Consider the following 144,179-nt stretch of genomic DNA (forward strand, 5'->3'; position numbering starts at 1 on the left):
CACAGAAGCATTCTGTGAAACTTCTTTCTGATCTGAGCATTCAGCTAACAGAGTTAAACCATACTTTTGATTGAGCAGTTTTGAAACACTCTGTCTGTAGAAAATGCAACTGGACAGTCGTAGCGCTAAGTGGGTAATAGTGGAAAAAAGAATATGTTCAAATATAAACTACACAGAAGCATTGTATGAAACTTCTTTCTGTTCTGTGCATTCAAATAACAGAGTTGAACCTTACTTTTGATTGAGCCTTTCTGAAACACTCTTTCTGTAGAAACTGCAATTGGACATTCTGAGCGCTAAGAGGCCTCTATTGGGAAAAATAATATCTTCAAATAAAAACTACACAGAAGCATTGTGTGAAACTTTTTTCTGATATGTTCATTAAGCTAACAGAGTTAAACCATACTTTTGATTGCGCAGTTCTGAACACTCTTTCTGTAGAAAATGCAAGTGGACATTCGGAGCGCTAAGAGGGTAATAGTGGAAAAAGGAATATATTCAAACATAAACTACACAGTAGCATTCTGTGAAAATTCTTTCTGTTCTGTGCATTCAACTAACAAGGTTGAACCTTACTTTTGATTGAGCCGTTCTGAAACACTCTTTCTGTAGAAACTGCAATTGGACATGCTAAGCGCTAAGAGGCCTACATTGGGAAAAAGAATATCTTCAAATAAAAACTACACAGATGCATTCTGTGAAACTTATTTCTGATCTGTAAATTCAGTTAACAGAGATAAAACATATTTTTGATTGAGCAGTTATGAAACACTCTTTTTGTAGAAAATTCAAGTGGAGATTCGGAGCGCTACGAGGTTAATAGTGGAAAAAGGAATGTCTTCAAATATAAACTACACAGAATCATTTGGTGAAACTTCTTTCCGATCTGTGCATTCAGCTAACAGAGTTAAACCATACTTTTGATTGAGCAGATCTGAACACTCTTTCTGTAGAAAATGCAACTGGACATTTGGAGCGCTAAGAGCGTAGTAGTGGAAAAAGGAATATATTCAAATATAAACTACACAGAAGCATTCTGTGAAACTTTTTTCTGATCTGAGCATTCAGCTAACAGAGTTAAACCATACTTTTGATTGAGCAGTTTTGAAACACTCTGTCTGTAAAAAATGCAACTGGACATTCGTAGCGCTAAGTGGGTAATAGTGGAAAAAAGAATATGTTCAAATATAAACTACACAGAAGCATTGTATGAAACTTCTTTCTGTTCTGTGCATTCAACTAACAGAGTTGAACCTTACTTTTGATTGAGCCGTTCTGAGACACTCTTTCTGTAGAAACTGCAATTGGACATGCTAAGCGCTAAGAGGCCTACATTGGGAAAAACAATGTCTACAAATAAAAACTACACAGAAGAATTGTGTGAAACTTCTTTCTGTTCTGTTTGTTCAACTAAAAGAGTTGAACCTTAGTTTTGATTGAGCCGTTCTGAAACACTCTTTCTGTAGAAAATGCAAGTGGAGATTCGGAGCGCTAAGAGGGTAATAGTGGAAAAAGGAATGTCTACAAATATAAACTACACAGAATCATTCTGTGAAACTTCTTTCTGATCTGTGCATTCAGCTAACAGAGTTAAACCATACTTTTGATTGAGCAGATCTGAACACTCTTTCTGTAGAAAATGCAACTGGACATTTGGAGCGCTAAGAGAGTAGTAGTGGAAAAAGGAATATATTCAAATATAAACTACACAGAAGCATTCTGTGAAACTTCTTTCTGATCTGAGCATTCAGCTAACAGAGTTAAACCATACTTTTGATTGTGCAGTTTTGAAACACTCTGTCTGTAGAAAATGCAACTGGACATTCGTAGCGCTAAGTGGGTAATAGTGGAAAAAAGGATATGTTCAAATATAAACTACACAGAAGCATTGTATGAAACTTCTTTCTGTTCTGTGCATTCAACTAACAGAGTTGAACCTTACTTTTGATTGAGCCTTTCTGAAACACTCTTTCTGTAGAAACTGCAATTGGACATTCTGAGCGCTAAGAGGCCTATATTGGGAAAAAAAATATCTTCAAATAAAAACTACACAGAAGCATTGTGTGAAACTTATTTCTGATATGTTCATTAAGCTAACAGAGTTAAACCATACTTTTGATTGCGCAGTTCTGAACACTCCTTCTGTAGAAAATTCAAGTGGACATTCGGAGCGCTAAGAGGGTAATAGTGGAAAAAGGAATATATTCAAATATAAACTACACAGTAGCATTCTGTGAAAATCCTTTCTGTTATGTGCATTCAACTAACAGAGTTGAACCTTACTTTTGATTGAGCCGTTCTGAAACACTGTTTCTGTAGAAACTGCAATTGGACATGCTAAGCGCTAAGAGGCCTATATTGGGAAAAAGAATATCTTCAAATAAAAACTACACAGATGCATTCTGTGAAACTTATTTCTGATCTGTAAATTGAGTTAAGAGAGATAAAACATATTTTTGATTGAGCAGTTATGAAACACTCTTTCTGTAGAAAATGCAAGTGGAGATTCGGAGCGCTAAGAGGGTAATAGTGGAAAAAGGAAGGTCTCCAAATATAAACTACAAAGAATCATTCTGTGAAACTTCTTTCTTATCTGTGCATTCAGCTAACAGAGTTAAACCATACTTTTGATTGAGCAGATCTGAACACTATTTCTGTAGAAAATGCAACTGGACATTTGGAGCGCTAAGAGAGTAGTAGTGGAAAAAGGAATATATTCAAATATAAACTACACAGAAGCATTCTGTGAAACTTCTTTCTGATCTGAGCATTCAGCTAACAGAGTTAAACCATACTTTTGATTGAGCAGTTTTGAAACACTCTGTCTGTAGAAAATGCAACAGGATATTCGTAGCGCTAAGTGGGTAATAGTGGAAAAAAGAATATGTTCAAATATAAACTACACAGAAGCATTGTATGAAACTCCTTTCTGTTCTGTGCATTCAACTAACAGAGTTGAACCTTACTTTTGATTGAGCCGTTCTGAAACACTCTTTCTGTAGAAACTGCAATTGGACATTCTGAGCGCTAAGAGGCCTATATTGGGAAAAACAATGTCTACAAATAAAAACTACACAGAAGAATTGTGTGAAACTTCTTTCTGTTCTGTTTGTTCAACTAAAAGAGTTGAACCTTAGTTTTGATTGAGCCGTTCTGAAACACTCTTTCTGTAGAAAATGCAAGTGGAGATTCGGAGCGCTAAGAGGGTAATAGTGGAAAAAGGAATGTCTACAAATATAAACTACACAGAATCATTCTGTGAAACTTCTTTCTGATCTGTGCATTCAGCTAACAGAGTTAAACCATACTTTTGATTGAGCAGATCTGAACACTCTTTCTGTAGAAAATGCAACTGGACATTTGGAGCGCTAAGAGAGTAGTAGTGGAAAAAGGAATATATTCAAATATAAACTACACAGAAGCATTCTGTGAAACTTCTTTCTGATCTGAGCATTCAGCTAACAGAGTTAAACCATACTTTTGATTGAGCAGTTTTGAAACACTCTGTCTGTAGAAAATGCAACTGGACAGTCGTAGCGCTAAGTGGGTAATAGTGGAAAAAAGAATATGTTCAAATATAAACTACACAGAAGCATTGTATGAAACTTCTTTCTGTTCTGTGCATTCAACTAACAGAGTTGAACCTTACTTTTGATTGAGCCTTTCTGAAACACTCTTTCTGTAGAAACTGCAATTGGACATTCTGAGCGCTAAGAGGCCTCTATTGGGAAAAATAATATCTTCAAATAAAAACTACACAGAAGCATTGTGTGAAACTTATTTCTGATATGTTCATTAAGCTAACAGAGTTAAACCATACTTTTGATTGCGCAGTTCTGAACACTCTTTCTGTAGAAAATGCAAGTGGACATTCGGAGCGCTAAGAGGGTAATAGTGGAAAAAGGAATATATTCAAATATAAACTACACAGTAGCATTCTGTGAAAAATCTTTCTGTTCTGTGCATTCAACTAACAGAGTTGAACCTTACTTTTGATTGAGCCGTTCTGAAACACTCTTTCTGTAGAAACTGCAATTGGACATGCTAAGCGCTAAGAGGCCTACATTGGGAAAAAGAATATCTTCAAATAAAAACTACACAGATGCATTCTGTGAAACTTATTTCTGATCTGTAAATTCAGTTAACAGAGATAAAACATATTTTTGATTGAGCAGTTATGAAACACTCTTTTTGTAGAAAATTCAAGTGGAGATTCGGAGCGCTACGAGGGTAATAGTGGAAAAAGGAATGTCTTCAAATATAAACTACACAGAATCATTTGGTGAAACTTCTTTCCGATCTGTGCATTCAGCTAACGGAGTTAAACCATACTTTTGATTGAGCAGATCTGAACACTCTTTCTGTAGAAAATGCAACTGGACATTTGGAGCGCTAAGAGCGTAGTAGTGGAAAAAGTAATATATTCAAATATAAACTACACAGAAGCATTCTGTGAAACTTCTTTCTGATCTGAGCATTCAGCTAACAGAGTTAAACCATACTTTTGATTGAGCAGTTTTGAAACACTCTGTCTGTAGAAAATGCAACTGGACATTCGTAGCGCTAAGTGGGTAATAGTGGAAAAAGGAATATGTTCAAATATAAACTACACAGAAGCATTGTATGAAACTTCTTTCTGTTCTGTGCATTCAACTAACAGAGTTGAACGTTACTTTTGATTGAGCCGTTCTGAAACACTCTTTCTGTAGAAACTGCAATTGGACATGCTAAGCGCTAAGAGGCCTACATTGGGAAAAACAATGTCTACAAATAAAAACTACACAGAAGAATTGTGTGAAACTTCTTTCTGTTCTGTTTGTTCAACTAAAAGAGTTGAACCTTAGTTTTGATTGAGCCGTTCTGAAACACTCTTTCTGTAGAAAATGCAAGTGGAGATTCGGAGCGCTAAGAGGGTAATAGTGGAAAAAGGAATGTCTACAAATATAAACTACACGGAATCATTCTGTGAAACTTCTTTCTGATCTGTGCATTCAGCTAACAGAGTTAAACCATACTTTTGATTGAGCAGATCTGAACACTCTTTCTGTAGAAAATGCAACTGGACATTTGGAGCGCTAAGAGAGTAGTAGTGGAAAAAGGAATATATTCAAATATAAACTACACAGAAGCATTCTGTGAAACTTCTTTCTGATCTGAGCATTCAGCTAACAGAGTTAAACCATACTTTTGATTGAGCAGTTTTGAAACACTCTGTCTGTAGAAAATGCAACTGGACATTCGTAGCGCTAAGTGGGTAATAGTGGAAAAAAGGATATGTTCAAATATAAACTACACAGAAGCATTGTATGAAACTTCTTTCTGTTCTGTGCATTCAACTAACAGAGTTGAACCTTACTTTTGATTGAGCCTTTCTGAAACACTCTTTCTGTAGAAACTGCAATTGGACATTCTGAGCGCTAAGAGGCCTATATTGGGAAAAAAAATATCTTCAAATAAAAACTACACAGAAGCATTGTGTGAAACTTATTTCTGATATGTTCATTAAGCTAACAGAGTTAAACCATACTTTTGATTGCGCAGTTCTGAACACTCCTTCTGTAGAAAATTCAAGTGGACATTCGGAGCGCTAAGAGGGTAATAGTGGAAAAAGTAATATATTCAAATATAAACTACACAGTAGCATTCTGTGAAAATTCTTTCAGTTCTGTGCATTCAACTAACAGAGTTGAACCTTACTTTTGATTGAGCCGTTCTGAAACACTGTTTCTGTAGAAACTGCAATTGGACATGCTAAGCGCTAAGAGGCCTATATTGGGAAAAAGAATATCTTCAAATAAAAACTACACAGATGCATTCTGTGAAACTTATTTCTGATCTGTAAATTGAGTTAAGAGAGATAAAACATATTTTTGATTGAGCAGTTATGAAACACTCTTTCTGTAGAAAATGCAAGTGGAGATTCGGAGCGCTAAGAGGGTAATAGTGGAAAAAGGAAGGTCTCCAAATATAAACTACAAAGAATCATTCTGTGAAACTTCTTTCTTATCTGTGCATTCAGCTAACAGAGTTAAACCATACTTTTGATTGAGCAGATCTGAACACTATTTCTGTAGAAAATGCAACTGGACATTTGGAGCGCTAAGAGAGTAGTAGTGGAAAAAGGAATATATTCAAATATAAACTACACAGAAGCATTCTGTGAAACTTCTTTCTGATCTGAGCATTCAGCTAACAGAGTTAAACCATACTTTTGATTGAGCAGTTTTGAAACACTCTGTCTGTAGAAAATGCAACAGGACATTCGTAGCGCTAAGTGGGTAATAGTGGAAAAAAGAATATGTTCAAATATAAACTACACAGAAGCATTGTATGAAACTTCTTTCTGTTCTGTGCATTCAACTAACAGAGTTGAACCTTACTTTTGATTGAGCCGTTCTGAAACACTCTTTCTGTAGAAACTGCAATTGGACATTCTGAGCGCTAAGAGGCCTATATTGGGAAAAACAATGTCTACAAATAAAAACTACACAGAAGAATTGTGTGAAACTTCTTTCTGTTCTGTTTGTTCAACTAAAAGAGTTGAACCTTAGTTTTGATTGAGCCGTTCTGAAACACTCTTTCTGTAGAAAATGCAAGTGGAGATTCGGAGCGCTAAGAGGGTAATAGTGGAAAAAGGAATGTCTACAAATATAAACTACAAAGAATCATTCTGTGAAACTTCTTTCTGATCTGTGCATTCAGCTAACAGAGTTAAACCATACTTTTGATTGAGCAGATCTGAACACTCTTTCTGTAGAAAATGCAACTGGACATTTGGAGCGCTAAGAGAGTAGTAGTGGAAAAAGGAATATATTCAAATATAAACTACACAGAAGCATTCTGTGAAACTTCTTTCTGATCTGAGCATTCAGCTAACAGAGTTAAACCATACTTTTCATTGAGCAGTTTTGAAACACTCTGTCTGTAGAAAATGCAACTGGACATTCGTAGCGCTAAGTGGGTAATAGTGGAAAAAAGAATATGTTCAAATATAAACTACACAGAAGCATTGTATGAAACTTCTTTCTGTTCTGTGCATTCAACTAACAGACTTGAACCTTACTTTTGATTGAGCCTTTCTGAAACACTCTTTCTGTAGAAACTGCAATTGGACATTCTGAGCGCTAAGAGGCCTCTATTGGGAAAAATAATATCTTCAAATAAAAACTACACAGAAGCATTGTGTGAAACTTATTTCTGATATGTTCATTAAGCTAACAGAGTTAAACCATACTTTTGATTGCGCAGTTCTGAACACTCTTTCTGTAGAAAATGCAAGTGGACATTCGGAGCGCTAAGAGGGTAATAGTGGAAAAAGGAATATATTCAAATATAAACTACACAGTAGCATTCTGTGAAAATTCTTTCTGTTCTGTGCATTCAACTAACAGAGTTGAACCTTACTTTTGATTGAGCCGTTCTGAAACACTCTTTCTGTAGAAACTGCAATTGGACATGCTAAGCGCTAAGAGGCCTACATTGGGAAAAAGAATATCTTCAAATAAAAACTACACAGATGCATTCTGTGAAACTTATTTCTGATCTGTAAATTCAGTTAACAGAGATAAAACATATTTTTGATTGAGCAGTTATGAAACACTCTTTTTGTAGAAAATTCAAGTGGAGATTCGGAGCGCTACGAGGGTAATAGTGGAAAAAGGAATGTCTTCAAATATAAACTACACAGAATCATTTGGTGAAACTTCTTTCCGATCTGTGCATTCAGCTAACAGAGTTAAACCATACTTTTGATTGAGCAGATCTGAACACTCTTTCTGTAGAAAATGCAACTGGACATTTAGAGCGCTAAGAGCGTAGTAGTGGAAAAAGGAATATATTCAAATATAAACTACACAGAAGCATTCTGTGAAACTTTTTTCTGATCTGAGCATTCAGCTAACAGAGTTAAACCATACTTTTGATTGAGCAGTTTTGAAACACTCTGTCTGTAGAAAATGCAACTGGACATTCGTAGCGCTAAGTGGGTAATAGTGGAAAAAAGAATATGTTCAAATATAAACTACACAGAAGCATTGTATGAAACTTCTTTCTGTTCTGTGCATTCAACTAACAGAGTTGAACCTTACTTTTGATTGAGCCGTTCTGAAACACTCTTTCTGTAGAAACTGCAATTGGACATGCTAAGCGCTAAGAGGCCTACATTGGGAAAAAGAATGTCTACAAATAAAAACTACACAGAAGAATTGTGTGAAACTTCTTTCTGTTCTGTTTGTTCAACTGAAAGAGTTGAACCTTAGTTTTGATTGAGCCGTTCTGAAACACTCTTTCTGTAGAAAATGCAAGTGGAGATTCGGAGCGCTAAGAGGGTAATAGTGGAAAAAGGAATGTCTACAAATATAAACTACACAGAATCATTCTGTGAAACTTCTTTCTGATCTGTGCATTCAGCTAACAGAGTTAAACCATTCTTTTGATTGAGCAGATCTGAACACTCTTTCTGTAGAAAATGCAACTGGACATTTGGAGCGCTAAGAGAGTAGTAGTGGAAAAAGGAATATATTCAAATATAAACTACACAGAAGCATTCTGTGAAACTTCTTTCTGATCTGAGCATTCAGCTAACAGAGTTAAACCATACTTTTGATTGAGCAGTTTTGAAACACTCTGTCTGTAGAAAATGCAACTGGACATTCGTAGCGCTAAGTGGGCAATAGTGGAAAAAAGGATATGTTCAAATATAAACTACACAGAAGCATTGTATGAAACTTCTTTCTGTTCTGTGCATTCAACTAACAGAGTTGAACCTTACTTTTGATTGAGCCTTTCTGAAACACTCTTTCTGTAGAAACTGCAATTGGACATTCTGAGCGCTAAGAGGCCTATATTGGGAAAAAAAATATCTTCAAATAAAAAGTACACAGAAGCATTGTGTGAAACTTATTTCTGATATGTTCATTAAGCTAACAGAGTTAAACCATACTTTTGATTGCGCAGTTCTGAACACTCCTTCTGTAGAAAATTCAAGTGGACATTCGGATCGCTAAGAGGGTAATAGTGGAAAAAGGAATATATTCAAATATAAACTACACAGTAGCATTCTGTGAAAATTCTTTCTGTTCTGTGCATTCAACTAACAGAGTTGAACCTTACTTTTGATTGAGCCGTTCTGAAACACTGTTTCTGTAGAAACTGCAATTGGACATGCTAAGCGCTAAGAGGCCTATATTGGGAAAAAGAATATCTTCAAATAAAAACTACACAGATGCATTCTGTGAAACTTATTTCTGATCTGTAAATTGAGTTAAGAGAGATAAAACATATTTTTGATTGAGCAGTTATGAAACACTCTTTCTGTAGAAAATGCAAGTGGAGATTCGGAGCGCTAAGAGGGTAATAGTGGAAAAAGGAAGGTCTCCAAATATAAACTACAAAGAATCATTCTGTGAAACTTCTTTCTTATCTGTGCATTCAGCTAACAGAGTTAAACCATACTTTTGATTGAGCAGATCTGAACACTATTTCTGTAGAAAATGCAACTGGACATTTGGAGCGCTAAGAGAGTAGTAGTGGAAAAAGGAATATATTCAAATATAAACTACACAGAAGCATTCTGTGAAACTTCTTTCTGATCTGAGCATTCAGCTAACAGAGTTAAACCATACTTTTGATTGAGCAGTTTTGAAACACTCTGTCTGTAGAAAATGCAACAGGACATTCGTAGCGCTAAGTGGGTAATAGTGGAAAAAAGAATATGTTCAAATATAAACTACACAGAAGCATTGTATGAAACTTCTTTCTGTTCTGTGCATTCAACTAACAGAGTTGAACCTTACTTTTGATTGAGCCGTTCTGAAACACTCTTTCTGTAGAAACTGCAATTGGACATTCTGAGCGCTAAGAGGCCTATATTGGGAAAAACAATGTCTACAAATAAAAACTACACAGAAGAATTGTGTGAAACTTCTTTCTGTTCTGTTTGTTCAACTAAAAGAGTTGAACCTTAGTTTTGATTGAGCCGTTCTGAAACACTCTTTCTGTAGAAAATGCAAGTGGAGATTCGGAGCGCTAAGAGGGTAATAGTGGAAAAAGGAATGTCTACAAATATAAACTACACAGAATCATTCTGTGAAACTTCTTTCTGATCTGTGCATTCAGCTAACAGAGTTAAACCATACTTTTGATTGAGCAGATCTGAACACTCTTTCTGTAGAAAATGCAACTGGACATTTGGAGCGCTAAGAGAGTAGTAGTGGAAAAAGGAATATATTCAAATATAAACTACACAGAAGCATTCTGTGAAACTTCTTTCTGATCTGAGCATTCAGCTAACAGAGTTAAACCATACTTTTGATTGAGCAGTTTTGAAACACTCTGTCTGTAGAAAATGCAACTGGACAGTCGTAGCGCTAAGTGGGTAATAGTGGAAAAAAGAATATGTTCAAATATAAACTACACAGAAGCATTGTATGAAACTTCTTTCTGTTCTGTGCATTCAACTAACAGAGTTGAACCTTACTTTTGATTGAGCCTTTCTGAAACACTCTTTCTGTAGAAACTGCAATTGGACATTCTGAGCGCTAAGAGGCCTCTATTGGGAAAAATAATATCTTCAAATAAAAACTACACAGAAGCATTGTGTGAAACTTATTTCTGATATGTTCATTAAGCTAACAGAGTTAAACCATACTTTTGATTGCGCAGTTCTGAACACTCTTTCTGTAGAAAATGCAAGTGGACATTCGGAGCGCTAAGAGGGTAATAGTGGAAAAAGGAATATATTCAAATATAAACTACACAGTAGCATTCTGTGAAAATTCTTTCTGTTCTGTGCATTCAACTAACAGAGTTGAACCTTACTTTTGATTGAGCCGTTCTGAAACACTCTTTCTGTAGAAACTGCAATTGGACATGCTAAGCGCTAAGAGGCCTACATTGCGAAAAAGAATATCTTCAAATAAAAACTACACAGATGCATTCTGTGAAACTTATTTCTGATCTGTAAATTCAGTTAACAGAGATAAAACATATTTTTGATTGAGCAGTTATGAAACACTCTTTTTGTAGAAAATTCAAGTGGAGATTCGGAGCGCTACGAGGGTAATAGTGGAAAAAGGAATATATTCAAATATAAACTACACAGAAGCATTCTGTGAAACTTTTTTCTGATCTGAGCATTCAGCTAACAGAGTTAAACCATACTTTTGATTGAGCAGTTTTGAAACACTCTGTCTGTAGAAAATGCAACAGGACATTCGTAGCGCTAAGTGGGTAATACTGGAAAAAAGAATATGTTCAAATATAAACTACACAGAAGCATTGTATGAAACTTCTTTCTGTTCTGTGCATTCAACTAACAGAGTTGAACCTTACTTTTGATTGAGCCGTTCTGAAACACTCTTTCTGTAGAAACTGCAATTGGACATTCTGAGCGCTAAGAGGCCTATATTGGGAAAAACAATGTCTACAAATAAAAACTACACAGAAGAATTGTGTGAAACTTCTTTCTGTTCTGTTTGTTCAACTAAAAGAGTTGAACCTTAGTTTTGATTGAGCCGTTCTGAAACACTCTTTCTGTAGAAAATGCAAGTGGAGATTCGGAGCGCTAAGAGGGTAATAGTGGAAAAAGGAATGTCTACAAATATAAACTACACAGAATCATTCTGTGAAACTTCTTTCTGATCTGTGCATTCAGCTAACAGAGTTAAACCATACTTTTGATTGAGCAGATCTGAACACTCTTTCTGTAGAAAATGCAACTGGACATTTGGAGCGCTAAGAGAGTAGTAGTGGAAAAAGGAATATATTCAAATATAAACTACACAGAAGCATTCTGTGAAACTTCTTTCTGATCTGAGCATTCAGCTAACAGAGTTAAACCATACTTTTGATTGAGCAGTTTTGAGACACTCTGTCTGTAGAAAATGCAACTGGACATTCGTAGCGCTAAGTGGGTAATAGTGGAAAAAAGGATATGTTCAAATATAAACTACACAGAAGCATTGTATGAAACTTCTTTCTGTCCTGTGCATTCAACTAACAGAGTTGAACCTTACTTTTGATTGAGCCTTTCTGAAACACTCTTTCTGTAGAAACTGCAATTGGACATTCTGAGCGCTAAGAGGCCTCTATTGGGAAAAATAATATCTTCAAATAAAAACTACACAGAAGCATTGTGTGAAACTTATTTCTGATATGTTCATTAAGCTAACAGAGTTAAACCATACTTTTGATTGCGCAGTTCTGAACACTCTTTCTGTAGAAAATGCAAGTGGACATTCGGAGCGCTAAGAGGGTAATAGTGGAAAAAGGAATATATTCAAATATAAACTACACAGTAGCATTCTGTGAAAATTCTTTCTGTTCTGTGCATTCAACTAACAGAGTTGAACCTTACTTTTGATTGAGCCGTTCTGAAACACTCTTTCTGTAGAAACTGCAATTGGACATGCTAAGCGCTAAGAGGCCTACATTGGGAAAAAGAATATCTTCAAATAAAAACTACACAGATGCATTCTGTGAAACTTATTTCTGATCTGTAAATTCAGTTAACAGAGATAAAACATATTTTTGATTGAGCAGTTATGAAACACTCTTTTTGTAGAAAATTCAAGTGGAGATTCGGAGCGCTACGAGGGTAATAGTGGAAAAAGGAATGTCTTCAAATATAAACTACACAGAATCATTCGGTGAAACTTCTTTCCGATCTGTGCATTCAGCTAACAGAGTTAAACCATACTTTTGATTGAGCAGATCTGAACACTCTTTCTGTAGAAAATGCAACTGGACATTTGGAGCGCTAAGACCGTAGTAGTGGAAAAAGGAATATATTCAAATATAAACTACACAGAAGCATTCTGTGAAACTTTTTTCTGATCTGAGCATTCAGCTAACAGAGTTAAACCATACTTTTGATTGAGCAGTTTTGAAACACTCTGTCTGTAGAAAATGCAACTGGACATTCGTAGCGCTAAGTGGGCAATAGTGGAAAAAAGGATATGTTCAAATATAAACTACACAGAAGCATTGTATGAAACTTCTTTCTGTTCTGTGCATTCAACTAACAGAGTTGAACCTTACTTTTGATTGAGCCTTTCTGAAACACTCTTTCTGTAGAAACTGCAATTGGACATTCTGAGCGCTAAGAGGCCTATATTGGGAAAAAAAATATCTTCAAATAAAAACTACACAGAAGCATTGTGTGAAACTTATTTCTGATATGTTCATTAAGCTAACAGAGTTAAACCATACTTTTGATTGCGCAGTTCTGAACACTCCTTCTGTAGAAAATTCAAGTGGACATTCGGATCGCTAAGAGGGTAATAGTGGAAAAAGGAATATATTCAAATATAAACTACACAGTAGCATTCTGTGAAAATTCTTTCTGTTCTGTGCATTCAACTAACAGAGTTGAACCTTACTTTTGATTGAGCCGTTCTGAAACACTGTTTCTGTAGAAACTGCAATTGGACATGCTAAGCGCTAAGAGGCCTATATTGGGAAAAAGAATATCTTCAAATAAAAACTACACAGATGCATTCTGTGAAACTTATTTCTGATCTGTAAATTGAGTTAAGAGAGATAAAACATATTTTTGATTGAGCAGTTATGAAACACTCTTTCTGTAGAAAATGCAAGTGGAGATTCGGAGCGCTAAGAGGGTAATAGTGGAAAAAGGAAGGTCTCCAAATATAAACTACAAAGAATCATTCTGTGAAACTTCTTTCTTATCTGTGCATTCAGCTAACAGAGTTAAACCATACTTTTGATTGAGCAGATCTGAACACTATTTCTGTAGAAAATGCAACTGGACATTTGGAGCGCTAAGAGAGTAGTAGTGGAAAAAGGAATATATTCAAATATAAACTACACAGAAGAATTCTGTGAAACTTCTTTCTGATCTGAGCATTCAGCTAACAGAGTTAAACCATACTTTTGATTGAGCAGTTTTGAAACACTCTGTCTGTAGAAAATGCAACAGGACATTCGTAGCGCTAAGTGGGTAATAGTGGAAAAAAGAATATGTTCAAATATAAACTACACAGAAGCATTGTATGAAACTTCTTTCTGTTCTGTGCATTCAACTAACAGAGTTGAACCTTACTTTTTATTGAGCCGTTCTGAAACACTCTTTCTGTAGAAACTGCAATTGGACATTCTGAGGGCTAAGAGGCCTATATTGGGAAAAACAATGTCTACAAATAAAAACTACACAGAAGAATTGTGTGAAACTTCTTTCTGTTCTGTTTGTTCAACTAAAAGAGTTGAACCTTAGTTTTGATTGAGCCGTTCTGAAACACTCTTTCTGTAGAAAATGCAAGTGGAGATTCGGAGCGCTAAGAGGGTAATAGTGGAAAAAGGAATGTCTACAAATATAAACTACACAGAATCATTCTGTGAAACTTCTTTCTGATCTGTGCATTCAGCTAACAGAGTTAAACCATACTTTTGATTGAGCAGATCTGAACACTCTTTCTGTAGAAAATGCAACTGGACATTTGGAGCGCTAAGAGAGTAGTAGTGGAAAAAGGAATATATTCAAATATAAACTACACAGAAGCATTCTGTGAAACTTCTTTCTGATCTGAGCATTCAGCTAACAGAGTTAAACCATACTTTTGATTGAGCAGTTTTGAAACACTCTGTCTGTAGAAAATGCAACTGGACAGTCGTAGCGCTAAGTGGGTAATAGTGGAAAAAAGAATATGTTCAAATATAAACTACACAGAAGCATTGTATGAAACTTCTTTCTGCTCTGTGCATTCAACTAACAGAGTTGAACCTTACTTTTGATTGAGCCTTTCTGAAACACTCTTTCTGTAGAAACTGCAATTGGACATTCTGAGCGCTAAGAGGCCTCTATTGGGAAAAATAATATCTTCAAATAAAAACTACACAGAAGCATTGTGTGAAACTTATTTCTGATATGTTCATTAAGCTAACAGAGTTAAACCATACTTTTGATTGCGCAGTTCTGAACACTCTTTCTGTAGAAAATGCAAGTGGACATTCGGAGCGCTAAGAGGGTAATAGTGGAAAAAGGAATATATTCAAATATAAACTACACAGTAGCATTCTGTGAAAATTCTTTCTGTTCTGTGCATTCAACTAACAGAGTTGAACCTTACTTTTGATTGAGCCGTTCTGAAACACTCTTTCTGTAGAAACTGCAATTGGACATGCTAAGCGCTAAGAGGCCTACATTGCGAAAAAGAATATCTTCAAATAAAAACTACACAGATGCATTCTGTGAAACTTATTTCTGATCTGTAAATTCAGTTAACAGAGATAAAACATATTTTTGATTGAGCAGTTATGAAACACTCTTTTTGTAGAAAATTCAAGTGGAGATTCGGAGCGCTACGAGGGTAATAGTGGAAAAAGGAATATATTCAAATATAAACTACACAGAAGCATTCTGTGAAACTTTTTTCTGATCTGAGCATTCAGCTAACAGAGTTAAACCATACTTTTGATTGAGCAGTTTTGAAACACTCTGTCTGTAGAAAATGCAACAGGACATTCGTAGCGCTAAGTGGGTAATAGTGGAAAAAAGAATATGTTCAAATATAAACTACACAGAAGCATTGTATGAAACTTCTTTCTGTTCTGTGCATTCAACTAACAGAGTTGAACCTTACTTTTGATTGAGCCGTTCTGAAACACTCTTTCTGTAGAAACTGCAATTGGACATTCTGAGCGCTAAGAGGCCTATATTGGGAAAAACAATGTCTACAAATAAAAACTACACAGAAGAATTGTGTGAAACTTCTTTCTGTTCTGTTTGTTCAACTAAAAGAGTTGAACCTTAGTTTTGATTGAGCCGTTCTGAAACACTCTTTCTGTAGAAAATGCAAGTGGAGATTCGGAGCGCTAAGAGGGTAATAGTGGAAAAAGGAATGTCTACAAATATAAACTACACAGAATAATTCTGTGAAACTTCTTTCTGATCTGTGCATTCAGCTAACAGAGTTAAACCATACTTTTGATTGAGCAGATCTGAACACTCTTTCTGTAGAAAATGCAACTGGACATTTGGAGCGCTAAGAGAGTAGTAGTGGAAAAAGGAATATATTCAAATATAAACTACACAGAAGCATTCTGTGAAACTTCTTTCTGATCTGAGCATTCAGCTAACAGAGTTAAACCATACTTTTGATTGAGCAGTTTTGAGACACTCTGTCTGTAGAAAATGCAACTGGACATTCGTAGCGCTAAGTGGGTAATAGTGGAAAAAAGGATATGTTCAAATATAAACTACACAGAAGCATTGTATGAAACTTCTTTCTGTCCTGTGCATTCAACTAACAGAGTTGAACCTTACTTTTGATTGACCCTTTCTGAAACACTCTTTCTGTAGAAACTGCAATTGGACATTCTGAGCGCTAAGAGGCCTATATTGGGATAAAAAATATCTTCAAATAAAAACTACACAGAAGCATTGTGTGAAACTTATTTCTGATATGTTCATTAAGCTAACAGAGTTAAACCATACTTTTGATTGCGCAGTTCTGAACACTCCTTCTGTAGAAAATTCAAGTGGAAATTCGGAGCGCTAAGAGGGTAATAGTGGAAAAAGGAATATATTCAAATATAAACTACACAGTAGCATTCTGTGAAAATTCTTTCTGTTCTGTGCATTCAACTAACAGAGTTGAACCTTACTTTTGATTGAGCCGTTCTGAAACACTGTTTCTGTAGAAACTGCAATTGGACATGCTAAGCGCTAAGAGGCCGATATTGGGAAAAAGAATATCTTCAAATAAAAACTACACAGATGCATTCTGTGAAACTTATTTCTGATCTGTAAATTGAGTTAAGAGAGATAAAACATATTTTTGATTGAGCAGTTATGAAACACTCTTTCTGTAGAAAATGCAAGTGGAGATTCGGAGCGCTAAGAGGGTAATAGTGGAAAAAGGAAGGTCTCCAAATATAAACTACAAAGAATCATTCTGTGAAACTTCTTTCTTATCTGTGCATTCAGCTAACAGAGTTAAACCATACTTTTGATTGAGCAGATCTGAACACTATTTCTGTAGAAAATGCAACTGGACATTTGGAGCGCTAAGAGAGTAGTAGTGGAAAAAGGAATATATTCAAATATAAACTACACAGAAGCATTCTGTGAAACTTCTTTCTGATCTGAGCATTCAGCTAACAGAGTTAAACCATACTTTTGATTGAGCAGTTTTGAAACACTCTGTCTGTAGAAAATGCAACAGGACATTCATAGCGCTAAGTGGGTAATAGTGGAAAAAAGAATATGTTCAAATATAAACTACACAGAAGCATTGTATGAAACTTCTTTCTGTTCTGTGCATTCAACTAACAGAGTTGAACCTTACTTTTGATTGAGCCGTTCTGAAACACTCTTTCTGTAGAAACTGCAATTGGACATTCTGAGCGCTAAGAGGCCTATATTGGGAAAAACAATGTCTACAAATAAAAACTACACAGAAGAATTGTGTGAAACTTCTTTCTGTTCTGTTTGTTCAACTAAAAGAGTTGAAACTTAGTTTTGATTGAGCCGTTCTGAAACACTCTTTCTGTAGAAAATGCAAGTTTAAATTCGGAGCGCTAAGAGGGTAATAGTGGAAAAAGGAATGTCTACAAATATAAACTACACAGAATCATTCTGTGAAACTTCTTTCTGATCTGTGCATTCAGCTAACAGAGTTAAACCATACTTTTGATTGAGCAGATCTGAACACTCTTTCTGTAGAAAATGCAACTGGACATTTGGAGCGCTAAGAGAGTAGTAGTGGAAAAAGGAATATATTCAAATATAAACTACACAGAAGCATTCTGTGAAACTTCTTTCTGATCTGAGCATTCAGCTAACAGAGTTAAACCATACTTTTGATTGAGCAGTTTTGAAACACTCTGTCTGTAGAAAATGCAACTGGACAGTCGTAGCGCTAAGTGGGTAATAGTGGAAAAAAGAATATGTTCAAATATAAACTACACAGAAGCATTGTATGAAACTTCTTTCTGTTCTGTGCATTCAACTAACAGAGTTGAACCTTACTTTTGATTGAGCCTTTCTGAAACACTCTTTCTGTAGAAACTGCAATTGGACATTCTGAGTGCTAAGAGGCCTCTATTGGGAAAAATAATATCTTCAAATAAAAACTACACAGAAGCATTGTGTGAAACTTATTTCTGATATGTTCATTAAGCTAACAGAGTTAAACCATACTTTTGATTGCGCAGTTCTGAACACTCTTTCTGTAGAAAATGCAAGTGGACATTCGGAGCGCTAAGAGGGTAATAGTGGAAAAAGGAATATATTCAAATATAAACTACACAGTAGCATTCTGTGAAAATTCTTTCTGTTCTGTGCATTCAACTAACAGAGTTGAACCTTACTTTTGATTGAGCCGTTCTGAAACACTCTTTCTGTAGAAACTGCAATTGGACATGCTAAGCGCTAAGAGGCCTACATTGGGAAAAAGAATATCTTCAAATAAAAACTACACAGATGCATTCTGTGAAACTTATTTCTGATCTGTAAATTCAGTTAACAGAGATAAAACATATTTTTGATTGAGCAGTTATGAAACACTCTTTTTGTAGAAAATTCAAGTGGAGATTCGGAGCGCTACGAGGGTAATAGTGGAAAAAGGAATATATTCAAATATAAACTACACAGAAGCATTCTGTGAAACTTTTTTCTGATCTGAGCATTCAGCTAACAGAGTTAAACCATACTTTTGATTGAGCAGTTTTGAAACACTCTGTCTGTAGAAAATGCAACAGGACATTCGTAGCGCTAAGTGGGTAATAGTGGAAAAAAGAATATGTTCAAATATAAACTACACAGAAGCATTGTATGAAACTTCTTTCTGTTCTGTGCATTCAACTAACAGAGTTGAACCTTACTTTTGATTGAGCCGTTCTGAAACACTCTTTCTGTAGAAACTGCAATTGGACATTCTGAGCGCTAAGAGGCCTATATTGGGAAAAACAATGTCTACAAATAAAAACTACACAGAAGAATTGTGTGAAACTCCTTTCTGTTCTGTTTGTTCAACTAAAAGAGTTGAACCTTAGTTTTGATTGAGCCGTTCTGAAACACTCTTTCTGTAGAAAATGCAAGTGGAGATTCGGAGCGCTAAGAGGGTAATAGTGGAAAAAGGAATGTCTACAAATATAAACTACACAGAATCATTCTGTGAAACTTCTTTCTGATCTGTGCATTCAGCTAACAGAGTTAAACCATACTTTTGATTGAGCAGATCTGAACACTCTTTCTGTAGAAAATGCAACTGGACATTTGGAGCGCTAAGAGAGTAGTAGTGGAAAAAGGAATATATTCAAATATAAACTACACAGAAGCATTCTGTGAAACTTCTTTCTGATCTGAGCATTCAGCTAACAGAGTTAAACCATACTTTTGATTGAGCAGTTTTGAAACACTCTGTCTGTAGAAAATGCAACTGGACAGTCGTAGCGCTAAGTGGGTAATAGTGGAAAAAAGAATATGTTCAAATATAAACTACACAGAAGCATTGTATGAAACTTCTTTCTGTTCTGTGCATTCAACTAACAGAGTTGAACCTTACTTTTGATTGAGCCTTTCTGAAACACTCTTTCTGTAGAAACTGCAATTGGACATTCTGAGCGCTAAGAGGCCTCTACTGGGAAAAATAATATCTTCAAATAAAAACTACACAGAAGCATTGTGTGAAACTTATTTCTGATATGTTCATTAAGCTAACAGAGTTAAACCATACTTTTGATTGCGCAGTTCTGAACACTCTTTCTGTAGAAAATGCAAGTGGACATTCGGAGCGCTAAGAGGGTAATAGTGGAAAAAGGAATATATTCTAATATAAACTACACAGTAGCATTCTGTGAAAATTCTTTCTGTTCTGTGCATTCAACTAACAGAGTTGAACCTTACTTTTGATTGAGCCGTTCTGAAACACTCTTTCTGTAGAAACTGCAATTGGACATGCTAAGCGCTAAGAGGCCTACATTGGGAAAAAGAATATCTTCAAATAAAAACTACACAGATGCATTCTGTGAAACTTATTTCTGATCTGTAAATTCAGTTAACAGAGATAAAACATATTTTTGATTGATCAGTTATGAAACACTCTTTTTGTAGAAAATTCAAGTGGAGATTCGGAGCGCTACGAGGGTAATAGTGGAAAAAGTAATGTCTTCAAATAGAAACTACACAGAATCATTTGGTGAAACTTCTTTCCGATCTGTGCATTCAGCTAACAGAGTTAAACCATACTTTTGATTGAGCAGATCTGAACACTCTTTCTGTAGAAAATGCAACTGGACATTTGGAGCGCTAAGAGCGTAGTAGTGGAAAAAGGAATATATTCAAATATAAACTACACAGAAGCATTCTGTGAAACTTTTTTCTGATCTGAGCATTCAGCTAACAGAGTTAAACCATACTTTTGATTGAGCAGTTTTGAAACACTCTGTCTGTAGAAAATGCAACTGGACATTCGTAGCGCTAAGTGGGTAATAGTGGAAAAAAGAATATGTTCAAATATAAACTACACAGAAGCATTGTATGAAACTTCTTTCTGTTCTGTGCATTCAACTAACAGAGTTGAACCTTACTTTTGATTGAGCCGTTCTGAAACACTCTTTCTGTAGAAACTGCAATTGGACATGCTAAGCGCTAAGAGGCCTACATTGGGAAAAAGAATGTCTACAAATAAAAACTACACAGAAGAATTGTGTGAAACTTCTTTCTGTTCTGTTTGTTCAACTAAAAGAGTTGAACCTTAGTTTTGATTGAGCCGTTCTGAAACACTCTTTCTGTAGAAAATGCAAGTAGAGATTCGGAGCGCTAAGAGGGTAATAGTGGAAAAAGGAATGTCTACAAATATAAACTACACAGAATCATCCTGTGAAACTTCTTTCTGATCTGTGCATTCAGCTAACAGAGTTAAACCATACTTTTGATTGAGCAGATCTGAACACTCTTTCTGTAGAAAATGCAACTGGACATTTGGAGCGCTAAGAGAGTAGTAGTGGAAAAAGGAATATATTCAAATATAAACTACACAGAAGCATTCTGTGAAACTTCTTTCTGATCTGAGCATTCAGCTAACAGAGTTAAACCATACTTTTGATTGAGCAGTTTTGAAACACTCTGTCTGTAGAAAATGCAACTGGACAGTCGTAGCGCTAAGTGGGTAATAGTGGAAAAAAGAATATGTTCAAATATAAACTACACAGAAGCATTGTATGAAACTTCTTTCTGTTCTGTGCATTCAACTAACAGAGTTGAACCTTACTTTTGATTGAGCCTTTCTGAAACACTCTTTCTGTAGAAACTGCAATTGGACATTCTGAGCGCTAAGAGGCCTATATTGGGAAAAATAATATCTTCAAATAAAAACTACACAGAAGCATTGTGTGAAACTTATTTCTGATATGTTCATTAAGCTAACGGAGTTAAACCATACTTTTGATTGCGCAGTTCTAAACACTCTTTCTGTAGAAAATGCAAGTGGACATTCTGAGCGCTAAGAGGGTAATAGTGGAAAAAGGAATATATTCAAATATAAACTACACAGTAGCATTCTGTGAAAATTCTTTCTGTTCTGTGCATTCAACTAACAGAGTTGAACCTTACTTTTGATTGAGCCGTTCTGAAACACTGTTTCTGTAGAAACTGCAATTGGACATGCTAAGCGCTAAGAGGCCTATATTGGGAAAAAGAATATCTTCAAATAAAAACTACACAGATGCATTCTGTGAAACTTATTTCTGATCTGTAAATTGAGTTAAGAGAGATAAAACATATTTTTGATTGAGCAGTTATGAAACACTCTTTCTGAAGAAAATGCAAGTGGAGATTCGGAGCGCTAAGAGGGTAATAGTGGAAAAAGGAAGGTCTCCAAATATAAACTACAAAGAATCATTCTGTGAAACTTCTTTCTTATCTGTGCATTCAGCTAACAGAGTTAAACCATACTTTTGATTGAGCAGATCTGAACACTATTTCTGTAGAAAATGCAACTGGACATTTGGAGCGCTAAGAGAGTAGTAGTGGAAAAAGGAATATATTCAAATATAAACTATACAGAAGCATTCTGTGAAACTTCTTTCTGATCTGAGCATTCAGCTAACAGAGTTAAACCATACTTTTGATTGAGCAGTTTTGAAACACTCTGTCTGTAGAAAATGCAACAGGACATTCGTAGCGCTAAGTGGGTAATAGTGGAAAAAAGAATATGTTCAAATATAAACTACACAGAAGCATTGTATGAAACTTCTTTCTGTTCTGTGCATTCAACTAACAGAGTTGAACCTTACTTTTGATTGAGCCGTTCTGAAACACTCTTTCTGTAGAAACTGCAATTGGACATTCTGAGCGCTAAGAGGCCTATATTGGGAAAAACAATGTCTACAAATAAAAACTACACAGAAGAATTGTGTGAAACTTCTTTCTGTTCTGTTTGTTCAACTAAAAGAGTTGAACCTTAGTTTTGATTGAGCCGTTCTGAAACACTCTTTCTGTAGAAAATGCAAGTGGAGATTCGGAGCGCTAAGAGGGTAACAGTGGAAAAAGGAATGTCTACAAATATAAACTACACAGAATCATTCTGTGAAACTTCTTTCTGATCTGTGCATTCAGCTAACAGAGTTAAACCATACTTTTGATTGAGCAGATCTGAACACTCTTTCTGTAGAAAATGCAACTGGACATTTGGAGCGCTAAGAGAGTAGTAGTGGAAAAAGGAATATATTCAAATATAAACTACACAGAAGCATTCTGTGAAACTTCTTTCTGATCTGAGCATTCAGCTAACAGATTTAAACCATACTTTTGATTGAGCAGTTTTGAAACACTCTGTCTGTAGAAAATGCAACTGGACAGTCGTAGCGCTAAGTGGGTAATAGTGGAAAAAAGAATATGTTCAAATATAAACTACACAGAAGCATTGTATGAAACTTCTTTCTGTTCTGTGCATTCAACTAACAGAGTTGAACCTTACTTTTGATTGAGCCTTTCTGAAACACTCTTTCTGTAGAAACTGCAATTGGACATGCTAAGCGCTAAGAGGCCTCTATTGGGAAAAATAATATCTTCAAATAAAAACTACACAGAAGCATTGTGTGAAACTTATTTCTGATATGTTCATTAATCTAACAGAGTTAAACCATACTTTTGATTGCGCAGTTCTGAACACTCTTTCTGTAGAAAATGCAAGTGGACATTCGGAGCGCTAAGAGGGTAATAGTGGAAAAAGGAATATATTCAAATATAAACTACACAGTAGCATTCTGTGAAAATTCTTTCTGTTCTGTGCATTCAACTAACAGAGTTGAACCTTACTTTTGATTGAGCCGTTCTGAAACACTCTTTCTGTAGAAACTGCAATTGGACATGCTAAGCGCTAAGAGGCCTACATTGGGAAAAAGAATATCTTCAAATAAAAACTACACAGATGCATTCTGTGAAACTTATTTCTGATCTGTAAATTCAGTTAACAGAGATAAAACATATTTTTGATTGAGCAGTTATGAAACACTCTTTTTGTAGAAAATTCAAGTGGAGATTCGGAGCGCTACGAGGGTAATAGTGGAAAAAGGAATGTCTTCAAATAGAAACTACACAGAATCATTTGGTGAAACTTCTTTCCGATCTGTGCATTCAGCTAACAGAGTTAAACCATACTTTTGATTGAGCAGATCTGAACACTCTTTCTGTAGAAAATGCAACTGGACATTTGGAGCGCTAAGAGCGTAGTAGTGGAAAAAGGAATATATTCAAATATAAACTACACAGAAGCATTCTGTGAAACTTTTTTCTGATCTGAGCATTCAGCTAACAGAGTTAAACCATACTTTTGATTGAGCAGTTTTGAAACACTCTCTCTGTAGTAAATGCAACTGGACATTCGTAGCGCTAAGTGGGTAATAGTGGAAAAAAGAATATGTTCCAATATAAACTACACAGAAGCATTGTATGAAACTTCTTTCTGTTCTGTGCATTCAACTAACAGAGTTGAACCTTACTTTTGATTGAGCCGTTCTGAAACACTCTTTCTGTAGAAACTGCAATTGGACATGCTAAGCGCTAAGAGGCCTACATTGGGAAAAAGAATGTCTACAAATAAAAACTACACAGAAGAATTGTGTGAAACTTCTTTCTGTTCTGTTTGTTCAACTAAAAGAGTTGAACCTTAGTTTTGATTGAGCCGTTCTGAAACACTCTTTCTGTAGAAAATGCAAGTGGAGATTCGGAGCGCTAAGAGGTTAATAGTGGAAAAAGGAATGTCTACAAATATAAACTACACAGAATCATTCTGTGAAACTTCTTTCTGATCTGTGCATTCAGCTAACAGAGTTAAACCATACTTTTGATTGAGCAGATCTGAACACTCTTTCTGTAGAAAATGCAACTGGACATTTGGAGCGCTAAGAGAGTAGTAGTGGATAAAGGAATATATTCAAATATAAACTACACAGAAGCATTCTGTGAAACTTGTTTCTGATCTGAGCATTCAGCTAACAGAGTTAAACCATACTTTTGATTGAGCAGTTTTGAAACACTCTGTCTGTAGAAAATGCAACTGGACATTCGTAGCGCTAAGTGGGTAATAGTGGAAAAAAGGATATGTTCAAATATAAACTACACAGAAGCATTGTATGAAACTTCTTTCTGTTCTGTGCATTCAACTAACAGAGTTGAACCTTACTTTTGATTGAGCCTTTCTGAAACACTCTTTCTGTAGAAACTGCAATTGGACATTCTGAGCGCTAAGAGGCCTATATTGGGAAAAAAAATATCTTCAAATAAAAACTACACAGAAGCATTGTGTGAAACTTATTTCTGATATGTTCATTAAGCTAACAGAGTTAAACCATACTTTTGATTGCGCAGTTCTGAACACTCCTTCTGTAGAAAATTCAAGTGGACATTCGGAGCGCTAAGAGGGTAATAGTGGAAAAGGGAATATATTCAAATATAAACTACACAGTAGCATTCTGTGAAAATACTTTCTGTTCTGTGCATTCAACTAACAGAGTTGAACCTTACTTTTGATTGAGCCGTTCTGAAACACTGTTTCTGTAGAAACTGCAATTGGACATGCTAAGCGCTAAGAGGCCTATATTGGGAAAAAGAATATCTTCAAATAAAAACTACACAGATGCATTCTGTGAAACTTATTTCTGATCTGTAAATTGAGTTAAGAGAGATAAAACATATTTTTGATTGAGCAGTTATGAAACACTCTTTCTGTAGAAAATGCAAGTGGAGATTCGGAGCGCTAAGAGGGTAATAGTGGAAAAAGGAAGGTCTCCAAATATAAACTACAAAGAATCATTCTGTGAAACTTCTTTCTTATCTGTGCATTCAGCTAACAGAGTTAAACCATACTTTTGATTGAGCAGATCTGAACCCTATTTCTGTAGAAAATGCAACTGGACATTTGGAGCGCTAAGAGAGTAGTAGTGGAAAAAGGAATATATTCAAATATAAACTACACGGAAGCATTCTGTGAAACTTCTTTCTGATCTGAGCATTCAGCTAACAGAGTTAAACCATACTTTTGATTGAGCAGTTTTGAAACACTCTGTCTGTAGAAAATGCAACAGGACATTCGCAGCGCTAAGTGGGTAATAGTGGAAAAAAGAATATGTTCAAATATAAACTACACAGAAGCATTGTATGAAACTTCTTTCTGTTCTGTGCATTCAACTAACAGAGTTGAACCTTACTTTTGATTGAGCCGTTCTGAAACACTCTTTCTGTAGAAACTGCAATTGGACATTCTGAGCGCTAAGAGGCCTATATTGGGAAAAACAATGTCTACAAATAAAAACTACACAGAAGAATTGTGTGAAACTTCTTTCTGTTCTGTTTGTTCAACTAAAAGAGTTGAACCTTAGTTTTGATTGAGCCGTTCTGAAACACTCTTTCTGTAGAAAATGCAAGTGGAGATTCGGAGCGCTAAGAGGGTAATAGTGGAAAAAGGAATGTCTACAAATATAAACTACACAGAATCATTCTGTGAAACTTCTTTCTGATCTGTGCATTCAGCTAACAGAGTTAAACCATACTTTTGATTGAGCAGATCTGAACACTCTTTCTGTAGAAAATGCAACTGGACATTTGGAGCGCTAAGAGAGTAGTAGTGGAAAAAGGAATATATTCAAATATAAACTACACAGAAGCATTCTGTGAAACTTCTTTCTGATCTGAGCATTCAGCTAACAGAGTTAAACCATACTTTTGATTGAGCAGTTTTGAAACACTCTGTCTGTAGAAAATGCAACTGGACATTCGTAGCGCTAAGTGGGTAATAGTGGAAAAAAGGATATGTTCAAATATAAACTACACAGAAGCATTGTATGAAACTTCTTTCTGTTCTGTGCATTCAACTAACAGAGTTGAACCTTACTTTTGATTGAGCCTTTCTGAAACACTCTTTCTGTAGAAACTGCAATTGGACATTCTGAGCGCTAAGAGGCCTCTATTGGGAAAAATAATATCTTCAAATAAAAACTACACAGAAGCATTGTGTGAAACTTATTTCTGATATGTTCATTAAGCTAACAGAGTTAAACCATACTTTTGATTGCGCAGTTCTGAACACTCTTTCTGTAGAAAATGCAAGTGGACATTCGGAGCGCTAAGAGGGTAATAGTGGAAAAAGGAATATATTCAAATATAAACTACACAGTAGCATTCTGTGAAAATTCTTTCTGTTCTGTGCATTCAACTAACAGAGTTGAACCTTACTTTTGATTGAGCCGTTCTGAAACACTCTTTCTGTAGAAACTGCAATTGGACATGCTAAGCGCTAAGAGGCCTACATTGGGAAAAAGAATATCTTCAAATAAAAACTACACAGATGCATTCTGTGAAACTTATTTCTGATCTGTAAATTCAGTTAACAGAGATAAAACATATTTTTGATTGAGCAGTTATGAAACACTCTTTTTGTAGAAAATTCAAGTGGAGATTCGGAGCGCTACGAGGGTAATAGTGGAAAAAGGAATGTCTTCAAATATAAACTACACAGAATCATTTGGTGAAACTTCTTTCCGATCTGTGCATTCAGCTAACAGAGTTAAACCATACTTTTGATTGAGCAGATCTGAACACTCTTTCTGTAGAAAATGCAACTGGACATTTGGAGCGCTAAGAGCGTAGTAGTGGAAAAAGGAATATATTCAAATATAAACTACACAGAAGCATTCTGTGAAACTTTTTTCTGATCTGAGCATTCAGCTAACAGAGTTAAACCATACTTTTGATTGAGCAGTTTTGAAACACTCTGTCTGTAGAAAATGCAACTGGACATTCGTAGCGCTAAGTGGGTAATAGTGGAAAAAAGAATATGTTCAAATATAAACTACACAGAAGCATTGTATGAAACTTCTTTCTGTTCTGTGCATTCAACTAACAGAGTTGAACCTTACTTTTGATTGAGCCGTTCTGAAACACTCTTTCTGTAGAAACTGCAATTGGACATGCTAAGCGCTAAGAGGCCTACATTGGGAAAAAGAATGTCTACAAATAAAAACTACACAGAAGAATTGTGTGAAACTTCTTTCTGTTCTGTTTGTTCAACTAAAAGAGTTGAACCTTAGTTTTGATTGAGCCGTTCTGAAACACTCTTTCTGTAGAAAATGCAAGTGGAGATTCGGAGCGCTAAGAGGGTAATAGTGGAAAAAGGAATGTCTACAAATATAAACTACACAGAATCATTCTGTGAAACTTCTTTCTGATCTGTGCATTCAGCTAACAGAGTTAAACCATACTTTTGATTGAGCAGATCTGAACACTCTTTCTGTAGAAAATGCAACTGGACATTTGGAGCGCTAAGAGAGTAGTAGTGGAAAAAGGAATATATTCAAATATAAACTACACAGAAGCATTCGGTGAAACTTCTTTCTGATCTGAGCATTCAGCTAACAGAGTTAAACCATACTTTTGATTGAGCAGTTTTGAAACACTCTGTCTGTAGAAAATGCAACTGGACAGTCGTAGCGCTAAGTGGGTAATAGTGGAAAAAAGAATATGTTCAAATATAAACTACACAGAAGCATTGTATGAAACTTCTTTCTGTTCTGTGCATTCAACTAACAGAGTTGAACCTTACTTTTGATTGAGCCTTTCTGAAACACTCTTTCTGTAGAAACTGCAATTGGACATTCTGAGCGCTAAGAGGCCTCTATTGGGAAAAATAATATCTTCAAATAAAAACTACACAGAAGCATTGTGTGAAACTTATTTCTGATATGTTCATTAAGCTAACAGAGTTAAACCATACTTTTGATTGCGCAGTTCTGAACACTCTTTCTGTAGAAAATGCAAGTGGACATTCGGAGCGCTAAGAGGGTAATAGTGGAAAAAGGAATATATTCAAATATAAACTACACAGTAGCATTCTGTGAAAATTCTTTCTGTTCTGTGCATTCAACTAACAGAGTTGAACCTTACTTTTGATTGAGCCGTTCTGAAACACTCTTTCTGTAGAAACTGCAATTGGACATGCTAAGCGCTAAGAGGCCTACATTGGGAAAAAGAATACCTTCAAATAAAAACTACACAGATGCATTCTGTGAAACTTATTTCTGATCTGTAAATTCAGTTAACAGAGATAAAACATATTTTTGATTGAGCAGTTATGAAACACTCTTTTTGTAGAAAATTCAAGTGGAGATTCGGAGCGCTACGAGGGTAATAGTGGAAAAAGCAATGTCTTCAAATATAAACTACACAGAATCATTTGGTGAAACTTGTTTCCGATCTGTGCATTCAGCTAACCGAGTTAAACCATACTTTTGATTGAGCAGATCTGAACACTCTTTCTGTAGAAAATGCAACTGGACATTTGGAGCGCTAAGAGCGTAGTAGTGGAAAAAAGAATATATTCAAATATAAACTACACAGAAGCATTCTGTGAAACTTTTTTCTGATCTGAGCATTCAGCTAACAGAGTTAAACCATACTTTTGATTGAGCAGTTTTAAAACACTCTGTCTGTAGAAAATGCAACTGGACATTCGTAGCGCTAAGTGGGTAATAGTGGAAAAAAGAATATGTTCAAATATAAACTACACAGAAGCATTGTATGAAACTTCTTTCTGTTCTGTGCATTCAACTAACAGAGTTGAACCTTACTTTTGATTGAGCCGTTCTGAAACACTCTTTCTGTAGAAACTGCAATTGGACATGCTAAGCGCTAAGAGGCCTACATTGGGAAAAAGAATGTCTACAAATAAAAACTACACAGAAGAATTGTGTGAAACTTCTTTCTGTTCTGTTTGTTCAACTAAAAGAGTTGAACCTTAGTTTTGATTGAGCCGTTCTGAAACACTCTTTCTGTAGAAAATGCAAGTGGAGATTCGGAGCGCTAAGAGGGTAATAGTGGAAAAAGGAATGTCTCAAAATATAAACTACACAGAATCATTCTGTGAAACTTCTTTCTGATCTGTGCATTCAGCTAACAGAGTTAAACCATACTTTTGATTGAGCAGATCTGAACACTCTTTCTGTAGAAAATGCAACTGGACATTTGGAGCGCTAAGAGAGTAGTAGTGGAAAAAGGAATATATTCAAATATAAACTACACAGAAGCATTCTGTGAAACTTCTTTCTGATCTGAGCATTCAGCTAACAGAGTTAAACCATACTTTTGATTGAGCAGTTTTGAAACACTCTGTCTGTAGAAAATGCAACTGGACATTCGTAGCGCTAAGTGGGTAATAGTGGAAAAAAGGATATGTTCAAATATAAACTACACAGAAGCATTGTATGAAACTTCTTTCTGTTCTGTGCATTCAACTAACAGAGTTGAACCTTACTTTTGATTGAGCCTTTCTGAAACACTCTTTCTGTAGAAACTGCAATTGGACATTCTGAGCGCTAAGAGGCCTATAATGGGAAAAAAAATATCTTCAAATAAAAACTACACAGAAGCATTGTGTGAAACTTATTTCTGATATGTTCATTAAGCTAACAGAGTTAAACCATACTTTTGATTGCGCAGTTCTGAACACTCCTTCTGTAGAAAATTCAAGTGGACATTCGGAGCGCTAAGAGGGTAATAGTGGAAAAAGGAATATATTCAAATATAAACTACACAGTAGCATTCTGTGAAAATTCTTTCTGTTCTGTGCATTCAACTAACAGAGTTGAACCTTACTTTTGATTGAGCCGTTCTGAAACCCTGTTTCTGTAGAAACTGCAATTGGACATGATAAGCGCTAAGAGGCCTATATTGGGAAAAAGAATATCTTCAAATAAAAACTACACAGATGCATTCTGTGAAACTTATTTCTGATCTGTAAATTGAGTTAAGAGAGATAAAACATATTTTTGATTGAGCAGTTATGAAACACTCTTTCTGTAGAAAATGCAAGTGGAGATTCGGAGCGCTAAGAGGGTAATAGTGGAAAAAGGAAGGTCTCCAAATATAAACTACAAAGAATCATTCTGTGAAACTTCTTTCTTATCTGTGCATTCAGCTAACAGAGTTAAACCATACTTTTGATTGAGCAGATCTGAACACTCTTTCTGTAGAAAATGCAACTGGACATTTGGAGCGCTAAGAGAGTAGTAGTGGAAAAAGGAATATATTCAAATATAAACTACACAGAAGCATTCTGTGAAACTTCTTTCTGATCTGAGCATTCAGCTAACAGAGTTAAACCATACTTTTGATTGAGCAGTTTTGAAACACTCTGTCTGTAGAAAATGCAACAGGACATTCGTAGCGCTAAGTGGGTAATAGTGGAAAAAAGAATATGTTCAAATATAAACTACACAGAAGCATTGTATGAAACTTCTTTCTGTTCTGTGCATTCAACTAACAGAGTTGAACCTTACTTTTGATTGAGCCGTTCTGAAACACTCTTTCTGTAGAAACTGCAATTGGACATTCTGAGGGCTAAGAGGCCTATATTGGGAAAAACAATGTCTACAAATAAAAACTACACAGAAGAATTGTGTGAAACTTCTTTCTGTTCTGTTTGTTCAACTAAAAGAGTTGAACCTTAGTTTTGATTGAGCCGTTCTGAAACACTCTTTCTGTAGAAAATGCAAGTGGAGATTCGGAGCGCTAAGAGGGTAATAGTGGAAAAAGGAATGTCTACAAATATAAACTACACAGAATCATTCTGTGAAACTTCTTTCTGATCTGTGCATTCAGCTAACAGAGTTAAACCATACTTTTGATTGAGCAGATCTGAACACTCTTCCTGTAGAAAATGCAACTGGACATTTGGAGCGCTAAGAGAGTAGTAGTGGAAAAAGGAATATATTCAAATATAAACTACACAGAAGCATTCTGTGAAACTTCTTTCTGATCTGAGCATTCAGCTAACAGAGTTAAACCATACTTTTGATTGAGCAGTTTTGAAACACTCTGTCTGTAGAAAATGCAACTGGACAGTCGTAGCGCTAAGTGGGTAATAGTGGAAAAAAGAATATGTTCAAATATAAACTACACAGAAGCATTGTATGAAACTTCTTTCTGTTCTGTGCATTCAACTAACAGAGTTGAACCTTACTTTTGATTGAGCCTTTCTGAAACACTCTTTCTGTAGAAACTGCAATTGGACATTCTGAGTGCTAAGAGGCCTCTATTGGGAAAAATAATATCTTCAAATAAAAACTACACAGAAGCATTGTGTGAAACTTATTTCTGATATGTTCATTAAGCTAACAGAGTTAAACCATACTTTTGATTGCGCAGTTCTGAACACTCTTTCTGTAGAAAATGCAAGTGGACATTCGGAGCGCTAAGAGGGTAATAGTGGAAAAAGGAATATATTCAAATGTAAACTACACAGTAGCATTCTGTGAAAATTCTTTCTGTTCTGTGCATTCAACTAACAGAGTTGAACCTTACTTTTGATTGAGCCGTTCTGAAACACTCTTTCTGTAGAAACTGCAATTGGACATGCTAAGCGCTAAGAGGCCTACATTGGGAAAAAGAATACCTTCAAATAAAAACTACACAGATGCATTCTGTGAAACTTATTTCTGATCTGTAAATTCAGTTAACAGACATAAAACATATTTTTGATTGAGCAGTTATGAAACACTCTTTTTGTAGAAAATTCAAGTGGAGATTCGGAGCGCTACGAGGGTAATAGTGGAAAAAGGAATGTCTTCAAATATAAACTACACAGAATCATTTGGTGAAACTTCTTTCCGATCTGTGCATTCAGCTAACAGAGTTAAACCATACTTTTGATTGAGCAGATCTGAACACTCTTTCTGTAGAAAATGCAACTGGACATTTGGAGCGCTAAGAGCGTAGTAGTGGAAAAAGGAATATATTCAAATATAAACTACACAGAAGCATTCTGTGAAACTTTTTTCTGATCTGAGCATTCAGCTAACAGAGTTAAACCATACTTTTGATTGAGCAGTTTTGAAACACTCTGTCTGTAGAAAATGCAACTGGACATTCGTAGCGCTAAGTGGGTAATAGTGGAAAAAAGAATATGTTCAAATATAAACTACACAGAAGCATTGTATGAAACTTCTTTCTGTTCTGTGCATTCAACTAACAGAGTTGAACCTTACTTTTGATTGAGCCGTTCTGAAACACTCTTTCTGTAGAAACTGCAATTGGACATGCTAAGCGCTAAGAGGCCTACATTGGGAAAAAGAATGTCTACAAATAAAAACTACACAGAAGAATTGTGTGAAACTTCTTTCTGTTCTGTTTGTTCAACTAAAAGAGTTGAACCTTAGTTTTGATTGAGCCGTTCTGAAACACTCTTTCTGTAGAAAATGCAAGTGGAGATTCGGAGCGCTAAGAGGGTAATAGTGGAAAAAGGAATGTCTACAAATATAAACTACACAGAATCATTCTGTGAAACTTCTTTCTGATCTGTGCATTCAGCTAACAGAGTTAAACCATACTTTTGATTGAGCAGATCTGAACACTCTTTCTGTAGAAAATGCAACTGGACATTTGGAGCGCTAAGAGAGTAGTAGTGGAAAAAGGAATATATTCAAATATAAACTACACAGAAGCATTCGGTGAAACTTCTTTCTGATCTGAGCATTCAGCTAACAGAGTTAAACCATACTTTTGATTGAGCAGTTTTGAAACACTCTGTCTGTAGAAAATGCAACTGGACAGTCGTAGCGCTAAGTGGGTAATAGTGGAAAAAAGAATATGTTCAAATATAAACTACACAGAAGCATTGTATGAAACTTCTTTCTGTTCTGTGCATTCAACTAACAGAGTTGAACCTTACTTTTGATTGAGCCTTTCTGAAACACTCTTTCTGTAGAAACTGCAATTGGACATTCTGAGCGCTAAGAGGCCTCTATTGGGAAAAATAATATCTTCAAATAAAAACTACACAGAAGCATTGTGTGAAACTTATTTCTGATATGTTCATTAAGCTAACAGAGTTAAACCATACTTTTGATTGCGCAGTTCTGAACACTCTTTCTGTAGAAAATGCAAGTGGACATTCGGAGCGCTAAGAGGGTAATAGTGGAAAAAGGAATATATTCAAATATAAACTACACAGTAGCATTCTGTGAAAATTCTTTCTGTTCTGTGCATTCAACTAACAGAGTTGAACCTTACTTTTGATTGAGCCGTTCTGAAACACTCTTTCTGTAGAAACTGCAATTGGACATGCTAAGCGCTAAGAGGCCTACATTGGGAAAAAGAATACCTTCAAATAAAAACTACACAGATGCATTCTGTGAAACTTATTTCTGATCTGTAAATTCAGTTAACAGAGATAAAACATATTTTTGATTGAGCAGTTATGAAACACTCTTTTTGTAGAAAATTCAAGTGGAGATTCGGAGCGCTACGAGGGTAATAGTGGAAAAAGGAATGTCTTCAAATATAAACTACACAGAATCATTTGGTGAAACTTCTTTCCGATCTGTGCATTCAGCTAACAGAGTTAAACCATACTTTTGATTGAGCAGATCTGAACACTCTTTCTGTAGAAAATGCAACTGGACATTTGGAGCGCTAAGAGCGTAGTAGTGGAAAAAGGAATATATTCAAATATAAACTACACAGAAGCATTCTGTGAAACTTTTTTCTGATCTGAGCATTCAGCTAACAGAGTTAAACCATACTTTTGATTGAGCAGTTTTGAAACACTCTGTCTGTAGAAAATGCAACTGGACATTCGTAGCGCTAAGTGGGTAATAGTGGAAAAAAGAATATGTTCAAATATAAACTACACAGAAGCATTGTATGAAACTTCTTTCTGTTCTGTGCATTCAACTAACAGAGTTGAACCTTACTTTTGATTGAGCCGTTCTGAAACACTCTTTCTGTAGAAACTGCAATTGGACATGCTAAGCGCTAAGAGGCCTACATTGGGAAAAAGAATGTCTACAAATAAAAACTACACAGAAGAATTGTGTGAAACTTCTTTCTGTTCTGTTTGTTCAACTAAAAGAGTTGAACCTTAGTTTTGATTGAGCCGTTCTGAAACACTCTTTCTGTAGAAAATGCAAGTGGAGATTCGGAGCGCTAAGAGGGTAATAGTGGAAAAAGGAATGTCTCAAAATATAAACTACACAGAATCATTCTGTGAAACTTCTTTCTGATCTGTGCATTCAGCTAACAGAGTTAAACCATACTTTTGATTGAGCAGATCTGAACACTCTTTCTGTAGAAAATGCAACTGGACATTTGGAGCGCTAAGAGAGTAGTAGTGGAAAAAGGAATATATTCAAATATAAACTACACAGAAGCATTCTGTGAAACTTCTTTCTGATCTGAGCATTCAGCTAACAGAGTTAAACCATACTTTTGATTGAGCAGTTTTGAAACACTCTGTCTGTAGAAAATGCAACTGGACATTCGTAGCGCTAAGTGGGTAATAGTGGAAAAAAGGATATGTTCAAATATAAACTACACAGAAGCATTGTATGAAACTTCTTTCTGTTCTGTGCATTCAACTAACAGAGTTGAACCTTACTTTTGATTGAGCCTTTCTGAAACACTCTTTCTGTAGAAACTGCAATTGGACATTCTGAGCGCTAAGAGGCCTATAATGGGAAAAAAAATATCTTCAAATAAAAACTACACAGAAGCATTGTGTGAAACTTATTTCTGATATGTTCATTAAGCTAACAGAGTTAAACCATACTTTTGATTGCGCAGTTCTGAACACTCCTTCTGTAGAAAATTCAAGTGGACATTCGGAGCGCTAAGAGGGTAATAGTGGAAAAAGGAATATATTCAAATATAAACTACACAGTAGCATTCTGTGAAAATTCTTTCTGTTCTGTGCATTCAACTAACAGAGTTGAACCTTACTTTTGATTGAGCCGTTCTGAAACCCTGTTTCTGTAGAAACTGCAATTGGACATGCTAAGCGCTAAGAGGCCTATATTGGGAAAAAGAATATCTTCAAATAAAAACTACACAGATGCATTCTGTGAAACTTATTTCTGATCTGTAAATTGAGTTAAGAGAGATAAAACATATTTTTGATTGAGCAATTATGAAACACTCTTTCTGTAGAAAATGCAAGTGGAGATTCGGAGCGCTAAGAGGGTAATAGTGGAAAAAGGAAGGTCTCCAAATATAAACTACAAAGAATCATTCTGTGAAACTTCTTTCTTATCTGTGCATTCAGCTAACAGAGTTAAACCATACTTTTGATTGAGCAGATCTGAACACTCTTTCTGTAGAAAATGCAACTGGACATTTGGAGCGCTAAGAGCGTAGTAGTGGAAAAAGAAATATATTCAAATATAAACTACACAGAAGCATTCTGTGAAACTTCTTTCTGATCTGAGCATTCAGCTAACAGAGTTAAACCATACTTTTGATTGAGCAGTTTTGAAACACTCTGTCTGTAGAAAATGCAACAGGACATTCGTAGCGCTAAGTGGGTAATAGTGGAAAAAAGAATATGTTCAAATATAAACTACACAGAAGCATTGTATGAAACTTCTTTCTGTTCTGTGCATTCAACTAACAGAGTTGAACCTTACTTTTGATTGAGCCGTTCTGAAACACTCTTTCTGTAGAAACTGCAATTGGACATTCTGAGCGCTAAGAGGCCTATATTGGGAAAAACAATGTCTACAAATAAAAACTACACAGAAGAATTGTGTGAAACTTCTTTCTGTTCTGTTTGTTCAACTAAAAGAGTTGAACCTTAGTTTTGATTGAGCCGTTCTGAAACACTCTTTCTGTAGAAAATGCAAGTGGAGATTCGGAGCGCTAAGAGGGTAATAGTGGAAAAAGGAATGTCTACAAATATAAACTACACAGAATCATTCTGTGAAACTTCTTTCTGATCTGTGCATTCAGCTAACAGAGTTAAACCATACTTTTGATTGAGCAGATCTGAACACTCTTTCTGTAGAAAATGCAACTGGACATTTGGAGCGCTAAGAGAGTAGTAGTGGAAAAAGGAATATATTCAAATATAAACTACACAGAAGCATTCTGTGAAACTTCTTTCTGATCTGAGCATTCAGCTAACAGAGTTAAACCATACTTTTGATTGAGCAGTTTTGAAACACTCTGTCTGTAGAAAATGCAACTGGACAGTCGTAGCGCTAAGTGGGTAATAGTGGAAAAAAGAATATGTTCAAATATAAACTACACAGAAGCATTGTATGAAACTTCTTTCTGTTCTGTGCATTCAACTAACAGAGTTGAACCTTACTTTTGATTGAGCCTTTCTGAAACACTCTTTCTGTAGAAACTGCAATTGGACATTCTGAGTGCTAAGAAGCCTCTATTGGGAAAAATAATATCTTCAAATAAAAACTACACAGAAGCATTGTGTGAAACTTATTTCTGATATGTTCATTAAGCTAACAGAGTTAAACCATACTTTTGATTGCGCAGTTCTGAACACTCTTTCTGTAGAAAATGCAAGTGGACATTCGGAGCGCTAAGAGGGTAATAGTGGAAAAAGGAATATATTCAAATGTAAACTACACAGTAGCATTCTGTGAAAATTCTTTCTGTTCTGTGCATTCAACTAACAGAGTTGAACCTTACTTTTGATTGAGCCATTCTGAAACACTCTTTCTGTAGAAACTGCAATTGGACATGCTAAGCGCTAAGAGGCCTACATTGGGAAAAAGAATACCTTCAAATAAAAACTACACAGATGCATTCTGTGAAACTTATTTCTGATCTGTAAATTCAGTTAACAGACATAAAACATATTTTTGATTGAGCAGTTATGAAACACTCTTTTTGTAGAAAATTCAAGTGGAGATTCGGAGCGCTACGAGGGTAATAGTGGAAAAAGGAATGTCTTCAAATATAAACTACACAGAATCATTTGGTGAAACTTCTTTCCGATCTGTGCATTCAGCTAACAGAGTTAAACCATACTTTTGATTGAGCAGATCTGAACACTCTTTCTGTAGAAAATGCAACTGGACATTTGGAGCGCTAAGAGCGTAGTAGTGGAAAAAGGAATATATTCAAATATAAACTACACAGAAGCATTCTGTGAAACTTTTTTCTGATCTGAGCATTCAGCTAACAGAGTTAAACCATACTTTTGATTGAGCAGTTTTGAAACACTCTGTCTGTAGAAAATGCAACTGGACATTCGTAGCGCTAAGTGGGTAATAGTGGAAAAAAGAATATGTTCAAATATAAACTACACAGAAGCATTGTATGAAACTTCTTTCTGTTCTGTGCATTCAACTAACAGAGTTGAACCTTACTTTTGATTGAGCCGTTCTGAAACACTCTTTCTGTAGAAACTGCAATTGGACATGCTAAGCGCTAAGAGGCCTACATTGGGAAAAAGAATGTCTACAAATAAAAACTACACAGAAGAATTGTGTGAAACTTCTTTCTGTTCTGTTTGTTCAACTAAAAGAGTTGAACCTTAGTTTTGATTGAGCCGTTCTGAAACACTCTTTCTGTAGAAATTGCAAGTGGAGATTCGGAGCGCTAAGAGGGTAATAGTGGAAAAAGGAATGTCTACAAATATAAACTACACAGAATCATTCTGTGAAACTTCTTTCTGATCTGTGCATTCAGCTAACAGAGTTAAACCATACTTTTGATTGAGCAGATCTGAACACTCTTTCTGTAGAAAATGCAACTGGACATTTGGAGCGCTAAGAGAGTAGAAGTGGAAAAAGGAATATATTCAAATATAAACTACACAGAAGCATTCTGTGAAACTTCTTTCTGATCTGAGCATTCAGCTAACAGAGTTAAACCATACTTTTGATTGAGCAGTTTTGAAACACTCTGTCTGTAGAAAATGCAACTGGACATTCGTAGCGCTAAGTGGGTAATAGTGGAAAAAAGGATATGTTCAAATATAAACTACACAGAAGCATTGTATGAAACTTCTTTCTGTTCTGTGCATTCAACTAACAGAGTTGAACCTTACTTTTGATTGAGCCTTTCTGAAACACTCTTTCTGTAGAAACTGCAATTGGACATTCTGAGCGCTAAGAGGCCTATAATGGGAAAAAAAATATCTTCAAATAAAAACTACACAGAAGCATTGTGTGAAACTTATTTCTGATATGTTCATTAAGCTAACAGAGTTAAACCATACTTTTGATTGCGCAGTTCTGAACACTCCTTCTGTAGAAAATTCAAGTGGACATTCGGAGCGCTAAGAGGGTAATAGTGGAAAAAGGAATATATTCAAATATAAACTACACAGTAGCATTCTGTGAAAATTCTTTCTGTTCTGTGCATTCAACTAACAGAGTTGAACCTTACTTTTGATTGAACCGTTCTGAAACACTGTTTCTGTAGAAACTGCAATTGGACATGCTAAGCGCTAAGAGGCCTATATTGGGAAAAAGAATATCTTCAAATAAAAACTACACAGATGCATTCTGTGAAACTTATTTCTGATCTGTAAATTGAGTTAAGAGAGATAAAACATATTTTTGATTGAGCAGTTAAGAAACACTCTTTCTGTAGAAAATGCAAGTGGAGATTCGGAGCGCTAAGAGGGTAATAGTGGAAAAAGGAAGGTCTCCAAATATAAACTACAAAGAATCATTCTGTGAAACTTCTTTCTTATCTGTGCATTCAGCTAACAGAGTTAAACCATACTTTTGATTGAGCAGATCTGAACACTCTTTCTGTAGAAAATGCAACTGGACATTTGGAGCGCTAAGAGAGTAGTAGTGGAAAAGGGAATATATTCAAATATAAACTACACAGAAGCATTCTGTGAAACTTCTTTCTGATCTGAGCATTCAGCTAACAGAGTTAAACCATACTTTTGATTGAGCAGTTTTGAAACACTCTGTCTGTAGAAAATGCAACAGGACATTCGTAGCGCTAAGTGGGTAATAGTGGAAAAAAGAATATGTTCAAATATAAACTACACAGAAGCATTGTATGAAACTTCTTTCTGTTCTGTGCATTCAACTAACAGAGTTGAACCTTACTTTTGATTGAGCCGTTCTGAAACACTCTTTCTGTAGAAACTGCAATTGGACATTCTGAGCGCTAAGAGGCCTATATTGGGAAAAACAATGTCTACAAATAAAAACTACACAGAAGAATTGTGTGAAACTTCTTTCTGTTCTGTTTGTTCAACTAAAAGAGTTGAACCTTAGTTTTGATTGAGCCGTTCTGAAACACTCTTTCTGTAGAAAATGCAAGTGGAGATTCGGAGCGCTAAGAGGGTAATAGTGGAAAAAGGAATGTCTACAAATATAAACTACACAGAATCATTCTGTGAAACTTCTTTCTGATCTGTGCATTCAGCTAACAGAGTTAAACCATACTTTTGATTGAGCAGATCTGAACACTCTTTCTGTAGAAAATGCAACTGGACATTTGGAGCGCTAAGAGAGTAGTAGTGGAAAAAGGAATATATTCAAATATAAACTACACCGAAGCATTCTGTGAAACTTCTTTCTGATCTGAGCATTCAGCTAACAGAGTTAAACCATACTTTTGATTGAGCAGTTTTGAAACACTCTGTCTGTAGAAAATGCAACTGGACAGTCGTAGCGCTAAGTGGGTAATAGTGGAAAAAAGAATATGTTCAAATATAAACTACACAGAAGCATTGTATGAAACTTCTTTCTGTTCTGTGCATTCAACTAACAGAGTTGAACCTTACTTTTGATTGAGCCTTTCTGAAACACTCTTTCTGTAGAAACTGCAATTGGACATTCTGAGTGCTAAGAGGACTCTATTGGGAAAAATAATATCTTCAAATAAAAACTACACAGAAGCATTGTGTGAAACTTATTTCTGATATGTTCATTAAGCTAACAGAGTTAAACCATACTTTTGATTGCGCAGTTCTGAACACTCTTTCTGTAGAAAATGCAAGTGGACATTCGGAGCGCTAAGAGGGTAATAGTGGAAAAAGGAATATATTCAAATGTAAACTACACAGTAGCATTCTGTGAAAATTCTTTCTGTTCTGTGCATTCAACTAACAGAGTTGAACCTTACTTTTGATTGAGCCGTTCTGAAACACTCTTTCTGTAGAAACTGCAATTGGACATGCTAAGCGCTAAGAGGCCTACATTGGGAAAAAGAATACCTTCAAATAAAAACTACACAGATGCATTCTGTGAAACTTATTTCTGATCTGTAAATTCAGTTAACAGACATAAAACATATTTTTGATTGAGCAGTTATGAAACACTCTTTTTGTAGAAAATTCAAGTGGAGATTCGGAGCGCTACGAGGGTAATAGTGGAAAAAGGAATGTCTTCAAATATAAACTACACAGAATCATTTGGTGAAACTTCTTTCCGATCTGTGCATTCAGCTAACAGAGTTAAACCATACTTTTGATTGAGCAGATCTGAACACTCTTTCTGTAGAAAATGCAACTGGACATTTGGAGCGCTAAGAGCGTAGTAGTGGAAAAAGGAATATATTCAAATATAAACTACACAGAAGCATTCTGTGAAACTTTTTTCTGATCTGAGCATTCAGCTAACAGAGTTAAACCATACTTTTGATTGAGCAGTTTTGAAACACTCTGTCTGTAGAAAATGCAACTGGACATTCGTAGCGCTAAGTGGGTAATAGTGGAAAAAAGAATATGTTCAAATATAAACTACACAGAAGCATTGTATGAAACTTCTTTCTGTTCTGTGCATTCAACTAACAGAGTTGAACCTTACTTTTGATTGAGCCGTTCTGAAACACTCTTTCTGTAGAAACTGCAATTGGACATGCTAAGCGCTAAGAGGCCTACATTGGGAAAAAGAATGTCTACAAATAAAAACTACACAGAAGAATTGTGTGAAACTTCTTTCTGTTCTGTTTGTTCAACTAAAAGAGTTGAACCTTAGTTTTGATTGAGCCGTTCTGAAACACTCTTTCTGTAGAAAATGCAAGTGGAGATTCGGAGCGCTAAGAGGGTAATAGTGGAAAAAGGAATGTCTACAAATATAAACTACACAGAATCATTCTGTGAAACTTCTTTCTGATCTGTGCATTCAGCTAACAGAGTTAAACCATACTTTTGATTGAGCAGATCTGAACACTCTTTCTGTAGAAAATGCAACTGGACATTTGGAGCGCTAAGAGAGTAGAAGTGGAAAAAGGAATATATTCAAATATAAACTACACAGAAGCATTCTGTGAAACTTCTTTCTGATCTGAGCATTCAGCTAACAGAGTTAAACCATACTTTTGATTGAGCAGTTTTGAAACACTCTGTCTGTAGAAAATGCAACTGGACATTCGTAGCGCTAAGTGGGTAATAGTGGAAAAAAGGATATGTTCAAATATAAACTACACAGAAGCATTGTATGAAACTTCTTTCTGTTCTGTGCATTCAACTAACAGAGTTGAACCTTACTTTTGATTGAGCCTTTCTGAAACACTCTTTCTGTAGAAACTGCAATTGGACATTCTGAGCGCTAAGAGGCCTATAATGGGAAAAAAAATATCTTCAAATAAAAACTACACAGAAGCATTGTGTGAAACTTATTTCTGATATGTTCATTAAGCTAACAGAGTTAAACCATACTTTTGATTGCGCAGTTCTGAACACTCCTTCTGTAGAAAATTCAAGTGGACATTCGGAGCGCTAAGAGGGTAATAGTGGAAAAAGGAATATATTCAAATATAAACTACACAGTAGCATTCTGTGAAAATTCTTTCTGTTCTGTGCATTCAACTAACAGAGTTGAACCTTACTTTTGATTGAACCGTTCTGAAACACTGTTTCTGTAGAAACTGCAATTGGACATGCTAAGCGCTAAGAGGCCTATATTGGGAAAAAGAATATCTTCAAATAAAAACTACACAGATGCATTCTGTGAAACTTATTTCTGATCTGTAAATTGAGTTAAGAGAGATAAAACATATTTTTGATTGAGCAGTTATGAAACACTCTTTCTGTAGAAAATGCAAGTGGAGATTCGGAGCGCTAAGAGGGTAATAGTGGAAAAAGGAAGGTCTCCAAATATAAACTACAAAGAATCATTCTGTGAAACTTCTTTCTTATCTGTGCATTCAGCTAACAGAGTTAAACCATACTTTTGATTGAGCAGATCTGAACACTCTTTCTGTAGAAAATGCAACTGGACATTTGGAGCGCTAAGAGAGTAGTAGTGGAAAAGGGAATATATTCAAATATAAACTACACAGAAGCATTCTGTGAAAGTTCTTTCTGATCTGAGCATTCAGCTAACAGAGTTAAACCATACTTTTGATTGAGCAGTTTTGAAACACTCTGTCTGTAGAAAATGCAACAGGACATTCGTAGCGCTAAGTGGGTAATATTGGAAAAAAGAATATGTTCAAATATAAACTACACAGAAGCATTGTATGAAACTTCTTTCTGTTCTGTGCATTCAACTAACAGAGTTGAACCTTACTTTTGATTGAGCCGTTCTGAAACACTCTTTCTGTAGAAACTGCAATTGGACATTCTGAGCGCTAAGAGGCCTATATTGGGAAAAACAATGTCTACAAATAAAAACTACACAGAAGAATTGTGTGAAACTTCTTTCTGTTCTGTTTGTTCAACTAAAAGAGTTGAACCTTAGTTTTGATTGAGCCGTTCTGAAACACTCTTTCTGTAGAAAATGCAAGTGGAGATTCGGAGCGCTAAGAGGGTAATAGTGGAAAAAGGAATGTCTACAAATATAAACTACACAGAATCATTCTGTGAAACTTCTTTCTGATCTGTGCATTCAGCTAACAGAGTTAAACCATACTTTTGATTGAGCAGATCTGAACACTCTTTCTGTAGAAAATGCAACTGGACATTTGGAGCGCTAAGAGAGTAGTAGTGGAAAAAGGAATATATTCAAATATAAACTACACAGAAGCATTCTGTGAAACTTCTTTCTGATCTGAGCATTCAGCTAAAAGAGTTAAACCATACTTTTGATTGAGCAGTTTTGAAACACTCTGTCTGTAGAAAATGCAACTGGACATTCGTAGCGCTAAGTGGGTAATAGTGGAAAAAAGGATATGTTCAAATATAAACTACACAGAAGCATTGTATGAAACTTCTTTCTGTTCTGTGCATTCAACTAACAGAGTTGAACCTTACTTTTGATTGAGCCTTTCTGAAACACTCTTTCTGTAGAAACTGCAATTGGATATTCTGAGCGCTAAGAGGCCTATATTGGGAAAAAAAATATCTTCAAATAAAAACTACACAGAAGCATTGTGTGAAACTTATTTCTGATATGTTCATTAAGCTAACAGAGTTAAACCATACTTTTGATTGCGCAGTTCTGAACACTCCTTCTGTAGAAAATTCAAGTGGACATTCGGAGCGCTAAGAGGGTAATAGTGGAAAAAGGAATATATTCAAATATAAACTACACAGTAGCATTCTGTGAAAATTCTTTCTGTTCTGTGCATTCAACTAACAGAGTTGAACCTTACTTTTGATTGAGCCGTTCTGAAACACTGTTTCTGTAGAAACTGCAATTGGACATGCTAAGCGCTAAGAGGCCTATATTGGGAAAAAGAATATCTTCAAATAAAAACTACACAGATGCATTCTGTGAAACTTATTTCTGATCTGTAAATTGAGTTAAGAGAGATAAAACATATTTTTGATTGAGCAGTTATGAAACACTCTTTCTGTAGAAAATGCAAGTGGAGATTCGGAGCGCTAAGTGGGTAATAGTGGAAAAAGGAAGGTCTCCAAATATAAACTACAAAGAATCATTCTGTGAAACTTCTTTCTTATCTGTGCATTCAGCTAACAGAGTTAAACCATACTTTTGATTGAGCAGATCTGAACACTATTTCTGTAGAAAATGCAACTGGACATTTGGAGCGCTAAGAGAGTAGTAGTGGAAAAAGGAATATATTCAAATATAAACTACACAGAAGCATTCTGTGAAACTTCTTTCTGATCTGAGCATTCAGCTAACAGAGTTAAACCATACTTTTGATTGAGCAGTTTTGAAACACTCTGTCTGTAGAAAATGCAACAGGACATTCGTAGCGCTAAGTGGGTAATAGTGGAAAAAAGAATATGTTCAAATATAAACTACACAGAAGCATTGTATGAAACTTCTTTCTGTTCTGTGCATTCAACTAACAGAGTTGAACCTTACTTTTGATTGAGCCGTTCTGAAACACTCTTTCTGTAGAAACTGCAATTGGACATTCTGAGCGCTAAGAGGCCTATATTGGGAAAAACAATGTCTACAAATAAAAACTACACAGAAGAATTGTGTGAAACTTCTTTCTGTTCTGTTTGTTCAACTAAAAGATTTGAACCTTAGTTTTGATTGAGCCGTTCTGAAACACTCTTTCTGTAGAAAATGCAAGTGGAGATTCGGAGCGCTAAGAGGGTAATAGTGGAAAAAGGAATGTCTACAAATATAAACTACACAGAATCATTCTGTGAAACTTCTTTCTGATCTGTGCATTCAGCTAACAGAGTTAAACCATACTTTTGATTGAGCAGATCTGAACACTCTTTCTGTAGAAAATGCAACTGGACATTTGGAGCGCTAAGAGAGTAGTAGTGGAAAAAGGAATATATTCAAATATAAACTACACAGAAGCATTCTGTGAAACTTCTTTCTGATCTGAGCATTCAGCTAAAAGAGTTAAACCATACTTTTGATTGAGCAGTTTTGAAACACTCTGTCTGTAGAAAATGCAACTGGACATTCGTAGCGCTAAGTGAGTAATAGTGGAAAAAAGGATATGTTCAAATATAAACTACACAGAAGCATTGTATGAAACTTCTTTCTGTTCTGTGCATTCAACTAACAGAGTTGAACCTTACTTTTGATTGAGCCTTTCTGAAACACTCTTTCTGTAGAAACTGCAATTGGACATTCTGAGCGCTAAGAGGCCTATATTGGGAAAAAAAATATCTTCAAATAAAAACTACACAGAAGCATTGAATGAAACTTATTTCTGATATGTTCATTAAGCTAACAGAGTTAAACCATACTTTTGATTGCGCAGTTCTGAACACTCCTTCTGTAGAAAATTCAAGTGGACATTCGGAGCGCTAAGAGGGTAATAGTGGAAAAAGGAATATATTCAAATATAAACTACACAGTAGCATTCTGTGAAAATTCTTTCTGTTCTGTGCATTCAACTAACAGAGTTGAACCTTACTTTTGATTGAGCCGTTCTGAAACACTGTTTCTGTAGAAACTGCAATTGGACATGCTAAGCGCTAAGAGGCCTATATTGGGAAAAAGAATATCTTCAAATAAAAACTACACAGATGCATTCTGTGAAACTTATTTCTGATCTGTAAATTGAGTTAAGAGAGATAAAACATATTTTTGATTGAGCAGTTATGAAACACTCTTTCTGTAGAAAATGCAAGTGGAGATTCGGAGCGCTAAGTGGGTAATAGTGGAAAAAGGAAGGTCTCCAAATATAAACTACAAAGAATCATTCTGTGAAACTTCTTTCTTATCTGTGCATTCAGCTAACAGAGTTAAACCATACTTTTGATTGAGCAGATCTGAACACTATTTCTGTAGAAAATGCAACTGGACATTTGGAGCGCTAAGAGAGTAGTAGTGGAAAAAGGAATATATTCAAATATAAACTACACAGAAGCATTCTGTGAAACTTCTTTCTGATCTGAGCATTCAGCTAACAGAGTTAAACCATACTTTTGATTGAGCAGTTTTGAAACACTCTGTCTGTAGAAAATGCAACAGGACATTCGTAGCGCTAAGTGGGTAATAGTGGAAAAAAGAATATGTTCAAATATAAACTACACAGAAGCATTGTATGAAACTTCTTTCTGTTCTGTGCATTCAACTAACAGAGTTGAACCTTACTTTTGATTGAGCCGTTCTGAAACACTCTTTCTGTAGAAACTGCAATTGGACATTCTGAGCGCTAAGAGGCCTATATTGGGAAAAACAATGTCTACAAATAAAAACTACACAGAAGAATTGTGTGAAACTTCTTTCTGTTCTGTTTGTTCAACTAAAAGAGTTGAACCTTAGTTTTGATTGAGCCGTTCTGAAACACTCTTTCTGTAGAAAATGCAAGTGGAGATTCGGAGCGCTAAGAGGGTAATAGTGGAAAAAGGAATGTCTACAAATATAAACTACACAGAATCATTTTGTGAAACTTCTTTCTGATCTGTGCATTCAGCTAACAGAGTTAAACCATACTTTTGATTGAGCAGATCTGAACACTCTTTCTGTAGAAAATGCAACTGGACATTTGGAGCGCTAAGAGAGTAGTAGTGGAAAAAGGAATATATTCAAATATAAACTACACAGAAGCATTCTGTGAAACTTCTTTCTGCTCTGAGCATTCAGCTAACAGAGTTAAACCATACTTTTGATTGAGCAGTTTTGAAACACTCAGTCTGTAGAAAATGCAACTGGACATTCGTAGCGCTAAGTGGGTAATAGTGGAAAAAAGGATATGTTCAAATATAAACTACACAGAAGCATTGTATGAAACTACTTTCTGTTCTGTGCATTCAGCTAACAGAGTTGAACCTTACTTTTGATTGAGCCTTTCTGAAACACTCTTTCTGTAGAAACTGCAATTGGACATTCTGAGCGCTAAGAGGCCTATATTGGGAAAAAAAATATCTTCAAATAAAAACTACACAGAAGCATTGTTTGAAACTTATTTCTGATATGTTCATTAAGCTAACAGAGTTAAACCATACTTTTGATTGCGCAGTTCTGAACACTCCTTCTGTAGAAAATTCAAGTGGACATTCGGAGCGCTAAGAGGGTAATAGTGGAAAAAGGAATATATTCAAATATAAACTACAGAGTAGCATTCTGTGAAAATTCTTTCTGTTCTGTGCATTCAACTAACAGAGTTGAACCTTACTTTTGATTGAGCCGTTCTGAAACACTGTTTCTGTAGAAACTGCAATTGGACATGCTAAGCGCTAAGAGGCCTATATTGGGAAAAAGAATATCTTCAAATAAAAACTACACAGATGCATTCTGTGAAACTTATTTCTGATCTGTAAATTGAGTTAAGAGAGATAAAACATATTTTTGATTGAGCAGTTATGAAACACTCTTTCTGTAGAAAATGCAAGTGGAGATTCGGAGCGCTAAGAGGGTAATAGTGGAAAAAGGAAGGTCTCCAAATATAAACTACAAAGAATCATTCTGTGAAACTTCTTTCTTATCTGTGCATTCAGCTAACAGAGTTAAACCATACTTTTGATTGAGCAGATCTGAACACTATTTCTGTAGAAAATGCAACTGGACATTTGGAGCGCTAAGAGAGTAGTAGGGGAAAAAGGAATATATTCAAATATAAACTACACAGAAGCATTCTGTGAAACTTCTTTCTGATCTGAGCATTCAGCTAACAGAGTTAAACCATACTTTTGATTGAGCAGTTTTGAAACACTCTGTCTGTAGAAAATGCAACAGGACATTCGTAGCGCTAAGTGGGTAATAGTGGAAAAAAGAATATGTTCAAATATAAACTACACAGAAGCATTGTATGAAACTTCTTTCTGTTCTGTGCATTCAACTAACAGAGTTGAACCTTACTTTTGATTGAGCCGTTCTGAAACACTCTTTCTGTAGAAACTGCAATTGGACATTCTGAGCGCTAAGAGGCCTATATTGGGAAAAACAATGTCTACAAATAAAAACTACACAGAAGAATTGTGTGAAACTTCTTTCTGTTCTGTTTGTTCAACTAAAAGAGTTGAACCTTAGTTTTGATTGAGCCGTTCTGAAACACTCTTTCTGTAGAAAATGCAAGTGGAGATTCGGAGCGCTAAGAGGGTAATAGTGGAAAAAGGAATGTCTACAAATATAAACTACACAGAATCATTCTGTGAAACTTCTTTCTGATCTGTGCATTCAGCTAACAGAGTTAAACCATACTTTTGATTGAGCAGATCTGAACACTCTTTCTGTAGAAAATGCAACTGGACATTTGGAGCGCTAAGAGAGTAGTAGTGGAAAAAGGAATATATTCAAATATAAACTACACAGAAGCATTCTGTGAAACTTCTTTCTGATCTGAGCATTCAGCTAACAGAGTTAAACCATACTTTTGATTGAGCAGTTTTGAAACACTCTGTCTGTAGAAAATGCAACTGGACATTCGTAGCGCTAAGTGGGTAATAGTGGAAAAAAGGATATGTTCAAATATAAACTACACAGAAGCATTGTATGAAACTTCTTTCTGTTCTGTGCATTCAACTAACAGAGTTGAACCTTACTTTTGATTGAGCCTTTCTGAAACACTCTTTCTGTAGAAACTGCAATTGGACATTCTGAGCGCTAAGAGGCCTATATTGGGAAAAAAAATATCTTCAAATAAAAACTACACAGAAGCATTGTGTGAAACTTATTTCTGATATGTTCATTAAGCTAACAGAGTTAAACCATACTTTTGATTGCGCAGTTCTGAACACTCCTTCTGTAGAAAATTCAAGTGGACATTCGGAGCGCTAAGAGGGTAATAGTGGAAAAAGGAATATATTCAAATATAAACTACACAGTAGCATTCTGTGAAAATTCTTTCTGTTCTGTGCATTCAACTAACAGAGTTGAACCTTACTTTTGATTGAGCTGTTCTGAAACACTTTCTGTAGAAACTGCAATTGGACATGCTAAGCGCTAAGAGGCCTATATTGGGAAAAAGAATATCTTCAAATAAAAACTACACAGATGCATTCTGTGAAACTTATTTCTGATCTGTAAATTGAGTTAAGAGAGATAAAACATATTTTTGATTGAGCAGTTATGAAACACTCTTTCTGTAGAAAATGCAAGTGGAGATTCGGAGCGCTAAGAGGGTAATAGTGGAAAAAGGAAGGTCTCCAAATATAAACTACAAAGAATCATTCTGTGAAACTTCTTTCTTATCTGTGCATTCAGCTAACAGAGTTAAACCATACTTTTGATTGAGCAGATCTGAACACTATTTCTGTAGAAAATGCAACTGGACATTTGCAGCGCTAAGAGAGTAGTAGGGGAAAAAGGAATATATTCAAATATAAACTACACAGAAGCATTCTGTGAAACTTCTTTCTGATCTGAGCATTCAGCTAACAGAGTTAAACCATACTTTTGATTGAGCAGTTTTGAAACACTCTGTCTGTAGAAAATGCAACAGGACATTCGTAGCGCTAAGTGGGTAATAGTGGAAAAAAGAATATGTTCAAATATAAACTACACAGAAGCATTGTATGAAACTTCTTTCTGTTCTGTGCATTCAACTAACAGAGTTGAACCTTACTTTTGATTGAGCCGTTCTGAAACACTCTTTCTGTAGAAACTGCAATTGGACATTCTGAGCGCTAAGAGGCCTATATTGGGAAAAACAATGTCTACAAATAAAAACTACACAGAAGAATTGTGTGAAACTTCTTTCTGTTCTGTTTGTTCAACTAAAAGAGTTGAACCTTAGTTTTGATTGAGCCGTTCTGAAACACTCTTTCTGTAGAAAATGCAAGTGGAGATTCGGAGCGCTAAGAGGGTAATAGTGGAAAAAGGAATGTCTACAAATATAAACTACACAGAATCATTCTGTGAAACTTCTTTCTGATCTGTGCATTCAGCTAACAGAGTTAAACCATACTTTTGATTGAGCAGATCTGAACACTCTTTCTGTAGAAAATGCAACTGGACATTTGGAGCGCTAAGAGAGTAGTAGTGGAAAAAGGAATATATTCAAATATAAACTACACAGAAGCATTCTGTGAAACTTCTTTCTGATCTGAGCATTCAGCTAACAGAGTTAAACCATACTTTTGATTGAGCAGTTTTGAAACACTCTGTCTGTAGAAAATGCAACTGGACAGTCGTAGCGCTAAGTGGGTAATAGTGGAAAAAAGAATATGTTCAAATATAAACTACACAGAAGCATTGTATGAAACTTCTTTCTGTTCTGTGCATTCAACTAACAGAGTTGAACCTTAATTTTGATTGAGCCTTTCTGAAACACTCTTTCTGTAGAAACTGCAATTGGACATTCTGAGCGCCAAGAGGCCTCTATTGGGAAAAATAATATCTTCAAATAAAAACTACACAGAAGCATTGTGTGAAACTTATTTCTGATATGTTCATTAAGCTAACAGAGTTAAACCATACTTTTGATTGCGCAGTTCTGAACACTCTTTCTGTAGAAAATGCAAGTGGACATTCGGAGCGCTAAGAGGGTAATAGTGGAAAAAGGAATATATTCAAATGTAAACTACACAGTAGCATTCTGTGAAAATACTTTCTGTTCTGTGCATTCAACTAACAGAGTTGAACCTTACTTTTGATTGAGCCGTTCTGAAACACTCTTTCTGTAGAAACTGCAATTGGACATGCTAAGCGCTAAGAGGCCTACATTGGGAAAAAGAATACCTTCAAATAAAAACTACACAGATGCATTCTGTGAAACTTATTTCTGATCTGTAAATTCAGTTAACAGAGATAAAACATATTTTTGATTGAGCAGTTATGAAACAAACTTTTTGTAGAAAATTCAAGTGGAGATTCGGAGCGCTACGAGGGTAATAGTGGAAAAAGGAATGTCTTCAAATATAAACTACACAGAATCATTTGGTGAAACTTCTTTCCGATCTGTGCATTCAGCTAACAGAGTTAAACCATACTTTTGATTGAGCAGATCTGAACACTCTTTCTGTAGAAAATGCAACTGGACATTTGGAGCGCTAAGAGCGTAGTAGTGGAAAAAGGAATATATTCAAATATAAACTACACAGAAGCATTCTGTGAAACTTTTTTCTGATCTGAGCATTCAGCTAACAGAGTTAAACCATACTTTTGATTGAGCAGTTTTGAAACACTCTGTCTGTAGAAAATGCAACTGGACATTCGTAGCGCTAAGTGGGTAATAGTGGAAAAAAGAATATGTTCAAATATAAACTACACAGAAGCATTGTATGAAACTTCTTTCTGTTCTGTGCATTCAACTAACAGAGTTGAACCTTACTTTTGATTGAGCCGTTCTGAAACACTCTTTCTGTAGAAACTGCAATTGGACATGCTAAGCGCTAAGAGGCCTACATTGGGAAAAAGAATGTCTACAAATAAAAACTACACAGAAGAATTGTGTGAAACTTCTTTCTGTTATGTTTGTTCAACTAAAAGAGTTGAACCTTAGTTTTGATTGAGCCGTTCTGAAACACTCTTTCTGTAGAAACTGCAAGTGGAGATTCGGAGCGCTAAGAGGGTAATAGTGGAAAAAGGAATGTCTACAAATATAAACTACACAGAATCATTCTGTGAAACTTCTTTCTGATCTGTGCATTCAGCTAACAGAGTTAAACCATACTTTTGATTGAGCAGATCTGAACACTCTTTCTGTAGAAAATGCAACTGGACATTTGGAGCGCTAAGAGAGTAGTAGTGGAAAAAGGAATATATTCAAATATAAACTACACAGAAGCATTCTGTGAAACTTCTTTCTGATCTGAGCATTCAGCTAACAGAGTTAAACCATACTTTTGATTGAGCAGTTTTGAAACACTCTGTCTGTAGAAAATGCAACTGGACATTCGTAGCGCTAAGTGGGTAATAGTGGAAAAAAGGATATGTTCAAATATAAACTACACAGAAGCATTGTATGAAACTTCTTTCTGTTCTGTGCATTCAACTAACAGAGTTGAACCTTACTTTTGATTGAGCCTTTCTGAAACACTCTTTCTGTAGAAACTGCAATTGGACATTCTGAGCGCTAAGAGGCCTATAATGGGAAAAAAAATATCTTCAAATAAAAACTACACAGAAGCATTGTGTGAAACTTATTTCTGATATGTTCATTAAGCTAACAGAGTTAAACCATACTTTTGATTGCGCAGTTCTGAACACTCCTTCTGTTGAAAATTCAAGTGGACATTCGGAGCGCTAAGAGGGTAATAGTGGAAAAAGGAATATATTCAAATATAAACTACACAGTAGCATTCTGTGAAAATTCTTTCTGTTCTGTGCATTCAACTAACAGAGTTGAACCTTACTTTTGATTGAGCCGTTCTGAAACACTGTTTCTGTAGAAACTGCAATTGGACATGCTAAGCGCTAAGAGGCCTATATTGGGAAAAAGAATATCTTCAAATAAAAACTAAACAGATGCATTCTGTGAAACTTATTTCTGATCTGTAAATTGAGTTAAGAGAGATAAAACATATTTTTGATTGAGCAGTTATGAAACACTCTTTCTGTAGAAAATGCAAGTGGAGATTCGGAGCGCTAAGAGGGTAATAGTGGAAAAAGGAAGGTCTCCAAATATAAACTACAAAGAATCATTCTGTGAAACTTCTTTCTTATCTGTGCATTCAGCTAACAGAGTTAAACCATACTTTTGATTGAGCAGATCTGAACACTCTTTCTGTAGAAAATGCAACTGGACATTTGGAGCGCTAAGAGAGTAGTAGTGGAAAAAGGAATATATTCAAATATAAACTACACAGAAGCATTCTGTGAAACTTCTTTCTGATCTGAGCATTCAGCTAACAGAGTTAAACCATACTTTTGATTGAGCAGTTTTGAAACACTCTGTCTGTAGAAAATGCAACAGGACATTCGTAGCGCTAAGTGGGTAATAGTGGAAAAAAGAATATGTTCAAATATAAACTACACAGAAGCATTGTATGAAACTTCTTTCTGTTCTGTGCATTCAACTAACAGAGTTGAACCTTACTTTTGATTGAGCCGTTCTGAAACACTCTTTCTGTAGAAACTGCAATTGGACATTCTGAGCGCTAAGAGGCCTATATTGGGAAAAACAATGTCTACAAATAAAAACTACACAGAAGAATTGTGTGAAACTTCTTTCTGTTCTGTTTGTTCAACTAAAAGAGTTGAACCTTAGTTTTGATTGAGCCGTTCTGAAACACTCTTTCTGTAGAAAATGCAAGTGGAGATTCGGAGCGCTAAGAGGGTAATAGTGGAAAAAGGAATGTCTACAAATATAAACTACACAGAATCATTCTGTGAAACTTCTTTCTGATCTGTGCATTCAGCTAACAGAGTTAAACCATACTTTTGATTGAGCAGATCTGAACACTCTTTCTGTAGAAAATGCAACTGGACATTTTGAGCGCTAAGAGAGTAGTAGTGGAAAAAGGAATATATTCAAATATAAACTACACAGAAGCATTCTGTGAAACTTCTTTCTGATCTGAGCATTCAGCTAACAGAGTTAAACCATACTTTTGATTGAGCAGTTTTGAAACACTCTGTCTGTAGAAAATGCAACTGGACATTCGTAGCGCTAAGTGGGTAATAGTGGAAAAAAGGATATGTTCAAATATAAACTACACAGAAGCATTGTATGAAACTTCTTTCTGTTCTGTGCATTCAACTAACAGAGTTGAACCTTACTTTTGATTGAGCCTTTCTGAAACACTCTTTCTGTAGAAACTGCAATTGGACATTCTGAGCGCTAAGAGGCCTATATTGGGAAAAAAAATATCTTCAAATAAAAACTACACAGAAGCATTGTGTGAAACTTATTTCTGATATGTTCATTAAGCTAACAGAGTTAAACCATACTTTTGATTGCGCAGTTCTGAACACTCCTTCTGTAGAAAATTCAAGTGGACATTCGGAGCGCTAAGAGGGTAATAGTGGAAAAAGGAATATATTCAAATATAAACTACACAGTAGCATTCTGTGAAAATTCTTTCTGTTCTGTGCATTCAACTAACAGAGTTGAACCTTACTTTTGATTGAGCCGTTCTGAAACACTGTTTCTGTAGAAACTGCAATTGGACATGCTAAGCGCTAAGAGGCCTATATTGGGAAAAAGAATATCTTCAAATAAAAACTACACAGATGCATTCTGTGAAACTTATTTCTGATCTGTAAATTGAGTTAAGAGAGATAAAACATATTTTTGATTGAGCAGTTATGAAACACTCTTTCTGTAGAAAATGCAAGTGGAGATTCGGAGCGCTAAGAGGGTAATAGTGGAAAAAGGAAGGTCTCCAAATATAAACTACAAAGAATCATTCTGTGAAACTTCTTTCTTATCTGTGCATTCAGCTAACAGAGTTAAACCATACTTTTGATTCAGCAGATCTGAACACTATTTCTGTAGAAAATGCAACTGGACATTTGGAGCGCTAAGAGAGTAGTAGTGGAAAAAGGAATATATTCAAATATAAACTACACAGAAGCATTCTGTGAAACTTCTTTCTGATCTGAGCATTCAGCTAACAGAGTTAAACCATACTTTTGATTGAGCAGTTTTGAAACACTCTGTCTGTAGAAAATGCAACAGGACATTCGTAGCGCTAAGTGGGTAATAGTGGAAAAAAGAATATGTTCAAATATAAACTACACAGAAGCATTGTATGAAACTTCTTTCTGTTCTGTGCATTCAACTAACAGAGTTGAACCTTACTTTTGATTGAGCCGTTCTGAAACACTCTTTCTGTAGAAACTGCAATTGGACATTCTGAGCGCTAAGAGGCCTATATTGGGAAAAACAATGTCTACAAATAAAAACTACACAGAAGAATTGTGTGAAACTTCTTTCTGTTCTGTTTGTTCAACTAAAAGAGTTGAACCTTAGTTTTGATTGAGCCGTTCTGAAACACTCTTTCTGTAGAAAATGCAAGTGGAGATTCGGAGCGCTAAGAGGGTAATAGTGGAAAAAGGAATGTCTACAAATATAAACTACACAGAATCATTCTGTGAAACTTCTTTCTGATCTGTGCATTCAGCTAACAGAGTTAAACCATACTTTTGATTGAGCAGATCTGAACACTCTTTCTGTAGAAAATGCAACTGGACATTTGGAGCGCTAAGAGAGTAGTAGTGGAAAAAGGAATATATTCAAATATAAACTACACAGAAGCATTCTGTGAAACTTCTTTCTGATCTGAGCATTCAGCTAACAGAGTTAAACCATACTTTTGATTGAGCAGTTTTGAAACACTCTGTCTGTAGAAAATGCAACTGGACATTCGTAGCGCTAAGTGGGTAATAGTGGAAAAAAGGATATGTTCAAATATAAACTACACAGAAGCATTGTATGAAACTTCTTTCTGTTCTGTGCATTCAACTAACAGAGTTGAACCTTACTTTTGATTGAGCCGTTCTGAAACACTCTTTCTGTAGAAACTGCAATTGGACATTCTGAGCGCTAAGAGGCCTATATTGGGAAAAAGAATGTCTACAAATAAAAACTACACAGAAGAATTGGGTGAAACTTCTTTCTGTTCTGTTTGTTCAACTAAAAGAGTTGAACCTTAGTTTTGATTGAGCCGTTCTGAAACACTCTTTCTGTAGAAAATGTAAGTGGATATTCGGAGCGCTAAGGGGGTAAAAGTGGAAAAAGGAATGTCTCCAAATATAAACTACACAGAATCATTCTGTGAAACTTCTTTCTGATCTGTGCATTCAGCTAACAGAGTTAAATCATACTTTTGATTGAGCAGATCTGAACACTCTTTCTGTAGAAAATGCAACTGGACATTTGGAGCGCTAAGAGATTAGTAGTGGAAAAAGGAATATATTCAAATATAAACTACACAGAAGCATTCTGTGAAACTTCTTTCTGATCTGAGCATTCGGCTAACAGAGTTAAACCATACTTTTGATTGAGCAGTTTTGAAACACTCTGTCTGTAGAAAATGCAACTGGACATTCGTAGCGCTAAGTGGGTAATAGTGGAAAAAAGAATATGTTCAAATATAAACTACACAGAAGCATTGTATGAAACTTCTTTCTGTTCTGTGCATTCAACTAACAGAGTTGAACCTTACTTTTGATTGAGCCTTTCTGAAACACTCTTTCTGTAGAAACTGCAATTGGACATTCTGAGCGCTAAGAGGCCTATATTGGGAAAAATAATATCTTCAAATAAAAACTACAGAGAAGCATTCTGTGAAACATAATTCTGATATGATCATTAAGCTAACAGAGTTAAACCATACTTTTGATTGCGCAGTTCTGAACACTCTTTCTGTAGAAAATGCAAGTGGACATTCGGAGCGCTAAGAGGGTAATAGTGGAAAAAGGAATATATTCAAAAATAAACTACACAGTAGCATTCTGTGAAAATTCTTTCTGTTCTGTGCATTCAACTAACAGAGTTGAACCTTACTTTTGATTGAGCCGTTCTGAAACACTCTTTCTGTAGAAACTGCAATTGGACATGCTAAGCGCTAAGAGGCCTACATTGGGAAAAAGAATACCTTCAAATAAAAACTACACAGATGCATTCTGTGAAACTTATTTCTGATCTGTAAATTCAGTTAACAGAGATAAAACATATTTTTGATTGAGCAGTTATGAAACACTCTTTTTGTAGAAAATTCAAGTGGAGATTCGGAGCGCTACGAGGGTAATAGTGGAAAAAGGAATGTCTTCAAATATAAACTACACAGAATCATTTGGTGAAACTTCTTTCCGATCTGTGCATTCAGCTAACAGAGTTAAACCATACTTTTGATTGAGCAGATCTGAACACTCTTTCTGTAGAAAATGCAACTGGACATTTGGAGCGCTAAGAGCGTAGTAGTGGAAAAAGGAATATATTCAAATATAAACTACACAGAAGCATTCTGTGAAACTTTTTTCTGATCTGAGCATTCAGTTAACAGAGTTAAACCATACTTTTGATTGAGCAGTTTTGAAACACTCTGTCTGTAGAAAATGCAACAGGACATTCGTAGCGCTAAGTGGGTAATAGTGGAAAAAAGAATATGTTCAAATATAAACTACACAGAAGCATTGTATGAAACTTCTTTCTGTTCTGTGCATTCAACTAACAGAGTTGAACCTTACTTTTGATTGAGCCGTTCTGAAACACTCTTTCTGTAGAAACTGCAATTGGACATTCTGAGCGCTAAGAGGCCTATATTGGGAAAAACAATGTCTACAAATAAAAACTACACAGAAGAATTGGGTGAAACTTCTTTCTGTTCTGTTTGTTCAACTAAAAGAGTTGAACCTTAGTTTTGATTGAGCCGTTCTGAAACACTCTTTCTGTAGAAAATGCAAGTGGATATTCGGAGCGCTAAGGGGGTAAAAGTGGAAAAAGGAATGTCTCCAAATATAAACTACACAGAATCATTCTGTGAAACTTCTTTCTGATCTGTGCATTCAGCTAACAGAGTTAAATCATACTTTTGATTGAGCAGATCTGAACACTCTTTCTGTAGAAAATGCAACTGGACATTTGGAGCGCTAAGAGATTAGTAGTGGAAAAAGGAATATATTCAAATATAAACTACACAGTAGCATTCTGTGAAAATTCTTTCTGTTCTGTGCATTCAACTAACAGAGTTGAACCTTACTTTTGATTGAGCCGTTCTGAAACACTCTTTCTGTAGAAACTGCAATTGGACATTCTGAGCGCTAAGAGGCCTATATTGGGAAAAACAATGTCTACAAATAAAAACTACACAGAAGAATTGGGTGAAACTTCTTTCTGTTCTGTTTGTTCAACTAAAAGAGTTGAACCTTAGTTTTGATTGAGCCGTTCTGAAACACTCTTTCTGTAGAAAATGCAAGTGGATATTCGGAGCGCTAAGGGGGTAAAAGTGGAAAAAGGAATGTCTCCAAATATAAACTACACAGAATCATTCTGTGAAACTTCTTTCTGATCTGTGCATTCAGCTAACAGAGTTAAATCATACTTTTGATTGAGCAGATCTGAACACTCTTTCTGTAGAAAATGCAACTGGACATTTGGAGCGCTAAGAGATTAGTAGTGGAAAAAGGAATATATTCAAATATAAACTACACAGAAGCATTCTGTGAAACTTCTTTCTGATCTGAGCATTCGGCTAACAGAGTTAAACCATACTTTTGATTGAGCAGTTTTGAAACACTCTGTCTGTAGAAAATGCAACTGGACATTCGTAGCGCTAAGTGGGTAATAGTGGAAAAAAGAATATGTTCAAATATAAACTACACAGAAGCATTGTATGAAACTTCTTTCTGTTCTGTGCATTCAACTAACAGAGTTGAACCTTACTTTTGATTGAGCCTTTCTGAAACACTCTTTCTGTAGAAACTGCAATTGGACATTCTGAGCGCTAAGAGGCCTATATTGGGAAAAATAATATCTTCAAATAAAAACTACAGAGAAGCATTGTGTGAAACATAATTCTGATATGTTCATTAAGCTAACAGAGTTAAACCATACTTTTGATTGCGCAGTTCTGAACACTCTTTCTGTAGAAAATGCAAGTGGACATTCGGAGCGCTAAGAGGGTAATAGTGGAAAAAGGAATATATTCAAAAATAAACTACACAGTAGCATTCTGTGAAAATTCTTTCTGTTCTGTGCATTCAACTAACAGAGTTGAACCTTACTTTTGATTGAGCCGTTCTGAAACACTCTTTCTGTAGAAACTGCAATTGGACATGCTAAGCGCTAAGAGGCCTACATTGGGAAAAAGAATACCTTCAAATAAAAACTACACAGATGCATTCTGTGAAACTTATTTCTGATCTGTAAATTCAGTTAACAGAGATAAAACAAATTTTTGATTGAGCAGTTATGAAACAATCTTTTTGTAGAAAATTCAAGTGGAGATTCGGAGCGCTACGAGGGTAATAGTGGAAAAAGGAATGTCTTCAAATATAAACTACACAGAATCATTTGGTGAAACTTCTTTCCGATCTGTGCATTCAGCTAACAGAGTTAAACCATACTTTTGATTGAGCAGATCTGAACACTCTTTCTGTGGAAACTGCAATTGGACATTCTGAGCGCTAAGAGGCCAATATTGGGAAAAACAATGTCTACAAATAAAAACTACACAGAAGAATTGTGTGAAACTTCTTTCTGTTCTGTTTGTTCAACTAAAAGAGTTGAACCTTAGTTTTGATTGAGCCGTTCTGAAACACTCTTTCTGTAGAAAATGCAAGTGGAGATTCGGAGCGCTAAGAGGGTAATAGTGGAAAAAGGAATGTCTACAAATATAAACTACACAGAATCATTCTGTGAAACTTCTTTCTGATCTGTGCATTCAGCTAACAGAGTTAAACCATACTTTTGATTGAGCAGATCTGAACACTCTTTCTGTAGAAAATGCAACTGGACATTTGGAGCGCTAAGAGAGTAGTAGTGGAAAAAGGAATATATTCAAATATAAACTACACAGAAGCATTCTGTGAAACTTCTTTCTGATCTGAGCATTCAGCTAACAGAGTTAAACCATACTTTTGATTGAGCAGTTTTGAAACACTCTGTCTGTAGAAAATGCAACTGGACATTCGTAGCGCTAAGTGGGTAATAGTGGAAAAAAGGATATGTTCAAATATAAACTACACAGAAGCATTGTATGAAACTACTTTCTGTTCTGTGCATTCAACTAACAGAGTTGAACCTTACTTTTGATTGAGCCTTTCTGAAACACTCTTTCTGTAGAAACTGCAATTGGACATTCTGAGCGCTAAGAGGCCTCTATTGGGAAAAAAAATATCTTCAAATAAAAACTACACAGAAGCATTGTGTGAAACTTATTTCTGATATGTTCATTAAGCTAACAGAGTTAAACCATACTTTTGATTGCGCAGTTCTGAACACTCCTTCTGTAGAAAATTCAAGTGGACATTCGGAGCGCTAAGAGGGTAATAGTGGAAAAAGGAATATATTCAAATATAAACTACACAGTAGCATTCTGTGAAAATTCTTTCTGTTCTGTGCATTCAACTAACAGAGTTGAACCTTACTTTTGATTGAGCCGTTCTGAAACACTCTTTCTGTAGAAACTGCAATTGGACATGCTAAGCGCTAAGAGGCCTATATTGGGAAAAAGAATATCTTCAAATAAAAACTACACAGATGCATTCTGTGAAACTTATTTCTGATCTGTAAATTGAGTTAAGAGAGATAAAACATATTTTTGATTGAGCAGTTATGAAACACTCTTTCTGTAGAAAATGCAAGTGGAGATTCGGAGCGCTAAGAGGGTAATAGTGGAAAAAGGAAGGTCTCCAAATATAAACTACAAAGAATCATTCTGTGAAACTTCTTTCTTATCTGTGCATTCAGCTAACAGAATTAAACCATACTTTTGATTGAGCAGATCTGAACACTATTTCTGTAGAAAATGCAACTGGACATTTGGAGCGCTAAGAGAGTAGTAGTGGAAAAAGGAATATATTCAAATATAAACTACACAGAAGCATTCTGTGAAACTTCTTTCTGATCTGAGCATTCAGCTAACAGAGTTAAACCATACTTTTGATTGAGCAGTTTTGAAACACTCTGTCTGTAGAAAATGCAACAGGACATTCGTAGCGCTAAGTGGGTAATAGTGGAAAAAAGAATATGTTCAAATATAAACTACACAGAAGCATTGTATGAAACTTCTTTCTGTTCTGTGCATTCAACTAACAGAGTTGAACCTTACTTTTGATTGAGCCGTTCTGAAACACTCTTTCTGTAGAAACTGCAATTGGACATTCTGAGCGCTAAGAGGCCTATATTGGGAAAAAAAATGTCTACAAATAAAAACTACACAGAAGAATTGTGTGAAACTTCTTTCTGTTCTGTTTGTTCAACTAAAAGAGTTGAACCTTAGTTTTGATTGAGCCGTTCTGAAACACTCTTTCTGTAGAAAATGCAAGTGGAGATTCGGAGCGCTAAGAGGGTAATAGTGGAAAAAGGAATGTCTACAAATATAAACTACACAGAATCATTCTGTGAAACTTCTTTCTGATCTGTGCATTCAGCTAACAGAGTTAAACCATACTTTTGATTGAGCAGATCTGAACACTCTTTCTGTAGAAAATGCAACTGGACATTTGGAGCGCTAAGAGAGTAGTAGTGGAAAAAGGAATATATTCAAATATAAACTACACAGAAGCATTCTGTGAAACTTCTTTCTGATCTGAGCATTCAGCTAACAGAGTTAAACCATACTTTTGATTGAGCAGTTTTGAAACACTCTGTCTGTAGAAAATGCAACTGGACATTCGTAGCGCTAAGTGGGTAATAGTGGAAAAAAGGATATGTTCAAATATAAACTACACAGAAGCATTGTATGAAACTTCTTTCTGTTCTGTGCATTCAACTAACAGAGTTGAACCTTACTTTTGATTGAGCCTTTCTGAAACACTCTTTCTGTAGAAACTGCAATTGGACATTCTGAGCGCTAAGAGGCCTCTATTGGGAAAAAAAATATCTTCAAATAAAAACTACACAGAAGCATTGTGTGAAACTTATTTCTGATATGTTCATTAAGCTAACAGAGTTAAACCATACTTTTGATTGCGCAGTTCTGAACACTCCTTCTGTAGAAAATTCAAGTGGACATTCGGAGCGCTAAGAGGGTAATAGTGGAAAAAGGAATATATTCAAATATAAACTACACAGTAGCATTCTGTGAAAATTCTTTCTGTTCTGTGCATTCAACTAACAGAGTTGAACCTTACTTTTGATTGAGCCGTTCTGAAACACTGTTTCTGTAGAAACTGCAATTGGACATGCTAAGCGCTAAGAGGCCTATATTGGGAAAAAGAATATCTTCGAATAAAAACTACACAGATGCATTCTGTGAAACTTATTTCTGATCTGTAAATTGAGTTAAGAGAGATAAAACATATTTTTGATTGAGCAGTTATGAAACACTCTTTCTGTAGAAAATGCAAGTGGAGATTCGGAGCGCTAAGAGGGTAATAGTGGAAAAAGGAAGGTCTCCAAATGTAAACTACAAAGAATCATTCTGTGAAACTTCTTTCTTATCTGTGCATTCAGCTAACAGAGTTAAACCATACTTTTGATTGAGCAGATCTGAACACTATTTCTGTAGAAAATGCAACTGGACATTTGGAGCGCTAAGAGAGTAGTAGTGGAAAAAGGAATATATTCAAATATAAACTACACAGAAGCATTCTGTGAAACTTCTTTCTGATCTGAGCATTCAGCTAATAGAGTTAAACCATACTTTTGATTGAGCAGTTTTGAAACACTCTGTCTGTAGAAAATGCAACAGGACATTCGTAGCGCTAAGTGGGTAATAGTGGAAAAAAGAATATGTTCAAATATAAACTACACAGAAGCATTGTATGAAACTTCTTTCTGTTCTGTGCATTCAACTAACAGAGTTGAACCTTACTTTTGATTGAGCCGTTCTGAAACACTCTTTCTGTAGAAACTGCAATTGGACATTCTGAGCGCTAAGAGGCCTATATTGGGAAAAACAATGTCTACAAATAAAAACTACACAGAAGAATTGTGTGAAACTTCTTTCTGTTCTGTTTGTTCAACTAAAAGAGTTGAACCTTAGTTTTGATTGAGCCGTTCTGAAACACTCTTTCTGTAGAAAATGCAAGTGGAGATTCGGAGCGCTAAGAGGGTAATAGTGGAAAAAGGAATGTCTACAAATATAAACTACACAGAATCATTCTGTGAAACTTCTTTCTGATCTGTGCATTCAGCTAACAGAGTTAAACCATACTTTTGATTGAGCAGATCTGAACACTCTTTCTGTAGAAAATGCAACTGGACATTTGGAGCGCTAAGAGAGTAGTAGTGGAAAAAGGAATATATTCAAATATAAACTACACAGAAGCATTCTGTGAAACTTCTTTCTGATCTGAGCATTCAGCTAACAGAGTTAAACCATACTTTTGATTGAGCAGTTTTGAAACACTCTGTCTGTAGAAAATGCAACTGGACATTCGTAGCGCTAAGTGGGTAATAGTGGAAAAAAGGATATGTTCAAATATAAACTACACAGAAGCATTGTATGAAACTTCTTTCTGTTCTGTGCATTCAACTAACAGAGTTGAACCTTACTTTTGATTGAGCCTTTCTGAGACACTCTTTCTGTAGAAACTGCAATTGGACATTCTGAGCGCTAAGAGGCCTATATTGGGAAAAAAAATATCTTCAAATAAAAACTACACAGAAGCATTTTGTGAAACTTATTTCTGATATGTTCATTAAGCTAACAGAGTTAAACCATACTTTTGATTGCGCAGTTCTGAACACTCCTTCTGTAGAAAATTCAAGTGGACATTCGGAGCGCTAAGAGGGTAATAGTGGAAAAAGGAATATATTCAAATATAAACTACACAGTAGCATTCTGTGAAAATTCTTTCTGTTCTGTGCATTCAACTAACAGAGTTGAACCTTACTTTTGATTGAGCCGTTCTGAAACACTGTTTCTGTAGAAACTGCAATTGGACATGCTAAGCGCTAAGAGGCCTATATTGGGAAAAAGAATATCTTCAAATAAAAACTACACAGATGCATTCTGTGAAACTTATTTCTGATCTGTAAATTGAGTTAAGAGAGATAAAACATATTTTTGATTGAGCAGTTATGAAACACTCTTTCTGTAGAAAATGCAAGTGGAGATTCGGAGCGCTAAGAGGGTAATAGTGGAAAAAGGAAGGTCTCCAAATATAAACTACAAAGAATCATTCTGTGAAACTTCTTTCTTATCTGTGCATTCAGCTAACAGAGTTAAACCATACTTTTGATTGAGCAGATCTGAACACTATTTCTGTAGAAAATGCAACTGGACATTTGGAGCGCTAAGAGAGTAGTAGTGGAAAAAGGAATATATTCAAATATAAACTACACAGAAGCATTCTGTGAAACTTCTTTCTGATCTGAGCATTCAGCTAACAGAGTTAAACCATACTTTTGATTGAGCAGTTTTGAAACACTCTGTCTGTAGAAAATGCAACAGGACATTCGTAGCGCTAAGTGGGTAATAGTGGAAAAAAGAATATGTTCAAATATAAACTACACAGAAGCATTGTATGAAACTTCTTTCTGTTCTGTGCATTCAACTAACAGAGTTGAACCTTACTTTTGATTGAGCCGTTCTGAAACACTCTTTCTGTAGAAACTGCAATTGGACATTCTGAGCGCTAAGAGGCCTATATTGGGAAAAACAATGTCTACAAATAAAAACTACACAGAAGAATTGTGTGAAACTTCTTTCTGTTCTGTTTGTTCAACTAAAAGAGTTGAACCTTAGTTTTGATTGAGCCGTTCTGAAACACTCTTTCTGTAGAAAATGCAAGTGGAGATTCGGAGCGCTAAGAGGGTAATAGTGGAAAAAGGAATGTCTACAAATATAAACTACACAGAATCATTCTGTGAAACTTCTTTCTGATCTGTGCATTCAGCTAACAGAGTTAAACCATACTTTTGATTGAGCAGATCTGAACACTCTTTCTGTAGAAAATGCAACTGGACATTTGGAGCGCTAAGAGAGTAGTAGTGGAAAAAGGAATATATTCAAATATAAACTACACAGAAGCATTCTGTGAAACTTCTTTCTGATCTGAGCATTCAGCTAACAGAGTTAAACCATACTTTTGATTGAGCAGTTTTGAAACACTCTGTCTGTAGAAAATGCAACTGGACATTCGTAGCGCTAAGTGGGTAATAGTGGAAAAAAGGATATGTTCAAATATAAACTACACAGAAGCATTGTATGAAACTTCTTTCTGTTCTGTGCATTCAACTAACAGAGTTGAACCTTACTTTTGATTGAGCCTTTCTGAAACACTCTTTCTGTAGAAACTGCAATTGGACATTCTGAGCGCTAAGAGGCCTATATTGGGAAAAAAAATATCTTCAAATAAAAACTACACAGAAGCATTGTGTGAAACTTATTTCTGATATGTTCATTAAGCTAACAGAGTTAAACCATACTTTTGATTGCGCAGTTCTGAACACTCCTTCTGTAGAAAATTCAAGTGGACATTCGGAGCGCTAAGAGGGTAATAGTGGAAAAAGGAATATATTCAAATATAAACTACACAGTAGCATTCTGTGAAAATTCTTTCTGTTCTGTGCATTCAACTAACAGAGTTGAACCTTACTTTTGATTGAGCCGTTCTGAAACACTGTTTCTGTAGAAACTGCAATTGGACATGCTAAGCGCTAAGAGGCCTATATTGGGAAAAAGAATATCTTCAAATAAAAACTACACAGATGCATTCTGTGAAACTTATTTCTGATCTGTAAATTGAGTTAAGAGAGATAAAACATATTTTTGATTGAGCAGTTATGAAACACTCTTTCTGTAGAAAATGCAAGTGGAGATTCGGAGCGCTAAGAGGGTAATAGTGGAAAAAGGAAGGTCTCCAAATATAAACTACAAAGAATCATTCTGTGAAACTTCTTTCTTATCTGTGCATTCAGCTAACAGAGTTAAACCATACATTTGGTTGAGCAGATCTGAACACTATTTCTGTAGAAAATGCAACTGGACATTTGGAGCGCTAAGAGAGTAGTAGTGGAAAAAGGAATATATTCAAATATAAACTACACAGAAGCATTCTGTGAAACTTCTTTCTGATCTGAGCATTCAGCTAACAGAGTTAAACCATACTTTTGATTGAGCAGTTTTGAAACACTCTGTCTGTAGAAAATGCAACAGGACATTCGTAGCGCTAAGTGGGTAATAGTGGAAAAAAGAATATGTTCAAATATAAACTACACAGAAGCATTGTATGAAACTTCTTTCTGTTCTGTGCATTCAACTAACAGAGTTGAACCTTACTTTTGATTGAGCCGTTCTGAAACACTCTTTCTGTAGAAACTGCAATTGGACATTCTGAGCGCTAAGAGGCCTATATTGGGAAAAACAATGTCTACAAATAAAAACTACACAGAAGAATTGTGTGAAACTTCTTTCTGTTCTGTTTGTTCAACTAAAAGAGTTGAACCTTAGTTTTGATTGAGCCGTTCTGAAACACTCTTTCTGTAGAAAATGCAAGTGGAGATTCGGAGCGCTAAGAGGGTAATAGTGGAAAAAGGAATGTCTACAAATATAAACTACACAGAATCATTCTGTGAAACTTCTTTCTGATCTGTGCATTCAGCTAACAGAGTTAAACCATACTTTTGATTGAGCAGATCTGAACACTCTTTCTGTAGAAAATGCAACTGGACATTTGGAGCGCTAAGAGAGTAGTAGTGGAAAAAGGAATATATTCAAATATAAACTACACAGAAGCATTCTGTGAAACTTCTTTCTGATCTGAGCATTCAGCTAACAGAGTTAAACCATACTTTTGATTGAGCAGTTTTGAAACACTCTGTCTGTAGAAAATGCAACTGGACATTCGTAGCGCTAAGTGGGTAATAGTGGAAAAAAGGATATGTTCAAATATAAACTACACAGAAGCATTGTATGAAACTTCTTTCTGTTCTGTGCATTCAACTAACAGAGTTGAACCTTACTTTTGATTGAGCCTTTCTGAAACACTCTTTCTGTAGAAACTGCAATTGGACATTCTGAGCGCTAAGAGGCCTATATTGGGAAAAAAAATATCTTCAAATAAAAACTACACAGAAGCATTGTGTGAAACTTATTTCTGATATGTTCATTAAGCTAACAGAGTTAAACCATACTTTTGATTGCGCAGTTCTGAACACTCCTTCTGTAGAAAATTCAAGTGGACATTCGGAGCACTAAGAGGGTAATAGTGGAAAAAGGAATATATTCAAATATAAACTACACAGTAGCATTCTGTGAAAATTCTTTCTGTTCTGTGCATTCAACTAACAGAGTTGAACCTTACTTTTGATTGAGCCGTTCTGAAACACTGTTTCTGTAGAAACTGCAATTGGACATGCTAAGCGCTAAGAGGCCTTTATTGGGAAAAAGAATATCTTCAAATAAAAACTACACAGATGCATTCTGTGAAACTTATTTCTGATCTGTAAATTGAGTTAAGAGAGATAAAACATATTTTTGATTGAGCAGTTATGAAACACTCTTTCTGTAGAAAATGCAAGTGGAGATTCGGAGCGCTAAGAGGGTAATAGTGGAAAAAGGAAGGTCTCCAAATATAAACTACAAAGAATCATTCTGTGAAACTTCTTTCTTATCTGTGCATTCAGCTAACAGAGTTAAACCATACTTTTGATTGAGCAGATCTGAACACTATTTCTGTAGAAAATGCAACTGGACATTTGGAGCGCTAAGAGAGTAGTAGTGGAAAAAGGAATATATTCAAATATAAACTACACAGAAGCATTCTGTGAAACTTCTTTCTGATCTGAGCATTCAGCTAACAGAGTTAAACCATACTTTTGATTGAGCAGTTTTGAAACACTCTGTCTGTAGAAAATGCAACAGGACATTCGTAGCGCTAAGTGGGTAATAGTGGAAAAAAGAATATGTTCAAATATAAACTACACAGAAGCATTGTATGAAACTTCTTTCTGTTCTGTGCATTCAACTAACAGAGTTGAACCTTACTTTTGATTGAGCCGTTCTGAAACACTCTTTCTGTAGAAACTGCAATTGGACATTCTGAGCGCTAAGAGGCCTATATTGGGAAAAACAATGTCTACAAATAAAAACTACACAGAAGAATTGTGTGAAACTTCTTTCTGTTCTGTTTGTTCAACTAAAAGAGTTGAACCTTAATTTTGATTGAGCCGTTCTGAAACACTCTTTCTGTAGAAAATGCAAGTGGAGATTCGGAGCGCTAAGAGGGTAATAGTGGAAAAAGGAATGTCTACAAATATAAACTACACAGAATCATTCTGTGAAACTTCTTTCTGATCTGTGCATTCAGCTAACAGAGTTAAACCATACTTTTGATTGAGCAGATCTGAACACTCTTTCTGTAGAAAATGCAACTGGACATTTGGAGCGCTAAGAGAGTAGTAGTGGAAAAAGGAATATATTCAAATATAAACTACACAGAAGCATTCTGTGAAACTTCTTTCTGATCTGAGCATTCAGCTAACAGAGTTAAACCATACTTTTGATTGAGCAGTTTTGAAACACTCTGTCTGTAGAAAATGCAACTGGACATTCGTAGCACTAAGTGGGTAATAGTGGAAAAAAGGATATGTTCAAATATAAACTACACAGAAGCATTGTATGAAACTTCTTTCTGTTCTGTGCATTCAACTAACAGAGTTGAACCTTACTTTTGATTGAGCCTTTCTGAAACACTCTTTCTGTAGAAACTGCAATTGGACACTCTGAGCGCTAAGAGGCCTCTATTGGGAAAAAAAATATCTTCAAATAAAAACTACACAGAAGCATTGTGTGAAACTTATTTCTGATATGTTCATTAAGCTAACAGAGTTAAACCATACTTTTGATTGCGCAGTTCTGAACACTCCTTCTGTAGAAAATTCAAGTGGACATTCGGAGCGCTAAGAGGGTAATAGTGGAAAAAGTAATATATTCAAATATAAACTACACAGTAGCATTCTGTGAAAATTCTTTCTGTTCTGTGCATTCAACTAACAGAGTTGAACCTTACTTTTGATTGAGCCGTTCTGAAACACTGTTTCTGTAGAAACTGCAATTGGACATGCTAAGCGCTAAGAGGCCTATATTGGGAAAAAGAATATCTTCAAATAAAAACTACACAGATGCATTCCGTGAAACTTATTTCTGATCTGTAAATTGAGTTAAGAGAGATAAAACATATTTTTGATTGAGCAGTTATGAAACACTCTTTCTGTAGAAAATGCAAGTGGAGATTCGGAGCGCTAAGAGGGTAATAGTGGAAAAAGGAAGGTCTCCAAATATAAACTACAAAGAATCATTCTGTGAAACTTCTTTCTTATCTGTGCATTCAGCTAACAGAGTTAAACCATACTTTTGATTGAGCAGATCTGAACACTATTTCTGTAGAAAATGCAACTGGACATTTGGAGCGCTAAGAGAGTAGTAGTGGAAAAAGGAATATATTCAAATATAAACTACACAGAAGCATTCTGTGAAACTTCTTTCTGATCTGAGCATTCAGCTAATAGAGTTAAACCATACTTTTGATTGAGCAGTTTTGAAACACTCTGTCTGTAGAAAATGCAACTGGACATTCGTAGCGCTAAGTGGGTAATAGTGGAAAAAAGAATATGTTCAAATATAAACTACACAGAAGCATTGTATGAAACTTCTTTCTGTTCTGTGCATTCAACTAACAGAGTTGAACCTTACTTTTGATTGAGCCGTTCTGAAACACTCTTTCTGTAGAAACTGCAATTGGACATTCTGAGCGCTAAGAGGCCTATATTGGGAAAAACAATGTCTACAAATAAAAACTACACAGAAGAATTGTGTGAAACTTCTTTCTGTTCTGTTTGTTCAACTAAAAGAGTTGAACCTTAGTTTTGATTGAGCCGTTCTGAAACACTCTTTCTGTAGAAAATGCAAGTGGAGATTCGGAGCGCTAAGAGGGTAATAGTGGAAAAAGGAATGTCTACAAATATAAACTACACAGAATCATTCTGTGAAACTTCTTTCTGATCTGTGCATTCAGCTAACAGAGTTAAACCATACTTTTGATTGAGCAGATCTGAACACTCTTTCTGTAGAAAATGCAACTGGACATTTGGAGCGCTAAGAGAGTAGTAGTGGAAAAAGGAATATATTCAAATATAAACTACACAGAAGCATTCTGTGAAACTTCTTTCTGATCTGAGCATTCAGCTAACAGAGTTAAACCATACTTTTGATTGAGCAGTTTTGAAACACTCTGTCTGTAGAAAATGCAACTGGACATTCGTAGCGCTAAGTGGGTAATAGTGGAAAAAAGGATATGTTCAAATATAAACTACACAGAAGCATTGTATGAAACTTCTTTCTGTTCTGTGCATTCAACTAACAGAGTTGAACCTTACTTTTGATTGAGCCTTTCTGAGACACTCTTTCTGTAGAAACTGCAATTGGACATTCTGAGCGCTAAGAGGCCTATATTGGGAAAAAAAATATCTTCAAATAAAAACTACACAGAAGCATTGTGTGAAACTTATTTCTGATATGTTCATTAAGCTAACAGAGTTAAACCATACTTTTGATTGCGCAGTTCTGAACACTCCTTCTGTAGAAAATTCAAGTGGACATTCGGAGCGCTAAGAGGGTAATAGTGGAAAAAGGAATATATTCAAATATAAACTACACAGTAGCATTCTGTGAAAATTCTTTCTGTTCTGTGCATTCAACTAACAGAGTTGAACCTTACTTTTGATTGAGCCGTTCTGAAACACTGTTTCTGTAGAAACTGCAATTGGACATGCTAAGCGCTAAGAGGCCTATATTGGGAAAAAGAATATCTTCAAATAAAAACTACACAGATGCATTCTGTGAAACTTATTTCTGATCTGTAAATTGAGTTAAGAGAGATAAAACATATTTTTGATTGAGCAGTTATGAAACACTCTTTCTGTAGAAAATGCAAGTGGAGATTCGGAGCGCTAAGAGGGTAATAGTGGAAAAAGGAAGGTCTCCAAATATAAACTACAAAGAATCATTCTGTGAAACTTCTTTCTTATCTGTGCATTCAGCTAACAGAGTTAAACCATACTTTTGATTGAGCAGATCTGAACACTATTTCTGTAGAAAATGCAACTGGACATTTGGAGCGCTAAGAGAGTAGTAGTGGAAAAAGGAATATATTCAAATATAAACTACACAGAAGCATTCTGTGAAACTTCTTTCTGATCTGAGCATTCAGCTAACAGAGTTAAACCATACTTTTGATTGAGCAGTTTTGAAACACTCTGTCTGTAGAAAATGCAACAGGACATTCGTAGCGCTAAGTGGGTAATAGTGGAAAAAAGAATATGTTCAAATATAAACTACACAGAAGCATTGTATGAAACTTCTTTCTGTTCTGTGCATTCAACTAACAGAGTTGAACCTTACTTTTGATTGAGCCGTTCTGAAACACTCTTTCTGTAGAAACTGCAATTGGACATTCTGAGCGCTAAGAGGCCTATATTGGGAAAAACAATGTCTACAAATAAAAACTACACAGAAGAATTGTGTGAAACTTCTTTCTGTTCTGTTTGTTCAACTAAAAGAGTTGAACCTTAATTTTGATTGAGCCGTTCTGAAACACTCTTTCTGTAGAAAATGCAAGTGGAGATTCGGAGCGCTAAGAGGGTAATAGTGGAAAAAGGAATGTCTACAAATATAAACTACACAGAATCATTCTGTGAAACTTCTTTCTGATCTGTGCATTCAGCTAACAGAGTTAAACCATACTTTTGATTGAGCAGATCTGAACACTCTTTCTGTAGAAAATGCAACTGGACATTTGGAGCGCTAAGAGAGTAGTAGTGGAAAAAGGAATATATTCAAATATAAACTACACAGAAGCATTCTGTGAAACTTCTTTCTGATCTGAGCATTCAGCTAACAGAGTTAAACCATACTTTTGATTGAGCAGTTTTGAAACACTCTGTCTGTAGAAAATGCAACTGGACATTCGTAGCGCTAAGTGGGTAATAGTGGAAAAAAGGATATGTTCAAATATAAACTACACAGAAGCATTGTATGAAACTTCTTTCTGTTCTGTGCATTCAACTAACAGAGTTGAACCTTACTTTTGATTGAGCCTTTCTGAAACACTCTTTCTGTAGAAACTGCAATTGGACATTCTGAGCGCTAAGAGGCCTCTATTGGGAAAAAAAATATCTTCAAATAAAAACTACACAGAAGCATTGTGTGAAACTTATTTCTGATATGTTCATTAAGCTAACAGAGTTAAACCATACTTTTGATTGCGCAGTTCTGAACACTCCTTCTGTAGAAAATTCAAGTGGACATTCGGAGCGCTAAGAGGGTAATAGTGGAAAAAGGAATATATTCAAATATAAACTACACAGTAGCATTCTGCGAAAATTCTTTCTGTTCTGTGCATTCAACTAACAGAGTTGAACCTTACTTTTGATTGAGCCGTTCTGAAACACTGTTTCTGTAGAAACTGCAATTGGACATGCTAAGCGCTAAGAGGCCTATATTGGGAAAAAGAATATCTTCAAATAAAAACTACACAGATGCATTCTGTGAAACTTATTTCTGATCTGTAAATTGAGTTAAGAGAGATAAAACATATTTTTGATTGAGCAGTTATGAAACACTCTTTCTGTAGAAAATGCAAGTGGAGATTCGGAGCGCTAAGAGGGTAATAGTGGAAAAAGGAAGGTCTCCAAATATAAACTACAAAGAATCATTCTGTGAAACTTCTTTCTTATCTGTGCATTCAGCTAACAGAGTTAAACCATACTTTTGATTGAGCAGATCTGAACACTATTTCTGTAGAAAATGCAACTGGACATTTGGAGCGCTAAGAGAGTAGTAGTGGAAAAAGGAATATATTCAAATATAAACTACACAGAAGCATTCTGTGAAACTTCTTTCTGATCTGAGCATTCAGCTAACAGAGTTAAACCATACTTTTGATTGTGCAGTTTTGAAACACTCTGTCTGTAGAAAATGCAACTGGACATTCGTAGCGCTTAGTGGGTAATAGTGGAAAAAAGAATATGTTCAAATATAAACTACACAGAAGCATTGTATGAAACTTCTTTCTGTTCTGTGCATTCAACTAACAGAGTTGAACCTTACTTTTGATTGAGCCGTTCTGAAACACTCTTTCTGTAGAAACTGCAATTGGACATTCTGAGCGCTAAGAGGCCTATATTGGGAAAAACAATGTCTACAAATAAAAACTACACAGAAGAATTGTGTGAAACTTCTTTCTGTTCTGTTTGTTCAACTAAAAGAGTTGAACCTTAGTTTTGAGTGAGCCGTTCTGAAACACTCCTTCTGTAGAAAATGCAAGTGGAGATTCGGAGCGCTAAGAGGGTAATAGTGGAAAAACGAATGTCTACAAATATAAACTACACAGAATCATTCTGTGAAACTTCTTTCTGATCTGTGCATTCAGCTAACAGAGTTAAACCAAACTTTTGATTGAGCAGATCTGAACACTCTTTCGGTAGAAAAGGCAACTGGACATTTGGAGCGCTAAGAGAGTAGTAGTGGAAAAAGGAATATATTCAAATATAAACTACACAGGAGCATTCTGTGAAACTTCTTTCTGATCTGAGCATTCAGCTAACAGAGTTAAACCATACTTTTGATTGAGCAGTTTTGAAACACTCTGTCTGTAGAAAATGCAACTGGACATTCGTAGCGCTAAGTGGGTAATAGTGAAAAAAGAATATGTTCAAATATAAACTACACAGAAGCATTGTATGAAACTTCTTTCTGTTCCTTGCATTCAACTAACAGAGTTGAACCTTACTTTTGATTGAGCCTTTCTGAAACACTCATTCTGTAGAAACTGCAATTGGACATTCTGAGCGCTAAGAGGCCTCTATTGGGAAAAATAATATCTTCAAATAAAAACTACACAGAAGCATTGTGTGAAACTTATTTCTGATATGTTCATTAAGTTAACAGAGTTAAACCATACTTTTGATTGCGCAGTTCTGAACACTCTTTCTGTAGAAAATGCAAGTGGACATTCGGAGCGCTAAGAGGGTAATAGTGGAAAAAGGAATATATTCAAATATAAACTACACAGTAGCATTCTGTGAAAATTCTCTCTGTTCTGTGCATTCAACTAACAGAGTTGAACCTTACTTTTGATTGAGCCGTTCTGAAACACTCTTTCTGTAGAAACTGCAATTGGACATTCTGAGCGCTAGGAGGCCTATATTGAGAAAAAGAATGTCTACAAATAAAAACTACACAGAAGAATTGTGTGAAACTTCTTTCTGTTCTGTTTGTTCAACTAAAAGAGTTGAACCTTAGTTTTGATTGAGCCGTTCTGAAACACTCTTTCTGTAGAAAATGCAAGTGGAGATTCGGAGCGCTAAGAGGGTAATAGTGGAAAAAGGAATGTCTCCAAATATAAACTACACAGAATCATTCTTTGAAACTTCTTTCTGATCTGTGCATTCAGCTAACAGAGTTAAAACATACTTTTGATTGAGCAGATCAGAACACTCTTTCTGTAGAAAATGCAACTGGACATTTGGAGCGCTAAGAGAGTAGTAGTGGAAAAAGGAATATATTCAAATATAAACTACACAGAAGCATTGTGTGAAACTTATTTCTGATATGTTCATTAAGCTAACAGAGTTAAACCATACTTTTGATTGCGCAGTTCTGAACACTCTTTCTGTAGAAAATGCAAGTGGACATTCGGAGCGCTAAGAGGGTAATAGTGGAAAAAGGAATATATTCAAATATAAACTACACAGTAGCATTCTGTGAAAATTCTTTCTGTTCTGTGCATTCAACTAACAGAGTTGAACCTTACTTTTGATTGAGCCGTTCTGAAACACTCTTTCTGTAGAAACTGCAATTGGACATGCTAAGCGCTAAGAGGCCTACATTGGGAAAAAGAATATGTTCAAATAAAAACTACACAGATGCATTCTGTGAAACTTATTTCTGATCTGTAAATTCAGTTAACAGAGTTAAAACATACTTTTGATTGAGCAGTTATGAAACACTCTTTTTGTAGAAAATGCAAGTGGAGATTCGGAGCGCTAAGAGGGTAATAGTGGAAAAAGGAATGTCTTCAAATATAAACTACACAGAATCATTCGGTGAAACTTCTTTCTGATCTGTGCATTCAGCTAACAGAGTTAAACCATACTTTTGATTGAGCAGATCTGAACACTCTTTCTGTAGAAAATGCAACTGGACATTTGGAGCGCTAAGAGCGTAGTAGTGGAAAAAGGAATATATTCAAATATAAACTACACAGAAGCATTCTGTGAAACTTTTTTCTGATCTGAGCATTCAGCTAACAGAGTTAAACCATACTTTTGATTGAGCAGTTTTGAAACACTCTGTCTGTAGAAAATGCAACTGGACAATCGTAGCGCTATGTGGGTAATAGTGGAAAAAAAATATGTTCAAATATAAACTACACAGAAGCATTGTATGAAACTACATTCTGTTCTGTGCATTCAAGTAACAGAGTTGAACCTTACTTTTGATTGAGCCTTTCTGAAACACTCTTTCTGTAGAAACTGCAATTGGACATTCTGAGCGCTAAGAGGCCTATATTGGGAAAAATAATATCTTGAAATAAAAACTACACAGAAGCATTGTGTGCAACTTATTTCTGATATGTTCATTAAGCAAACAGAGTTAAACCATACTTTTGATTGCGCAGTTCTGAACACTCTTTCTGTAGAAAATGCAAGTGGACATTCGGAGCGCTAAGAGGGTAATAGTGGAAAAAGGAATATATTCAAATATAAACTACACAGTAGCATTCTGTGAAAATTCTTTCTGTTCTGTGCATTCAACTAACAGAGTTGAACCTTACTTTTGATTGAGCCGTTCTGAAACACTCTTTCTGTAGAAAGTGCCATTGGACATGCTAAGCGCTAAGAGGCCTATATTGGGAAAAAGAATACCTTCAAATAAAAACTACACAGATGCATTCTGTGAAACTTATTTCTGATCTGTAAATTGAGTTAACAGAGATAAAACATATTTTTGATTGAGCAGTTATGAAACACTCTTTCTGTAGAAAATGCAAGTGGAGATTCGGAGCGCTAAGAGGGTAATAGTGGAAAAAGGAAGGTCTTCAAATATAAACTACACAGAATCATTCGGTGAAACTTCCTTCTGATCTGTGCATTCAGCTAACAGAGTTAAACCATACTTTTGATTGAGCAGATCTGAACACTCTTTCTGTAGAAAATGCAACTGGACATTTGGAGCGCTAAGAGCGTAGTAGTGGAAAAAGGAATATATTCAAATATAAACTACACAGAAGCATTCTGTGAAACTTTTTTCTGATCTGAGCATTCAGCTAACAGAGTTAAACCATACTTTTGATTGAGCAGTTTTGAAACACTCTGTCTGTAGAAAATGCAACTGGACATTCGTAGCGCTAAGTGGGTAATAGTGGAAAAAAGAATATGTTCAAATATAAACTACACAGAAGCATTGTATGAAACTTCTTTCTGTTCTGTGCATTCAACTAACAGAGTTGAACCTTACTTTTGATTGAGCCTTTCTGAAACACTCTTTCTGTAGAAACTGCAATTGGATATTCTGAGCGCTAAGAGGCCTCTATTGGGAAAAATAATATCTTCAAATAAAAACTACACAGAAGCATTGTGTGAAACTTATTTCTGATATGTTCATTAAGCTAACAGAGTTAAACCATACTTTTGATTGCGCAGTTCTGAACACTCTTTCTGTAGAAAATGAAAGTGTACATTCGGAACGCTAAGAGGGTAATAGTGGAAAAAGGAATATTTTCAAATATAAACTACACAGTAGCATTCTGTGAAAATTCTTTCTGTTCTGTGCATTCAACTAACAGAGTTGAACCTTACTTTTGATTGAGCCGTTCTGAAACACTCTTTCTGTAGAAACTGCAATTGGACATGCTAAGCGCTAAGAGGCCTACATTGGGAAAAAGAATGTCTACAAATAAAAACTACACAGAAGAATTGTGTGAAACTTCTTTCTGTTCTGTTTGTTCAACTAAAAGAGTTGAACCTTAGTTTTGATTGAGCCGTTCTGAAACACTCTTTCTGTAGAAAATGCAAGTGGAGATTCGGAGCGCTAAGAGGGTAATAGTGGAAAAAGGAATGTCTACAAATATAAACTACACAGAATCATTCTGTGAAACTTCTTTCTGATCTGTGCATTCAGCTAACAGAGTTAAACCATACTTTTGATTGAGCAGATCTGAACACTCTTTCTGTAGAAAATGCAACTGGACATTTGGAGCGCTAAGAGAGTAGTAGTGGAAAAAGGAATATATTCAAATATAAACTACACAGAAGCATTCTGTGAAACTTCTTTCTGATCTGAGCATTCAGCTAACAGAGTTAAACCATACTTTTGATTGAGCAGTTTTGAAACACTCTGTCTGTAGAAAATGCAACTGGACATTCGTAGCGCAAAGTGGGTAATAGTGGAAAAAAGGATATGTTCAAATATAAACTACACAGAAGCATTGTATGAAACTTCTTTCTGTTCTGTGCATTCAACTAACAGAGTTGAACCTTACTTTTGATTGAGCCTTTCTGAAACACTCTTTCTGTAGAAACTGCAATTGGACATTCTGAGCGCTAAGAGGCCTATATTGGGAAAAAAAATATCTTCAAATAAAAACTACACAGAAGCATTGTGTGAAACTTATTTCTGATATGTTCATTAAGCTAACAGAGTTAAACCATACTTTTGATTGCGCAGTTCTGAACACTCCTTCTGTAGAAAATTCAAGTGGACATTCGGAGCGCTAAGAGGGTAATAGTGGAAAAAGGAATATATTCAAATATAAACTACACAGTAGCATTCTGTGAAAATTCTTTCTGTTCTGTGCATTCAACTAACAGAGTTGAACCTTACTTTTGATTGAGCCGTTCTGAAACACTGTTTCTGTAGAAACTGCAATTGGACATGCTAAGCGCTAAGAGGCCTATATTGGGAAAAAGAATATCTTCAAATAAAAACTACACAGATGCATTCTGTGAAACTTATTTCTGATCTGTAAATTGAGTTAAGAGAGATAAAACATATTTTTGATTGAGCAGTTATGAAACACTCTTTCTGTAGAAAATGCAAGTGGAGATTCGGAGCGCTAAGAGGGTAATAGTGGAAAAAGGAAGGTCTCCAAATATAAACTACAAAGAATCATTCTGTGAAACTTCTTTCTTATCTGTGCATTCAGCTAACAGAGTTAAACCATACTTTTGATTGAGCAGATCTGAACACTATTTCTGTAGAAAATGCAACTGGACATTTGGAGCGCTAAGAGAGTAGTAGTGGAAAAAGGAATATATTCAAATATAAACTACACAGAAGCATTCTGTGAAACTTCTTTCTGATCTGAGCATTCAGCTAACAGAGTTAAACCATACTTTTGATTGAGCAGTTTTGAAACACTCTGTCTGTAGAAAATGCAACAGGACATTCGTAGCGCTAAGTGGGTAATAGTGGAAAAAAGAATATGTTCAAATATAAACTACACAGAAGCATTGTATGAAACTTCTTTCTGTTCTGTGCATTCAACTAACAGAGTTGAACCTTACTTTTGATTGAGCCGTTCTGAAACACTCTTTCTGTAGAAACTGCAATTGGACATTCTGAGCGCTAAGAGGCCTATATTGGGAAAAACAATGTCTACAAATAAAAACTACACAGAAGAATTGTGTGAAACTTCTTTCTGTTCTGTTTGTTCAACTAAAAGAGTTGAACCTTAGTTTTGATTGAGCCGTTCTGAAACACTCTTTCTGTAGAAAATGCAAGTGGAGATTCGGAGCGCTAAGAGGGTAATAGTGGAAAAAGGAATGTCTACAAATATAAACTACACAGAATCATTCTGTGAAACTTCTTTCTGATCTGTGCATTCAGCTAACAGAGTTAAACCATACTTTTGATTGAGCAGATCTGAACACTCTTTCTGTAGAAAATGCAACTGGACATTTGGAGCGCTAAGAGAGTAGTAGTGGAAAAAGGAATATATTCAAATATAAACTACACAGAAGCATTCTGTGAAACTTCTTTCTGATCTGAGCATTCAGCTAACAGAGTTAAACCATACTTTTGATTGAGCAGTTTTGAAACACTCTGTCTGTAGAAAATGCAACTGGACAGTCGTAGCGCTAAGTGGGTAATAGTGGAAAAAAGAATATGTTCAAATATAAACTACACAGAAGCATTGTATGAAACTTCTTTCTGTTCTGTGCATTCAACTAAAAGAGTTGAACCTTACTTTTGATTGAGCCTTTCTGAAACACTCTTTCTGTAGAAACTGCAATTGGACATTCTGAGCGCTAAGAGGCCTCTATTGGGAAAAATAATATCTTCAAATAAAAACTACACAGAAGCATTGTGTGAAACTTATTTCTGATATGTTCATTAAGCTAACAGAGTTAAACCATACTTTTGATTGCGCAGTTCTGAACACTCTTTCTGTAGAAAATGCAAGTGGACATTCGGAGCGCTAAGAGGGTAATAGTGGAAAAAGGAATATATTCAAATATAAACTACACAGTAGCATTCTGTGAAAATTCTTTCTGTTCTGTGCATTCAACTAACAGAGTTGAACCTTACTTTTGATTGAGCCGTTCTGAAACACTCTTTCTGTAGAAACTGCAATTGGACATGCTAAGCGCTAAGAGGCCTACATTGGGAAAAAGAATATCTTCAAATAAAAACTACACAGATGCATTCTGTGAAACTTATTTCTGATCTGTAAATTCAGTTAACAGAGATATAACATATTTTTGATTGAGCAGTTATGAAACACTCTTTTTGTAGAAAATGCAAGTGGAGATTCGGAGCGCTACGAGGGTAATAGTGGAAAAAGGAATGTCTTCAAATATAAACTACACAGAATCATTCGGTGAAACTTCTTTCTGATCTGTGCATTCAGCTAACAGAGTTAAACCATACTTTTGATTGAGCAGATCTGAACACTCTTTCTGTAGGAAATGCAACTGGACATTTGGAGCGCTAAGAGCGTAGTAGTGGAAAAAGTAATATATTCAAATATAAACTACACAGAAGCATTCTGTGAAACTTCTTTCTGATCTGAGCATTCAGCTAACAGAGTTAAACCATACTTTTGATTGAGCAGTTTTGAAACACTCTGTCTGTAGAAAATGCAACTGGACATTCGTAGCGCAAAGTGGGTAATAGTGGAAAAAAGAATATGTTCAAATATAAACTACAAAGAAACAATGTATGAAACTTCTTTCTGTTCTGTGCATTCAACTAACAGAGTTGAACCTTACTTTTGATTGAGCCTTTCTGAAACACTCTTTCTGCAGAAACTGCAATTGGACATTCTGAGCGCTAAGAGGCCTATATTGGGAAAAATAATATCTTCAAATAAAAACTACACAGAAGCATTGTGTGAAACTTATTTCTGATATGTTCATTAAGCTAACAGAGTTAAACCATACTTTTGATTGCGCAGTTCTGAACACTCCTTCTGTAGAAAATGCAAGTGGACATTCGGAGCGCTAAGAGGGTAATAGTGGAAAAAGGAATATATTCAAATATAAACTACACAGTAGCATTCTGTGAAAATTCTTTCTGTTCTGTGCATTCAACTAACAGAGTTGAAACTTACTTTTGATTGAGCCGTTCTGAAACACTCTTTCTGTAGAAATTGCAATTGGACATGCTAAGCGCTAAGAGGCCTATATTGGGAAAAAGAATATCTTCAAATAAAAACTACACAGATGCATTCCGTGAAACTTATTTCTGATCTGTAAATTGAGTTAACAGAGATAAAACATATTTTTGATTGAGCAGTTATGAAACACTCTTTCTGTAGAAACTGCAATTGGACATTCTGAGCGCTAAGAGGCCTATATTGGGAAAAAGAATGTCTACAAATAAAAACTACACAGAAGAATTGTGTGAAACTTCTTTCTGTTCTGTTTGTTCAACTAAAAGAGTTGAACCTTAGTTTTGATTGAGCCGTTCTGAAACACTCTTTCTGTAGAAAATGCAAGTGGAGATTCGGAGCGCTAAGAGGGTAATAGTGGAAAAAGGAATGTCTACAAATATAAACTACACAGAATCATTCTGTGAAACTTCTTTCTGATCTGTGCATTCAGCTAACAGAGTTAAACCATACTTTTGATTGAGCAGATCTGAACACTCTTTCTGTAGAAAATGCAAATGGACATTTGGAGCGCTAAGAGAGTAGTAGTGGAAAAAGGAATATATTCAAATATAAACTACACAGAAGCATTCTGTGAAACTTCTTTCTGATTTGAGCATTCAGCTAACAGAGTTAAACCATACTTTTGATTGAGCAGTTTTGAATCACTCTGTCTGTAGAAAATGCAACTGGACATTCGTAGCGCTAAGTGGGTAATAGTGGAAAAAAGAATATGTTCAAATATAAACTACACAGAAGCATTGTATGAAACTTCTTTCTGTTCTGTGCATTCAACTAACAGAGTTGAACCTTACTTTTGATTGAGCCGTTCTGAAACACTCTTTCTGTAGAAACTGCAATTGGACATGCTAAGCGCTAAGAGGCCTACATTGGGAAAAAGAATGTCTACAAATAAAAACTACACAGAAGAATTGTGTGAAAATTCTTTCTGTTCTGTTTGTTCAACTAAAAGAGTTGAACCTTAGTTTTGATTGAGCCGTTCTGAAACACTCTTTCTGTAGAAAATGCAAGTGGAGATTCGGAGCGCTAAGAGTGTAATAGTGGAAAAAGGAATGTCTACAAATATAAACTACACAGAATCATTCTGTGAAACTTCTTTCTGATCTGTGCATTCAGCTAACAGAGTTAAACCATACTTTTGATTGAGCAGATCTGAACACTCTTTCTGTAGAAAATGCAACTGGACATTTGGAGCGCTAAGAGAGTAGTAGTGGAAAAAGGAATATATTCAAATATAAACTACACAGAAGCATTCTGTGAAACTTCTTTCTGATCTGAGCATTCAGCTAACAGAGTTAAACCATACTTTTGATTGAGCAGTTTTGAAACACTCTGTCTGTAGAAAATGCAACTGGACATTCGTAGCGCTAAGTGGGTAATAGTGGAAAAAAGGATATGTTCAAATATAAACTACACAGAAGCATTGTATGAAACTTCTTTCTGTTCTGTGCATTCAACTAACAGAGTTGAACCTTACTTTTGATTGAGCCTTTCTGAAACACTCTTTCTGTAGAAACTGCAATTGGACATTCTGAGTGCTAAGAGGCCTATATTGGGAAAAAAAATATCTTCAAATAAAAACTACACAGAAGCATTGTGTGAAACTTATTTCTGATATGTTCATTAAGCTAACAGAGTTAAACCATACTTTTGATTGCGCAGTTCTGAACACTCCTTCTGTAAAAAATGCAAGTGGACATTCGGAGCGCTAAGAGGGTAATAGTGGAAAAAGGAATATATTCAAATATAAACTACACAGTAGCATTCTGTGAAAATTCTTTCTGTTCTGTGCATTCAACTAACAGAGTTGAACCTTACTTTTGATTGAGCCGTTCTGAAACACTGTTTCTGTAGAAACTGCAATTGGACATGCTAAGCGCTAAGAGGCCTATATTGGGAAAAAGAATATCTTCAAATAAAAACTACACAGATGCATTCTGTGAAACTTATTTCTGATCTGTAAATTGAGTTAAGAGAGATAAAACATATTTTTGATTGAGCAGTTATGAAACACTCTTTCTGTAGAAAATGCAAGTGGAGATTCGGAGCGCTAAGTGGGTAATAGTGGAAAAACGAAGGTCTCCAAATATAAACTACAAAAATCATTCTGTGAAACTTCTTTCTTATCTGTGCATTCAGCTAACAGAGTTAAACCATACTTTTGATTGTGCAGATCTGAACACTATTTCTGTAGAAAATGCAACTGGACATTTGGAGCGCTAAGAGAGTAGTAGTGGAAAAAGGAATATATTCAAATATAAACTACACAGAAGCATTCTGTGAAACTTCTTTCTGATCTGAGCATTCAGCTAACAGAGTTAAACCATACTTTTGATTGAGCAGTTTTGAAACACTCTGTCTGTAGAAAATGCAACAGGACATTCGTAGCGCTAAGTGGGTAATAGTGGAAAAAAGAATATGTTCAAATATAAACTACACAGAAGCATTGTATGAAACTTCTTTCTGTTCTGTGCATTCAACTAACAGAGTTGAACCTTACTTTTGATTGCGCCGTTCTGAAACACTCTTTCTGTAGAAACTGCAATTGGACATTCTGAGCGCTAAGAGGCCTATATTGGGAAAAACAATGTCTACAAATAAAAACTACACAGAAGAATTGTGTGAAACTTCTTTCTGTTCTGTTTGTTCAATTAAAAGAGTTGAACCTTAGTTTTGATTGAGCCGTTCTGAAACACTCTTTCTGTAGAAAATGCAAGTGGAGATTCGGAGCGCTAAGAGGGTAATAGTGGAAAAAGGAATGTCTACAAATATAAACTACACAGAATCATTCTGTGAAACTTCTTTCTGATCTGTGCATTCAGCTAACAGAGTTAAACCATACTTTTGATTGAGCAGATCTGAACACTCTTTCTGTAGAAAATGCAACTGGACATTTGGAGCGCTAAGAGAGTAGTAGTGGAAAAAGTAATATATTCAAATATAAACTACACAGAAGCATTCTGTGAAACTTCTTTCTGATCTGAGCATTCAGCTAACAGAGTTAAACCATACTTTTGATTGAGCAGTTTTGAAACACTCTGTCTGTAGAAAATGCAACTGGACAGTCGTAGCGCTAAGTGGGTAATAGTGGAAAAAAGAATATGTTCAAATATAAACTACACAGAAGCATTGTATGAAACTTCTTTCTGTTCTGTGCATTCAACTAACAGAGTTGAACCTTACTTTTGATTGAGCCTTTCTGAAACACTCTTTCTGTAGAAACTGCAATTGGACATTCTGAGCGCTAAGAGGCCTCTATTGGGAAAAATAATATCTTCAAATAAAAACTACCCAGAAGCATTGTGTGAAACTTATTTCTGATATGTTCATTAAGCTAACAGAGTTAAACCATACTTTTGATTGCGCAGTTCTGAACACTCTTTCTGTAGAAAATGCAAGTGGACATTCGGAGCGCTAAGAGGGTAATAGTGGAAAAAGGAATATATTCAAATATAAACTACACAGTAGCATTCTGTGAAAATTCTTTCTGTTCTGTGCATTCAACTAACAGAGTTGAACCGTACTTTTGATTGAGCCGTTCTGAAACACTCTTTCTGTAGAAACTGCAATTGGACATGCTAAGCGCTAAGAGGCCTACATTGGGAAAAAGAATATCTTCAAATAAAAACTACACAGATGCATTCTGTGAAACTTATTTCTGATCTGTAAATTCAGTTAACAGAGATATAACATATTTTTGATTGAGCAGTTATGAAACACTCTTTTGTAGAAAATGCAAGTGGAGATTCGGAGCGCTACGAGGGTAATAGTGGAAAAAGGAATGTCTTCAAATATAAACTACACAGAATCATTCGGTGAAACTTCTTTCTGATCTGTGCATTCAGCTAACAGAGTTAAACCATACTTTTGATTGAGCAGATCTGAACACTCTTTCTGTAGGAAATGCAACTGGACATTTGGAGCGCTAAGAGCGTAGTAGTGGAAAAAGTAATATATTCAAATATAAACTACACAGAAGCATTCTGTGAAACTTCTTTCTGATCTGAGCATTCAGCTAACAGAGTTAAACCATACTTTGGATTGAGCAGTTTTGAAACACTCTGTCTGTAGAAAATGCAACTGGACATTCGTAGCGCTAAGTGGGTAATAGTGGAAAAAAGAATATATTCAAATATAAACTACACAGAAGCATTGTATGAAACTTCTTTCTGTTCTGTGCATTCAACTAACAGAGTTGAACCTTACTTTTGATTGAGCCGTTCTGAAACACTCTTTCTGTAGAAACTGCAATTGGACATTCTGAGCGCTAAGAGGCCTATATTGCGAAAAAGAATGTCTACAAATAAAAACTACACAGAAGAATTGTGTGAAACATCTTTCTGTTCTGTTTGTTCAACTAAAAGAGTTGAACCTTAGTTTTGATTGAGCCGTTCTGAAACACTCTTTCTGTAGAAAATGCAAGTGGAGATTCGGAGCGCTAATAGGGTAATAGTGGAAAAAGGAATGTCTCCAAATATAAACTACACAGAATCATTCTGTGAAACTTATTTCTGATCTGTGCATTCAGCTAACAGAGTTAAACCATACTTTTGATTGAGCAGATCTGAACACTCTTTCTGTAGAAAATGCAACTGGACATTTGGAGCGCTAAGAGAGTAGTAGTGGAAAAAGGAATATATTCAAATATAAACTACACAGAAGCATTCTGTGAAACTTCTTTCTGATCTGAGCATTCAGCTAACAGAGTTAAACCATACTTTTGATTGAGCAGTTTTGAAACACTCTGTCTGTAGAAAATGCAACTGGACATTCGTAGCGCTAAGTGGGTAATAGTGGAAAAAAGAATATGTTCAAATATAAACTACAAAGAAGCAATGTATGAAACTTCTTTCTGTTCTGTGCATTCAACTAACAGAGTTGAACCTTACTTTTGATTGAGCCTTTCTGAAACACTCTTTCTGCAGAAACTGCAATTGGACATTCTGAGCGCTAAGAGGCCTATATTGGGAAAAATAATATCTTCAAATAAAAACTACACAGAAGCATTGTGTGAAACTTATTTCTGATATGTTCATTAAGCTAACAGAGTTAAACCATACTTTTGATTGCGCAGTTCTGAACACTCCTTCTGTAGAAAATGCAAGTGGACATTCGGAGCGCTAAGAGGGTAATAGTGGAAAAAGGAATATATTCAAATATAAACTACACAGTAGGATTCTGTGCAAATTCTTTCTGTTCTGTGCATTCAACTAACAGAGTTGAACCTTACTTTTGATTGAGCCGTTCTGAAACACTCTTTCTGTAGAAATTGCAATTGGACATGCTAAGCGCTAAGAGGCCTATATTGGGAAAAAGAATATCTTCAAATAAAAACTACACAGATGCATTCCGTGAAACTTATTTCTGATCTGTAAATTGAGTTAACAGAGATAAAACATATTTTTGATTGAGCAGTTATGAAACACTCTTTCTGTAGAAACTGCAATTGGACATTCTGAGCGCTAAGAGGCCTATATTGGGAAAAAGAATGTCTACAAATAAAAACTACACAGAAGAATTGTGTGAAACTTCTTTCTGTTCTGTTTGTTCAACTAAAAGAGTTGAACCTTAGTTTTGATTGAGCCGTTCTGAAACACTCTTTCTGTAAAAAATGCAAGTGGAGATTCGGAGCGCTAAGAGGGTAATAGTGGAAAAAGGAATGTCTACAAATATAAACTACACAGAATCATTCTGTGAAACTTCTTTCTGATCTGTGCATTCAGCTAACAGAGTTAAACCAGACTTTTGATTGAGCAGATCTGAACACTCTTTCTGTAGAAAATGCAAATGGACATTTGGAGCGCTAAGAGAGTAGTAGTGGAAAAAGGAATATATTCAAATATAAACTACACAGAAGCATTCTGTGAAACTTCTTTCTGATCTGAGCATTCAGCTAACAGAGTTAAACCATACTTTGGATTGAGCAGTTTTGAAACACTCTGTCTGTAGAAAATGCAACTGGACATTCGTAGCGCTAAGTGGGTAATAGTGGAAAAAAGAATATGTTCAAATATAAACTACACAGAAGCATTGTATGAAACTCCTTTCTGTTCTGTGCATTCAACTAACAGAGTTGAACCTTACTTTTGATTGAGCCGTTCTGAAACACTCTTTCTGTAGAAACTGCAATTGGACATGCTAAGCGCTAAGAGGCCTACATTGGGAAAAAGAATGTCTACAATAATAACTACACAGAAGAATTGTGTGAAACTTCTTTCTGTTCTGTTTGTTCAACTAAAAGAGTTGAACCTTAGTTTTGATTGAGCCGTTCTGAAACACTCTTTCTGTAGAAAATGCAAGTGGAGATTCGGAGCGCTAAGAGGGTAATAGTGGAAAAAGGAATGTCTACAAATATAAACTACACAGAATAATTCTGTGAAACTTCTTTCTGATCTGTGCATTCAGCTAACAGAGTTAAACCATACTTTTGATTGAGCAGATCTGAACACTCTTTCTGTAGAAAATGCAACTGGACATTTGGAGCGCTAAGAGAGTAGTAGTGGAAAAAGGAATATATTCAAATATAAACTACACAGAAGCATTCTGTGAAACTTCTTTCTGATCTGAGCATTCAGCTAACAGAGTTAAACCATACTTTTTATAGAGCAGTTTTGAAACACTCTGTCTGTAGAAAATGCAACTGGACATTCGTAGCGCTAAGTGGGTAATAGTGGAAAAAAGGATATGTTCAAATATAAACTACACAGAAGCATTGTATGAAACTCCTTTCTGTTCTGTGCATTCAACTAACAGAGTTGAACCTTACTTTTGATTGAGCCTTTCTGAAACACTCTTTCTGTAGAAACTGCAATTGGACATTCTGAGCGCTAAGAGGCCTATATTGGGAAAAAAAATATCTTCAAATAAAAACTACACAGAAGCATTGTGTGAAACTTATTTCTGATATGTTCATTAAGCTAACAGAGTTAAACCATACTTTTGATTGCGCAGTTCTGAACACTCCTTCTGTAGAAAATGCAAGTGGACATTCGGAGCGCTAAGAGGGTAATAGTGGAAAAAGGAATATATTCAAATATAAACTACACAGTAGCATTCTGTGAAAATTCTTTCTCTTCTGTGCATTCAACTAACAGGGTTGAACCTTACTTTTGATTGAGCCGTTCTGAAACACTCTTTCTGTAGAAACTGCAATTGGACATTCTGAGCGCTAAGAGGCCTATATTGGGAAAAACAATGTCTACAAATAAAAACTACACAGAAGAATTGTGTGAAACTTCTTTCTGTTCTGTTTGTTCAACTAAAAGAGTTGAACCTTAGTTTTGATTGAGCCGTTCTGAAACACTCTTTCTGTAGAAAATGCAAGTGGAGATTCGGAGCGCTAAGAGGGTAATAGTGGAAAAAGGAATGTCTACAAATATAAACTACACAGAATCATTCTGTGAAACTTCTTTCTGATCTGTGCATTCAGCTAACAGAGTTAAACCATACTTTTGATTGAGCAGATCTGAACACTCTTTCTGTAGAAAATGCAACTGGACATTTGGAGCGCTAAGAGAGTAGTAGTGGAAAAAGGAATATATTCAAATATAAACTACACAGAAGCATTCTGTGAAACTTCTTTCTGATCTGAGCATTCAGCTAACAGAGTTAAACCATACTTTTGATTGAGCAGTTTTGAAACACTCTGTCTGTAGAAAATGCAACTGGACATTCGTAGCGCTAAGTGGGTAATAGTGGAAAAAAGAATATGTTCAAATATAAACTACACAGAAGCATTGTATGAAACTTCTTTCTGTTCTGTGCATTCAACTAACAGAGTTGAACCTTACTTTTGATTGAGCCTTTCTGAAACACTCTTTCTGTAGAAACTGCAATTGGACATTCTGAGCGCTAAGAGGCCTATATAGGGAAAAATAATATCTTCAAATAAAAACTACACAGAAGCATTCTGTGAAACTTATTTCTGATATGTTCATTAAGCTAACAGAGTTAAACCATACTTTTGATTGCGCAGTTCTGAACACTCTTTCTGTAGAAAATGCAAGTGGACATTCGGAGCGCTAAGAGGGTAATAGTGGAAAAAGGAATATATTCAAATATAAACTACACAGTAGCCTTCTGTGAAAATTCTTTCTGTTCTGTGCATTCAACTAACAGAGTTGAACCTTACTTTTGATTGAGCCGTTCTGAAACACTCTTTCTGTAGAAACTGCAATTGGACATGCTAAGGGCTAAGAGGCCTACATTGGGAAAGAGAATATCTTCAAATAAAAACTACACAGATGCATTCTGTGAAACTTATTTCTGATCTGTAAATTCAGTTAACAGAGATAAAACATATTTTTGATTGAGCAGTTATGAAACACTCTTTTTGTAGAAAATGCAAGTGGAGATTCGGAGCGCTAAGAGGGTAATAGTGGAAAAAGGAATGTCTTCAAATATAAACTACACAGAATCATTCGGTGAAACTTCTTTCTGATCTGTGCATTCAGCTAACAGATTTAAACCATACTTTTGATTGAGCAGATCTGAACCCTCTTTCTGTAGAAAATGCAACTGGACATTTGGAGCGCTAAGAGCGTAGTAGTGGAAAAAGTAATATATTCAAATATAAACTACACAGAAGCATTCTGTGAAACTTCTTTCTGATCTGAGCATTCAGCTAACAGAGTTAAACCATACTTTTGATTGAGCAGTTTTGAAACACTCTGTCTGTAGAAAATGCAACTGGACATTCGTAGCGCTAAGTGGGTAATAGTGGAAAAAAGAATATGTTCAAATATAAACTACACAGAAGCATTGTATGAAACTTCTTTCTGTTCTGTGCATTCAACTAACAGAGTTGAACCTTACTTTTGATTGAGCCTTTCTGAAACACTCTTTCTGTAGAAACTGCAATTGGACATTCTGAGCCCTAAGAGGCCTATATTGGGAAAAATAATATCTTCAAATAAAAACTACACAGAAGCATTGTGTGAAACTTATTTCTGATATGTTCAGTAAGCTAACAGATTTAAACCATACTTTTGATTGCGCAGTTCTGAACAGTCTTTCTGTAGAAAATGCAAGTGGACATTCGGAGCGCTAAGAGGGTAATAGTGGAAAAAGGAATATATTCAAATATAAACTACACAGTAGCATTCTGTGAAAATTCTTTCTGTTCTGTGCATTCAACTAACAGAGTTGAACCTTACTTTTGATTGAGCCGTTCTGAAACACTCTTTCTGTAGAAACTGCAATTGGACATTCTGAGCGCTAAGAGGCCTATATTGGGAAAAAGAATGTCTACAAATAAAAACTACACAGAAGAATTGGGTGAAACTTCTTTCTGTTCTGTTTGTTCAACTAAAAGAGTTGAACGTTAGTTTTGATTGAGCCGTTCTGAAACACTCTTTCTGTAGAAAATGCAAGTGGAGATTCGGAGGGCTAAGAGGGTAATAGTGGAAAAAGGAAAGTCTACAAATATAAACTACACAGAATCATTCTGCGAAACTTCTTTCTGATCTGTGCATTCAGCTAACAGAGTTAAACGATACTTTTGATTCAGCAGACCTGAACACTCTTTCTGTAGAAAATGCAACTAGACATTTGGAGCGCTAAGAGAGTAGTAGTGGAAAAAGGAATATAACCAAATATAAACTACACAGAAGCATTCTGTGAAACTTCTTTCTGATCTGAGCATTCAGCTAACAGAGTTAAACCATACTTTTGATTGAGCAGTTTTGAAACACTCTGTCTGTAGGAAATGCAACTGGATATTCGTAGCGCTAAGTGGGTAATAGTGGAAAAAAGAATATGTTCAAATATAAACTACACAGAATCATTGTATGAAACTTCTTTCTGTTCTGTGCATTCAACTAACAGAGTTGAACCTTACTTTTGATTGAGCCTTTCTGAAACACTCTTTCTGTAGAAACTGCAATTGGACATTCTGAGCGCTAAGAGGCCTATATTGGGAAAAATAATATCTTCAAATAAAAACTACACAGAAGCATTCTGTGAAACTTATTTCTGATATGTTCATTAAGCTAACAGAGTTAAACCATACTTTTGATTGCGCAGTTCTGAACACTCTTTCTGTAGAAAATGCAAGTGGACATTCGGAGCGCTAAGAGGGTAATAGTGGAAAAAGGAATATATTCAAATATAAACTACACAGTAGCATTCTGTGAAAATTCTTTCTGTTCTGTGCATTCAACTAACAGAGTTGAACCTTACTTTTGATTGAGCCGTTCTGAAACACTCTTTCTGTAGAAACTGCAATTGGACATGCTAAGCACTAAGAGGCCTACATTGGGAAAGAGAATATCTTCAAATAAAAACTACACAGATGCATTCTGTGAAACTTATTTCTGATCTGTAAATTCAGTTTACAGAGATAAAACATATTTTTGATTGAGCAGTTATGAAACACTCTTTTTGTAGAAAATGCAAGTGGAGATTCGGAGCGCTAAGAGGGTAATAGTGGAAAAAGGAATGTCTTCAAATATAAACTACACAGAATCATTCGGTGAAACTTCTTTCTGATCTGTGCATTCAGCTAACAGAGTTAAACCATACTTTTGATTGAGTAGATCTGAACACTCTTTCTGTAGAAAATGCAACTGGACATTTGGAGCGCTAAGAGCGTAGTAGTGGAAAAAGGAATATATTCAAATATAAACTACACAGAAGCATTCTGTGAAACTTCTTACTGATCTGAGCATTCAGCTAACAGAGTTAAACCATACTTTTGATTGAGCAGTTTTGAAACACTCTGTCTGTAGAAAATGCAACTGGACATTCGTAGCGCTAAGTGGGTAATAGTGGAAAAAAGAATATGTTCAAATATAAACTACACAGAAGCATTGTATGAAACTTCTTTCTGTTCTGTGCATTCAACTAACAGAGTTGAACCTTACTTTTGATTGAGCCGTTCTGAAACACTCTTTCTGTAGAAACTGCAATTGGACATTCTGAGCGCTAAGAGGCCTATATTGGGAAAAAGAATGTCTACAAATAAAAACTACACAGAAGAATTGGGTGAAACTTCTTTCTGTTCTGTTTGTTCAACTAAAAGAGTTGAAATTTAGTTTTGATTGAGCCGTTCTGAAACACTCTTTCTGTAGAAAATGCAAGTGGAGATTCGGAGCGCTAAGAGGGTAAAAGTGGAAAAAGGAATGTCTCCAAATATAAACTACACAGAATCATTCTGTGAAAATTCTTTCTGATCTGTGCATTCAGCTAACAGAGTTAAACCATACTTTTGATTGAGCAGATCTGAACACTCTTTCTGTAGAAAATGCAACTGGACATTTTGAGCGCTAAGAGATTAGTAGTGGAAAAAGGAATATATTCAAATATAAACTACACAGAAGCATTCTGTGAAACTTCTTTCTGATCTGAGCATTCAGCTAACAGAGTTAAACCATACTTTTGATTGAGCAGTTTTGAAACACTCTGTCTGTAGAAAATGCAACTGGACATTCGTAGCGCTAAGTGGGTAATAGTGGAAAAAAGAATATGTTCAAATATAAACTACACAGAAGCATTGTATGAAACTTCTTTCTGTTCTGTGCATTCAACTAACAGAGTTGAACCTTACTTTTGATTGAGCCTTTCTGAAACACTCTTTCTGTAGAAACTGCAATTGGACATTCTGAGCGCTAAGAGGCCTATATTGGGGAAAATAATATCTTCAAATAAAAACTACAGAGAAGCATTGTGTGAAACTTATTTCTGATATGTTCATTAAGCTAACAGAGTTAAACCATACTTTTGATTGCGCAGTTCTGAACACTCTTTCTGTAGAAAATGCAAGTGGACATTCGGAGCGCTAAGAGGGTAATAGTGGAAAAAGGAATATATTCAAATATAAACTACACAGTAGCATTCTGTGAAAATTCTTTCTGTTCTGTGCATTCAGCTAACAGAGTTGAACCTTACTTTTGATTGAGCCGTTCTGAATCACTCTTTCTGTAGAAACTGCAATTGGACATGCTAAGCGCTAAGAGGCCTACATTGGGAAAAAGAATATCTTCAAATAAAAACTACACCGATGCATTCTGTGAAACTTATTTCTGATCTGTAAATTCAGTTAACAGAGATAAAACATATTTTTGATTGAGCAGTTATGAAAAACTCTTTTTGTAGAAAATGCAAGTGGAGATTCGGAGCGCTAAGAGGGTAATGGTGGAAAAAGGAATGTCTTCAAATATAAACTACACAGAATCATTCGGTGAAACTTCTTTCTGATCTGTGCATTCAGCTAACAGAGTTAAAACATACTTTTGATTGAGCAGATCTGAACACTCTTTCTGCAGAAAATGCAACTGGACATTTGGAGCGCTAAGAGCGTAGTAGTAAAAAAAGGAATATATTCAAATATAAACTACACAGAAGCATTCTGTGAAACTTCTTTCTGATCTGAGCATTCAGCTAACAGAGTTAAACCATACTTTTGATTGAGCAGTTTTGAAACACTCTGTCTGTAGAAAATGCAACTGGACATTCGTAGCGCTAAGTGGGTAATAGTGGAAAAAAGAATATGTTCAAATATAAACTACACAGAAACATTGTATGAAATTTCTTTCTGTTCTGTGCATTCAACTAACAGAGTTGAACCTTACTTTTGATTGAGCCTTTCTGAAACACTCTTTCTGTAGAAACTGCAATTGGACATTCTGAGCGCTAAGAGGCCTATATTGGGAAAAATAATATCTTCAAATAAAAACTACACTGAAGCATTGTGTGAAACTTATTTCTGATATGTTCATTAAGCTAACAGAGTTAAACCATACTTTTGATTGCGCAGTTCTAAACACCCTTTCTGTAGAAAATGCAAGTGGACATTCGGAGCGCTAAGAGGGTAATAGTGGAAAAAGGAATATATTCAAATATAAACTACACAGTAGCATTCTGTGAAAATTCTTTCTGTTCTGTGCATTCAACTAACAGAGTTGAAACTTACTTTTGATTGAGCCGTTCTGAAACATTCTTTCTTTAGAAACTGCAATTGGACATGCTAAGCGCTAAGAGGCCTACATTGGGAAAAAGCATATCTTCAAATAAAAACAACACAGATGCATTCTGTGAAACTTATTTCTGATCTGTAAATTCAGTTAACAGAGATAAAACATATTTTTGATTGAGCAGTTATGAAACACTCTTTTTGTAGAAAATGCAAGTGGAGATTCGGAGCGCTAAGAGCGTAATAGTGGAAAAAGGAATGTCTTCAAATATAAACTACACAGAATCATTCGGTGAAACTTCTTTCTGATCTGTGCATTCAGCTAACAGAGTTAAACCATACTTTTGATTGAGCAGATCTGAACACTCTTTCTGTAGAAAATGCAACTGGACATTTGGAGCGCTAAGAGCGTAGTAGTGGAAAAAGGAATATATTCAAATATAAACTACACAGAAGCATTCTGTGAAACTTCTTTCTGATCTGAGCATTCAGCTAACAGAGTTAAACCATACTTTTGATTGAGCAGTTTTGAAACACTCTGTCTGTAGAAAATGCAACTGGACATTCGTAGCGCTAAGTGGGTAATAGTGGAAAAAAGAATATGTTCAAATATAAACTACACAGAAGCATTGTATGAAACTTCTTTCCGTTCTGTGCATTCAACTAACAGAGTTGAACCTTACTTTTGATTGAGCCGTTCTGAAACACTCTTTCTGTAGAAACTGCAATTGGACATTCTGAGCGCTAAGAGGCCTATATTGGGAAAAATAATGTCTACAAATAAAAACTACACAGAAGAATTGTGTGAAACTTCTTTCTGTTCTGTTTGTTCAACTAAAAGAGTTGAACCTTAGTTTTGATTGAGCCGTTCTGAAACACTCTTTCTGTAGAAAATGCAAGTGGAGATTCGGAGCGCTAAGAGGATAAAAGTGGAAAAAGGAATGTCTCCAAATATAAACTACACAGAATCATTCTGTGAAAATTCTTTCTGATCTGTGCATTCAGCTAACAGAGTTAAACCATACTTTTGATTGAGCAGATCTGAACACTCTTTCTGTAGAAAATGCAACTGGACATTTGGAGTGCTAAGAGATAAGTAGTGGAAAAAGGAATATATTCAAATATAAACTACACAGAAGCATTCTGTGAAACTTCTTTCTGATCTGAGCATTCAGCTAACAGAGTTAAACCATACTTTTGATTGAGCAGTTTTGAAACACTCTGTCTGTAGAAAATGCAACTGGACATTCGTAGCGCTAAGTGGGTAATAGTGGAAAAAAGAATATGTTCAAATATAAACTACACAGAAGCATTGTATGAAACTTCTTTCTGTTCTGTGCATTCAACTAACAGAGTTGAACCTTACTTTTGATTGAGCCTTTCTGAAACACTCTTTCTGTAGAAACTGCAATTGGACATTCTGAGCGCTAAGAGGCCTATATTGGGAAAAAAAATATCTTCAAATAAAAACTACACTGAAGCATTGTGTGAAACTTATTTCTGATATGTTCATTAAGCTAACAGAGTTAAACCATACTTTTGATTGCGCAGTTCTGAACACCATTTCTGTAGAAAATGCAAGTGGACATTCGGAGCGCTAAGAGGGTAATAGTGGAAAAAGGAATATATTCAAATATAAACTACACAGTAGCATTCTGTGAAAATTCTTTCTGTTCTGTGCATTCAACTAACAGAGTTGAAACTTACTTTTGATTGAGCCGTTCTGAAACATTCTTTCTTTAGAAACTGCAATTGGACATGCTAAGCGCTAAGAGGCCTACATTGGGAAAAAGCATATCTTCAAATAAAAACAACACAGATGCATTCTGTGAAACTTATTTCTGATCTGTAAATTCAGTTAACAGAGGTAAAACATATTTTTGATTGAGCAGTTATGAAACACTCTTTTTGTAGAAAATGCAAGTGGAGATTCGGAGCGCTAAGAGCGTAATAGTGGAAAAAGGAATGTCTTCAAATATAAACTACACAGAATCATTCGGTGAAACTTCTTTCTGATCTGTGCATTCAGCTAACAGAGTTAAACCATACTTTTGATTGAGCAGATCTGAACACTCTTTCTGTAGAAAATGCAACTGGACATTTGGAGCGCTAAGAGCGTAGTAGTGGAAAAAGGAATATATTCAAATATAAACTACACAGAAGCATTCTGTGAAACTTCTTTCTGATCTGAGCATTCAGCTAACAGAGTTAAACCATACTTTGGATTGAGCAGTTTTGAAACACTCTGTCTGTAGAAAATGCAACTGGACATTCGTAGCACTAAGTGGGTAATAGTGGAAAAAAGAATATGTTCAAATATAAACTACACAGAAGCATTGTATGAAACTTCTTTCTGTTCTGTGCATTCAACTAACAGAGTTGAACCTTACTTTTGATTGAGCCGTTCTGAAACACTCTTTCTGTAGAAACTGCAATTGGACATTCTGAGCGCTAAGAGGCCTATATTGGGAAAAAGAATGTCTACAAATAAAAACTACACAGAAGAATTGTGTGAAACTTCTTTCTGTTCTGTTTGTTCAACTAAAAGAGTTGAACCTTAGTTTTGATTGAGCCGTTCTGAAACACTCTTTCTGTAGAAAATGCAAGTGGAGACTCGGAGCGCTAAGAGGGTAAAAGTGGAAAAAGGAATGTCTCCAAATATAAACTACACAGAATCATTCTGTGAAACTTCTTTCTGATCTGTGCATTCAGCTAACAGAGTTAAACCATACTTTTGATTGAGAAGATCTGAACACTCTTTCTGTAGAAAATGCAACTGGACATTTGGAGCGCTAAGAGATTAGTAGTGGAAAAACGAATATATTCAAATATAAACTACACAGAAGCATTCTGTGAAACTTCTTTCTGATCTGAGCATTCAGCTAACAGAGTTAAACCATACTTTTGATTGAGCAGTTTTGAAACACTCTGTCTGTAAAAAATGCAACTGGACATTCGTAGCGCTAAGTGGGTAATAGTGGAAAAAAGAATATGTTCAAATATAAACTACACAGAAGCATTGTATGAAACTTCTTTCTGTTCTGTGCATTCAACTAACAGAGTTGAACCTTACTTTTGATTGAGCCTTTCTGAAACACTCTTTCTGTAGAAACTGCAATTGGACATTCTGAGCGCTAAGAGGCCTATATTGGGAAAAATAATATCTTCAAATAAAAACTACAGAGAAGCATTGTGTGAAACATAATTCTGATATGTTCATTAAGCTAACAGAGTTAAACCATACTTTTGATTGCGCAGTTCTGAACACTCTTTCTGTAGAAAATGCAAGTATACATTCGGAGCGCTAAGAGGGTAATAGTGGAAAAAGGAATATATTCAAATGTAAACTACACAGTAGCATTCTGTGAAAATTCTTTCTGTTCTGTGCATTCAACTAACAGAGTTGAACCTTACTATTGATTGAGCCGTTCTGAAACACTCTTTCTGTAGAAACTGCAATTGCACATGCTAAGCGCTAAGAGGCATACATTGGGAAAAAGAATATCTTCAAATAAAAACTACACCGATGCATTCTGCGAAACTTATTTCTGATCTGTAAATTCAGTTAACAGAGATAAAACATATTTTTGATTGAGCAGTTATGAAACACTCTTTTTGTAGAAAATGCAAGTGGAGATTCGGAGCGCTAAGAGGGTAATGGTGGAAAAAGGAATGTCTTCAAATATAAACTACACAGAATCATTCGGTGAAACTTCTTTCTGATCTGTGCATTCAGCTAACAGAGTTAAAACATACTTTTGATTGAGCAGATCTGAACACTCTTTCTGTAGAAAATGCAACTGGACATTTGGAGCGCTAAGAGCGTAGTATTGGAAAAAGGAATATATTCAAATATAAACTACACAGAAGCATTCTGTGAAACTTCTTTCTGATCTGAGCATTCAGCTAACAGAGTTAAACCATACTTTTGATTGAGCAGTTTTGAAACACTCTGTCTGTAGAAAATGCAACTGGACATTCGTAGCGCTAAGTGGGTAATAGTGGAAAAAAGTATATGTTCAAATATAAACTACACAGAAACATTGTATGAAACTTCTTTCTGTTCTGTGCATTCAACTAACAGAGTTGAACCTTACTTTTGATTGAGCCTTTCTGAAACACTCTTTCTGTAGAAACTGTAATTGGACATTCTGAGCGCTAAGAGGCCTATATTGGGAAAAATAATATCTTCAAATAAAAACTACACTGAAGCATTGTGTGAAACTTATTTCTGATATGTTCATTAAGCTAACAGAGTTAAACCATACTTTTGATTGCGCAGTTCTGAACACCCTTTCTGTAGAAAATGCAAGTGGACATTCGGAGCGCTAAGAGGGTAATAGTGGAAAAAGGAATATATTCAAATATAAACTACACAGTAGCATTCTGTGAAAATTCTTTCTGTTCTGTGCATTCAACTAACAGAGTTGAACCTTACTTTTGATTGAGCCGTTCTGAAACACTGTTTCTGTAGAAACTGCAATTGGACATGCTAAGCGCTAAGAGGCCTATATTGGGAAAAAGAATATCTTCAAATAAAAACTACACAGATGCATTCTGTGAAACTTATTTCTGATCTGTAAATTGAGTTAAGAGAGATAAAACATATTTTTGATTGAGCAGTTATGAAACACTCTTTCTGTAGAAAATGCAAGTGGAGATTCGGAGCGCTAAGAGGGTAATAGTGGAAAAAGGAAGGTCTCCAAATATAAACTACAAAGAATCATTCTGTGAAACTTCTTTCTTATCTGTGCATTCAGCTAACAGAGTTAAACCATACTTTTGATTGAGCAGATCTGAACACTATTTCTGTAGAAAATGCAACTGGACATTTGGAGCGCTAAGAGAGTAGTAGTGGAAAAAGGAATATATTCAAATATAAACTACACAGAAGCATTCTGTGAAACTTCTTTCTGATCTGAGCATTCAGCTAACAGAGTTAAACCATACTTTTGATTGAGCAGTTTTGAAACACTCTGTCTGTAGAAAATGCAACAGGACATTCGTAGCGCTAAGTGGGTAATAGTGGAAAAAAGAATATGTTCAAATATAAACTACACAGAAGCATTGTATGAAACTTCTTTCTGTTCTGTGCATTCAACTAACAGAGTTGAACCTTACTTTTGATTGAGCCGTTCTGAAACACTCTTTCTGTAGAAACTGCAATTGGACATTCTGAGCGCTAAGAGGCCTATATTGGGAAAAACAATGTCTACAAATAAAAACTACACAGAAGAATTGTGTGAAACTTCTTTCTGTTCTGTTTGTTCAACTAAAAGAGTTGAACCTTAGTTTTGATTGAGCCGTTCTGAAACACTCTTTCTGTAGAAAATGCAAGTGGAGATTCGGAGCGCTAAGAGGGTAATAGTGGAAAAAGGAATATCTACAAATATAAACTACACAGAATCATTCTGTGAAACTTCTTTCTGATCTGTGCATTCAGCTAACAGAGTTAAACCATACTTTTGATTGAGCAGATCTGAACACTCTTTCTGTAGAAAATGCAACTGGACATTTGGAGCGCTAAGAGAGTAGTAGTGGAAAAAGGAATATATTCAAATATAAACTACACAGAAGCATTCTGTGAAACTTCTTTCTGATCTGAGCATTCAGCTAACAGAGTTAAACCATACTTTTGATTGAGCAGTTTTGAAACACTCTGTCTGTAGAAAATGCAACTGGACATTCGTAGCGCTAAGTGGGTAATAGTGGAAAAAAGGATATGTTCAAATATAAACTACACAGAAGCATTGTATGAAACTTCTTTCTGTTCTGTGCATTCAACTAACAGAGTTGAACCTTACTTTTGATTGAGCCTTTCTGAAACACTCTTTCTGTAGAAACTGCAATTGGACATTCTGAGCGCTAAGAGGCCTATATTGGGAAAAAAAATATCTTCAAATAAAAACTACACAGAAGCATTGTGTGAAACTTATTTCTGATATGTTCATTAAGCTAACAGAGTTAAACCATACTTTTGATTGCGCAGTTCTGAACACTCCTTCTGTAGAAAATTCAAGTGGACATTCGGAGCGCTAAGAGGGTAATAGTGGAAAAAGGAATATATTCAAATATAAACTACACAGTAGCATTCTGTGAAAATTCTTTCTGTTCTGTGCATTCAACTAACAGAGTTGAACCTTACTTTTGATTGAGCCGTTCTGAAACACTGTTTCTGTAGAAACTGCAATTGGACATGCTAAGCGCTAAGATGCCTATATTGGGAAAAAGAATATCTTCAAATAAAAACTACACAGATGCATTCTGTGAAACTTATTTCTGATCTGTAAATTGAGTTAAGAGAGATAAAACATATTTTTGATTGAGCAGTTATGAAACACTCTTTCTGTAGAAAATGCAAGTGGAGATTCGGAGCGCTAAGAGGGTAATAGTGGAAAAAGGAAGGTCTCCAAATATAAACTACAAAGAATCATTCTGTGAAACTTCTTTCTTATCTGTGCATTCAGCTAACAGAGTTAAACCATACTTTTGATTGAGCAGATCTGAACACTATTTCTGTAGAAAATGCAACTGGACATTTGGAGCGCTAAGAGAGTAGTAGTGGAAAAAGGAATATATTCAAATATAAACTACACAGAAGCATTCTGTGAAACTTCTTTCTGATCTGAGCATTCAGCTAACAGAGTTAAACCATACTTTTGATTGAGCAGTTTTGAAACACTCTGTCTGTAGAAAATGCAACAGGACATTCGTAGCGCTAAGTGGGTAATAGTGGAAAAAAGAATATGTTCAAATATAAACTACACAGAAGCATTGTATGAAACTTCTTTCTGTTCTGTGCATTCAACTAACAGAGTTGAACCTTACTTTTGATTGAGCCGTTCTGAAACACTCTTTCTGTAGAAACTGCAATTGGACATTCTGAGCGCTAAGAGGCCTATATTGGGAAAAACAATGTCTACAAATAAAAACTACACAGAAGAATTGTGTGAAACTTCTTTCTGTTCTGTTTGTTCAACTAAAAGAGTTGAACCTTAGTTTTGATTGAGCCGTTCTGAAACACTCTTTCTGTAGAAAATGCAAGTGGAGATTCGGAGCGCTAAGAGGGTAATAGTGGAAAAAGGAATGTCTACAAATATAAACTACACAGAATCATTCTGTGAAACTTCTTTCTGATCTGTGCATTCAGCTAACAGAGTTAAACCATACTTTTGATTGAGCAGATCTGAACACTCTTTCTGTAGAAAATGCAACTGGACATTTGGAGCGCTAAGAGAGTAGTAGTGGAAAAAGGAATATATTCAAATATAAACTACACAGAAGCATTCTGTGAAACTTCTTTCTGATCTGAGCATTCAGCTAACAGAGTTAAACCATACTTTTGATTGAGCAGTTTTGAAACACTCTGTCTGTAGAAAATGCAACTGGACATTCCTAGCGCTAAGTGGGTAATAGTGGAAAAAAGGATATGTTCAAATATAAACTACACAGAAGCATTGTATGAAACTTCTTTCTGTTCTGTGCATTCAACTAACAGAGTTGAACCTTACTTTTGATTGAGCCTTTCTGAAACACTCTTTCTGTAGAAACTGCAATTGGACATTCTGAGCGCTAAGAGGCCTATATTGGGAAAAAAAATATCTTCAAATAAAAACTACACAGAAGCATTGTGTGAAACTTATTTCTGATATGTTCATTAAGCTAACAGAGTTAAACCATACTTTTGATTGCGCAGTTCTGAACACTCCTTCTGTAGAAAATTCAAGTGGACATTCGGAGCGCTAAGAGGGTAATAGTGGAAAAAGGAATATATTCAAATATAAACTACACAGTAGCATTCTGTGAAAATTCTTTCTGTTCTGTGCATTCAACTAACAGAGTTGAACCTTACTTTTGATTGAGCCGTTCTGAAACACTGTTTCTGTAGAAACTGCAATTGGACATGCTAAGCGCTAAGAGGCCTATATTGGGAAAAAGAATATCTTCAAATAAAAACTACACAGATGCATTCTGTGAAACTTATTTCTGATCTGTAAATTGAGTTAAGAGAGATAAAACATATTATTGATTGAGCAGTTATGAAACACTCTTTCTGTAGAAAATGCAAGTGGAGATTCGGAGCGCTAAGAGGGTAATAGTGGAAAAAGGAAGGTCTCCAAATATAAACTACAAAGAATCATTCTGTGAAACTTCTTTCTTATCTGTGCATTCAGCTAACAGAGTTAAACCATACTTTTGATTGAGCAGATCTGAACACTATTTCTGTAGAAAATGCAACTGGACATTTGGAGCGCTAAGAGAGTAGTAGTGGAAAAAGGAATATATTCAAATATAAACTACACAGAAGCATTCTGTGAAACTTCTTTCTGATCTGAGCATTCAGCTAACAGAGTTAAACCATACTTTTGATTGAGCAGTTTTGAAACACTCTGTCTGTAGAAAATGCAACAGGACATTCGTAGCGCTAAGTGGGTAATAGTGGAAAAAAGAATATGTTCAAATATAAACTACACAGAAGCATTGTATGAAACTTCTTTCTGTTCTGTGCATTCAACTAACAGAGTTGAACCTTACTTTTGATTGAGCCGTTCTGAAACACTCTTTCTGTAGAAACTGCAATTGGACATTCTGAGCGCTAAGAGGCCTATATTGGGAAAAACAATGTCTACAAATAAAAACTACACAGAAGAATTGTGTGAAACTTCTTTCTGTTCTGTTTGTTCAACTAAAAGAGTTGAACCTTAGTTTTGATTGAGCCGTTCTGAAACACTCTTTCTGTAGAAAATGCAAGTGGAGATTCGGAGCGCTAAGAGGGTAATAGTGGAAAAAGGAATGTCTACAAATATAAACTACACAGAATCATTCTGTGAAACTTCTTTCTGATCTGTGCATTCAGCTAACAGAGTTAAACCATACTTTTGATTGAGCAGATCTGAACACTCTTTCTGTAGAAAATGCAACTGGACATTTGGAGCGCTAAGAGAGTAGTAGTGGAAAAAGGAATATATTCAAATATAAACTACACAGAAGCATTCTGTGAAACTTCTTTCTGATCTGAGCATTCAGCTAACAGAGTTAAACCATACTTTTGATTGAGCAGTTTTGAAACACTCTGTCTGTAGAAAATGCAACTGGACATTCGTAGCGCTAAGTGGGTAATAGTGGAAAAAAGGATATGTTCAAATATAAACTACACAGAAGCATTGTATGAAACTTCTTTCTGTTCTGTGCATTCAACTAACAGAGTTGAACCTTACTTTTGATTGAGCCTTTCTGAAACACTCTTTCTGTAGAAACTGCAATTGGACATTCTGAGCGCTAAGAGGCCTATATTGGGAAAAAAAATATCTTCAAATAAAAACTACACAGAAGCATTGTGTGAAACTTATTTCTGATATGTTCATTAAGCTAACAGAGTTAAACCATACTTTTGATTGCGCAGTTCTGAACACTCCTTCTGTAGAAAATTCAAGTGGACATTCGGAGCGCTAAGAGGGTAATAGTGGAAAAAGGAATATATTCAAATATAAACTACACAGTAGCATTCTGTGAAAATTCTTTCTGTTCTGTGCATTCAACTAACAGAGTTGAACCTTACTTTTGATTGAGCCGTTCTGAAACACTGTTTCTGTAGAAACTGCAATTGGACATGCTAAGCGCTAAGAGGCCTATATTGGGAAAAAGAATATCTTCAAATAAAAACTACACAGATGCATTCTGTGAAACTTATTTCTGATCTGTAAATTGAGTTAAGAGAGATAAAACATATTTTTGATTGAGCAGTTATGAAACACTCTTTCTGTAGAAAATGCAAGTGGAGATTCGGAGCGCTAAGAGGGTAATAGTGGAAAAAGGAAGGTCTCCAAATATAAACTACAAAGAATCATTCTGTGAAACTTCTTTCTTATCTGTGCATTCAGCTAACAGAGTTAAACCATACTTTTGATTGAGCAGATCTGAACACTATTTCTGTAGAAAATGCAACTGGACATTTGGAGCGCTAAGAGAGTAGTAGTGGAAAAAGGAATATATTCAAATATAAACTACACAGAAGCATTCTGTGAAACTTCTTTCTGATCTGAGCATTCAGCTAACAGAGTTAAACCATACTTTTGATTGAGCAGTTTTGAAACACTCTGTCTGTAGAAAATGCAACAGGACATTCGTAGCGCTAAGTGGGTAATAGTGGAAAAAAGAATATGTTCAAATATAAACTACACAGAAGCATTGTATGAAACTTCTTTCTGTTCTGTGCATTCAACTAACAGAGTTGAACCTTACTTTTGATTGAGCCGTTCTGAAACACTCTTTCTGTAGAAACTGCAATTGGACATTCTGAGCGCTAAGAGGCCTATATTGGGAAAAACAATGTCTACAAATAAAAACTACACAGAAGAATTGTGTGAAACTTCTTTCTGTTCTGTTTGTTCAACTAAAAGAGTTGAACCTTAGTTTTGATTGAGCCGTTCTGAAACACTCTTTCTGTAGAAAATGCAAGTGGAGATTCGGAGCGCTAAGAGGGTAATAGTGGAAAAAGGAATGTCTACAAATATAAACTACACAGAATCATTCTGTGAAACTTCTTTCTGATCTGTGCATTCAGCTAACAGAGTTAAACCATACTTTTGATTGAGCAGATCTGAACACTCTTTCTGTAGAAAATGCAACTGGACATTTGGAGCGCTAAGAGAGTAGTAGTGGAAAAAGGAATATATTCAAATATAAACTACACAGAAGCATTCTGTGAAACTTCTTTCTGATCTGAGCATTCAGCTAACAGAGTTAAACCATACTTTTGATTGAGCAGTTTTGAAACACTCTGTCTGTAGAAAATGCAACTGGACATTCGTAGCGCTAAGTGGGTAATAGTGGAAAAAAGGATATGTTCAAATATAAACTACACAGAAGCATTGTATGAAACTTCTTTCTGTTCTGTGCATTCAACTAACAGAGTTGAACCTTACTTTTGATTGAGCCTTTCTGAAACACTCTTTCTGTAGAAACTGCAATTGGACATTCTGAGCGCTAAGAGGCCTCTATTGGGAAAAAAAATATCTTCAAATAAAAACTACACAGAAGCATTGTGTGAAACTTATTTCTGATATGTTCATTAAGCTAACAGAGTTAAACCATACTTTTGATTGCGCAGTTCTGAACACTCCTTCTGTAGAAAATTCAAGTGGACATTCGGAGCGCTAAGAGGGTAATAGTGGAAAAAGGAATATATTCAAATATAAACTACACAGTAGCATTCTGTGAAAATTCTTTCTGTTCTGTGCATTCAACTAACAGAGTTGAACCTTACTTTTGATTGAGCCGTTCTGAAACACTGTTTCTGTAGAAACTGCAATTGGACATGCTAAGCGCTAAGAGGCCTATATTGGGAAAAAGAATATCTTCAAATAAAAACTACACAGATGCATTCTGTGAAACTTATTTCTGATCTGTAAATTGAGTTAAGAGAGATAAAACATATTTTTGATTGAGCAGTTATGAAACACTCTTTCTGTAGAAAATGCAAGTGGAGATTCGGAGCGCTAAGAGGGTAATAGTGGAAAAAGGAAGGTCTCCAAATATAAACTACAAAGAATCATTCTGTGAAACTTCTTTCTTATCTGTGCATTCAGCTAACAGAGTTAAACCATACTTTTGATTGAGCAGATCTGAACACTATTTCTGTAGAAAATGCAACTGGACATTTGGAGCGCTAAGAGAGTAGTAGTGGAAAAAGGAATATATTCAAATATAAACTACACAGAAGCATTCTGTGAAACTTCTTTCTGATCTGAGCATTCAGCTAACAGAGTTAAACCATACTTTTGATTGAGCAGTTTTGAAACACTCTGTCTGTAGAAAATGCAACAGGACATTCGTAGCGCTAAGTGGGTAATAGTGGAAAAAAGAATATGTTCAAATATAAACTACACAGAAGCATTGTATGAAACTTCTTTCTGTTCTGTGCATTCAACTAACAGAGTTGAACCTTACTTTTGATTGAGCCGTTCTGAAACACTCTTTCTGTAGAAACTGCAATTGGACATTCTGAGCGCTAAGAGGCCTATATTGGGAAAAACAATGTCTACAAATAAAAACTACACAGAAGAATTGTGTGAAACTTCTTTCTGTTCTGTTTGTTCAACTAAAAGAGTTGAACCTTAGTTTTGATTGAGCCGTTCTGAAACACTCTTTCTGTAGAAAATGCAAGTGGAGATTCGGAGCGCTAAGAGGGTAATAGTGGAAAAAGGAATGTCTACAAATATAAACTACACAGAATCATTCTGTGAAACTTCTTTCTGATCTGTGCATTCAGCTAACAGAGTTAAACCATACTTTTGATTGAGCAGATCTGAACACTCTTTCTGTAGAAAATGCAACTGGACATTTGGAGCGCTAAGAGAGTAGTAGTGGAAAAAGGAATATATTCAAATATAAACTACACAGAAGCATTCTGTGAAACTTCTTTCTGATCTGAGCATTCAGCTAACAGAGTTAAACCATACTTTTGATTGAGCAGTTTTGAAACACTCTGTCTGTAGAAAATGCAACTGGACATTCGTAGCGCTAAGTGGGTAATAGTGGAAAAAAGGATATGTTCAAATATAAACTACACAGAAGCATTGTATGAAACTTCTTTCTGTTCTGTGCATTCAACTAACAGAGTTGAACCTTACTTTTGATTGAGCCTTTCTGAAACACTCTTTCTGTAGAAACTGCAATTGGACATTCTGAGCGCTAAGAGGCCTATATTGGGAAAAAAAATATCTTCAAATAAAAACTACACAGAAGCATTGTGTGAAACTTATTTCTGATATGTTCATTAAGCTAACAGAGTTAAACCATACTTTTGATTGCGCAGTTCTGAACACTCCTTCTGTAGAAAATTCAAGTGGACATTCGGAGCGCTAAGAGGGTAATAGTGGAAAAAGGAATATATTCAAATATAAACTACACAGTAGCATTCTGTGAAAATTCTTTCTGTTCTGTGCATTCAACTAACAGAGTTGAACCTTACTTTTGATTGAGCCGTTCTGAAACACTGTTTCTGTAGAAACTGCAATTGGACATGCTAAGCGCTAAGAGGCCTATATTGGGAAAAAGAATATCTTCAAATAAAAACTACACAGATGCATTCTGTGAAACTTATTTCTGATCTGTAAATTGAGTTAAGAGAGATAAAACATATTTTTGATTGAGCAGTTATGAAACACACTTTCTGTAGAAAATGCAAGTGGAGATTCGGAGCGCTAAGAGGGTAATAGTGGAAAAAGGAAGGTCTCCAAATATAAACTACAAAGAATCATTCTGTGAAACTTCTTTCTTATCTGTGCATTCAGCTAACAGAGTTAAACCATACTTTTGATTGAGCAGATCTGAACACTATTTCTGTAGAAAATGCAACTGGACATTTGGAGCGCTAAGAGAGTAGTAGTGGAAAAAGGAATATATTCAAATATAAACTACACAGAAGCATTCTGTGAAACTTCTTTCTGATCTGAGCATTCAGCTAACAGAGTTAAACCATACTTTTGATTGAGCAGTTTTGAAACACTCTGTCTGTAGAAAATGCAACAGGACATTCGTAGCGCTAAGTGGGTAATAGTGGAAAAAAGAATATGTTCAAATATAAACTACACAGAAGCATTGTATGAAACTTCTTTCTGTTCTGTGCATTCAACTAACAGAGTTGAACCTTACTTTTGATTGAGCCGTTCTGAAACACTCTTTCTGTAGAAACTGCAATTGGACATTCTGAGCGCTAAGAGGCCTATATTGGGAAAAACAATGTCTACAAATAAAAACTACACAGAAGAATTGTGTGAAACTTCTTTCTGTTCTGTTTGTTCAACTAAAAGAGTTGAACCTTAGTTTTGATTGAGCCGTTCTGAAACACTCTTTCTGTAGAAAATGCAAGTGGAGATTCGGAGCGCTAAGAGGGTAATAGTGGAAAAAGGAATGTCTACAAATATAAACTACACAGAATCATTCTGTGAAACTTCTTTCTGATCTGTGCATTCAGCTAACAGAGTTAAACCATACTTTTGATTGAGCAGATCTGAACACTCTTTCTGTAGAAAATGCAACTGGACATTTGGAGCGCTAAGAGAGTAGTAGTGGAAAAAGGAATATATTCAAATATAAACTACACAGAAGCATTCTGTGAAACTTCTTTCTGATCTGAGCATTCAGCTAACAGAGTTAAACCATACTTTTGATTGAGCAGTTTTGAAACACTCTGTCTGTAGAAAATGCAACTGGACATTCGTAGCGCTAAGTGGGTAATAGTGGAAAAAATGATATGTTCAAATATAAACTACACAGAAGCATTGTATGAAACTTCTTTCTGTTCTGTGCATTCAACTAACAGAGTTGAACCTTACTTTTGATTGAGCCTTTCTGAAACACTCTTTCTGTAGAAACTGCAATTGGACATTCTGAGCGCTAAGAGGCCTATATTGGGAAAAAAAATATCTTCAAATAAAAACTACACAGAAGCATTGTGTGAAACTTATTTCTGATATGTTCATTAAGCTAACAGAGTTAAACCATACTTTTGATTGCGCAGTTCTGAACACTCCTTCTGTAGAAAATTCAAGTGGACATTCGGAGCGCTAAGAGGGTAATAGTGGAAAAAGGAATATATTCAAATATAAACTACACAGTAGCATTCTGTGAAAATTCTTTCTGTTCTGTGCATTCAACTAACAGAGTTGAACCTTACTTTTGATTGAGCCGTTCTGAAACACTGTTTCTGTAGAAACTGCAATTGGACATGCTAAGCGCTAAGAGGCCTATATTGGGAAAAAGAATATCTTCAAATAAAAACTACACAGATGCATTCTGTGAAACTTATTTCTGATCTGTAAATTGAGTTAAGAGAGATAAAACATATTTTTGATTGAGCAGTTATGAAACACACTTTCTGTAGAAAATGCAAGTGGAGATTCGGAGCGCTAAGAGGGTAATAGTGGAAAAAGGAAGGTCTCCAAATATAAACTACAAAGAATCATTCTGTGAAACTTCTTTCTTATCTGTGCATTCAGCTAACAGAGTTAAACCATACTTTTGATTGAGCAGATCTGAACACTATTTCTGTAGAAAATGCAACTGGACATTTGGAGCGCTAAGAGAGTAGTAGTGGAAAAAGGAATATATTCAAATATAAACTACACAGAAGCATTCTGTGAAACTTCTTTCTGATCTGAGCATTCAGCTAACAGAGTTAAACCATACTTTTGATTGAGCAGTTTTGAAACACTCTGTCTGTAGAAAATGCAACAGGACATTCGTAGCGCTAAGTGGGTAATAGTGGAAAAAAGAATATGTTCAAATATAAACTACACAGAAGCATTGTATGAAACTTCTTTCTGTTCTGTGCATTCAACTAACAGAGTTGAACCTTACTTTTGATTGAGCCGTTCTGAAACACTCTTTCTGTAGAAACTGCAATTGGACATTCTGAGCGCTAAGAGGCCTATATTGGGAAAAACAATGTCTACAAATAAAAACTACACAGAAGAATTGTGTGAAACTTCTTTCTGTTCTGTTTGTTCAACTAAAAGAGTTGAACCTTAGTTTTGATTGAGCCGTTCTGAAACACTCTTTCTGTAGAAAATGCAAGTGGAGATTCGGAGCGCTAAGAGGGTAATAGTGGAAAAAGGAATGTCTACAAATATAAACTACACAGAATCATTCTGTGAAACTTCTTTCTGATCTGTGCATTCAGCTAACAGAGTTAAACCATACTTTTGATTGAGCAGATCTGAACACTCTTTCTGTAGAAAATGCAACTGGACATTTGGAGCGCTAAGAGAGTAGTAGTGGAAAAAGGAATATATTCAAATATAAACTACACAGAAGCATTCTGTGAAACTTCTTTCTGATCTGAGCATTCAGCTAACAGAGTTAAACCATACTTTTGATTGAGCAGTTTTGAAACACTCTGTCTGTAGAAAATGCAACTGGACATTCGTAGCGCTAAGTGGGTAATAGTGGAAAAAAGGATATGTTCAAATATAAACTACACAGAAGCATTGTATGAAACTTCTTTCTGTTCTGTGCATTCAACTAACAGAGTTGAACCTTACTTTTGATTGAGCCTTTCTGAAACACTCTTTCTGTAGAAACTGCAATTGGACATTCTGAGCGCTAAGAGGCCTCTATTGGGAAAAAAAATATCTTCAAATAAAAACTACACAGAAGCATTGTGTGAAACTTATTTCTGATATGTTCATTAAGCTAACAGAGTTAAACCATACTTTTGATTGCGCAGTTCTGAACACTCCTTCTGTAGAAAATTCAAGTGGACATTCGGAGCGCTAAGAGGGTAATAGTGGAAAAAGGAATATATTCAAATATAAACTACACAGTAGCATTCTGCGAAAATTCTTTCTGTTCTGTGCATTCAACTAACAGAGTTGAACCTTACTTTTGATTGAGCCGTTCTGAAACACTGTTTCTGTAGAAACTGCAATTGGACATGCTAAGCGCTAAGAGGCCTATATTGGGAAAAAGAATATCTTCAAATAAAAACTACACAGATGCATTCTGTGAAACTTATTTCTGATCTGTAAATTGAGTTAAGAGAGATAAAACATATTTTTGATTGAGCAGTTATGAAACACTCTTTCTGTAGAAAATGCAAGTGGAGATTCGGAGCGCTAAGAGGGTAATAGTGGAAAAAGGAAGGTCTCCAAATATAAACTACAAAGAATCATTCTGTGAAACTTCTTTCTTATCTGTGCATTCAGCTAACAGAGTTAAACCATACTTTTGATTGAGCAGATCTGAACACTATTTCTGTAGAAAATGCAACTGGACATTTGGAGCGCTAAGAGAGTAGTAGTGGAAAAAGGAATATATTCAAATATAAACTACACAGAAGCATTCTGTGAAACTTCTTTCTGATCTGAGCATTCAGCTAACAGAGTTAAACCATACTTTTGATTGTGCAGTTTTGAAACACTCTGTCTGTAGAAAATGCAACTGGACATTCGTAGCGCTTAGTGGGTAATAGTGGAAAAAAGAATATGTTCAAATATAAACTACACAGAAGCATTGTATGAAACTTCTTTCTGTTCTGTGCATTCAACTAACAGAGTTGAACCTTACTTTTGATTGAGCCGTTCTGAAACACTCTTTCTGTAGAAACTGCAATTGGACATTCTGAGCGCTAAGAGGCCTATATTGGGAAAAACAATGTCTACAAATAAAAACTACACAGAAGAATTGTGTGAAACTTCTTTCTGTTCTGTTTGTTCAACTAAAAGAGTTGAACCTTAGTTTTGAGTGAGCCGTTCTGAAACACTCCTTCTGTAGAAAATGCAAGTGGAGATTCGGAGCGCTAAGAGGGTAATAGTGGAAAAACGAATGTCTACAAATATAAACTACACAGAATCATTCTGTGAAACTTCTTTCTGATCTGTGCATTCAGCTAACAGAGTTAAACCAAATTTTTGATTGAGCAGATCTGAACACTATTTCGGTAGAAAAGGCAACTGGACATTTGGAGCGCTAAGAGAGTAGTAGTGCAAAAAGGAATATATTCAAATATAAACTACACAGGAGCATTCTGTGAAACTTCTTTCTGATCTGAGCATTCAGCTAACAGAGTTAAACCATACTTTTGATTGAGCAGTTTTGAAACACTCTGTCTGTAGAAAATGCAACTGGACATTCGTAGCGCTAAGTGGGTAATAGTGAAAAAAGAATATGTTCAAATATAAACTACACAGAAGCATTGTATGAAACTTCTTTCTGTTCCTTGCATTCAACTAACAGAGTTGAACCTTACTTTTGATTGAGCCTTTCTGAAACACTCATTCTGTAGAAACTGCAATTGGACATTCTGAGCGCTAAGAGGCCTCTATTGGGAAAAATAATATCTTCAAATAAAAACTACACAGAAGCATTGTGTGAAACTTTTTTCTGATATGTTCATTAAGTTAACAGAGTTAAACCATACTTTTGATTGCGCAGTTCTGAACACTCTTTCTGTAGAAAATGCAAGTGGACATTCGGAGCGCTAAGAGGGTAATAGTGGAAAAAGGAATATATTCAAATATAAACTACACAGTAGCATTCTGTGAAAATTCTCTCTGTTCTGTGCATTCAACTAACAGAGTTGAACCTTACTTTTGATTGAGCCGTTCTGAAACACTCTTCCTGTAGAAACTGCAATTGGACATTCTGAGCGCTTGGAGGCCTATATTGAGAAAAAGAATGTCTACAAATAAAAACTACACAGAAGAATTGTGTGAAACTTCTTTCTGTTCTGTTTGTTCAACTAAAAGAGTTGAACCTTAGTTTTGATTGAGCCGTTCTGAAACACTCTTTCTGTAGAAAATGCAAGTGGAGATTCGGAGCGCTAAGAGGGTAATAGTGGAAAAAGGAATGTCTCCAAATATAAACTACACAGAATCATTCTTTGAAACTTCTTTCTGATCTGTGCATTCAGCTAACAGAGTTAAAACATACTTTTGATTGAGCAGATCAGAACACTCTTTCTGTAGAAAATGCAACTGGACATTTGGAGCGCTAAGAGAGTAGTAGTGGAAAAAGGAATATATTCAAATATAAACTACACAGAAGCATTGTGTGAAACTTATTTCTGATATGTTCATTAAGCTAACAGAGTTAAACCATACTTTTGATTGCGCAGTTCTGAACACTCTTTCTGTAGAAAATGCAAGTGGACATTCGGAGCGCTAAGAGGGTAATAGTGGAAAAAGGAATATATTCAAATATAAACTACACAGTAGCATTCTGTGAAAATTCTTTCTGTTCTGTGCATTCAACTAACAGAGTTGAACCTTACTTTTGATTGAGCCGTTCTGAAACACTCTTTCTGTAGAAACTGCAATTGGACATGCTAAGCGCTAAGAGGCCTACATTGGGAAAAAGAATATGTTCAAATAAAAACTACACAGATGCATTCTGTGAAACTTATTTCTGATCTGTAAATTCAGTTAACAGAGTTAAAACATACTTTTGATTGAGCAGTTATGAAACACTCTTTTTGTAGAAAATGCAAGTGGAGATTCGGAGCGCTAAGAGGGTAATAGTGGAAAAAGGAATGTCTTCAAATATAAACTACACAGAATCATTCGGTGAAACTTCTTTCTGATCTGTGCATTCAGCTAACAGAGTTAAACCATACTTTTGATTGAGCAGATCTGAACACTCTTTCTGTAGAAAATGCAACTGGACATTTGGAGCGCTAAGAGCGTAGTAGTGGAAAAAGGAATATATTCAAATATAAACTACACAGAAGCATTCTGTGAAACTTTTTTCTGATCTGAGCATTCAGCTAACAGAGTTAAACCATACTTTTGATTGAGCAGTTTTGAAACACTCTGTCTGTAGAAAATGCAACTGGACAATCGTAGCGCTATGTGGGTAATAGTGGAAAAAAAATATGTTCAAATATAAACTACACAGAAGCATTGTATGAAACTACATTCTGTTCTGTGCATTCAAGTAACAGAGTTGAACCTTACTTTTGATTGAGCCTTTCTGAAACACTCTTTCTGTAGAAACTGCAATTGGACATTCTGAGCGCTAAGAGGCCTATATTGGGAAAAATAATATCTTGAAATAAAAACTACACAGAAGCATTGTGTGCAACTTATTTCTGATATGTTCATTAAGCTAACAGAGTTAAACCATACTTTTGATTGCGCAGTCCTGAACACTCTTTCTGTAGAAAATGCAAGTGGACATTCGGAGCGCTAAGAGGGTAATAGTGGAAAAAGGAATATATTCAAATATAAACTACACAGTAGCATTCTGTGAAAATTCTTTCTGTTCTGTGCATTCAACTAACAGAGTTGAACCTTACTTTTGATTGAGCCGTTCTGAAACACTCTTTCTGTAGAAAGTGCCATTGGACATGCTAAGCGCTAAGAGGCCTATATTGGGAAAAAGAATATCTTCAAATAAAAACTACACAGATGCATTCTGTGAAACTTATTTCTGATCTGTAAATTGAGTTAACAGAGATAAAACATATTTTTGATTGAGCAGTTATGAAACACTCTTTCTGTAGAAAATGCAAGTGGAGATTCGGAGCGCTAAGAGGGTAATAGTGGAAAAAGGAAGGTCTTCAAATATAAACTACACAGAATCATTCGGTGAAACTTCCTTCTGATCTGTGCATTCAGCTAACAGAGTTAAACCATACTTTTGATTGAGCAGATCTGAACACTCTTTCTGTAGAAAATGCAACTGGACATTTGGAGCGCTAAGAGCATAGTAGTGGAAAAAGGAATATATTCAAATATAAACTACACAGAAGCATTCTGTGAAACTTTTTTCTGATCTGAGCATTCAGCTAACAGAGTTAAACCATACTTTTGATTGAGCAGTTTTGAAACACTCTGTCTGTAGAAAATGCAACTGGACATTCGTAGCGCTAAGTGGGTAATAGTGGAAAAAAGAATATGTTCAAATATAAACTACACAGAAGCATTGTATGAAACTTCTTTCTGTTCTGTGCATTCAACTAACAGAGTTGAACCTTACTTTTGATTGAGCCTTTCTGAAACACTCTTTCTGTAGAAACTGCAATTGGACATTCTGAGCGCTAAGAGGCCTCTATTGGGAAAAATAATATCTTCAAATAAAAACTACACAGAAGCATTGTGTGAAACTTATTTCTGACATGTTCATTAAGCTAACAGAGTTAAACCATACTTTTGATTGCGCAGTTCTCAACACTCTTTCTGTAGAAAATGAAAGTGTACATTCGGAACGCTAAGAGGGTAATAGTGGAAAAAGGAATATTTTCAAATATAAACTACACAGTAGCATTCTGTGAAAATTCTTTCTGTTCTGTGCATTCAACTAACAGAGTTGAACCTTACTTTTGATTGAGCCGTTCTGAAACACTCTTTCTGTAGAAACTGCAATTGGACATGCTAAGCGCTAAGAGGCCTACATTGGGAAAAAGAATGTCTACAAATAAAAACTACACAGAAGAATTGTGTGAAACTTCTTTCTGTTCTGTTTGTTCAACTAAAAGAGTTGAACCTTAGTTTTGATTGAGCCGTTCTGAAACACTCTTTCTGTAGAAAATGCAAGTGGAGATTCGGAGCGCTAAGAGGGTAATAGTGGAAAAAGGAATGTCTACAAATATAAACTACACAGAATCATTCTGTGAAACTTCTTTCTGATCTGTGCATTCAGCTAACAGAGTTAAACCATACTTTTGATTGAGCAGATCTGAACACTCTTTCTGTAGAAAATGCAACTGGACATTTGGAGCGCTAAGAGAGTAGTAGTGGAAAAAGGAATATATTCAAATATAAACTACACAGAAGCATTCTGTGAAACTTCTTTCTGATCTGAGCATTCAGCTAACAGAGTTAAACCATACTTTTGATTGAGCAGTTTTGAAACACTCTGTCTGTAGAAAATGCAACTGGACATTCGTAGCGCTAAGTGGGTAATAGTGGAAAAAAGGATATGTTCAAATATAAACTACACAGAAGCATTGTATGAAACTTCTTTCTGTTCTGTGCATTCAACTAACAGAGTTGAACCTTACTTTTGATTGAGCCTTTCTGAAACACTCTTTCTGTAGAAACTGCAATTGGACATTCTGAGCGCTAAGAGGCCTCTATTGGGAAAAAAAATATCTTCAAATAAAAACTACACAGAAGCATTGTGTGAAACTTATTTCTGATATGTTCATTAAGCTAACAGAGTTAAACCATACTTTTGATTGCGCAGTTCTGAACACTCCTTCTGTAGAAAATTCAAGTGGACATTCGGAGCGCTAAGAGGGTAATAGTGGAAAAAGGAATATATTCAAATATAAACTACACAGTAGCATTCTGTGAAAATTCTTTCTGTTCTGTGCATTCAACTAACAGAGTTGAACCTTACTTTTGATTGAGCCGTTCTGAAACACTGTTTCTGTAGAAACTGCAATTGGACATGCTAAGCGCTAAGAGGCCTATATTGGGAAAAAGAATATCTTCAAATAAAAACTACACAGATGCATTCTGTGAAACTTATTTCTGATCTGTAAATTGAGTTAAGAGAGATAAAACATATTTTTGATTGAGCAGTTATGAAACACTCTTTCTGTAGAAAATGCAAGTGGAGATTCGGAGCGCTAAGAGGGTAATAGTGGAAAAAGGAAGGTCTCCAAATATAAACTACAAAGAATCATTCTGTGAAACTTCTTTCTTATCTGTGCATTCAGCTAACAGAGTTAAACCATACTTTTGATTGAGCAGATCTGAACACTATTTCTGTAGAAAATGCAACTGGACATTTGGAGCGCTAAGAGAGTAGTAGTGGAAAAAGGAATATATTCAAATATAAACTACACAGAAGCATTCTGTGAAACTTCTTTCTGATCTGAGCATTCAGCTAACAGAGTTAAACCATACTTTTGATTGAGCAGTTTTGAAACACTCTGTCTGTAGAAAATGCAACAGGACATTCGTAGCGCTAAGTGGGTAATAGTGGAAAAAAGAATATGTTCAAATATAAACTACACAGAAGCATTGTATGAAACTTCTTTCTGTTCTGTGCATTCAACTAACAGAGTTGAACCTTACTTTTGATTGAGCCGTTCTGAAACACTCTTTCTGTAGAAACTGCAATTGGACATTCTGAGCGCTAAGAGGCCTATATTGGGAAAAACAATGTCTACAAATAAAAACTACACAGAAGAATTGTGTGAAACTTCTTTCTGTTCTGTTTGTTCAACTAAAAGAGTTGAACCTTAGTTTTGATTGAGCCGTTCTGAAACACTCTTTCTGTAGAAAATGCAAGTGGAGATTCGGAGCGCTAAGAGGGTAATAGTGGAAAAAGGAATGTCTACAAATATAAACTACACAGAATCATTCTGTGAAACTTCTTTCTGATCTGTGCATTCAGCTAACAGAGTTAAACCATACTTTTGATTGAGCAGATCTGAACACTCTTTCTGTAGAAAATGCAACTGGACATTTGGAGCGCTAAGAGAGTAGTAGTGGAAAAAGGAATATATTCAAATATAAACTACACAGAAGCATTCTGTGAAACTTCTTTCTGATCTGAGCATTCAGCTAACAGAGTTAAACCATACTTTTGATTGAGCAGTTTTGAAACACTCTGTCTGTAGAAAATGCAACTGGACATTCGTAGCGCTAAGTGGGTAATAGTGGAAAAAAGGATATGTTCAAATATAAACTACACAGAAGCATTGTATGAAACTTCTTTCTGTTCTGTGCATTCAACTAACAGAGTTGAACCTTACTTTTGATTGAGCCTTTCTGAAACACTCTTTCTGTAGAAACTGCAATTGGACATTCTGAGCGCTAAGAGGCCTCTATTGGGAAAAAAAATATCTTCAAATAAAAACTACACAGAAGCATTGTGTGAAACTTATTTCTGATATGTTCATTAAGCTAACAGAGTTAAACCATACTTTTGATTGCGCAGTTCTGAACACTCCTTCTGTAGAAAATTCAAGTGGACATTCGGAGCGCTAAGAGGGTAATAGTGGAAAAAGGAATATATTCAAATATAAACTACACAGTAGCATTCTGCGAAAATTCTTTCTGTTCTGTGCATTCAACTAACAGAGTTGAACCTTACTTTTGATTGAGCCGTTCTGAAACACTGTTTCTGTAGAAACTGCAATTGGACATGCTAAGCGCTAAGAGGCCTATATTGGGAAAAAGAATATCTTCAAATAAAAACTACACAGATGCATTCTGTGAAACTTATTTCTGATCTGTAAATTGAGTTAAGAGAGATAAAACATATTTTTGATTGAGCAGTTATGAAACACTCTTTCTGTAGAAAATGCAAGTGGAGATTCGGAGCGCTAAGAGGGTAATAGTGGAAAAAGGAAGGTCTCCAAATATAAACTACAAAGAATCATTCTGTGAAACTTCTTTCTTATCTGTGCATTCAGCTAACAGAGTTAAACCATACTTTTGATTGAGCAGATCTGAACACTATTTCTGTAGAAAATGCAACTGGACATTTGGAGCGCTAAGAGAGTAGTAGTGGAAAAAGGAATATATTCAAATATAAACTACACAGAAGCATTCTGTGAAACTTCTTTCTGATCTGAGCATTCAGCTAACAGAGTTAAACCATACTTTTGATTGTGCAGTTTTGAAACACTCTGTCTGTAGAAAATGCAACTGGACATTCGTAGCGCTTAGTGGGTAATAGTGGAAAAAAGAATATGTTCAAATATAAACTACACAGAAGCATTGTATGAAACTTCTTTCTGTTCTGTGCATTCAACTAACAGAGTTGAACCTTACTTTTGATTGAGCCGTTCTGAAACACTCTTTCTGTAGAAACTGCAATTGGACATTCTGAGCGCTAAGAGGCCTATATTGGGAAAAACAATGTCTACAAATAAAAACTACACAGAAGAATTGTGTGAAACTTCTTTCTGTTCTGTTTGTTCAACTAAAAGAGTTGAACCTTAGTTTTGAGTGAGCCGTTCTGAAACACTCCTTCTGTAGAAAATGCAAGTGGAGATTCGGAGCGCTAAGAGGGTAATAGTGGAAAAACGAATGTCTACAAATATAAACTACACAGAATCATTCTGTGAAACTTCTTTCTGATCTGTGCATTCAGCTAACAGAGTTAAACCAAATTTTTGATTGAGCAGATCTGAACACTATTTCGGTAGAAAAGGCAACTGGACATTTGGAGCGCTAAGAGAGTAGTAGTGCAAAAAGGAATATATTCAAATATAAACTACACAGGAGCATTCTGTGAAACTTCTTTCTGATCTGAGCATTCAGCTAACAGAGTTAAACCATACTTTTGATTGAGCAGTTTTGAAACACTCTGTCTGTAGAAAATGCAACTGGACATTCGTAGCGCTAAGTGGGTAATAGTGAAAAAAGAATATGTTCAAATATAAACTACACAGAAGCATTGTATGAAACTTCTTTCTGTTCCTTGCATTCAACTAACAGAGTTGAACCTTACTTTTGATTGAGCCTTTCTGAAACACTCATTCTGTAGAAACTGCAATTGGACATTCTGAGCGCTAAGAGGCCTCTATTGGGAAAAATAATATCTTCAAATAAAAACTACACAGAAGCATTGTGTGAAACTTTTTTCTGATATGTTCATTAAGTTAACAGAGTTAAACCATACTTTTGATTGCGCAGTTCTGAACACTCTTTCTGTAGAAAATGCAAGTGGACATTCGGAGCGCTAAGAGGGTAATAGTGGAAAAAGGAATATATTCAAATATAAACTACACAGTAGCATTCTGTGAAAATTCTCTCTGTTCTGTGCATTCAACTAACAGAGTTGAACCTTACTTTTGATTGAGCCGTTCTGAAACACTCTTCCTGTAGAAACTGCAATTGGACATTCTGAGCGCTAGGAGGCCTATATTGAGAAAAAGAATGTCTACAAATAAAAACTACACAGAAGAATTGTGTGAAACTTCTTTCTGTTCTGTTTGTTCAACTAAAAGAGTTGAACCTTAGTTTTGATTGAGCCGTTCTGAAACACTCTTTCTGTAGAAAATGCAAGTGGAGATTCGGAGCGCTAAGAGGGTAATAGTGGAAAAAGGAATGTCTACAAATATAAACTACACAGAATCATTCTGTGAAACTTCTTTCTGATCTGTGCATTCAGCTAACAGAGTTAAACCATACTTTTGATTGAGCAGATCTGAACACTCTTTCTGTAGAAAATGCAAATGGAGATTCGGAGCGCTAAGTGGGTAATAGTGGAAAAACGAAGGTCTCCAAATATAAACTACAAAAATCATTCTGTGAAACTTCTTTCTTATCTGTGCATTCAGCTAACAGAGTTAAACCATACTTTTGATTGTGCAGATCTGAACACTATTTCTGTAGAAAATGCAACTGGACATTTGGAGCGCTAAGAGAGTAGTAGTGGAAAAAGGAATATATTCAAATATAAACTACACAGAAGCATTCTGTGAAACTTCTTTCTGATCTGAGCATTCAGCTAACAGAGTTAAACCATACTTTTGATTGAGCAGTTTTGAAACACTCTGTCTGTAGAAAATGCAAAAGGACATTCTTAGCGCTAAGTGGGTAATAGTGGAAAAAAGAATATGTTCAAATATAAACTACACAGAAGCATTGTATGAAACTTCTTTCTGTTCTGTGCATTCAACTAACAGAGTTGAACCTTACTTTTGATTGCGCCGTTCTGAAACACTCTTTCTGTAGAAACTGCAATTGGACATTCTGAGCGCTAAGAGGCCTATATTGGGAAAAACAATGTCTACAAATAAAAACTACACAGAAGAATTGTGTGAAACTTCTTTCTGTTCTGTTTGTTCAATTAAAAGAGTTGAACCTTAGTTTTGATTGAGCCGTTCTGAAACACTCTTTCTGTAGAAAATGCAAGTGGAGATTCGGAGCGCTAAGAGGGTAATAGTGGAAAAAGGAATGTCTACAAATATAAACTACACAGAGTCATTCTGTGAAACTTCTTTCTGATCTGTGCATTCAGCTAACAGAGTTAAACCATACTTTTGATTGAGCAGATCTGAACACTCTTTCTGTAGAAAATGCAACTGGACATTTGGAGCGCTAAGAGAGTAGTAGTGGAAAAAGGAATATATTCAAATATAAACTACACAGAAGCATTCTGTGAAACTTCTTTCTGATCTGAGCATTCAGCTAACAGAGTTAAACCATACTTTTGATTGAGCAGTTTTGAAACACTCTGTCTCTAGAAAATGCAACTGGACAGTCGTAGCGCTAAGTGGGTAATAGTGGAAAAAAGAATATGTTCAAATATAAACTACACAGAAGCATTGTATGAAACTTCTTTCTGTTCTGTGCATTCAACTAACAGAGTTGAACCTTACTTTTGATTGAGCCTTTCTGAAACACTCTTTCTGTAGAAACTGCAATTGGACATTCTGAGCGCTAAGAGGCCTCTATTGGGAAAAATAATATCTTCAAATAAAAACTACCCAGAAGCATTGTGTGAAACTTATTTCTGATATGTTCATTAAGCTAACAGAGTTAAACCATACTTTTGATTGCGCAGTTCTGAACACTCTTTCTGTAGAAAATGCAAGTGGACATTCGGAGCGCTAAGAGGGTAATAGTGGAAAAAGGAATATATTCAAATATAAACTACACAGTAGCATTCTGTGAAAATTCTTTCTGTTCTGTGCATTCAACTAACAGAGTTGAACCGTACTTTTGATTGAGCCGTTCTGAAACACTCTTTCTGTAGAAACTGCAATTGGACATGCTAAGCGCTAAGAGGCCTACATTGGGAAAAAGAATATCTTCAAATAAAAACTACACAGATGCATTCTGTGAAACTTATTTCTGATCTGTAAATTCAGTTAACAGAGATATAACATATTTTTGATTGAGCAGTTATGAAACACTCTTTTTGTAGAAAATGCAAGTGGAGATTCGGAGCGCTACGAGGGTAATAGTGGAAAAAGGAATGTCTTCAAATATAAACTACACAGAATTATTCGGTGAAACTTCTTTCTGATCTGTGCATTCAGCTAACAGAGTTAAACCATACTTTTGATTGAGCAGATCTGAACACTCTTTCTGTAGGAAATGCAACTGGACATTTGGAGCGCTAAGAGCGTAGTAGTGGAAAAAGGAATATATTCAAATATAAACTACACAGAAGCATTCTGTGAAACTTCTTTCTGATCTGAGCATTCAGCTAACAGAGTTAAACCATACTTTGGATTGAGCAGTTTTGAAACACTCTGTCTGTAGAAAATGCAACTGGACATTCGTAGCGCTAAGTGGGTAATAGTGGAAAAAAGAATATATTCAAATATAAACTACACAGAAGCATTGTATGAAACTTCTTTCTGTTCTGTGCATTCAACTAACAGAGTTGAACCTTACTTTTGATTGAGCCGTTCTGAAACACTCTTTCTGTAGAAACTGCAATTGGACATTCTGAGCGCTAAGAGGCCTATATTGCGAAAAAGAATGTCTACAAATAAAAACTACACAGAAGAATTGTGTGAAACATCTTTCTGTTCTGTTTGTTCAACTAAAAGAGTTGAACCTTAGTTTTGATTGAGCCGTTCTGAAACACTCTTTCTGTAGAAAATGCAAGTGGAGATTCGGAGCGCTAATAGGGTAATAGTGGAAAAAGGAATGTCTCCAAATATAAACTACACAGAATCATTCTGTGAAACTTATTTCTGATCTGTGCATTCAGCTAACAGAGTTAAACCATACTTTTGATTGAGCAGATCTGAACACTCTTTCTGTAGAAAATGCAACTGGACATTTGGAGCGCTAAGAGAGTAGTAGTGGAAAAAGGAATATATTCAAATATAAACTACACAGAAGCATTCTGTGAAACTTCTTTCTGATCTGAGCATTCAGCTAACAGAGTTAAACCATACTTTTGATTGAGCAGTTTTGAAACACTCTGTCTGTAGAAAATGCAACTGGACATTCGTAGCGCTAAGTGGGTAATAGTGGAAAAAAGAATATGTTCAAATATAAACTACAAAGAAGCAATGTATGAAACTTCTTTCTGTTCTGTGCATTCAACTAACAGAGTTGAACCTTACTTTTGATTGAGCCTTTCTGAAACACTCTTTCTGCAGAAACTGCAATTGGACATTCTGAGCGCTAAGAGGCCTATATTGGGAAAAATAATATCTTCAAATAAAAACTACAGAGAAGCATTGTGTGAAACTTATTTCTGATATGTTCATTAAGCTAACAGAGTTAAACCATACTTTTGATTGCGCAGTTCTGAACACTCCTTCTGTAGAAAATGCAAGTGGACATTCGGAGCGCTAAGAGGGTAATAGTGGAAAAAGGATTATATTCAAATATAAACTACACAGTAGCATTCTGTGAAAATTCTTTCTGTTCTGTGCATTCAACTAACAGAGTTGAACCTTACTTTTGATTGAGCCGTTCTGAAACACTCTTTCTGTAGAAATTGCAATTGGACATGCTAAGCGCTAAGAGGCCTATATTGGGAAAAAGAATATCTTCAAATAAAAACTACACAGATGCATTCCGTGAAACTTATTTCTGATCTGTAAATTGAGTTAACAGAGATAAAACATATTTTTGATTGAGCAGTTATGAAACACTCTTTCTGTAGAAACTGCAATTGGACATTCTGAGCGCTAAGAGGCCTATATTGGGAAAAAGAATGTCTACAAATAAAAACTACACAGAAGAATTGTGTGAAACTTCTTTCTGTTCTGTTTGTTCAACTAAAAGAGTTGAACCTTAGTTTTGATTGAGCCGTTCTGAAACACTCTTTCTGTAGAAAATGCAAGTGGAGATTCGGAGCGCTAAGAGGGTAATAGTGGAAAAAGGAATGTCTACAAATATAAACTACACAGAATCATTCTGTGAAACTTCTTTCTGATCTGTGCATTCAGCTAACAGAGTTAAACCAGACTTTTGATTGAGCAGATCTGAACACTCTTTCTGTAGAAAATGCAAATGGACATTTGGAGCGCTAAGAGAGTAGTAGTGGAAAAAGGAATATATTCAAATATAAACTACACAGAAGCATTCTGTGAAACTTCTTTCTGATCTGAGCATTCAGCTAACAGAGTTAAACCATACTTTGGATTGAGCAGTTTTGAAACACTCTGTCTGTAGAAAATGCAACTGGACATTCGTAGCGCTAAGTGGGTAATAGTGGAAAAAAGAATATGTTCAAATATAAACTACACAGAAGCATTGTATGAAACTCCTTTCTGTTCTGTGCATTCAACTAACAGAGTTGAACCTTACTTTTGATTGAGCCGTTCTGAAACACTCTTTCTGTAGAAACTGCAATTGGACATGCTAAGCGCTAAGAGGCCTACATTGGGAAAAAGAATGTCTACAATAATAACTACACAGAAGAATTGTGTGAAACTTCTTTCTGTTCTGTTTGTTCAACTAAAAGAGTTGAACCTTAGTTTTGATTGAGCCGTTCTGAAACACTCTTTCTGTAGAAAATGCAAGTGGAGATTCGGAGCGCTAAGAGGGTAATAGTGGAAAAAGGAATGTCTACAAATATAAACTACACAGAATAATTCTGTGAAACTTCTTTCTGATCTGTGCATTCAGCTAACAGAGTTAAACCATACTTTTGATTGAGCAGATCTGAACACTCTTTCTGTAGAAAATGCAACTGGACATTTGGAGCGCTAAGAGAGTAGTAGTGGAAAAAGGAATATATTCAAATATAAACTACACAGAAGCATTCTGTGAAACTTCTTTCTGATCTGAGCATTCAGCTAACAGAGTTAAACCATACTTTTTATAGAGCAGTTTTGAAACACTCTGTCTGTAGAAAATGCAACTGGACATTCGTAGCGCTAAGTGGGTAATAGTGGAAAAAAGGATATGTTCAAATATAAACTACACAGAAGCATTGTATGAAACTCCTTTCTGTTCTGTGCATTCAACTAACAGAGTTGAACCTTACTTTTGATTGAGCCTTTCTGAAACACTCTTTCTGTAGAAACTGCAATTGGACATTCTGAGCGCTAAGAGGCCTATATTGGGAAAAAAAATATCTTCAAATAAAAACTACACAGAAGCATTGTGTGAAACTTATTTCTGATATGTTCATTAAGCTAACAGAGTTAAACCATACTTTTGATTGCGCAGTTCTGAACACTCCTTCTGTAGAAAATGCAAGTGGACATTCGGAGCGCTAAGAGGGTAATAGTGGAAAAAGGAATATATTCAAATATAAACTACACAGTAGCATTCTGTGAAAATTCTTTCTCTTCTGTGCATTCAACTAACAGGGTTGAACCTTACTTTTGATTGAGCCGTTCTGAAACACTCTTTCTGTAGAAACTGCAATTGGACATTCTGAGCGCTAAGAGGCCTATATTGGGAAAAACAATGTCTACAAATAAAAACTACACAGAAGAATTGTGTGAAACTTCTTTCTGTTCTGTTTGTTCAACTAAAAGAGTTGAACCTTAGATTTGATTGAGCCGTTCTGAAACACTCTTTCTGTAGAAAATGCAAGTGGAGATTCGGAGCGCTAAGAGGGTAATAGTGGAAAAAGGAATGTCTACAAATATAAACTACACAGAATCATTCTGTGAAACTTCTTTCTGATCTGTGCATTCAGCTAACAGAGTTAAACCATACTTTTGATTGAGCAGATCTGAACACTCTTTCTGTAGAAAATGCAACTGGACATTTGGAGCGCTAAGAGAGTAGTAGTGGAAAAAGGAATATATTCAAATATAAACTACACAGAAGCATTCTGTGAAACTTCTTTCTGATCTGAGCATTCAGCTAACAGAGTTAAACCATACTTTTGATTGAGCAGTTTTGAAACACTCTGTCTGTAGAAAATGCAACTGGACGTTCGTAGCGCTAAGTGGGTAATAGTGGAAAAAAGAATATGTTCAAATATAAACTACACAGAAGCATTGTATGAAACTTCTTTCTGTTCTGTGCATTCAACTAACAGAGTTGAACCTTACTTTTGATTGAGCCTTTCTGAAACACTCTTTCTGTAGAAACTGCAATTGGACATTCTGAGCGCTAAGAGGCCTATATAGGGAAAAATAATATCTTCAAATAAAAACTACACAGAAGCATTGTGTGAAACTTATTTCTGATATGTTCATTAAGCTAACAGAGTTAAACCATACTTTTGATTGCGCAGTTCTGAACACTCTTTCTGTAGAAAATGCAAGTGGACATTCGGAGCGCTAAGAGGGTAATAGTGGAAAAAGGAATATATTCAAATATAAACTACACAGTAGCCTTCTGTGAAAATTCTTTCTGTTCTGTGCATTCAACTAACAGAGTTGAACCTTACTTTTGATTGAGCCGTTCTGAAACACTCTTTCTGTAGAAACTGCAATTGGACATGCTAAGCGCTAAGAGGCCTACATTGGGAAAAAGCATATCTTCAAATAAAAACAACACAGATGCATTCTGTGAAACTTATTTCTGATCTGTAAATTCAGTTAACAGAGATAAAACATATTTTTGATTGAGCAGTTATGAAACACTCTTTTTGTAGAAAATGCAAGTGGAGATTCGGAGCGCTAAGAGGGTAATAGTGGAAAAAGGAATGTTTTCAAATATAAACTACACAGAATCATTCGGTGAAACTTCTTTCTGATCTGTGCATTCAGCTAACAGAGTTAAACCATACTTTTGATTGAGCAGATCTGAACACTCTTTCTGTAGAAAATGCAACTGGACATTTGGAGCGCTAAGAGCGTAGTAGTGGAAAAAGTAATATATTCAAATATAAACTACACAGAAGCATTCTGTGAAACTTCTTTCTGATCTGAGCATTCAGCTAACAGAGTTAAACCATACTTTTGATTGAGCAGTTTTGAAACACTCTGTCTGTAGAAAATGCAACTGGACATTCGTAGCGCTAAGTGGGTAATAGTGGAAAAAAGAATATGTTCAAATATAAACTACACAGAAGCATTGTATGAAACTTCTTTCTGTTCTGTGCATTCAACTAACAGAGTTGAACCTTACTTTTGATTGAGCCTTTCTGAAACACTCTTTCTGTAGAAACTGCAATTGGACATTCTGAGCCCTAAGAGGCCTATATTGGGAAAAATAATATCTTCAAATAAAAACTACACAGAAGCATTGTGTGAAACTTATTTCTGATATGTTCAGTAAGCTAACAGATTTAAACCATACTTTTGATTGCGCAGTTCTGAACAGTCTTTCTGTAGAAAATGCAAGTGGACATTCGGAGCGCTAAGAGGGTAATAGTGGAAAAAGGAATATATTCAAATATAAACTACACAGTAGCATTCTGTGAAAATTCTTTCTGTTCTGTGCATTCAACTAACAGAGTTGAACCTTACTTTTGATTGAGCCGTTCTGAAACACTCTTTCTGTAGAAACTGCAATTGGACATGCTAAGCGCTAAGAGGCCTACATTGGGAAAAAGCATATCTTCAAATAAAAACAACACAGATGCATTCTGTGAAACTTATTTCTGATCTGTAAATTCAGTTAACAGAGATAAAACATATTTTTGATTGAGCAGTTATGAAACACTCTTTTTGTAGAAAATGCAAGTGGAGATTCGGAGCGCTAAGAGGGTAATAGTGGAAAAAGGAATGTCTTCAAATATAAACTACACAGAATCATTCGGTGAAACTTCTTTCTGATCTGTGCATTCAGCTAACAGAGTTAAACCATACTTTTGATTGAGTAGATCTGAACACTCTTTCTGTAGAAAATGCAACTGGACATTTGGAGCGCTAAGAGCGTAGTAGTGGAAAAAGGAATATATTCAAATATAAACTACACAGAAGCATTCTGTGAAACTTCTTACTGATCTGAGCATTCAGCTAACAGAGTTAAACCATACTTTTGATTGAGCAGTTTTGAAACACTCTGTCTGTAGAAAATGCAACTGGACATTCGTAGCGCTAAGTGGGTAATAGTGGAAAAAAGAATATGTTCAAATATAAACTACACAGAAGCATTGTATGAAACTTCTTTCTGTTCTGTGCATTCAACTAACAGAGTTGAACCTTACTTTTGATTGAGCCGTTCTGAAACACTCTTTCTGTAGAAACTGCAATTGGACATTCTGAGCGCTAAGAGGCCTATATTGGGAAAAAGAATGTCTACAAATAAAAACTACACAGAAGAATTGGGTGAAACTTCTTTCTGTTCTGTTTGTTCAACTAAAAGAGTTGAACGTTAGTTTTGATTGAGCCGTTCTGAAACACTCTTTCTGTAGAAAATGCAAGTGGAGATTCGGAGGGCTAAGAGGGTAATAGTGGAAAAAGGAAAGTCTACAAATATAAACTACACAGAATCATTCTGCGAAACTTCTTTCTGATCTGTGCATTCAGCTAACAGAGTTAAACGATACTTTTGATTGAGCAGACCTGAACACTCTTTCTGTAGAAAATGCAACTAGACATTTGGAGCGCTAAGAGAGTAGTAGTGGAAAAAGGAATATAATCAAATATAAACTACACAGAAGCATTCTGTGAAACTTCTTTCTGATCTGAGCATTCAGCTAACAGAGTTAAACCATACTTTTGATTGAGCAGTTTTGAAACACTCTGTCTGTAGGAAATGCAACTGGATATTCGTAGCGCTAAGTGGGTAATAGTGGAAAAAAGAATATGTTCAAATATAAACTACACAGAAGCATTGTATGAAACTTCTTTCTGTTCTGTGCATTCAACTAACAGAGTTGAACCTTACTTTTGATTGAGCCTTTCTGAAACACTCTTTCTGTAGAAACTGCAATTGGACATTCTGAGCGCTAAGAGGCCTATATTGGGAAAAATAATATCTTCAAATAAAAACTACACAGAAGCATTCTGTGAAACTTATTTCTGATATGTTCATTAAGCTAACAGAGTTAAACCATACTTTTGATTGCGCAGTTCTGAACACTCTTTCTGTAGAAAATGCAAGTGGACATTCGGAGCGCTAAGAGGGTAATAGTGGAAAAAGGAATATATTCAAATATAAACTACACAGTAGCATTCTGTGAAAATTCTTTCTGTTCTGTGCATTCAACTAACAGAGTTGAACCTTACTTTTGATTGAGCCGTTCTGAAACACTCTTTCTGTAGAAACTGCAATTGGACATGCTAAGCACTAAGAGGCCTACATTGGGAAAGAGAATATCTTCAAATAAAAACTACACAGATGCATTCTGTGAAACTTATTTCTGATCTGTAAATTCAGTTTACAGAGATAAAACATATTTTTGATTGAGCAGTTATGAAACACTCTTTTTGTAGAAAATGCAAGTGGAGATTCGGAGCGCTAAGAGGGTAATAGTGGAAAAAGGAATGTCTTCAAATATAAACTACACAGAATCATTCGGTGAAACTTCTTTCTGATCTGTGCATTCAGCTAACAGAGTTAAACCATACTTTTGATTGAGTAGATCTGAACACTCTTTCTGTAGAAAATGCAACTGGACATTTTGAGCGCTAAGAGATTAGTAGTGGAAAAAGGAATATATTCAAATATAAACTACACAGAAGCATTCTGTGAAACTTCTTTCTGATCTGAGCATTCAGCTAACAGAGTTAAACCATACTTTTGATTGAGCAGTTTTGAAACACTCTGTCTGTAGAAAATGCAACTGGACATTCGTAGCGCTAAGTGGGTAATAGTGGAAAAAAGAATATGTTCAAATATAAACTACACAGAAGCATTGTATGAAACTTCTTTCTGTTCTGTGCATTCAACTAACAGAGTTGAACCTTACTTTTGATTGAGCCTTTCTGAAACACTCTTTCTGTAGAAACTGCAATTGGACATTCTGAGCGCTAAGAGGCCTATATTGGGGAAAATAATATCTTCAAATAAAAACTACAGAGAAGCATTGTGTGAAACTTATTTCTGATATGTTCATTAAGCTAACAGAGTTAAACCATACTTTTGATTGCGCAGTTCTGAACACTCTTTCTGTAGAAAATGCAAGTGGACATTCGGAGCGCTAAGAGGGTAATAGTGGAAAAAGGAATATATTCAAATATAAACTACACAGTAGCATTCTGTGAAAATTCTTTCTGTTCTGTGCATTCAACTAACAGAGTTGAACCTTACTTTTGATTGAGCCGTTCTGAATCACTCTTTCTGTAGAAACTGCAATTGGACATGCTAAGCGCTAAGAGGCCTACATTGGGAAAAAGAATATCTTCAAATAAAAACTACACCGATGCATTCTGTGAAACTTATTTCTGATCTGTAAATTCAGTTAACAGAGATAAAACATATTTTTGATTGAGCAGTTATGAAAAACTCTTTTTGTAGAAAATGCAAGTGGAGATTCGGAGCGCTAAGAGGGTAATGGTGGAAAAAGGAATGTCTTCAAATATAAACTACACAGAATCATTCGGTGAAACTTCTTTCTGATCTGTGCATTCAGCTAACAGAGTTAAAACATACTTTTGATTGAGCAGATCTGAACACTCTTTCTGTAGAAAATGCAACTGGACATTTGGAGCGCTAAGAGCGTAGTAGTAAAAAAAGGAATATATTCAAATATAAACTACACAGAAGCATTCTGTGAAACTTCTTTCTGATCTGAGCATTCAGCTAACAGAGTTAAACCATACTTTTGATTGAGCAGTTTTGAAACACTCTGTCTGTATAAAATGCAACTGGACATTCGTAGCGCTAAGTGGGTAATAGTGGAAAAAAGAATATGTTCAAATATAAACTACACAGAAACATTGTATGAAATTTCTTTCTGTTCTGTGCATTCAACTAACAGAGTTGAACCTTACTTTTGATTGAGCCTTTCTGAAACACTCTTTCTGTAGAAACTGCAATTGGACATTCTGAGCGCTAAGAGGCATATATTGGGAAAAATAATATCTTCAAATAAAAACTACACTGAAGCATTGTGTGAAACTTATTTCTGATATGTTCATTAAGCTAACAGAGTTAAACCATACTTTTGATTGCGCAGTTCTAAACACCCTTTCTGTAGAAAATGCAAGTGGACATTCGGAGCGCTAAGAGGGTAATAGTGGAAAAAGGAATATATTCAAATATAAACTACACAGTAGCATTCTGTGAAAATTCTTTCTGTTCTGTGCATTCAACTAACAGAGTTGAAACTTACTTTTGATTGAGCCGTTCTGAAACATTCTTTCTTTAGAAACTGCAATTGGACATGCTAAGCGCTAAGAGGCCTACATTGGGAAAAAGCATATCTTCAAATAAAAACAACACAGATGCATTCTGTGAAACTTATTTCTGATCTGTAAATTCAGTTAACAGAGATAAAACATATTTTTGATTGAGCAGTTATGAAACACTCTTTTTGTAGAAAATGCAAGTGGAGATTCGGAGCGCTAAGAGCGTAATAGTGGAAAAAGGAATGTCTTCAAATATAAACTACACAGAATCATTCGGTGAAACTTCTTTCTGATCTGTGCATTCAGCTAACAGAGTTAAACCATACTTTTGATTGAGCAGATCTGAACACTCTTTCTGTAGAAAATGCAACTGGACATTTGGAGCGCTAAGAGCGTAGTAGTGGAAAAAGGAATATATTCAAATATAAACTACACAGAAGCATTCTGTGAAACTTCTTTCTGATCTGAGCATTCAGCTAACAGAGTTAAACCATACTTTTGATTGAGCAGTTTTGAAACACTCTGTCTGTAGAAAATGCAACTGGACATTCGTAGCGCTAAGTGGGTAATAGTGGAAAAAAGAATATGTTCAAATATAAACTACACAGAAGCATTGTATGAAACTTCTTTCTGTTCTGTGCATTCAACTAACAGAGTTGAACCTTACTTTTGATTGAGCCGTTCTGAAACACTCTTTCTGTAGAAACTGCAATTGGACATTCTGAGCGCTAAGAGGCCTATATTGGGAAAAATAATGTCTACAAATAAAAACTACACAGAAGAATTGTGTGAAACTTCTTTCTGTTCTGTTTGTTCAACTAAAAGAGTTGAACCTTAGTTTTGATTGAGCCGTTCTGAAACACTCTTTCTGTAGAAAATGCAAGTGGAGATTCGGAGCGCTAAGAGGATAAAAGTGGAAAAAGGAATGTCTCCAAATATAAACTACACAGAATCATTCTGTGAAACTTCTTTCTGATCTGTGCATTCAGCTAACAGAGGTAAACCATACTTTTGATTGAGCAGATCTGAACACTCTTTCTGTAGAAAATGCAACTGGACATTTGGAGCGCTAAGAGATTAGTAGTGGAAAAACGAATATATTCAAATATAAACTACACAGAAGCATTCTGTGAAACTTCTTTCTGATCTGAGCATTCAGCTAACAGATTTAAACCATACTTTTGATTGAGCAGTTTTGAAACACTCTGTCTGTAGAAAATGCAACTGGACATTCGTAGCGCTAAGTGGGTAATAGTGGAAAAAAGAATATGTTCAAATATAAACTACACAGAAGCATTGTATGAAACTTCTTTCTGTTCTGTGCATTCAACTAACAGAGTTGAACCTTACTTTTGATTGAGCCTTTCTGAAACACTCTTTCTGTAGAAACTGCAATTGGACATTCTGAGCGCTAAGAGGCCTATATTGGGAAAAATAATATCTTCAAATAAAAACTACAGAGAAGCATTGTGTGAAACATAATTCTGATATGTTCATTAAGCTAACAGAGTTAAACCATACTTTTGATTGCGCAGTTCTGAACACTCTTTCTGTAGAAAATGCAAGTGGACATTCGGAGCGCTAAGAGGGTAATAGTGGAAAAAGGAATATATTCAAATATAAACTACACAGTAGCATTCTGTGAAAATTCTTTCTGTTCTGTGCATTCAACTAACAGAGTTGAACCTTACATTTGATTGAGCCGTTCTGAAACACTCTTTCTGTAGAAACTGCAATTGGACATGCTAAGCACTAAGAGGCCTACATTGGGAAAGAGAATATCTTCAAATAAAAACTACACAGATGCATTCTGTGAAAGTTATTTCTGATCTGTAAATTCAGTTAACAGAGATAAAACATATTTTTGATTGAGCAGTTGTGAAACACTCTTTTTGTAGAAAATGCAAGTGGAGATTCGGAGCGCTAAGAGGGTAATAGTGGAAAAAGGAATGTCTTCAAATATAAACTACACAGAATCATTCGGTGAAACTTCTTTCTGATCTGTGCATTCAGCTAACAGAGTTAAACCATACTTTTGATTGAGTAGATCTGAACACTCTTTCTGTAGAAAATGCAACTGGACATTTGGAGCGCTAAGAGCGTAGTAGTGGAAAAAGGAATATATTCAAATATAAACTACACAGAAGCATTCTGTGAAACTTCTTACTGATCTGAGCATTCAGCTAACAGAGTTAAACCATACTTTTGATTGAGCAGTTTTGAAACCCTCTGTCTGTAGAAAATGCAACTGGACATTCGTAGCGCTAAGTGGGTAATAGTGGAAAAAAGAATATGTTCAAATATAAACTACACAGAAGCATTGTATGAAACTACTTTCTGTTCTGTGCATTCAACTAACAGAGTTGAACCTTACTTTTGATTGAGCCTTTCTGAAACACTCTTTCTGTAGAAACTGCAATTGGACATTCTGAGCGCTAAGAGGCCTATATTGGGAAAAAGAATGTCTACAAATAAAAACTACACAGAAGAATTGGGTGAAACTTCTTTCTGTTCTGTTTGTTCAACTAAAAGAGTTGAACCTTAGTTTTGATTGAGCCGTTCTGAAACACTCTTTCTGTAGAAAATGCAAGTGGAGATTCGGAGCGCTAAGAGGGTAAAAGTGGAAAAAGGAATGTCTCCAAATATAAACTACACAGAATCATTCTGTGAAAATTCTTTCTGATCTGTGCATTCAGCTAACAGAGTTAAACCATACTTTTGATTGAGCAGATCTGAACACTCTTTCTGTAGAAAATGCAACTGGACATTTGGAGTGCTAAGAGATAAGTAGTGGAAAAAGGAATATATTCAAATATAAACTACACAGAAGCATTCTGTGAAACTTCTTTCTGATCTGAGCATTCAGCTAACAGAGTTAAACCATACTTTTGATTGAGCAGTTTTGAAACACTCTGTCTGTAGAAAATGCAACTGGACATTCGTAGCGCTAAGTGGGTAATAGTGGAAAAAAGAATATGTTCAAATATAAACTACACAGAAGCATTGTATGAAACTTCTTTCTGTTCTGTGCATTCAACTAACAGAGTTGAACCTTACTTTTGATTGAGCCTTTCTGAAACACTCTTTCTGTAGAAACTGCAATTGGACATTCTGAGCGCTAAGAGGCCTTTATTGGGGAAAATAATATCTTCAAATAAAAACTACACAGAAGCATTGTGTGAAACTTATTTCTGATATGTTCATTAAGCTAACAGAGTTAAACCATACTTTTGATTGCGCAGTTCTGAACACTCTTTCTGTAGAAAATGCAAGTGGACATTCGGAGCGCTAAGAGGGTAATAGTGGAAAAAGGAATATATTCAAATATAAACTACACAGTAGCATTCTGTGAAAATTCTTTCTGTTCTGTGCATTCAACTAACAGAGTTGAACCTTACTTTTGATTGAGCCGTTCTGAAACACTCTTTCTGTAGAAACTGCAATTGGACATGCTAAGCGCTAAGAGGCCTACATTGGGAAAAAGAATATCTTCAAATAAAAACTACACCGATGCATTCTGTGAAACTTATTTCTGATCTGTAAATTCAGTTAACAGAGATAAAACATATTTTTGATTGAGCAGTTATGAAACACTCTTTTTGTAGAAAATGCAAGTGGAGATTCTGAGCGCTAAGAGGGTAATGGTGGAAAAAGGAATGTCTTCAAATATAAACTACACAGAATCATTCGGTGAAACTTCTTTCTGATCTGTGCATTCAGCTAACAGAGTTAAAACATACTTTTGATTGAGCAGATCTGAACACTCTTTCTGTAGAAAATGCAACTGGACATTTGGAGCGCTAAGAGCGTAGCAGTGGAAAAAGGAATATATTCAAATATAAACTACACAGAAGCATTCTGTGAAACTTCTTTCTGATCTGAGCATTCAGCTAACAGAGTTAAACCATACTTTTGATTGAGCAGTTTTGAAACACTCTGTCTGTAGAAAATGCAACTGGACATTCGTAGCGCTAAGAGGGTAATAGTGGAAAAAATAATATGTTCAAATATAAACTACACAGAAACATTGTATGAAATTTCTTTCTGTTCTGTGCATTCAACTAACAGAGTTGAACCTTACTTTTGATTGAGCCTTTCTGAAACACTCTTTCTGTAGAAACTGCAATTGGACATTCTGAGCGCTAAGAGGCCTATATTGGGAAAAATAATATCTTCAAATAAAAACTACACTGAAGCATTGTGTGAAACTTATTTCTGATATGTTCATTAAGCTAACAGAGTTAAACCATACTTTTGATTGCGCAGTTCTGAACACCATTTCTGTAGAAAATGCAAGTGGACATTCGGAGCGCTAAGAGGGTAATAGTGGAAAAAGGAATATATTCAAATATAAACTACACAGTAGCATTCTGTGAAAATTCTTTCTGTTCTGTGCATTCAACTAACAGAGTTGAAACTTACTTTTGATTGAGCCGTTCTGAAACATTCTTTCTTTAGAAACTGCAATTGGACATGCTAAGCGCTAAGAGGCCTACATTGGGAAAAAGCATATCTTCAAATAAAAACAACACAGATGCATTCTGTGAAACTTATTTCTGATCTGTAAATTCAGTTAACAGAGGTAAAACATATTTTTGATTGAGCAGTTATGAAACACTCTTTTTGTAGAAAATGCAAGTGGAGATTCGGAGCGCTAAGAGCGTAATAGTGGAAAAAGGAATGTCTTCAAATATAAACTACACAGAATCATTCGGTGAAACTTCTTTCTGATCTGTGCATTCAGCTAACAGAGTTAAACCATACTTTTGATTGAGCAGATCTGAACACTCTTTCTGTAGAAAATGCAACTGGACATTTGGAGCGCTAAGAGCGTAGTAGTGGAAAAAGGAATATATTCAAATATAAACTACACAGAAGCATTCTGTGAAACTTCTTTCTGATCTGAGCATTCAGCTAACAGAGTTAAACCATACTTTGGATTGAGCAGTTTTGAAACACTCTGTCTGTAGAAAATGCAACTGGACATTCGTAGCACTAAGTGGGTAATAGTGGAAAAAAGAATATGTTCAAATATAAACTACACAGAAGCATTGTATGAAACTTCTTTCTGTTCTGTGCATTCAACTAACAGAGTTGAACCTTACTATTGATTGAGCCGTTCTGAAACACTCTTTCTGTAGAAACTGCAATTGCACATGCTAAGCGCTAAGAGGCATACATTGGGAAAAAGAATATCTTCAAATAAAAACTACACCGATGCATTCTGTGAAACTTATTTCTGATCTGTAAATTCAGTTAACAGAGATAAAACATATTTTTGATTGAGCAGTTATGAAACACTCTTTTTGTAGAAAATGCAAGTGGAGATTCGGAGCGCTAAGAGGGTAATGGTGGAAAAAGGAATGTCTTCAAATATAAACTACACAGAATCATTCGGTGAAACTTCTTTCTGATCTGTGCATTCAGCTAACAGAGTTAAAACATACTTTTGATTGAGCAGATCTGAACACTCTTTCTGTAGAAAATGCAACTGGACATTTGGAGCGCTAAGAGCGTAGTATTGGAAAAAGGAATATATTCAAATATAAACTACACAGAAGCATTCTGTGAAACTTCTTTCTGATCTGAGCATTCAGCTAACAGAGTTAAACCATACTTTTGATTGAGCAGTTTTGAAACACTCTGTCTGTAGAAAATGCAACTGGACATTCGTAGCGCTAAGTGGGTAATAGTGGAAAAAAGTATATGTTCAAATATAAACTACACAGAAACATTGTATGAAACTTCTTTCTGTTCTGTGCATTCAACTAACAGAGTTGAACCTTACTTTTGATTGAGCCTTTCTGAAACACTCTTTCTGTAGAAACTGCAATTGGACATTCTGAGCGCTAAGAGGCCTATATTGGGAAAAATAATATCTTCAAATAAAAACTACACTGAAGCATTGTGTGAAACTTATTTCTGATATGTTCATTAAGCTAACAGAGTTAAACCATACTTTTGATTGCGCAGTTCTGAACACCCGTTCTGTAGAAAATGCAAGTGGACATTCGGAGCGCTAAGAGGGTAATAGTGGAAAAAGGAATATATTCAAATATAAACTACACAGTAGCATTCTGTGAAAATTCTTTCTGTTCTGTGCATTCAACTAACAGAGTTGAAACTTACTTTTGATTGAGCCGTTCTGAAACATTCTTTCTTTAGAAACTGCAATTGGACATGCTAAGCGCTAAGAGGCCTACATAGGGAAAAACATATCTTCAAATAAAAACAACACAGATGCATTCTGTGAAACTTATTTCTGATCTGTAAATTCAGTTAACAGAGATAAAACATATTTTTGATTGAGCAGTTATGAAACACTCTTTTTGTAGAAAATGCAAGTGGAGATTCGGAGCGCTAAGTGGTTAATAGTGGAAAAAGGAATGTCTTCAAATATAAACTACACAGAATCATTCGGTGAAACTTCTTTCTGATCTGTGCATTCAGCTAACAGAGTTAAACCATACTTTTGATTGAGCAGATCTGAACACTCTTTCTGTAGAAAATGCAACTGGACATTTGGAGCGCTAAGAGCGTAGTAGTGGAAAAAGGAATATATTCAAATATAAACTACACAGAAGCATTCTGTGAAACTTCTTTCTGATCTGAGCATTCAGCTAACAGAGTTAAACCATACTTTTGATTGAGCAGTTTTGAAACACTCTGTCTGTAGAAAATGCAACTGGACATTCGTAGCGCTAAGTGCGTAATAGTGGAAAAAAGAATATGTTCAAATATAAACTACACAGAAGCATTGTATGAAACTTCTTTCTGTTCTGTGCATTCAACTAACAGAGTTGAACCTTACTTTTGATTGAGCCGTTCTGAAACACTCTTTCTGTAGAAACTGCAATTGGACATTCTGAGCGCTAAGAGGCCTATATTGGGAAAAAGAATGTCTACAAATAAAAACTACACAGAAGAATTGGGTGAAACTTCTTTCTGTTCTGTTTGTTCAACTAAAAGAGTTGAACCTTAGTTTTGATTGAGCCGTTCTGAAACACTCTTTCTGTAGAAAATGCAAGTGGAGATTCGGAGCGCTAAGGGGGTAAAAGTGGAAAAAGGAATGTCTCCAAATATAAACTACACAGAATCATTCTGTGAAACTTCTTTCTGATCTGTGCATTCAGCTAACAGAGTTATACCATACTTTTGATTGAGCAGATCTGAACACTCTTTCTGTAGAAAATGCAACTGGACATTTGGAGCGCTAAGAGATTAGTAGTGGAAAAAGGAATATATTCAAATATAAACTACACAGAAGCATTCTGTGAAACTTCTTTCTGATCTCAGCATTCAGCTAACAGAGTTAAAACATACTTTGGATTGAGCAGTTTTGAAACACTCTGTCTGTAGAAAATGCAACTGGACATTCGTAGCGCTAAGTGGGTAATAGTGGAAAAAAGAATATGTTCAAATATAAACTACACAGAAACATTGTATGAAATTTCTTTCTGTTCTGTGCATTCAACTAACAGAGTTGAACCTTACATTTGATTGAGCCTTTCTGAAACACTCTTTCTGTAGAAACTGCAATTGGACATTCTGAGCGCTAAGAGGCCTATATTGGGAAAAATAATATCTTCAAATAAAAACTACACTGAAGCATTGTGTGAAACTTATTTCTGATATGTTCATTAAGCTAACAGAGTTAAACCATACTTTTGATTGCGCAGTTCTGAACACCATTTCTGTAGAAAATGCAAGTGGACATTCGGAGCGCTAAGAGGGTAATAGTGGAAAAAGGAATATATTCAAATATAAACTACACAGTAGCATTCTGTGAAAATTCTTTCTGTTCTGTGCATTCAACTAACAGAGTTGAAACTTACTTTTGATTGAGCCGTTCTGAAACACTCTTTCTGTAGAAACTGCAATTGGACATGCTAAGCGCTAAGAGGCCTACATTGGGAAAAAGCATATCTTCAAATAAAAACAACACAGATGCATACTGTGAAACTTATTTCTGATCTGTAAATTCAGTTAACAGAGGTAAAACATATTTTTGATTGAGCAGTTATGAAACACTCTTTTTGTAGAAAATGCAAGTGGAGATGCGGAGCGCTAAGAGCGTAATAGTGGAAAAAGGAATGTCTTCAAATATAAACTACACAGAATCATTCGGTGAAACTTCTTTCTGATCTGTGCATTCAGCTAACAGAGTTAAACCATACTTTTGATTGAGTAGATCTGAACACTCTTTCTGTAGAAAATGCAACTGGACATTTGGAGCGCTAAGAGCGTAGTAGTGGAAAAAGGAATATATTCAAATATAAACTACACAGAAGCATTCTGTGAAACTTCTTACTGATCTGAGCATTCAGCTAACAGAGTTAAATCATACTTTTGATTGAGCAGTTTTGAAACCCTCTGTCTGTAGAAAATGCAACTGGACATTCGTAGCGCTAAGTGGGTAATAGTGGAAAAAAGAATATGTTCAAATATAAACTACACATAAGCATTGTATGAAACTACTTTCTGTTCTGTGCATTCAACTAACAGAGTTGAACCTTACTTTTGATTGAGCCTTTCTGAAACACTCTTTCTGTAGAAACTGCAATTGGACATTCTGAGCGCTAAGAGGCCTATATTGGGAAAAAGAATGTCTACAAATAAAAACTACACAGAAGAATTGGGTGAAACTTCTTTCTGTTCTGTTTGTTCAACTAAAAGAGTTGAACCTTAGTTTTGATTGAGCCGTTCTGAAACACTCTTTCTGTAGAAAATGCAAGTGGAGATTCGGAGCGCTAAGAGGGTAAAAGTGGAAAAAGGAATGTCTCCAAATATAAACTACACAGAATCATTCTGTGAAAATTCTTTCTGATCTGTGCATTCAGCTAACAGAGTTAAACCATACTTTTGATTGAGCAGATCTGAACACTCTTTCTGTAGAAAATGCAACTGGACATTTGGAGTGCTAAGAGATAAGTAGTGGAAAAAGGAATATATTCAAATATAAACTACACAGAAGCATTCTGTGAAACTTCTTTCTGATCTGAGCATTCAGCTAACAGAGTTAAACCATACTTTTGATTGAGCAGTTTTCAAACACTCTGTCTGTAGAAAATGCAACTGGACATTCGTAGCGCTAAGTGGGTAATAGTGGAAAAAAGAATATGTTCAAATATAAACTACACAGAAGCATTGTATGAAACTTCTTTCTGTTCTGTGCATTCAACTAACAGAGTTGAACCTTACTTTTGATTGAGCCTTTCTGAAACACTCTTTCTGTAGAAACTGCAATTGGACATTCTGAGCGCTAAGAGGCCTTTATTGGGGAAAATAATATCTTCAAATAAAAACTACACAGAAGCATTGTGTGAAACTTATTTCTGATATGTTCATTAAGCTAACAGAGTTAAACCATACTTTTGATTGCGCAGTTCTGAACACTCTTTCTGTAGAAAATGCAAGTGGACATTCGGAGCGCTAAGAGGGTAATAGTGGAAAAAGGAATATATTCAAATATAAACTACACAGTAGCATTCTGTGAAAATTCTTTCTGTTCTGTGCATTCAACTAACAGAGTTGAACCTTACTTTTGATTGAGCCGTTCTGAAACACTCTTTCTGTAGAAACTGCAATTGGACATGCTAAGCGCTAAGAGGCCTACATTGGGAAAAAGAATATCTTCAAATAAAAACTACACCGATGCATTCTGTGAAACTTATTTCTGATCTGTAAATTCAGTTAACAGAGATAAAACATATTTTTGATTGAGCAGTTATGAAACACTCTTTTTGTAGAAAATGCAAGTGGAGATTCTGAGCGCTAAGAGGGTAATGGTGGAAAAAGGAATGTCTTCAAATATAAACTACACAGAATCATTCGGTGAAACTTCTTTCTGATCTGTGCATTCAGCTAACAGAGTTAAAACATACTTTTGATTGAGCAGATCTGAACACTCTTTCTGTAGAAAATGCAACTGGACATTTGGAGCGCTAAGAGCGTAGCAGTGGAAAAAGGAATATATTCAAATATAAACTACACAGAAGCATTCTGTGAAACTTCTTTCTGATCTGAGCATTCAGCTAACAGAGTTAAACCATACTTTTGATTGAGCAGTTTTGAAACACTCTGTCTGTAGAAAATGCAACTGGACATTCGTAGCGCTAAGAGGGTAATAGTGGAAAAAAGAATATGTTCAAATATAAACTACACAGAAACATTGTATGAAATTTCTTTCTGTTCTGTGCATTCAACTAACAGAGTTGAACCTTACTTTTGATTGAGCCTTTCTGAAACACTCTTTCTGTAGAAACTGCAATTGGACATTCTGAGCGCTAAGAGGCCTATATTGGGAAAAATAATATCTTCAAATAAAAACTACACTGAAGCATTGTGTGAAACTTATTTCTGATATGTTCATTAAGCTAACAGAGTTAAACCATACTTTTGATTGCGCAGTTCTGAACACCATTTCTGTAGAAAATGCAAGTGGACATTCGGAGCGCTAAGAGGGTAATAGTGGAAAAAGGAATATATTCAAATATAAACTACACAGTAGCATTCTGTGAAAATTCTTTCTGTTCTGTGCATTCAACTAACAGAGTTGAAACTTACTTTTGATTGAGCCGTTCTGAAACATTCTTTCTTTAGAAACTGCAATTGGACATGCTAAGCGCTAAGAGGCCTACATTGGGAAAAAGCATATCTTCAAATAAAAACAACACAGATGCATTCTGTGAAACTTATTTCTGATCTGTAAATTCAGTTAACAGAGGTAAAACATATTTTTGATTGAGCAGTTATGAAACACTCTTTTTGTAGAAAATGCAAGTGGAGATTCGGAGCGCTAAGAGCGTAATAGTGGAAAAAGGAATGTCTTCAAATATAAACTACACAGAATCATTCGGTGAAACTTCTTTCTGATCTGTGCATTCAGCTAACAGAGTTAAACCATACTTTTGATTGAGCAGATCTGAACACTCTTTCTGTAGAAAATGCAACTGGACATTTGGAGCGCTAAGAGCGTAGTAGTGGAAAAAGGAATATATTCAAATATAAACTACACAGAAGCATTCTGTGAAACTTCTTTCTGATCTGAGCATTCAGCTAACAGAGTTAAACCATACTTTGGATTGAGCAGTTTTGAAACACTCTGTCTGTAGAAAATGCAACTGGACATTCGTAGCACTAAGTGGGTAATAGTGGAAAAAAGAATATGTTCAAATATAAACTACACAGAAGCATTGTATGAAACTTCTTTCTGTTCTGTGCATTCAACTAACAGAGTTGAACCTTACTTTTGATTGAGCCGTTCTGAAACACTCTTTCTGTAGAAACTGCAATTGGACATTCTGAGCGCTAAGAGGCCTATATTGGGAAAAAGAATGTCTACAAATAAAAACTACACAGAAGAATTGTGTGAAACTTCTTTCTGTTCTGTTTGTTCAACTAAAAGAGTTGAACCTTAGTTTTGATTGAGCCGTTCTGAAACACTCTTTCTGTAGAAAATGCAAGTGGAGATTCGGAGCGCTAAGAGGGTAAAAGTGGAAAAAGGAATGTCTCCAAATATAAACTACACAGAATCATTCTGTGAAACTTCTTTCTGATCTGTGCATTCAGCTAACAGAGTTAAACCATACTTTTGATTGAGAAGATCTGAACACTCTTTCTGTAGAAAATGCAACTGGACATTTGGAGCGCTAAGAGATTAGTAGTGGAAAAACGAATATATTCAAATATAAACTACACAGAAGCATTCTGTGAAACTTCTTTCTGATCTGAGCATTCAGCTAACAGAGTTAAACCATACTTTTGATTGAGCAGTTTTGAAACACTCTGTCTGTAAAAAATGCAACTGGACATTCGTAGCGCTAAGTGGGTAATAGTGGAAAAAAGAATATGTTCAAATATAAACTACACAGAAGCATTGTATGAAACTTCTTTCTGTTCTGTGCATTCAACTAACAGAGTTGAACCTTACTTTTGATTGAGCCTTTCTGAAACACTCTTTCTGTAGAAACTGCAATTGGACATTCTGAGCGCTAAGAGGCCTATATTGGGAAAAATAATATCTTCAAATAAAAACTACAGAGAAGCATTGTGTGAAACATAATTCTGATACGTTCATTAAGCTAACAGAGTTAAACCATACTTTTGATTGCGCAGTTCTGAACACTCTTTCTGTAGAAAATGCAAGTATACATTCGGAGCGCTAAGAGGGTAATAGTGGAAAAAGGAATATATTCAAATGTAAACTACACAGTAGCATTCTGTGAAAATTCTTTCTGTTCTGTGCATTCAACTAACAGAGTTGAACCTTACTATTGATTGAGCCGTTCTGAAACACTCTTTCTGTAGAAACTGCAATTGCACATGCTAAGCGCTAAGAGGCATACATTGGGAAAAAGAATATCTTCAAATAAAAACTACACCGATGCATTCTGTGAAACTTATTTCTGATCTGTAAATTCAGTTAACAGAGATAAAACATATTTTTGATTGAGCAGTTTTGAAACACTCTTTTTGTAGAAAATGCAAGTGGAGATTCGGAGCGCTAAGAGGGTAATGGTGGAAAAAGGAATGTCTTCAAATATAAACTACACAGAATCATTCGGTGAAACTTCTTTCTGATCTGTGCATTCAGCTAACAGAGTTAAAACATACTTTTGATTGAGCAGATCTGAACACTCTTTCTGTAGAAAATGCAACTGGACATTTGGAGCGCTAAGAGCGTAGTATTGGAAAAAGGAATATATTCAAATATAAACTACACAGAAGCATTCTGTGAAACTTCTTTCTGATCTGAGCATTCAGCTAACAGAGTTAAACCATACTTTTGATTGAGCAGTTTTGAAACACTCTGTCTGTAGAAAATGCAACTGGACATTCGTAGCGCTAAGTGGGTAATAGTGGAAAAAAGTATATGTTCAAAGATAAACTACACAGAAACATTGTATGAAACTTCTTTCTGTTCTGTGCATTCAACTAACAGAGTTGAACCTTACTTTTGATTGAGCCTTTCTGAAACACTCTTTCTGTAGAAACTGCAATTGGACATTCTGAGCGCTAAGAGGCCTATATTGGGAAAAATAATATCTTCAAATAAAAACTACACTGAAGCATTGTGTGAAACTTATTTCTGATATGTTCATTAAGCTAACAGAGTTAAACCATACTTTTGATTGCGCAGTTCTGAACACCCTTTCTGTAGAAAATGCAAGTGGACATTCGGAGCGCTAAGAGGGTAATAGTGGAAAAAGGAATATATTCAAATATAAACTACACAGTAGCATTCTGTGAAAATTCTTTCTGTTCTGTGCATTCAACTAACAGTGTTGAAACTTACTTTTGATTGAGCCGTTCTGAAACATTCTTTCTTTAGAAACTGCAATTGGACATGCTAAGCGCTAAGAGGCCTACATAGGGAAAAACATATCTTCAAATAAAAACAACACAGATGCATTCTGTGAAACTTATTTCTGATCTGTAAATTCAGTTAACAGAGATAAAACATATTTTTGATTGAGCAGTTATGAAACACTCTTTTTGTAGAAAATGCAAGTGGAGATTCGGAGCGCTAAGTGGTTAATAGTGGAAAAAGGAATGTCTTCAAATATAAACTACACAGAATCATTCGGTGAAACTTCTTTCTGATCTGTGCATTCAGCTAACAGAGTTAAACCATACTTTTGATTGAGCAGATCTGAACACTCTTTCTGTAGAAAATGCAACTGGACATTTGGAGCGCTAAGAGCGTAGTAGTGGAAAAAGGAATATATTCAAATATAAACTACACAGAAGCATTCTGTGAAACTTCTTTCTGATCTGAGCATTCAGCTAACAGAGTTAAACCATACTTTTGATTGAGCAGTTTTGAAACACTCTGTCTGTAGAAAATGCAACTGGACATTCGTAGCGCTAAGTGGGTAATAGTGGAAAAAAGAATATGTTCAAATATAAACTACACAGAAGCATTGTATGAAACTTCTTTCTGTTCTGTGCATTCAACTAACAGAGTTGAACCTTACTTTTGATTGAGCCGTTCTGAAACACTCTTTCTGTAGAAACTGCAATTGGACATTCTGAGCGCTAAGAGGCCTATATTGGGAAAAAGAATGTCTACAAATAAAAACTACACAGAAGAATTGGGTGAAACTTCTTTCTGTTCTGTTTCTTCAACTAAAAGAGTTGAACCTTAGTTTTGATTGAGCCGTTCTGAAACACTCTTTCTGTAGAAAATGCAAGTGGAGATTCGGAGCGCTAAGGGGGTAAAAGTGGAAAAAGGAATGTCTCCAAATATAAACTACAGAGAATCATTCTGTGAAACTTCTTTCTGATCTGTGCATTCAGCTAACAGAGTTATACCATACTTTTGATGGAGCAGATCTGAACACTCTTTCTGTAGAAAATGCAACTGGACATTTGGAGCGCTAAGAGAGTAGTAGTGGAAAAAGGAATATATTCAAATATAAACTACACAGAAGCATTCTGTGAAACTTCTTTCTGATCTGAGCATTCAGCTAACAGAGTTAAACCATACTTTTGATTGAGCAGTTTTGAAACACTCTGTCTGTAGAAAATGCAACGGGACATTCGTAGCGC

Source organism: Symphalangus syndactylus, chromosome 2 (assembly GCF_028878055.3).
Source record: "Symphalangus syndactylus isolate Jambi chromosome 2, NHGRI_mSymSyn1-v2.1_pri, whole genome shotgun sequence".
Taxonomy (NCBI): Eukaryota; Metazoa; Chordata; class Mammalia; order Primates; family Hylobatidae; genus Symphalangus; species Symphalangus syndactylus.